We start from the raw sequence: 144,179 nt of genomic DNA, 5'->3' as shown, positions 1-144,179 counted from the left end.
CCACCCTTTCTCTTAATAGCTCGGACAGGAGGAGGCCAAGGTGCTGCTGAGAAAATGGGGAAAGGGAAAGGCTTAGTGATTTATTGTAGGAAATCCTCTTCACGCCAATCCCATAATTATACAACAGAAACACAGTGCAGTGACATCCAGTGTTGGGCAACTTACTCAGAAATTGTAATATATTACCAGTTACTTATTACTCCTTAAAGTTATATTATTACTTTACTTATTACTGGGTGATAAAAGTAACTAGTTACGTTACTATATTACTTTGCAGTGTTTCCCACGGGGGGCGGGGGGGATTCTAACTTTGGACAGGTTTGTGCGTTTTCACGAGAGAGAGAGAGGGAGCGAGCGAGGAGGTGCTGCACAAATATATGCTCCTCAAAACAGCTCCTCAATCAAAAATGATTTTAAATAGCCCACACCTAGTAAAAAAAATTTTAAAATCAATATGTGGTGGTCCTATCCAAATTATAGGCTAATTATGGGAAACACTGCTTTCACAGATCTCAGCGGGACAGAGTGGACAAAATTCCACAAATGTGTAAAAAGGAAGTTACAAATGTCACATGACCTGCAAATTGACAGGAAGCAATCCGCAAATGTGTAAAAACAGTTTTGTGTGTAGAAATGGATCCACAAATGCGTAAATAACACTTTGTATGTGAAAAAAAAAAGATATTTGTACAGATTTAATTGTGTGTATTTGCAAATCACACTGTAGTTTTGTGAATACAAATGTAACATGACCCACAAATTCACACGAAGTAATCTGCAAATGTGTAAAAACAGTTTTGTGTGTACACATCACCCTATATTTTTGTGGATATGATTTTACACATCACAAAAGTAAAAATACACATCTACAGATAGTGAAATATTTGCGCATCATTGTACACATTTGTAGATTGTCTTCTGTGGGTTACAAATATTAAAGTCCTATTAAATCTTCCATATATTTGCAGCATGCTGGTGTGATGTCAACTTATTTCTCATTTCAGAATGGTTCTGTTTTGGGGTTTTGTCTTTTAACTCAAGGACACTTCAGCAGCACTGTTTCAGACTGACTCACCTTTCAGATTTCCTCAAACAAATCAGCATTTGAGCACCTATCAGGTTATTTTAAGAAGTCAAAATAGTTGGAAGTCATCCAGCCCAAGATCAAAGCTTCTTTGGTGACACAGGACCTCTTGTGTTGCTTTGACTCCAATACCACAATGCACAGCCAACACATCATTTCATGGACGTTTGCATTCTTGGATAATACCATTACCATTAAAAACAAAAGAAAGGTGATTTACTCAAAGCAGAGGGAAGTAAGGGATACTGTGATTGTCTCTGCTTTCCAAAAGATATGAAAGCTGTATTTGATCTGAGTTTATTTTTGTAAGTCAGATAAATTAGACTTTATAGGGCCTGGCTTTATTTTGTGCAAGGTTACTGCCAGGCCAAGACTTCACATCCTGATTTAATGAGACCAAACGCAGCTGTTCCCAGTTTCACACCGGTGCCATCAAGACCTTGGTGGAAACAAGCCCTACTCTGACACGCTGGATGTTTTTTTGGCAATCATACTTGCATATTACTGTATCTGTAAAAACTGCAGTTGCATTCACTTTTCTTGAATATACATCCCTAAAGATGAGTGCCTTTATCAGCCTGGATTTGCACAAATGTCAAAACATATAATTACTGCTGCATGAGAAAACCTTTCCTTCTTTTCCACTTGAAACATCTTCCTAGTTCTTGCTTCTTGACTGTTGTACCACTCTCTGATGTCAGTCATTGACAGCATCTGAAATGAAGCATCTCAAACCCATGAGTAATATCAAAGAACTGGGTTTATGCAGACAGCTTGGAGCCCCTATGCTGCAGGACCTCAGCTTGCAGCCCAACGCTTATGGCACCTCTGTTTTCTGGGAGCAATGAATGTGCGTGCCCAAGGTTGGCAGAGAGAAGGACCATGGATATTTTCCCAATGACTAGAGGAACTCATGCCCTGAAATAAATGACTTACTTTATTTCAAATGACAGGCCCACTTCTTTCCTACCACACTTGCCCTTGGCAGCCCCATAGCAACTTTGTTCAGCAACAACATAGGATCACTCAATAAAGGAGCCAGTGGGAACACTAAATGCTGATTTCCCTTGGATTCCAGGAAGCAGGAAAAAAAATGCATGTTTCCCGGGAGTCAAAGCTACTCTTGCTCTGTGATCAAAAATATGTTTCCGTTAAGGCACTGGACCTGGTGGCTGGGGTTTAAGCACATGTTGAGGTTTGATTTTCTGATATGAAAAGGGGCACTCCACCGATTTTACATATTATGTTCAGTTTACTCGTCACAGAGAGTATTATTCTGCCTGTGAAAATAATGGCTCCTATGGCTCTAAAGGGACCTTTCTAAAGTCTGATGATTGAAAATTCTGAATTGCAGAAAGCCTGCTTTACAAACTGAGGGCATACAGTTTAAAAGATATGAGCATTTACAAAGCAAGATGGGTCAAACAAAAGACACTATTAAGTTGTAGCCTGGGTTAAGACCTTTGAATCTGTCCACTCCACAGAGTTGACTGATTAGTCTGGAATCATGACATGAAACAGCGGTTTCTCAGTTAAAAAGCGGTGGAGCCAATGACCGCCACAGGGGGACTAATGATTAGCCATGGGAGGAACTAACACTGTTGTCAAGCTGTGCGACAGAGCCAAAGAGGAGAAATAACAGTGGTGGCTATAGACAAGATAGATGGTGCTATCAAAGCTGTTATAAATATATCATTATAAATAAGGTAGTTTGTTCATACGTCACTCTGTCAACTCTTAAAACTTCATCAAAACCAGTATGTTGGCATGGTTACGCATCAGTGTCAACTTAGTAAACATTAGAATCAGGCGGATCTGTTGGTCTCAAGTGATTGGTTATGAGTTAGAGTGGAGGCAATGTCAGACTGAAGATGGAAATGAAGTTTAAGGAGTTCAGAATTCTGTCTGATATCAGGCAAATAAAGTTGCATTATGGAAAATGTAGTACCCAGTGTTTTGGGGACTTGACCTAGACTTGACATACAATTGAGATACTTGAGTGATGATATCTCGGCCTCTGCTACTTTTATAGGCATTGTTCAACATTATTTGGTTTCTTACTGAGTTAGATGAAAGGATCAATACAATTGTAATGTCTATGGACTGACGCCGAGTCCTGTTCCCGATAAGAAAGAAGCTTATTGGAGATGGATCACGGGCTGTCATCACGGTGGATAAACTTTACGTTGGCAGGTTAATAGTAATAAAATACAGTGCACGTCTCAACAGTATACTGTGGTTATCTGACTAGACTGTCTGATAATGTTTTGTGTATTTTCCTCTGTTTTTGTTTCCCTGTTTCTTTCTTTTGTTAATGTTGCTCTTCCTCTGCCGTTTACACGTCGATCAGCTGCGCTATTTTCATTCTGTTTAATTCACAAGCAGTGGGGAACACCGCTAGCACACACACACAGGCGCATACAACATGAACACATAGACACGCACATAATAGCGCATACAACACACACACCACACACAATTATACAACACACACACTGCACACACTAGCCTACACCACATCCCTTAGTTGAATGATGACCACACTTAAGCTCACTTCATGGAATGCACGTGGAGTTGGTTCAAGGGAAAAGAGATTAAAAAATGTTAACCATCTAAATAATCCGCAAGCAGACATTGTTCTATTACAGGAGACTCATTTATCCAAGACAGCAGATAAACTAAACTCACCACAGTTTCCTCACTCATACTCAGCCTGTTATAACTCAAATCAAAGGGGTGTCACTATTATGATAAATAGAAAAACACACTGGAATCATAATACCACTACTATAGATCCAGAGGGTCGATTTATTATTGTTAACATTTCGATTCAAAATACTCCTTTATACATTGCTAATATCTATGGCCAAATGTTGACGACCCCTCCTTTTTTCATGCTTTCTTCAACTCACTCTCGGCTCACTCAGACACAGCTCTCATATTAGGAGGGGACTTCAACCTGTGTAATCCAGCAGTTGACAGGCTCAGTACGGCAGGTGGTCACTGTATTTGGAAATCAACAGACACCCTTAAACAATATATGAGCGATTTTGGTCTCTGCGATGTTTGGAGTTCTCACCAACCCACTCTTAGAGAATATACCTTCTTTTCACCCGTCCACCACTCATATTCTCGCCTTGACTATTTTATGGTTAGCAGCTCAATTATGACATACATTTCGACACTCAGATTCACCCTATCACTATCAGTGATCACGCACCGGTTTCTATCACTCTTACTAAAAAAAGGGTAACACGGGCAATTAGAAGTTGGAGATTTAATGCATCATTGCTTAAAGACCTAGATTTTATAAGTTACTTCAAAAAGGAGTGGGCAATATATATGGAAACCAATGGCCTGCCAGGAACCTCGCCTTGTCTTCTTTGGGAGGCAGCAAAAGCAGTCATGAGAGGTAAAATAATCTCCTATTCATCATACAAAAAAAAAGAAAGAGAGATCTTATGAATTAGAGCTAGAACAAAAAATAAAAACATTAGAAACTGCCCTTGCTGCCTCTCCACAGGAAGACATGCTGAAAGATCTGAGAAAATCAAAACTTGAATTAAATCAAATTATTAATAAAAAAGACCCAATTTCAGTTGCAAAGACTACGCTTGGAGAAATTTGAACATGGCAATAAATCCAGCAGATTCTTAGCCAACCAAAACCATCTTAAAATCATCTGCAAAACCCTAGCAAGAAGGCTAGAGAAGGTCACTCATGGTATAATACACTCCGACCAAACAGGATTTATTAAGGGCAGGCTCTCCACCAACAATACACGCAGGCTACTTAACGTAATAGACTATGCCACTATTCATAACCTGGAAAGTTACAGTTGTTTCTTTAGATGCAGAGAAAGCATTTGACAGAGTAAATTGGAAATTTCTATTCGCTACTTTATATAAATTTGGATTTGGAAACTCTTTCATAGATTGGATTAAAATCTTATACAGTTCCCCAAGAGCTTCTGTCAGAACAAATGATCATAATTCTCCATGCTTTAGAGGGGTACCAGGCAGGGTTTCCCACTCTCTCCCTCGCTATTTGCCATTTTTATAGAACCACTAGCAGCTGCTATTAGACAAAATAATAATATTAAAGGAATTCAAACAGAAAATATACACCACAAGATAAGCCTTTATGCAGATGATGTATTACTTTTCCTCCTAAACTCACAAACTTCTCTTTCTGAGACAATCACACTTATAGATAAATTCTCTACCACACCGCTAAAGTCTGGGAATATTAAATATCTGGGTGTCAATATTTCCTCCAGGCTGTCAGAACTGACATGGCTAAACTACATGCCTTTACTTTAATCAATAGAGGATGACCTTGTACGGTGAACATCATTACCTATATCACTCATGGGAAGAGTCTCCACCATAAAAATGATGGTCCTACCTAAAATCAATTACCTGTTTTCAGTGTTACCCACCAAACCCTGGTTTAAATCACTGGACTCAAACATCTCAAAATTTTTGTGGAAAAATAAATCCACACGAATCAGTTTAAAAACTATGCAAAAAGCAAAAGATTGTGGTGCTTTAGAACTGCCAAATTGTTATCATTACTTCCTGTCCTATAGACCACAATCTATCTCAAAATGGATCAATCAAAGCCCTCTGGACCACTCATGGGTGGACATAGAACAAACATTCTGTAAGGAAATTAAAATTTCCGATATGCCATTCATCAGTTCCAGAATCAAACGTCATACCTGCTTTAAAAGCATTAACATAAGCATTTCCCTGGCAGCTTGGTGGGAACTTAAAATATCTGGGTCTTCACCTATCCCATACAAATTTACCCCAATCTGGAATAATCCTGCATCCTGCAAAATAAGAAAACACTAAATTCCCCACTGTGGTATGACAAAGGGATAAGACATCTAGAGCATGTAATGCAAGGCAATAACTTTATTCCATTCCAGGATCTAGTGGCACAATATGGAATTAGCCATAATAGATTTCTGGAATTTCAACAGTTTAAATCCATAATTCATGCTAGGTTTAAGGATAAAATAATGGACTTAGATCTACCTCCAATGATAACAGACTTTCTTAAACTCTTGCCTCCAAAACTGTTATCAAAAGTATACATGTTACTGTTAAAAACAGACAGTTCAATCTCTCTCCCATTCTTAAAGTGGGAGACAGATTTATCCATTAGGGTTGTGGTGGGTTTCTGTCTGGTGGTGAATGTGCAGTGTGGGTCACGGTGTAGCCGTAGGTGGGGGTCTGTGGTCTCCCTGGATGCAGGGGTGTGCTGGCATCTCTCCTGTGCAGCGCATTACTTGGCTGTTGTGTGGCGTTAGTTAGATTGGTAGCGGGGTAGTATTGGTTGGCTCACCTGTAGGTCGTGATTGGCTTGTGTGCTTGTTGGGGGTTAGGAGCCTCAGGTGCGGGCCTGGACTGGGCTGGTGTCTGTCCTGTGTGCATGCTATGTATCCTGATAATTGTATTTCGGTTCTCTGAGGGGTCCGGCGGCTTGTTGTTGGAGGGGTGGGGGACTTGTTCTCGGCCTGCTAGTTGCAGGTTGGGAAGCATCCTCTTGTCCTGCCCGGCTAGTGCTACTAGTCCTCCGCCTGTCATGTCTGTGTCCTGCTCGGCTAGCGCTGCTAGTCCTCCGCCTGTCCTGCCTGTAACCTGTTCGGCTAGCGCTGCTAGTCCTCCGCCTGTCCTGCCAGTATTCTGTTCGGCTAGCGCAGCTAGTTCTCCGCCTAGCCTGTCCGTCTGCCTGCCCCATCTACCAAGGACTCAGAGACAATGACTCCAGGGAGTCAGAGGCAGCATGGGCAGCTAGCCTATGGCCTGATAGCCTGGAGGCTAGGCTTTCCCCGGAGTCATCCTTTCAGTACTTGTGTTATGTCTGTTCACCTCCAGTAATCTGCCTGTCAGCCAGTCTCTTTGTTTTCCCCTTCTGTCTCTCTGCCTCGTTAACCCTGATCCCAGTCACCTGTGTTGCTCCCGCCCTGCTCGTTAGTCCCTGTGTATAAATGTTGGGTGTTTCTGTTTTGTCCTCGTCCGGTCATTGTCGCATGTCTGTCCTGTCGGATATCATGTGTAGTGTGATGTGTGTCCTGCCTGTTCTTCTAACTACCTGTTCATCATTTTGGATGTACCAGTCTCTGCAACCTGTAAGCTTTAATGCTTGTTTTTGGTTTGGATTAAAATCCTGAACTTGACATCGGCTCTCTAGTGGGGCTGGGTGTCTCCTCTCCTCGCCTGGGCCCTCTTCGGCAGGGGTGGGGCTCCTGCTGCTTCCCCCTGCCTGTTAGTTTTCGGATGTGCAGTGTGGGTGCAGGGCTGTGCTCCGGTTTATTCTGGGCTTGTGCCTGGAGTTCTCGGCCCTTGACGGGTGCGTGGGTTGGTGTTGGCATGCAGCTGAGCTAGTTGATTTTGCCTCGTTGCTGGTTTGGCTGGTGTTGCACGGCGGCCTGGGGGCGTGCTGTGCATGGGGGATGTCGGCTGCCGCGGGTAGCCTTAGTTTTTCCGGCGGTTGGGGGGACGGCGGACTTTTATTGGCGGGTGCAAGGTGGCCTACGCGGCGCGTTTGCTGCCGGGCTGGGACTTGCTGCTGGTGTTTCTCTCTGCTGGCTTTCGCTGTCGTGTTCTGCCGCTCGCTCTCTCTCGTTTGCACGACCTCACACGCGGGATTGGTTGTTCGCTGTGCGGCGGTGGAGTGCTGGGTTGGGGTGGAGCACTGGTCTATGTTGTGTGCGCGCAGCGGTCGGTTCGTGCGCTGCTCTTCCATGGGTTACGCCTCTTGCGTTCTGTCGGCATTGCATTGTCAATTGGCATTTGGATGGTCGTTTTTATTTTTATTTACTTTTTTCGGGGGGGGGGGGGTCTGTTGGTTGGGTCGGGGTTTATTTTTTATTTTTTTCTTTCTCCAACCCCTATTGGCTACTGGGGTTCTTGCCTGCCTGTTGCTGGGGTCGGTGTGGCACAGTCGTGGCGTCCCACTCTCGCTAACAACTACATTCTTTAACAGGCTTATACAAACAGACATATAGATATAGATATAGATATAGATATAGATATATATATATATATATATATATATATATATATATCACACAGTCTCACACATAGACACAAACAAATTTAGGTTGTCCCTGGTAGAATTATTCCTGATGCTTTTCTTTCATTTACTTATTTATATTAATTGTTATTATTTCAGCTCTCATGGCTGTGCTGTGTTGCTTATTTATTGTGCGTGACTGTTTCCTGTTTTCATTTTTCTCTTAGTTGTCTTACTATGTCAGCTGTTTATTGCTGCTGTTCGGCTGGTTGTCTTTTTATTATTATTATTATTATTATTATTTTTGTTTGTTGTTTTTCTCCTCCCCAAGCCCCCCTCTCTGTTCTATTGCAGGTTTCGTTGCTTTCTGCAATTGGTGTTTCCCTCTCCTATTCCCTGTTGTCCCCACCTTCCATCCCCCTTCTCTTGCAGGTGTTGTCCTTTCTCTGTGCTGTCTGTTTGTACCCCCCATCCCCACGTCTGCACCTCTGTCCGGCCCGGTCACAAATCAATACATAATTAAATAAATAATAAAACAGACAAAGGAGTATATTAATACTCTCTTGTTAAAGTAAAATCTGTCTGGCACAATATGGTATCCAGCTCATCATACTCTATACCAGGCTGCTGGGCAGGACAGGTTAAAAAAATAAAAAATAACAAAGGTCTATAAATTGTCATTTTGGCACTTTGGTTTTAGTATGGATTAAACAAACTCAATATAATATGTTCATATGTGAGCTTCAGAGGTGCTGATAGGTGGATTTTTTTTACTTGACAGTGGCTATCTCTAATTGTGCAAACAAGTCTTTGTGCTAAGCCCCCTGACAGGGGTATCACGCTTCTCATCTCACTCTTGAGTTCGTTTCCCAAAATGTTAAACTATTCCATTAACAGGCAATATATTTGTAGTATTTGATTATAAAATTTTGATATAGGAAAATAAGGTAGAACAATCCAATGTCTTTTAAAAAGAAGGTGATTTACACTGGAAACTGAGTCACCTACTAGCTGATTTATTCAGGTTCTATGAAAAAATAAGATTTCTGGACCAGATTAACTTTTAGATGGATATTTTGTCTACTAGCAGTGACATTTGTCAATGAGCTCTCATATTTTCTAAAAGCCATTAATTTGATGCTCTTGTGCTGGTTTCTTAAAATACCTCAGGTTTTCCCCCCTTTCTGGGCTCATTTGTGTCTGTCCAGTCTATTATAATAATAATATAATAATAATAATAATAATATTTATTTGTAGAGCACTTTTCAAAAACATTCATTTCGCCCATGTAAACAGGTTGGAGCAACCACTCGCGACGCTTCATCTAGAGAGTCGGCTTCTCGCCTATCAGCAAAAGCAGACAGTGAAAATTACATATCAGCAATATTACACCTTCCACTACAGTTTCAATGTCTATATCTGTAGAACTTAAACTCATACTCAGTCTAGACAGATAGGGCTGACAGTAGCACACAGGTAGAGGTAGGCAGTGTGGCCCTGCCGTTACATTTTCACATTAGCAGAATTTATGAACAATTGTCAAAAAGGAAAGAGTGAGGAAGCAGTGGAGTTAATATAAAGTAGAGAAAGTCAGCAAGTAGAAAATTGTCTATAGTTACAGCAGCCCAGCATTGCTCAGGCTGGTATTTCACACCACTGTGACTGAAGGGGAACATCATACACAGAGCAGCTCTCCTTTTGAACTTTTATTTGAATAAGAGGCTTCCCCATTTGCCCTCAGCTTTCGGTGTATCTCTCTGTGCTGTTAAAACTGACAATCTGGTGCCGAGCTCAACATCCGTACCTCCAAGGTAGATACATATCCTTGCCAATCTATCTGGGCTTCAACTTGTTCAGCAATGACAATCTCATCTTTGGTGTCACTCCAAACCGCTCACCTTGTGACAGTTTGTCTTAAAGACAGCTAGTGAAAGTGAACTTTTCTTGATGTTCTTTCAGTTAATTGCAGCCAATTTACTTGAGGTTATTCATTCTTTTAAAATGCCTGCTGGTTGCTAAATACTTGCCTCAGCAGAAAATGCTGGTTTACTGTGTCACACATTGACATCCTCTGGCAAAGCAGTATGAACCACCCTGGAACGTGCTCTGGGCTTAAAACCAACCACCAGTGCCAGACCCATATAGCAAGTCTTTGGTGTGTGCCACGTGGACTATTCCAAGAGTCTAAACCCAAATATCTCTACCACAGAGCTACGAGAGCAAGGTTTTGACTTCCCCATTTTCCCTAATAGCACATTTTTTTCCTGGCCTCGCCATCATTTTACTTAACCCTTTCAGTCCCTGGTTTCTGCACTGTGAGACAGATGGTCTGGTGCAAAACCACAGACAAAACCTTTTCATCTTTCTAAACCATACGATTCTCAACTGTACATTATCAGACCACTGCTGGGGTAATACAAATGTTCCAATTTTATTTTACTATGAAATGTATTTGAGGAATTGGATTTGTAGTGGTGGAAGATTGACTTGAGAGAGGGAGGCTTTTACAGGAAATTGACTGTTCATATTTTCTCGTCTATTGTTGCATGTTAGTCCATCCCAGACAGAGAACAGACAAACTTGATATGTACTGTATGTTTGTCTAAATATGCCTTATGTGCTAACAGTAGATAACTAAGTAATAACAGATTATGTTCTCACCAATACTTTAGCTCTGAGATCTTCCTCATCACTGTGAATTCATTTTTATTTTAAATGAATGTCTGTAACAGTTTGCCAGCAAGATGAACACAGATAGATTGCCACTGAGTGCAATTGAGTTTCAGCTGAAAATGATAATTGAAAATGTATATTTTTGATGTTCTATGTTTTCTTTTTGTCAGTTCTATGAAAAGAACAAAACCAACAATGAATTGATCCCATTAACAAGTATTGTCTGTGTATACAAAGCCTATGGGTCATTCCTCTGTGCCATAGAGCTTCATAGCTGTTTTAATACATCAATCAGCCATACTGTTCCACTGTGTGACATACAATATTTTCATATAATATAATTTTGATATTGTTTATTTTGAGTCAATCCGACAAATACTGTCCTGAAGCTATAAATACTCACTAGCGCACCAAATGTGTATTATTCCGCCATTGAATATAGTCCCCAATAAACTTACATTTTACCCAGCAATATTTGCTAAAAACTACCGTACCCACCTGTTTATGGAAATTATTAGGCCTTTAAAAAAATAAAACCTACATTTTTGTAGCAGGTATTTAAAGAAGTATTCAGTGGGAACAAATGAGTTTGGGGCTGAGAGGCACATACAAAATAGATAGTAGACCGTAAGAAAGGTATTTTCATGGGATTTGTGACAATAACAAAAATATAAATGGACACTAGCCTTATCATTTAAAATGTATTTTAGCTAGTATTTCATACTGTATGAGTAATGTTGGTCAAACAGCATTGTTTTAATAGTACATTGCAGTCATTACAATGGGATACCTGTCAATCTTCATGTATATAATCAACAAAATGGTGTACAAGTGATTTATTTATGAAACAGAACAATCTTACACTAATGTTTGTAGAAAATGTATATCTAACAACATAAGTATACAAAAACATTTACATTTGTGCATTGCAAACTCTCAACAAAATGAACAAGATGGAAACCAAACATGGAAGAACACAAATGCTATACAAACTAGGGACAAGGTTGTACATTAACACGTCCTCGATCCACACTAGTCACACGTCATCTTTAGAGACCTTCATCTGGATTCCTTTTCAACCAACACTGTTAAGTTTCACAACATCCAAGAGTGATATTTGTTTTTTTATAAACATATGAATGAAAAAGTTATTTGTATAAAGTGTTTTCACTGCATTTGATCTTCACAACTCCATCACACATAATGACTGACTGTTGAACCTCAGACTCTGGTACACAACATTAGATTTACAAGGAGTCTGGCCCCTAAACTGCAATTCTATTTATTTCACTACCTAAAACTGATGTTATTACCATATCCTTCTTTCTTTTTTGTAGACATGTTATAGATAAGGAGTGTTTCAATATAATGTAAAAAAAAAAAAAAAAGGCAGTTTGCTACAGTTCAAGTAGGTCAATTTGCAGCCAATTTTTGTGATGGAGCATTTATAAGCTCCTATACGTGTAGAGTAGGAGCACTGAAAAATGTTCCACAGTTGATATATCACTTTGAGGGCAACAAGGCCCTGTATGCACAGCTAAGAAAATAAACACAGTGGCTTTTTTAACATACACATACTACCAGAATTAACTTTCTTTGGCAGCTACTATCACATACATAAACACAGCATGTGTTTATGTATGTGATTACTTAAGAGCAGCTGATGCTTATCCCTTCCAAAGCTTTGCGCCACAGCTTATCAGATTTGAAAAACTAACAAGGAAAGGGAAATGCATGACAACACTAAAAAACTTGCAATACTATAATGAAATATCTTGACGTTTGTGATATTCAATTATGCGTTTTGTCAGTGTAAACAAATAAATAATTATTTACAAACTCTAGCAAAAATCTAAACAAACAAAACAAGCAGAGCATAAATAATTTACAAAAGGAATTATAATACAGACTTAGTATAAACATCTTTGGCACTTGCTAAAATGGCTTATTTAAATTGTTCACCCAAGTTCTCCATAAGAAAAAAAAAACACTTTCAGGATGAAAAGAATGAGGAGAAATAGTAATGGACTGGAGACAACTTAATGATTATGCTTTGGTTACAGTTTATGTTTGTCAGACACTTTATGATCAGTTGTTTGGCAAAACAGAAGCCAAACAGACAGAAATGTATTAAAAATAGAGAACAACCGAGTCACTTACAAGTTGTAGAAAGTAAGAAACTGTAGGAAAGCACATACAGCATGTAAGTGGTTGTACTATGAATCCTCTAAAATGTAGACATAGATACACGAGTTATAATTAGATAATCTGCTGAGGCTTTTTTAAAACTTGTCCACTCTCATCAGTTTTTCTTTCCCAGCTTCAGGAAATGTATATAAGTCACAGGAAAACTGAAATCAGCCATGGTTTCCTCTCCAGTGGATGGATCCAGGCGAAACACGGAAAAGTATGGAAAGTCTCATTTACGTTGAAATGGATTTAGTGAGGATGACGTGATGTTTACTTTGAGAGATTCTTGTCTTTTCCCCTTCTGATGTTTTTCTATCAGACTTGATTCAGTTATCTGTGGAAAGATTGAGAAAATAGCTTCTATTACCGCCACATTTATAATCAAGACTAGACTCAACGAGATTCACACAGTCAAAGTGCCAGAGTGCAGCAACAACATGTGGACTGGTGCGTCAAAAAGCGTGCCTTCAGTAATGTGGCTGTGATTGTGAAAAGGCTGCAGGCACATTTTCCACTGTTTAGCACTCAACAGAAGATCTGAAGTCCTTGGACCAATACACAAGGTCTTTCACAATGCATCTGCGGCATTGTACATGGGCAAGCTGACAAGCAGAAACATAGCGTGACTCTTTTTCTTGCTTCAGCCAACACACAACACATAACCGCATTTAGCATTACCTTGTGAACACTGTTGGCAACTCCGGCTTATCTGAGGTTTGAAAAAGATGTTGAAGGTTTTAAGATGTGACTCACATTATTCAAACATGGAGAAGGTTTTCTCCCCCACTTTCTGATCTTTGTACTGTGCAGGTATCATATATAAACTGGCTACTTTTGGTACAAGTTATCCTGTAATGCACTAACTTTGGTGCATTAGGTTTAGCAGTCTTGGTTGTCGCATGTAGTGGTTTCCTAAGTTTCTGTTTTTGAAATGTCCCACATATCCTACACACACATATTTACACACACATATTATTTCTATGACAAAAAAGAAACATGAATGGAAGTACTGAAAATGTTTGTACTAACCTCTACACTCATACTTGAGATCGGAGAAGAACACCAACTCTTGCGAGAAAACAAACAAGCCTAACCTTCCTCCGGCAAACGTCTTGTCATAAACTGGTCCTGAGTCAGCCATGATCTGTTTACCTTCATAGACCACAACCCTGCAAAATAAAAGGCAAACATTAGGACGCATAGAATACTTTATCACTACATTCGGTGATAAAAATGTAATAATGTAAGTGAATAACTAGAATCCCCATTATATTCAGTAAGTGTCACTGATTATACGTCACTGAACGAAACGTTGTGTCTATATTTAAAACAACATTTAACCTTTTTATACACTTGTTGTCACTGGTGACCCTTCTTTTGTTTTCTGTGGTGCACTAAAAGGCCATGTGGCATAAAAACTGCAGTGGAGTGACTCTTTGGAATCCTGCACTCACAGTTGCCCATTATTGAAACAAAAAAACAATATGTTTTCCTGTTCTGGTCAACTTAATTTCTTACCTTATAAAACCAGTCTTCGGTCTGTGGATGAGATGCCACCTGTAAGCTGTGTAATCCTTCCAACCAATGTTTTTGGGGTCATGCCACAGAGTGCGCACCTATGCAAAATAGGTAACAACACTTAATTCTGCTACAGCCTTTAAAACACACTAGATAGCATTTAGACTGCAGCTCACCTGTCCAGGAGTGTTGCCCGTGTGCCACAAAGCATTTCTGAGGTTTTCTCCAGTTCCAGTGGTTGAGTTGACGACTTTGAGTGAAACACCAGAGATGCCAAAGGCCTTGGAGGGCTTGTCCTCCCAGTAAGTCTGTGTGATCTGTTTCCACATCACTACATAAAAGCGCCCACTGGACTGGTAGCCGAACACAAAGCCTGCATAGTCATCATCTCTGTCCGTGTTCACATACATCGTTCCACTGAAGTCCACAGCATTGAACTCATCAAAACCTGTGATGGTGTGAGAGAAACACGAGAGAAACATGATGCTAAATCATAGGGCTCTGTGCAGTCAAATGGAGTTTGAGCAGCAATTTAACATGACATGGTTGTTGGAGAGTTGTTGAAACATATGTGTGCCACTCACCTACTGCAATGCCTGGATCAGAGTTGGCAGTCTGAACCAGCTCTTTGCCCTGGTGTCTGACCACCCAGTTGGGATCGATTTGAGTGGTTCCCTTAGGATCCAAGTGGACCATCTGGAACTTCCTGAAGTCTGTGACACTGATGGCATTGTTTTCCGGACACACATCAAGAATATCTGGGATATTGTCATTGTCAAAGTCATCTTTGCAGGCATCCCCTCTTCCATCACCTTTAACAAAATACATCAAATAAAAATGTTTGACCTAATTTAAATTAGATGTACATGATATAAACAATTTTTTCCCTAATTTACCGTAGGTTGGAAAATTCTCTATGGTAGCTAATGTAAATGTCATTATACTGCAGTCAGTGTTGAGGAGCTCCTCCAAGTTAATATTAAAAAATGAATGGGGAAAATAAAAATTCCTCCCAGGAAACTGGCTTTAATACCTTTGCCAAGTCCACTAAGGAAAATCAGCCATCTTTTCATGCTGTGACAACTTCCACTGATACTGTAACTATCTGCAGCCTGAAGTCTATTAGAGCCAGACTGCATGCCAGGAGCTCACAGTGGAAAGGACGCCAGTGGCTTATGAAGGCCACTGCGTGGAAGTAGCTAGCTGTTTTCTGTCAACAGCTTTGTTATTTCACGAGGGGCTAAAACGATTCTATCAAATAAACACTATCTGACGAGCTGTGAAGAAAGTGAAAACGTCAGTGTCTAAGGCCTTCATCCTTCATGGTCTGTTTCCAGTTACAGACAGCTGTACAAACTCCAGGTAACCCTGCTTATTGGGCACTGTGGATTAATCACGAGCAAAGCCTTAAGGAAATAAAAACTTCATAGCCTGGCGTGTACCCTTGCAGGTGGCTAACTGAAGTCATGCAGAATGACATCATGCCAACCTAGTCGTTGACTCTTTCCACAGCCACCATATTTCACACTTGCTGCAGTTAAGCAAATTGCTACTGTGAAATCTGGAAAAAGGCATACTGAAGCAAAATGTGAACACCACTGGGTAATGAGTACGAAATATGAGTGCATGGAGTCCATGGGAGAAAGCAAACACACAAACTGGGCCATTGTACAAGCTACAAATCTAGCTATAGATTATCAATTCCCAGACTGACAAGTACAGCTTGAGTATTAACAAGTCTACTTCATCAGGCCAAATTATATTCAACTTACTGTGTACTGGAATGTATCATAAACTGGCCATGTGAGATTAATGGGGGTAAATTACCTAATGTTTTTTTTAATTAAGTGTTAATTCATGAATTAATGGTGAGATTATTCTGTCACCTGCTGTTTTCAAGGTCAAAAATAAGAAGAATAAGAAGAACTCTCAATCTCGAATTTTAAGCCAACACTGACAAAAAGTCCTATCAGTGCTCAGAGAAATGGGAAATCTCAGCAACTACAAACCCATGACAGCTAGGCAACTCAATCTGCTAAGGAATCTCATGATACAATAGAAAGCTACAGTGTGGACCCATGTACTATATAATATTTGCATGAAAGTTATTTTCTAGTTTTTATATGTTTATATTTTGACTAGAAACCTCACTACAAATTACACCTTCATTTCAAAGTATAAAATCTGATGGTTTTCCATGCACATTGCATTAGAAACACGCCAGAATTAGAATTCTACAGAATGACAACAAACTGTGTTATGAAATACTAAAATATCCCTAATCCTAGCTTATTCAACATAAACCAAAAAGCACTTAGCATCTAGTTAGGAATTTATAGTGTTAGTATTAGTTTTGTTGGCTGGCTTGTTTGCTAGTCTTACGATAGCATGCAGCAAAATGATGACAATTGATGACTACAATTTACTGACCTTGGTCTGAGAATTTTTTAAGTTAGCTTTCTTTGACTCAAGCAAATGTTAACAGTAGAAGTACAAGTAGAAAAATATCTGTACCTTTTGTACCAACATTTTTCCATTACTGCATCAAACAGTACATACACCACTGGCTGAAATGTGCAAATCATCAACAGCTGGATTTGCATGTCATTAAAAAGCACATGGCACGCACCCAACGCTGCAACCTTTAAACCCAGGGTACAAACCCAGGGTACAAAACTAACTTATTTGTCCACCAGCCAATGGCTAGTGAATGCTGAAAATCTACCAGCCACTCAATAGATTACCATAGTTTTTTGGCTGGTGATGAAGTACTGTAAATCTACCAGCCATTTGCATTTTTTACTGGCATTTGGCTGATGCTAATTTTGGAGCCTGTTTTAACTGTTTGAATGTTACATCCTCACCATCAGAGTCCAGCTGGTCTGCGTTGGGTGTCAGTCTGCAGTTGTCCCTGTCATCAGGTATACCATCATCATCATCATCATAGTCACATGCATCTCCTTTGCCATCCTTGTCGTGGTCAGCTTGGTTGGCGTTGGCCACATAAGGACAGTTGTCCAGGTTGTTCTGATGGCCGTCTTCATCGATGTCCTGGTTATTATCACACTGATCTCCAACCAGGTCATTGTCTACGTCAGTCTGTAGGATAAATACAGAGGTTAACAGTGTTAACTAACTGTTGTAGTGGAATGTGTCATTATATGCAGAGGAGTTCAGTACCTGGTCAGGGTTGTGCAGCAATGGACAGTTGTCACACTGGTCACCAACTCCATCCATGTCAGTGTCCTTCTGTTCAGTGTTGTACACATATGGGCAGTTGTCATTCTCATTCAGAATTTCTGAGGAAAAGGGAAAGTTGATGACATTTTCTTGAGAATCTAAGGTACAAATATAATAAATTAGCTGCCCTCGATGGACTGATTAAAGTATTTTATCTTGGCTTAGGCTTGGCTATTTTACCATCTCCATCAATGTCCACTGCGCAGGCATCCCCTTCTCCATTGTGGTCAGTGTCTATTTGAGCAGGATTGTGTTCATAAGGACAGTTGTCACAGCGGTCGCCAACTTCATCCTTGTCAAAGTCAAACTGGCGGGGATTGTAAAGGAGAGGGCAATTGTCCTGTGGCGAAAAAGTATATTGTTGTTAGGGAAGTCTGAGTATCATGAATCTAATCATAGAATAAAACGTGTCCATGTGTGAAAAACTCTTGTACCCTCTCATCTAGAATTCCATCGTTGTCGTCATCCTTGTCACAAGCATCTCCTTGACCGTCTTTGTCAAAGTCTTCTTGTCCAGAGTTGGGAAGGCTAGGGCAGTTATCCTGCAATAGTAGCGGGAAGTTCAGAAGTTTTACAGTTTAACAGTTTAGAATCACTGAAAAATAGGCTACAGTAAATAAGGTGACAAAAGTTTGATGAAATACCTTCTTGCAGTGATAAGTGGCATTGGCATCACACACAAGGTTCTGATTGGGCCAGCCATCCAAGTCTGAGTCTTCTCCACAAATGAAGCCATCTCCAGCATAACCGGTCCTACACTCACACTTGTACATAGGATCACTGAAGTGGCTGATGTAGATACATTCGGCATATTTGTGACAGTTGTGGGTCTTGTCCTTGCATGGGTTCTCTGGCTCACACACCTAAAGAAAAAACATAGCAGGTGGAACAGAATTATCAAATTTGTCACTGACCACATCTAACCACAAGTGCACTGGATGTGATCTGCTTGAAAAAGGAAAAAATGTACATGCCCCTGTCATCAGTCTTTTACGATTTCCATTTTGTTGTCAGCTTCTGACTTACTTCACCACCACTCTTTGTAGCTTTCTTTTTTAGAAGACCAATCAAAACTGAGGACTACTCCAGACCGAACTGAAGGGTCGAGGGAGGGATTTTCAACAAAGCCAAAGTGTGGGGCACTTCTGGGCACTGTTGATTTTATGAAATCCCACTTAATGCACCATACATCCCGCTATGACCCACTGCTGCCCCTTTATTGCAGCACAAGGTATTCACAGCTGCCACTCATTACCAGAGGATGAACATAACTCCAGTTTGGATGCCACTCCATGAGCTCATAGAGCAGAAAGTGACAGCAAGAACAGGCCTTTGATCAAAACTGTGAAATGGAGCCCTGTAATGCCAGTGATGAGACAATTCCCTTTCCCCCAAATCAATTAGTGAAATCAGGGCATCAAATCAAAGACAAGCAGCTGCAGAGGCCAAAGAGTGACAAAATGGTCCCCGAGGGATGTTATGCAAGTGCCTCTCAGAGCGTCACGGCAAAGTTTCTCTGTGAATTCAGTGATAACAGGGGAGCAGAAATAATACAAATACTGTATGTGACTGTAATGTTACCAGTGATAGAGCTGAAATGCAGCTGTCAAGACCGGAATAGAAAGTGGAAATGCTTGAATAAAAGCACTGACTGATTCAACATCTATAGTAAATACAGTATAAAGAACTATTTCAATCTGCCTCTGATCTTGCATTGAAAGTACAAGAGATGTGTAGCACAAGTTTGTTGTTAAGAGTTGCCCAACTCTCCTCCCTTTCCTTCTGCTTACTGATTCTGGGTCAAAGTGAGTACAATTCATATATGGTGGCCCAGGGCCTCATCTCCAACACTGTGTTCACTGCCACAGTGAAGCTTATATATCACCCGATATGCTGCTACCATTACTCATAAATTTGGATCTGGCATACAAAAATCCACACAACTGCTTCTGAAAATCTTTTTGTTCTCACTTCTCCAAAGGCTAGCCCTGGCATCCAATCAGGATGGGTTAGTCTGTTATTGGTGCTGAATGAGAGTAACTTCAACTCACCTGTTTGTTCTTCTTGGCAGCCTCCACACCCATACCGAAAGGCTGGGTGCCCTTGTAGCGCTTCGGACAGGGCAGGCAGTGGAAACCTGGATCGGTGTTGACACAGCGCTGCGTTCCACTCACTTTATAGCAAACGTCAGACACCATGTCACACTGGAGGAGGGAAAGAAAATCATCAGTAAAATGCAAACAAATAATTACGTGAATGAAGTCTTAAATACAAGTCTGGTTTATAACATAAGAAGCACATAAGAAAACCAAGGAACGTTTACCTCATTAATGTCTTCACAGTGTGTACCATTTCCACGGAAACCAGCAGGACATGGGCCACACTCCCAGGATCCATCTGGAGAGCTGTTGCAATCCACTCCCCCAAAGCAAGGGTTAGACAGACAGCCATCTGCAAGGGATTTAATTTATTTAAACATGGCTGGCCATATCTGTATAGTGTGTGACCAGATGATTCAACTTTAATTTGTAATGGTTTTTATCTAAACTTGACGCTTCAAGATAAAGCTCCACCAGCTGGGACATACTCTCCATAAACATTCCAGACTTTAAAGGTTTGGTTCACCCAAATAACAAAAAACATATTTTCTCTAGCCGAATCAAGCTATGCCTAAAGTTTCATTTACCCAGATTTATGATTTTTGCCTCCACTCTGATATACAACAGAGGTAAATATAATAAATAAAAATACGTAATACTGTAATCTTAAAGGTACAGTCTTAAAGTAACAATAGTCTACACTAGCTATGCTTCTTGATACTGATGTTTAGCAGGCACAATGATTACCATGTTCAGCATCTTAGTTTAGTGTGTTTGCATGCTAACATTAGCTAATTAGTGCTAAATACAAAGAACAGCTGAAACTGATGGGAATGTCATTAGTTCTTTAGGTAACTGGTTAACAATTTTGACTACAAAACACAAATGTCAACCTCATGGTGGCACTAGAGGAAAAGGCATTAGATCACTAAAGTCAGTAGCATTACCCCTTCTAGGGATCACAAATGTCAGTAGCAATTTCATTGCAATCCATCCAGTAGCTGGTGAGATATTTCAGTCTGGACCAAAGTGGTGGGTCGACCGACCAGCATTGCCATCCCTATAGCCTGTCGCTTGCATGGCTAAAACATAATGGTGGTCATAATGGTGCTCACCAATAGGACAGTCCTTTTTGTTGCAGCTGTCACTGTCGTTGGCCTCTCCGATACATTTCTTGCCGCCATGCTGAGGTTGAGGGCTGTTACACTCACGCGCCCGACTTTTCACTCCCCCTCCACAGGTTGCTGAACAGGTTGCCCATGGAGACCAAGGACCCCAACCTCCATCAACTGAAAAAGTACAAAGATAGATTTTTTAGTAATTAGTCTTTGACAAGAAACACTTTATTAATTTAAATATTTCAACAAAACACGTCGACATTTAAAGTCTGAAATGTGAAATGTAGCCAGAGAGTCAGAAGCCTGAAACTTAATACTACAAGAAAAACCATACTGAGCTGATTTGAGTTTCCTGAAAGACAGAAAGGAGGTCAGTCCTAAACACATGAGGAATGTTGCCGCAGGGGAGCCATGAGGCACGAGGAAGTCTGTTTTTTCGACACGGACACTGCTGTAATGGAGATGCTGCTTTTGAGTGTTTCCCTGAAGAGCTGAAATACTCACTGGGACATGGCTTGGCAGTGCAGCGCTGAGTCTCTCTCCCACTTCCCTCACAGTCTTTGCCCCCCAGCTGTGGCACGGGTGCATTGCAGTGTCGAATCCTGGTGATCTGTCCTTCTCCACAGGTCACTGAACAGGACGACCACGGTGACCACAAACTCCACCCTCCGTCTTGTCGAACTGGGTAAACATCAAACGTATAAGGCAGAGACCACCAAAACACATGTCATGTATTATCCTCTAGATTTCCTCTCAGTCAAGTACTTACAAACATGTATAATTTGCAAAAGTAAAAAAAAAAAACAGACACCACATTTTCAACAAGTAAACATTATGTGATGCTAGGGACGATGGCTCACAACAAAGATATTCAAAGATGCTCATGCCAGTATTTATGTCATTGTGGGTAAACTATCCTCCAGTGGTTAGACTGATTCACTCACTCACATAGTTGCAGTGTAATATTAGCTAGAAAGCAATAACACACGCTAATCCCGCAATTTATCAAACACCCAATTCCAAACAAATCCAGCGAAATCTCCCCACCTCATATAGAACATCTAATGATCAAATGCATTAATATTTTATACTTTTGCATGACAGGCGGTGGTGAGTCATTGCACTATGGAACACCCTCTCTGCCAGTGATTTATATGGAATTAACTTAGACTGGGCACACCCTGCAACTCAACCATGCGATCCAGTTCTTCACTGGGATTCAGCCTCATTGAAATGGACCCATTTCCAACAGTTTTATGCAGGCGTGAACTCTGTCCTTTGCAATTGCAAGGTCTTATCTCATATTTAACACACTGCTTAGTTTCCCCATAGCTCCATTGTGTGCCCCCCCCGTATATCCTACTGTTGTTTGTGGCAAAGGCAGACGCACACTTTGATCAAGATAATATCACGGCACTAAGGCCAATACTACTGGATGCCATCTATTTCAATGAAAAGTGACAGGAGATAAAATATTTCAAAAATATCCGCACCACGGCTGTCGCATTTGCTCAGGCTGCACTTGCGGGTCTGGATAGAAGGTCCAGTGCAGGGGTTACTAGTTGCATCACATGACCGACCCCTCTGTTGAGTTCCTGTCCCACAGGTGACTGTGCATTCTGTCCACTCTGACCAGGGCGACCAGCCATTCTCACTGTCTTTATTTGGAAGAAGCAAAAGCACAAAGTCAACATTTTGTTTCCTTTTTTTTTCAAATCTACTAAGTGTTAACACATTACAGTAACACAGTACTGGCAAAAGATAATGACTGCACTGGTTTTCATTCTTTATGTCAGCCTGTTTATCACATGACCTCATCTAAAAAACCCACAGTAGTAGTAGTATCTTATATTTTGAACAATAAATATGTGGTTCACTCACAAAGACAAACTGGCTGCAACAGTCCTTTGGTATTAACATTTTATATGTGTGGAATATTGCTTTTATGGCATATTGAACCATTCATTTAAAATGGCATGCATGCATAAAACCGTGCATGCCTATAATTGTTATATGCTGGAAGCATTCGCTAATAGGAGATTCCGACTACTTACGCATACACACGGGGCAGCACTCGCCGTCGACAAATGAGGGGCTGGCACAGGCCACTGCGGGGCATGTAATTTGGTGACACACGATCTTGGATTCCTAACATCAGTGAGTATTGGAGATATATCAAGGTCATTGACATTCACAACAAATCTGTACATATTTCCATATGACTTGGCACTACCTGGCAGGTACATTTGGTGCAGCTGTCTACAACCCAGTCTTCCTTATCGTCAAACAGGCGGCCATCCTGCCAGCACATGTTTTTCTCTTTAGTGTTCTTCATCCTCCCAAGGGCCTCCTTCATGACTGTGTTCTCCTCTGTCTGAACATACAGCAACACACAGATTCACAGTCAGAAATGACACACTCATGATGAAGGCACACTGCATTCCATTAAGCATATATAAGTATACACCTGCTGACAAGCTGATTCTTTTAAGAGAGCACATGTGAGGTTACTTTTCACCAGGTGGAAAGAGGAATAGTATATCCTGCTCTGATAGAAGTACTGCTACTCTCTTAAATATTTATATAGAAGTAAGAATACTTATGTTGAAAACAAGACAACCACCAGTGTGCATATTATAATAAATAAGGGCCAAATGTAGACTCCTGCCTTTCAATGAACCTATCCCACCAACATGTATCTCTCTCCAGTTTAGTAATGCTCTGAGGTGGACAATAAAGAAAAACTTGAACGGAATGACTGAATAAAGAATTTTTAAAGTAGCTCAAAACAGTTAACTTAACCAAAAAAGCTTGAGAATATTTGTAACATGTTAATTTCAAAATGTGCTTATCATGGTTGCAAATTGCAAACCCTACATTTCTTTATATCTCTAATGTTTCAAGGAAAATAGCCCACTGAGGAGTGTTGCTTAGTTATGCACTTAGTAACCTCCAACCCAATTGGAGACCAAGGGATCTCTGGCTGGACTCTTGATCACTTGGGAACCGTCAGTCGATAAACTACTGCCAAAGGTTTGTGTGTATGTGTGTGTCAGTGTGTGCATCCTCCCATTTGGAAAAGGGAGGCAGCAGTGTGCAGCACTAGAATCTTAGACACCACTCGATCTGGAAGAGCCTCAGGGACCCTTCTCATCCCAGCCGTTTTTTTTTCTTTTCCCAAGGTTCATGCCCAGACTCTCTTATTGCTGGGAGGCTCCCAGAGGAAACACATGGGCTGTTTAAACACAGCCAGACATTAGACTGGACCCTATTGCTGCCAGGGGAACACTTCCTATATCCACATGTAACATGTCATAAAATCTGTCTGACTCACGCTGCCACAGATAGCAGGAGTCAAATGGGTTCAGCCATCACAGGCAACTCTATAAACAGTGCAGCTACTTACTGTTTGCTTTCAAACCAATATAGGTTACCTAGTAACCTCATTCAAACCTCTTACTTCCTGGCTTTTACACAGTGGCTTGTATAATTTATTTTCCTAAAATGTCAATTTTCTCTAAAATGTTGGTATTCTTCCCTCACACAGACACAGATTCACATTCATTGAAATGTGCCTGTAAAGTACAGAGCAGAAAAAGCAGTAGCTTGCCTAAAACAAACACAAGTCAGGATTGTGTTGATTTACAATATGTCACTTCTACTACTTACCACTTTTTGCAAGCCATCAATGAGGTTACTGACGACAACACGTAGGCCTTTGAGCTCCTGGAACATGGTGCTAAGTTCTTCGCAGGAGCGTTCACACATATCTGCGCCCTCGTCTGTCTTCTGACCTATAACGTTTGTAGTGATGGAGGGACTCACATCCACAATTTCTGTGCTCTCACTCACAATATTAGCATCATCTGGAGGGGCAAAAAAAACAGACATCAGGGTGATTGAGCAAGCAAGCAAATGAATGAGCAACACAGACTGACGATGGAAAACATATTTATCAGATACGATGATTGAAACACAAGGACTCTGATCAGGGAACGGAGCGATTTCCTGTTTTCCTGCAGGCGGCCAAAAGATCACAACAATGCGGTGATTACAGTGTTTATCGAGTTCCCAAAAACAGATGTTCAGTCGGGGGTGTTTGATTCGAAAAATGTATCTGTTTGAAATAGTGACGGTAAATCTTTCCACCAGAGATGACAGCAGGGTTGGTTGTGGGAGGGCTGGCATTCACACCACTGTCATAAATCTCCACGACCTTTTACATAAGTGGACACTTCCAATATGAACTTTGCGGAGTGGAGTGACCACACAGATAGATTTACATGGATCTTGTGAAGCTTGTGGTCTTGTCCTTACTGCTGGTCAGTAGCACAGAGGCTAGCTATAGTGTGTGAAAATCCCTTGAGTGGCAGCATTGGTCATTCATTGCTCACACTGAGGGTTTAACGCTAGGAACTCTTCTCCTTAAGTGCATAATGCGAAAGGGAATGCAATCTTACAAACTACAACGTTGTTTGAATGGTATACTGAGGCTAAATGTTGCGTCTTTTTTGCACAATCTGGAAATCTGGAGCAGGAAAAGGCATTTTTGTGGGGTGGAGTTTGTATTAAACCATAAGAAATTATGAGTATCTAACATTTACATTGCCTCAATTTGTTTCCCCAGTTTGTGTCTCAAACCACTTAACTTCAGTTATATCATAAAGAACTTGAATGTGTGATGCCGAAAACAAACAAACAAGACCCATATCAAAGCTCCATGGAATGCCTGTCATTCAGCCAAAGCACACCACATATCTGCAACTGGTTTGGATCTTGCTGTATAAATTGGTGAAGATTAATGGAAGGCTGGGGACTCTAAATCAAGAAGCTGTCCAAATTGCCCAATGATGTCCCACTATAGCCAGTGCTATGTTTTCTTTCCTTTTCAGTCTGCTGGATCCATTCAAAGCTCGGAAGGGGCTTCCCGCTGTGTGTACATGTGAACGCGTGCTAGCTCGTCTGTGAAAGCATTTGCACATTCTTCTCCCTCTGATGGACAGTCTATATTTTCTCCAAGCAGATAGAGGAAAGAATTAAAAAAGAGCACAAGGGTTGGGTAGTTTTAATACTGCTCATTAATGTCCAAAATGAAAGATTTTATGAGTGTGGGTTGTGTGGGTTTATGAGTGACTTTTGGCTTTACGTGCAGAACCTTGACTGGTACCAGCCAGCATGTAGAAAACTTCCAGGCCTTGGTGACATTAGTTAAAAAAATAAACTCATTCAGCTGGAATTCAACACTGCTGGTGGCAGTGGAAAGCCAGCAACCTCTCTATCACGCACAAACATGCACACCGCATATGGATTTGCTTTGTCACAGTGAACCAAAGACACTGTTTCGAGATCTGGTGACCCTTTAGCTTTTTAGTTGCAGCCGCTGTTCGTGTGAACCCCCACTGAGGATCACGAGATACTATCCTTATGCAAGCAAAGCTTCAGCTGAGAAAAGCAACCCAATCAGCCAATTCATGACTTCATTGTGTCTATGTGTGTGTTTGTGCTTGTGTGTGCAGCTGGAAGTGGAAGCTCCCCACTCTGCAGTTTAGCATTTACTTTCTCTTTTCTCTTTTCTTTCCCAGGGCATTATCCTGAGTCCCCTGCCAATGGAAATAAATGTAAGCATCTGTATCTCCTTTTGCTCACCAGGCACACTACTCGACCTCAAGCCACTGCATCGACACTGCTGTTTCCGTACACATGAAGTAATCGTGGGACATCTTGCCATATATCAAATCTGCAAGCTTTTTGACCCACTTCATACAAAGGAAGTCAACTGAGAATGCTAAAACGTTTAGTCTGGAAAGTTACTGTGGTTGATACTTAACAAAACACAGATACCATGCATGGGAGGATTGCATGTGAAAGAGTTTCCCAATCACATCTGTAAGGTATAAGGCTTGAAACAGTTTGCAAATGTAATTATTCTGACTCATCATTTGGCTTATGAAAATGACACTGACTGAGTATGGCAGAAACTTTAGGGCGAATGATGGTTTAAACACCTTAAAGATAACCACAGAAAAAGATTCCACTCTTACCTTGTTTAGTGACCTCACAGTCTCTGCTCAGCAGGACGTCGTCCACTGTGGTGTCAAAGATGAAACGCACGTTCTGCAGAAGGCCCTGTTTGGTAAGAAAAAATGTGTGACTACTGCGGTTACAGTCTCTGTACATATTTTGGCTACTTTGGCATATTATAGAAGTGACATGCATCTATTTTCTATACCCACTTACTCCTATTCAAGCATGCATTGGGAAACAGTCTAATAGACAAACACATTCCCACACATGAAGTTCACTCTTGGCCTTGTCATACACATTCACACTGATTTTTACTCACAAGGGGCAATTTTGAGTCTAAATTTAGAGTCCTTTCCACACAGAAAGACTGGGCAACACTGAGCCACTCTGCCACACTTTGAAGAGGGAGTACGTCAGTCTCTACTTCTGGAAACTGTTGCTTTAAATGAGCTTTTATTATACTGTATGCATAATTAAGACACAAATTTAGCTTCTTGTGACAAAGAAGCTAAATTTGAGGTGACAAAGTATTGTAAATTTTCCAGCATAGTGAGATGAGTCCCAAAGGGACACAAGTAGAAAGGCAACTAAAGATCCTTGGAAATCCTTGTCTAGCTACCAAAACGCCATAGTCTCTGTCTTACCCTGAAGTGGTTCTCCCGGATGGATCCCTTCGCAACATACATGCGGCTGCCCTCAGTCTGCAGGTGCTCATAGAAAGGCTCATCTAGGATGAAGCTGTCTATCAGGCTGCAGCCCACAAACAGGTTTGCATTTTCCCCATGTACATGAAGTGTGATGTTCTTCCACTGTGAGTCAGACAGGTCCACATCCTCGAATGAAACCACATTCTGCGAGCCGTCCACCCAGTATACTAGGTCCAGAGTGTTGGCCCGTCCGTTGGACACAATCTCAAACTGCCGCCGGCCATCAGGGCCCTCCAAACCAATCAGGGTGCCCCGTGAGGCGCGGTCCTGGCGTATGCTGGCACTGAACACAAAGCCCTCATTGTTTTGGATCTGTCGTAGTATTTGTTTTAGTATAGGGGGGCTCACTGGGGGCAGGTGGTCGAAGCGGATGAAGCGGTAAGCGGGGGCATCCGAGTCTTGGCCCCGGAACTGTTTGGCCCCCAGAGTCCTGCGTGTGATGTGGCTGATTTCAAATAAGTCAAATGATGTCTCGTCCTCCTGCTCGCCATCTACAAATAAGACAAGAAGAAATGCAAGTCACCAGTTATTTTAGGGAAAAAGAAGAGTTCACAAGCCCCCCCTTTTTTTTTAAAAAAAGAGGGCAAAATGTTTAGTCCTCAGTTTCATCTTTTCACTTTAAAAACACTTCACTGGAATGATCATGATGATTGGGGGGGGGGGTTACTAAATCATGAATAACTATCAATATTATTATTTGTCAGCATAGCAGTAATTTACAAGTTTTCCACTTACCTTGAGTTAATGCCTGGAGGAAATTAAATGATAAGAGCAGCAAGAACAGACTTCTCCTGAGTATCATATCTCCTTCAAAAAACAACAGAAATGCTTCTGATTAGTTTTTATGTCCCTCTTGTCTTTTTGCTTTAGGCCACACAAATATTTGAAAAAAATCTGCATAAAGCAAAATACTAATGTTTCAAATTAAGATAAAAGAATTCTGACTGTTCAGGAATAAAATCGCCATCAGCTTTTCAGTTTTATCTTTTAGTGATACCAGTCAACAAGTAATGAATTACTTGAATTCACGTGTCTCCTACGTTATGTCTCCATACAAGTTCAACAATAAACCGGCTGTTGTGCGGTCCATGTAACTTACCTGACGAATGAGTTTTTATTTATTTTTTAATTCAGACAGATATCCCGACAACAAGAAAATAAAAAAGTTGAACTCGGTAGAAAAAAAGATACAGACGATTTGAGCCGATGATGAAATGAATGAGAAGTGGTATCTCCAGTTAACGTCGTGCGTAAAACCCGTAAAGTCCACTTTGGTTCACAACATCCACAGTCTGGAGGACTTCAGGCACAACAGTGACTGCGGCACACAACGCCCTCCCTCCTTATATAGAGGCTCGCAGACAGCCTGTCAGTCAAACTCTTGGGTATGAACAGTTTGAGGTCGGTTGTTAAGAGACAGAGTTACATAATTATCTTACGATGGCGTCATTTTCTTATCCGTGCTCTCACATACACTGAGGCTGGTATGGATGATTTGTGAGCCCTCCCCTCCTCTCCCTCACCGTGATGCCCACCATCCCCTAACTATCAAACCCACCTTCCCTCTGTGTCTGGAGCTAATTCACATTCACTGGGTTAGAGGTGGAAGGATGTGGGCTGTTTTACTCTGTGGGGGAAATGTTATGGTGACAAAGAAATCAAAACCATATTTAATAGCGCTGTAGGTACACTTCATAAAGGTGGTGCTGTACCAGTAATAACAGCATATTTATAATGAGATTTTTAAATATGATTTGTAGGGTACCTATAAAACAGAGCTCTGATGGCCACTTTCCTGAATATTATATGGTAAAAACTCTACAAGAGCATAAAGTAAAGATTTTGAATAATATAGGTAACTGTATTTAGACTAAAATAGTGTTATAATTCAAAACTTATAAAATATTAATAATTCAAAGTGAGAATCCCAGCTATGTCTGCAATGTGAGACTAAAAAAGAACATGAAAATGACCTCCAATACAATTGATACTTTGGATGCTTCCACTTTGTTGGCAAGCAGAGTCTTGCGTCTGGAGATCATCCGTTTTTTGCCAAGGCTTCCCTCTGCGGTGTCAGGGAAAGACAAGCTGATACAACGTCTCTTTCTTGGAGCCCCGTTAGAGGGTTCATAGGGCTGGATGTGGGTAGGCCTTTGTGTACCAATAGGATATGTCTCAGGGGTGGTTTTCAATAATTGGAAATGTGCATTACATTCAGAAGGTAGGGGGGGGGGGCATTTTCTTACCAAATGGGGCAATTGCCTTTCAACAACATGGATTCACTAACCTGACAGAAATTAGTAGTGAACTGTTAGTCAGACATACAAGAGTATGATGATGTGCTTGCTGATTATAAAAGCATTCTGCAGTGACCAGAGAACATCAGATTAAAATTGTCCGAGGTGGAAAAAGTTGAAATACTCCACAGACTTGGTATTGGTAGTGCAACTGTTGAAAGGTGCTATACAACTGTCAGTTTTAGTGTCACAATTTGCACATTTTCACTTTTAAGATTTTTTTTTTTATTATTTTTTTTTACAATTTTTCTGGGTCATCTGGATCCCACCACAATCCACTGCTTATGTAGTACGCAGCAGAGATCCACACACAAACGTGGACTATTAATGCTACAAACACCAGAGATCGGGAGGAGTCATGAAATGAAGGTGATGGATGTCAGTTGATAAACAACTATAGTTTCCAGTTCTTTTCTCCAAGCTGTGACTTCACCACAGAGGTTTATGTGTTTTTAACAAAAAATCAGTTCAGTGTGACTCAGGAGCACACTCCAAAAAGGAAATCTGGCACCTGAAATGTTTAAAGTACTGAGAACTGGAGAGAGTGACACATGTAACATGCAAATGTCAGATCCTTTGAAAAATACAATAGTTTTGGGAATGATGAAAATAAAGAAGTTGGGCAGAAATGGTCAGTTTAGTGAATATTTACTTCAAATAGCCCCTTTAAATTGATCATGCCAAACATTGAGTAATGCCAATGAAAGAAATTTGGCCACAGTGGCTGGCATTGTAAAATATCCTTGCATAATCTCCCAAATGGAATGACAGTTCCGTTTGCATGACAATTGCACTATAATGTACAATATATATTTCTATATATCTGCTAAATATCTGGAGAGAAGCAGCCTTTTCTTTGGACGTTGGTCTCCTCACTTACTAAATTATGGCAATTGCTATAGCCTCCAGTTTGTTACTGTTTCTTTCAGAATATTTCAGTCTTGGCAAATCAAATCAAAAACTTAATATATAAACTAAAATTTCTAAAATGAAGCATAGCATTAGTTCAGGCAGAGCCCTAAAGTCACGCTTGTATAATGTGATTGGCATCATTTGTTAGAAATATGCTTCACTATGATTGGCTCATTCCCAGCTGTGTGTCAAGTAATGTCCAGTCATACTCATGAAGGTGTACAGACATTATAACCTCAAACTATACAGCTGAATACGCTCATGCCACCACCATTTGCTGCTGCAGCTGCCTCCACCACCCCGACCTCCTCCTTATGTGGTATTTTGTGTTGTGGGGATGGAAGAGTTTGCCGGTTGATTGGTCCCTAACCCTAACCCAGACTGAAATATCTGACGATGAGGTTGACAAATGTGTTTTTAAATGAAATGCCAACAACACTTTAATGGATTGCCATGAAATTTGGCTTACACTCAGGAGGAACTGTAATGACTTAATCTAGCGCCATCATCAGGTCACAGTGTCCCAATACTTTGTTTCATGACCTGCAAAACTAATGATATTCCTATCAGCCTCATCTGTACTTTGAGTTTAGTGCAAACATTAGCATGCTTATATGCTCATACTAAGAAGGGAAACGTGGTATTATACCTGCAAAACGTCAGCATGTTAACATTGTCATTGTGAGCATGTTAGCATGCTGACATTAGTAGGCCTGTTTGGCTAGAAGCACCCCTGTGCTATAAATACAGCCACACAAAGCTGCTATGACTGCAGACAATTGTTAAGTGATGCTGCCTAAAAAAGAAAGATTGGAGTTTCAGGCGTTTTCTTCAAGAGTTCTCACAATAGTAATTTTCACTGTCAAAATATTATAGTGCTTCCTTTGCCAAACACAGGTCAGTTAAATTCTGCCGTCACTGACTTCATTTGTTTTTGTCTCTTCTCTCAATTTAAACACTTGTCTGCTCTAGCTTATTTTCTTTCTGCAAACTTTAGGCAAAATTATTCTTCCTACTATGCACGTTCATTTGACCTGATGAAATGTTTATTGTTTGTATGGAGCCGCATCAAAGCAACCACCAGTCAAAGCCTCTGCAACGCAGAAAGATATGGAAAACTGAGATAGTTCTAGAAAAGACATATATATCCACTAGCACAATAACGTAATAAACAATGTCAGTTACACATTTCATGACAACCCCTCCGCACGGGTGCATCTACTGGCTCATGCGATGTCATTTTGGAACACTTCAGTGTCTTTTCTGAAATATCACTGGAATGTCCTGCCTGCTAATCCTGTCTAAAAGTTCTGACCTCATTTCAAATACAGGTCATACTGAGCATTTCCTTTCATACTGAGATTGTTACAAGTAGAAATTTACGACAGCATTTGAATCAGATCTCTTTTCACAGAACGCAGCTTCATGAATTGCTCTCATAGGTTTTGTGAGGCAATTGAGAAGTCAACAGGGGAGCATGAAAACTGCTGAAAACATTCCAACAACCATCATACTTTCTGTCTTTGAAGGATATTCTAACTGTGTATTGACACACAAATGCTGTTCACAAGTCATCCTACACAAACTGGGACTTGCATGACAATAAGGTATTTCTAGATAATATATATTGTCTAAACAGTCATGTATGTAACAACCAAAAAGAAGAACCTGCAAAAACTAGTACTTGTTTCCTGGATACCACATGTTTGCTTTCAAACTAATTCCAATTTTCATATAAAATGGCTCACATATCTTGGCTTAGACCAGGCATTACATCAGATAGCCAATGTTTGATTAGTACTCCTCTCAGAGGTTTATGTGACCTATGTGGGTGGGATTTGTTGATACATGATTTGTGAACATAACACAACTGAATATTTCCTGGGTGATATTATGGTTGGGATCATAACAGCATCAGGAGAACACCTCAATATTATTATCACAAAGAGAACAAAATCGGATGATGATGCTCAAAATGTAGATTTGCCAAACCTTTGTTTGTGTGCTTAGCCAATATCCTAAGCGGAAGGATGAACAGAGGGAATCTTGTTTACGTCCTTTGTTGCCTGCAGAACTGTTGGAGGATGGCAGGCTGTGAGAACCCCATTAATTGCCTGCTGGTTGCTCATGTTCAGCCAGGGTAAAACACTGCCAGCCTTATGCAATGTTGCTTGTCATAGTGATGTAATGAGGCCTCAGTCAATCCAGTGGGCTAAGACTAATTCCCAGATGTTTTGAAGTTTAAATAAACGTGAGATACGGCATAAAACGTAGTGTTTCTCTAAATATACTTTGACTCATTTAGGTTAATGGTTGGGGGATTACATTAGGACAATCACCATTTCGCTTCCACCCTCTTCTCACAATTGTATTTTCATTTCGGAGATGCAATCATTTGATAATAACTTCCAGATTCCCATTTTCCTCCTTGGGCTGATGGGATGTGTAGAGTTATGGCAGAGAAGTAAGATATATTGAGCAAATGTATAAGAGCTTAAGAACTGAGAGGGCTCATTTTACAGCAAACGTGTGCAAGTATTACTGAGAAATCTAGAGGGAACAACAAGGGGGAACCTGGAAAAAGATTAATGCGTATGGACAGTGAAAGCAAGCACCATGAACAGTGTTGTGTGTGTGAGAGAGAGAGAACAAAGTGAGAGTGAGATCTTTTCAGTGTAGCGGAGAGGAGGAGGAGGAGCTCTGGCCTTGGGTCCCTGGGCACAGAAGGTGCTGCAGCATAGCTGAAGTTTCACTGCCTATACAAACTCATCATGCATTGTTGTGACTCAAGGAGGTGAACTAAACAAATGTATGTTCAAGTTAATGATTACGTTAAAGTACCTTATCTATTTCACACTAAACTTTCCATTTTTTGCTACTTTATACTTGTACTCCCTACATTTAGGTACATATTATACTCTTTTAGTTTATTAGGTAATTGTAGTTTCAAGTTACTTTGCAAATTAAGATTTTAAACACAATGCTTAGAGTAAATTGTTTCCAAGTCCATAAGACAATTAAAACTGCTATTAAAATAAACTTCACCTGGACCAGCTAAATTAAAATTCTGCTTACACATGAATTCATCAATAACAATAATCCAATACTGTAATAAAGTACATAATAATATAATACTGACAAGGGTCACTCAGCCTGTATAATGAGTACTTGCATTTTAGATACTTTAAGCTGCAAATACTTCACTAGTTTAACTTAAATCTGCAGTAATCAATATTTAACAACTGATCAAATAACTTTGTGTAATGTAAAAGGGGTCCCTAGTAATGACAAAAACACAGAGAATGATTATACGCTGCAGGTCCTATCAGAGCCACACAACATTAAGCATCTTTCAGCTCATTGTTTCAGTTTTTACTGCTCACAACTTTACTGGTCAGTTTTACTCACAGATCTTAACAACTGTATTTCCAGCCACAGCAGGCATCTGTTTTTAGAAGCAAAAAAAAAAAAGCTAAAAAAACTCTAATAAACCCACTATAATAGCCCAACACCAAAAGGCAGAAAGACAAAGTTAGTGACTAGCTGGTGAACAAAGTGGGGTATTTGGCAACTAAAGAGCCAGATATTTTCTCAGGAGTTGGTGGAGACCAAAACAGAGCTAAAAGGAGAGTGAATTGTATACCTAAATTTATCACATGGACAGAAACACCACTCCAAGTGACTCATGCTAATGTTTCTCTGTGTCTGCTAGCTATGTAAATAAGCAAATGTTTGCTGATGAGTTTTCCATATCAACTTTATAAGGTGTCAATGTTGTGTTTACAGCTTGCTGCGCTGCTACCAAAGACTAGACAAATATCAATTAATGAGGTGAGCTGCTGTGGGAAATGGTGGTGGAAACATATGTTGCAACCACTGCTGCCAGTTCGCAGCTGCCAGCTAAAGCCAAAACTTTATGTATGGTGTCATTTCGACACCAAAATATGGGAGAATAGGGCCCAATTTTAAAAATACACAAATTATCCTTTAAGAATATATCAGGAATTAGAGGATTCATGTCTCAGCAAGATTTAGAAAAACGTGTCCATGCACTTATCTTCAGTAGGCTAGACTACTGTAACGCTAGTTATTCATATCTTGCACTGCACATGTCATTTTTATTCTTCTGGATAGGTTATTTTTATCTTCTATTTAATTTTACTATTTTAAATGTCTTTTTATGTTTCCTTGATTTTTTTCTTAATGCCTTTTATTTCATCTGTAAAGCACTTGGAATTGCCTTTTTGTTGAAAGGTGCTATACAAATAAACTTGCCTTGGCTTATACTGTGTTCCTGGTTCTCCAGTCAGCCATTGAGAAATTGCAGCTCTCCGTTGCAAGATTCATGTATAAATCTCAAATTAGGCCTCAATGAAAATAAAACACAAGTTCATGCTGTTTTCAAATCCAGAGATATGGATTATAATGATTTCCATATCTCCAAGCTTACTGGTTTATATATTGAGATCACAGATTACAGAAACTTTGGCACCTGTCTCGATGGGAAACTCACATTAAATATCACATAGGAATGCTTGTTAGTAGTTTATGACAAAAGCTTGGCTTTTTGTCCAGAAATGAACCCAGAATTACCCTGCGGTGTAAAAAGAGGATTGTTGAAGCAGTTCTCCTCTCGGCTGTAAAATATGGGGATGTCATATATCAACATGCTGCGGCCATCCTACTATTTTGTCAACAGGTTTTTCACTGGATGACCACTGCATTCTATCCGATAAAGTTGGCTGGCCTTCCCTGCCCGAGAGACGTAATAACTATTGGCATTATTTATCTGCAAATCCCTTATTGGAAACTTGCCATTGTATATTTCACCTTTCGCTCCTCTAGCACTATGACCCAGATTAGTAAAAAAACTTCCCTTGCTCCCAGTGCAACAATCTCAAGGAACAGCCTGCAGTGTCAAAATTAAAACACTCACACTTCTACAACTTCAAGAACACTCTCATTAACTGTTCTCTACCTGCTTTTGACTGCTTTTCGCCTACACATTAGATTATGATTTCTGTCTTAAATATTTGTCTGTCCACTTTGGATTCACCCTTGTCCATCACCCTTTTTATCCTTTTTCCCCTCCCAAAATGGGATAATCATCTGCTGCTGGCACAGTAATAAAATGAAGCACTTTTTTTTTACATATTGTCACGTTGAGAAAAGAATGTACTTTTTTGGATTTTGACACACGAGCAAGCTCATTGAAAACAAACTGAGGATAGGTGCAGTTAGAAGGAATGATGTGCTGAAGAATACCAAATGTTCCAGAGGAGTATTTCCTGCTCATTATTGACTCCAGGTTTTGTAGCTGGCACCCTGCTTCTATCTGTACACTGAATGTTTTAGCAGTCAGGGTGAGTGTGATGCAGCCATGGTGAAGAAATAACATTTGTCTACATCCCTGGAATAGAACTGGTGTTCATTCGAGGGTATGAAAACCTGGCACAATATGACATGGAGTAAGATCACAACCTGAAGTTATTCCTCAAATTTTAGTTAGTCAGGCAGGTGATAGCCATGGTTAGTTGGCAACCACACAACCTGAAAACCAAGGTCAAGTAAAGAATGATAGATGACATATTTGGGCTTTTATATTGCTCGCTTTGATGTGTTTTTAAACACTGCTGGCACGCTAAACCTTAGCAGTGAGTCTGATCACATCATTCTCTTCAGAGCTTTTTTTGTTGTTTGTTCATTTAATGGCAAAAGTAAAAGATCAAGAATCAAAGCTAAGTTTTACGTAACAACAGTGATATCACAAATTGATAGCAGAAAGATTACCAAGCTACATGCAGAACCGAATCCATACACGAAAGTGAGTATCAACCCCATGTGCTGTTTATTCTCCAGCTTGGTTAAACACGATTAGACAGGAAAACATAAAATTGCCTCTTGGTGGAAATAAATTCAGTCATAAAAACAAAGGAATTTGCTAATGGTAGAGGTTGATGTTGAAATGCTATCTTTGAGTCAGTGAAAGGTTGGCGTTTAGGTTGATGGAGTGAGTTAATGAACTTGAGAAATGTGCAGAGACATGATGGTTTATACTCAGATGCCAAACTATCATCTCATCTCACTCTTGCACCTTGGCTTAATAGAGCTGGCGAAATATCTTAACGACACGAAGACCTTGAAGAAAGACTGCACTTATCAAACTGGTCCTTCAACTCAAATGAAAACTTGGAACGACCTTTTCTGCAGCACAGACCTCATCATGCAGCATTTGTTTGGACTCAAATGTAGCTTCGATGGGTCTTTGCTGAAGAGGACTAGAGGATGAATTAAAGAAGCACACTGCTCATTTTATTTTTATTTAAAGATCAAGATTGTTATTCAAAGAGTTTCTATTTTAAGGGATTTCAAAAGCTCGACGGGGTTCCTAAGTGGTCCCAGTCTCGTTCAGTTATCTGGCACCTTGTGTTACGTGCTCCTGTTTTCCCCATTTTTCCCGCTCACTCCATGAGGGTCTTGTGTTGATTTATCTGAGTGTTAAGCACTCAAATGTTTATGTCTTGTACCCTGGAAGACACCATCTGCTACTAATCGGTATTTTAGTCGTCATCTGCATGCAGCAGCCCAGAACATCTCGGGACAGAGTCAAGTACAAAGACGCTGATTTCCCTTTCTGGCTCTTCCTGTGTGGCTCCATCTGGATATTTCACCAACCAATACATACTAGTCACTCTCTTGCTAGGATCCAAGTTCATCCTTTACACGTTACCTCGTATGCAGTAGTCAGAAAGAGTTACTGTAAAAGTTACTGAACACTGGGACATGTGCTTTATCGTTCAAGCCAAAAATATGACTGTGTGACTTGTAGACTACAGAAGAACACAGGCTGGCTAACAAATTTGTTTTTCAACATATTCACAAAGAAGTGTATGTGAATAGTAACATGTGTATGATAAGAGGGAAAATGTTCTACATGCAGACATGAAAGAAGAAAGTGGTTTCATATTCAGTGGTGCTTTTATCTCTAACCTTAACCCTGTTGCTAATGTAAAAATTCATGTACAGTGATTTAATTTTGGTGACATCATTGGTGCTATGCAGTGCTCACTGCAGTGGTGTTTTCGCACAGCTCTTATTTTTGATGCTACAGTGACAGTGCATAAAATGATCACACCACATTTTTTTTTGCCTTGGTCATTATATACACAAAAATTTTTGGCCTGAGTTGGCCGAGTGACATGGCAGACATAGCTTGCCGTCTTTCATGACTCAAGGAGGCGCCGTGGACCGACTCTACTGTTCCACCTGACAGCCCCAACAGCATTATGCCTCTTTTGCTTCACCATGTTTACAGTTGTGTGTGCATTAGTGCTCTATGCTCCTGTGGGTCAGCCTCATGCAACCCGTCAAAGTTGTCAAGCTTTGGCAAAAAACAGTCCCATGCAAGTATTTCGGACAGTTTGAACGTTGTGAGTTGTCCCAGATGCTGCCTCAACTGACTTCCACTATCTAACTAACTAATACTACATGGGATGAGAAAACACCCATCGTTCAGATTTTTCCGGATACTCCATGTCTTTCATGACAGACCATTTTCAGGCGGTCATTTTATGATATTCAGAAAAGCTTTGCGTACGACTTGCTTGAGTCACAGCTGTATGACAACACACTTTGACACGTGCACAAATATTCCCCTCACTTGACTTTGACTTGCACTGTGTGCATGAAAACAAAGGAACACAGATGCTCAGAGATCTTCGGGGGATCAATAAATTGCATGTGTCTCATGATGTATATCTTGGTTTTCTTCATATAAACTACTCATAAGAGAAAGTGAAGGCCTACAGTCAGCTCAGGGCACAATGAACTACCTTTACACACACACACACTTGAGAGGCCGGCATGACTATGTTTGAGTTGTAGATAATGATGAGATGCAAAATAAACAAGCTGAGGTCTATACTGTTTCATCCTCAATTGTGACACTCCGTTCAGTGCTGTCACATATCAGGCGTCCTAGTACTCTGCCAAGTTGGATGCAGACTAAGTTCTCTCCTCTCAACCTCTGTCAAATTGAATGACAAAGTATTGTGAGGGATCAAACTTTGGACCATATTGTGTTAAGATGTACGGGTGTGGCTATTATTTGCAAGTTTAAACACGTCATTCTTTACTGGTGAGATCAATACAGGGAGTGCACCCAGCACAACCTCACACAGACAAGGAATGTGCGTGTGCACCAATATATCACTTTGGTTTGTGAATGTGTGCTCACTGAATTTGAATAGCGGGTTAATTCATTCAAGAGGAGATAAACGAACTAAGACACACACACACACACACACACACACCATGTTAAAATGGAGAAAGAACATGGCTACATAAATTTACTCAAAAGACAATTTAGTATGTTTTGTTCCAGTGGAAAGTCTCAGGAACACTAAAGCTCACCGTGACAAGGCAGACTCAACCTTGCCAGCGCATACCTATCTTTGTGGAGTAAAAAGCATGCGCACACACACAAATACATAATATGGTGAATGACAAAAGAACAGACACCACCCCATAAATCCTATGCAGCCTCAGCACTGCTTTCTTTAATGTATAACACAGTTTTTGTGATAGGAAACCGGGCCACTTCAAAGCTATATTTCATCTGACCTAGCTGAGTCTGGTGGTGCACAGAGAGCTATCTTCACAGGCAGTCTGCCTTGGTATCAATTAAAGCACTCCAGTCCAAAAAGAGAGAGTAAATCAAACGCAGAATATTGGACATGGGACAAGGCTGAGATGAGCAGTCTCCTGAGAATTCGCCTCTGTCTGAGGGAGTTAAGACAAGGCAGCCTATCAGTGGATTTTTCAGCATCAGCGTCAGATAATGCATCAAATCCAATATCTTTTCCTAATGGACGGGGAATGAGTGACGCTGAAATGTCATTCCATTACAGATAGGTAGAGTTTTCCTTCAGCTTCTCCTAAGACAGCTGTGGGTTAGAACATGACGACAGTGATAATGGCAGCATAATAGGAAACAGGAAAAAGTTTTTTTCTGAGAAAGAAAAAATAAAAATTGTGCCCCGACCTCCACCATTAAGGAAAATAAAGCGAGTGAAATGTAATTAGTTATTAACTGTGGGATTATTGTACTTATCAAACTGAGAGTGAAGAAGCTTAATATTAAACATAAAAGCATACAAGATGTAGTTTCCAGCAGTTACTTTGGTATTGCATATAAACCTTTTGATTGTTGACGTGATCCTAAACAAAAATGCACTACCAATTCTTTTTATTTTTCAAATTGATCATATTTAAGATAAACCCATTGACATTTTCAAGGGGGTCCTAAAATAAAAGAACAAAACCATACAAAACAACACAACAAAAAATGCAAAAGAAAAACTAGAAAAGCAATTCTTGAAGAAATTACAGTGTGAATACTATCTGTTGAAGGGCGCAAAACTGACATTTTTAAATAATTAAATTAAATAAGCAAATATGCAGAGTTAAGTTATTATAGTTATTCCAATCCAATAAAAGTTTATTTAATTTTATTAATGTCCTTAAAGGAAAAGAGGGCCTTAACTAAGAGCACCTTAATGAGTAATCTAAAGCATAATTGATTGATTGATATATTTATTTCAAACATGTAAAAAAAACAAAAAAAACAAAAACAATTTAAAATAAGCATACATTCAAATTAACACAAAAACAACAGCAACTAACATATGATTGCCAATAAAAGAAAACTTTATTTATATGTTTGAAAGGGGGGTAGGAAGAAGTAAAACTTATATACTACTACCCCTTTTAATCTCTATAATGAACAAAGAATTTTCTTTGGATATGAATCATTAAATGAATGCATTTGAAAAGAAGTTCATACCAGTGAAAGTGTCGTCTTGTGTCAAGAGGGAGCGATCCTAAAAAATCCTAATACAAAACTATTATAGATGACATGATGACATTGAGAGGAAGCTCACAACCATGGTAAAAGTCATATTGCATGCAAAAAGTCTTGAATACATGATATATATATATTTTTTTGTTTTGTTTAAGTTTCATTGTATACAATACATTGTAGTATATATAATAGTTCCTACTATAGGCCTAACTATTAAAAATCAGAAAAAAAGTGGTCATAAAGTAGAACATCTTACATCCAGTAACATACACATACCATGTAGAAAACAGACAAAACTTTACAACAAAGAATTTCCACAGACATCTAACCAAGATGTACCAATTTCTTCACCATGAACCTTTAGCAGCGATGTAGCCCTTTTAAATCTCCTACTTTCTTATTGTGTTCTAGTACAGTCGAGTGTAGCTGACATTTTGTTGTGACTGAGGTACAGAAGAGTAAATGTACAGCTCAAACAATGCGGACGGGTGTGTCAGTATGAACAGTAGTAGCATCTGTGTGTCTGGCAGCCAAAGAGGTTGCACCCAGTTGATGTCATAGCTATGTGTGCTGATCTGTTAAGTAGTGGTCACACAGCCTGTGATATAGAAGAACATCTGTTCCACATACTGAACCAAAAAAATCTGATGCTTGACCGTCCAAAATGTGGACAAATGGATGGGAATAACTACTGATAAAATTGTTTTTGGCACGTTCAGCTGTAATTATCTGTAATTGAGTATATTTTGCATCACCATAATGTAGCTGACTGAATCTCAGTTAAAAGAAAAGCTGATGATGTACATGCTGGAAGTTCAACAAAGATGAGCGCTGGAATGGGTGACTCATTTCGACAATTTGAAGCACAGAAGTAGAAGAACACATATAACAAGTAAAACAAAACCTCTTTAAACTTGTATCTATTTTTGATCTTTATATAATCAACAACTAAAAACAAAACCCTTTCGTTCTCCTTTCCCAGTAAAATCCTAGCCAGGGGGGTGGAACTGCTTTAATAAAACCTGCATGCTCTTTGCAGCAGCCTGCTGTAATTACGCCGTCATGTTGGCGACGCTATGCACAGCAGCACCGGTGTCAAGAGACAGACGGGGCCCCACTGCTGGACTGAAACTGTCTCAGATTCCCATCCAGGGTCCCAGTCAGCAGCTAAGACAGACAGAGAAAAAAAATTACATCACGTTTAGCTTGTGGATGATATTTCCCAGGAACTGTGTCACACATCACTCTCCTTTTTACGACTCTCTATTTCGAGGACCAAGTTACATAACACGCACCTGCTTCCTTAAAGAAGACTAGCATCACCGAGGTCAAGCTCCGTACTGGGTTTCTAATAGAAATTCCTGATTTTCCATACCTGCCATTTTTCACAAAAAACATGAAGCCTCTGGCCTGATGTTTGTTATATAACTTTGTTTAATCAGACGTGGAGCTTGAGGTCCCTGCCAGTGCTATTCATGGTGAGTCAACTGTTTACAGATTAATAAGGCACCCACACATCAAATAAACATTAACCCCACACCCTGCACACCCCTTTAACTCTCTCACCGACATGTGGATGAGGCACACTGACAAGCACATGTACACAAAACACCTCTTCGCTATATTTTTTAGTGAGAAGGGAAGATTGTCTCATCTGTTTCTATCAGCCAGCAGAGCAGATGAGGGTGAGGGAGCATTACCTCAACACTCTGACAGCCAATAAGCTGCAATAGCAACACAAAACCCTTGGGATTCAGAATGAGGCTTGTGATACATATTCATATCTGCAGCTGCTCAAAGTATATATGATTTGATGGGACAATCATATTTCAAGATAGTTTTATTTTTACAATACTTTATTTTCAAGCACATGTGGTGTGTAAGACCAGGGAACGCAACAAACCATTTCAAATCTTTTTCATACTACTTCAAGACAAGGTTATTTGTACTACCCTTAATCCCACTTAGGGACTTAAAGGACTCCACACATCCTACATTCTGAAAAATAAATGAAAACAACCCAACAAATTGCAAACCAAATGGGAATGTTTGGGTAAATTTGCCAATCTGCTGTGAAGCATTAATGTCATTTAAGGTGATTTCAGAGATTTTTTAGTTGGTTGTAAAGACAGAGTATCTTTTTAAAGTATACTAACAGCAGGAATCTTGGAGCACAAAGATTTGCCAAGCAGTGATAAAAAACACATTTGGTACAACAATAGTCCAACATTTTTTCCCATGTACTAAAGCAGTTTTATGGAGAAATGATCTTTTACCAGCAAGACAATGCCTGTGCCGGGAAAGGGAGTCAGAATAGTTGAGGTCTGAGGATGACACATACAAGAGAGACATACAATGACACTGGGGTGTATTCACTCTTCCTTTGACGGGTGATCATTACAGCCTCTATCCTATAGACACACAGAAGATTTCCAGGGGTGTGTATGGTGCCCAAAGACAAGAGGATTTCTCCAGAACACCTACATAAGCAGGTGTTAGTGTTTTTTAGCATTTAAAAATATTTTTGATTCCCCCACGAAACAAACAGACTGACAGATAATCTCACTAGCTCTTCCATTTTCAAGGAATTTTCTTTTACCATGTCTCCTGCTCAGTGACCTTAATCAACAATAGCCAACATGTCTGGATCCTGCCCCTGGGCTGCTAAAATAACTATTAAAACTTAAGAGGGTCAGAGAGCAGCTCCATTAGCAATCATAGCTCTCTTCATCAACTGTCACCCAAAACCACTAGACTAAGCAATCACCTAGGCATTATACTCCTCACATGCACTGTAGAGTTGAAACTAAATCACAGATTTTCTAAAAAAGTTGATAACAACATTAATGGAATTTTTACGTCAGCACTTCCAAACATCTGCAATCCGGCACATTCCATGTCTGCAACCTTCGACCTTTATTCACTGAGGATTAAGTAAAGCTAAGCCCATGAGGACTGAAGGTTTTGGGCGACCTTCAGGGTCAAAAGTCAGAGCATGTTGCGAGCTGATTCACTGTAGACATTTAGCATGGGGTCATGCTGGGCCTTCACAAGTGAGGTATTTCCTCAACATTTTACTTCTAAGAAACATAGTGTTCATTCGGTTTGATCTCTGTTTAAAGATTTATTTGCAATGTCAGATGTCTTTATGTAATCCAGTTACCATTGATATATAAGTGATATATAAGTCATTCACAAGCATTTATTTTTCACTTTTCAAAAAAAAACCTGGCCTCTAATAATCTTAGACATAGATGAACAAAGTTGAAAATGTGGGCTGCATCTTTTATGATCTTTTTGTTTTTATATTAAAGAATGTTTAGTATATTAAAAGTCTCATTCAAAAATTTTCAGGAATTTTGAGATCGTAAATCAAAGTAAGAGTTTGCATGGTGTGTCATGTGTGTTACATAATCTAAGTTATAGTCAGGCATGTTGTCTCCATACCGCGGAAAAAAGAACACAAATCAATAGTTCAAAGCAGGAATAAAAATGGCGATTAAGAATGCAATGTGGGTTCAATTTTCAGAGGCGAACGCTTCTGTCCAACACTGGCATTCTGGACAACAGAAAGGTATGAACAATATCTAAGGCTTTGAAGATATGAGAGAGATGTGTTTTCCTTCCCAAAGGACATCATTCATCTGTTGCAGAGCACAGGCTTTACAAATGCAAACATACCAGGGTGTTCTGTACTGTACATGCTGAGAGGGGAGGGAAAATCCACATGAGAGATGGGAAAGGGAGCAGACAGTCACCAGGGTCAGGTTTGATCAGCTTACAAGTTCATGAACTGTCAGTAAAAGAAGTGTTTAGTCTGTTGCTCGTGGTGATAGTATTGGTATTGATTTGTGTATATGATCCTGTAGAGCTCTTTTTATTGATATTTGTGCATTCTAGCACAAAGTTTTATTTATACTGCTATTAAAACACACTCCCTATTGTTTCTTTTAATAATCATTATTTTTACATGTAACTATCTTTATTTTTCTCTTAAAAATTAGGAAACTGTTAGTAAGTTGACAGTAGTCAAAATTTGTAACTGATAAGGCAATGGCCAGCTATACTGCAAAATAATTAAAGCCATTTTTTTCCCGAAACTGTCCAATTCTAATTGAACCTGTGTGAAATTCTTCACAGATTTTTTTCATAAATGTTCAAATAAACTGACAATCTAATCTCAGATCTTATCATATTCATTATTATTGAAGACATAATATTCTATTTGATAATTTTGTTTTTTGTTACTGTCTGTTACTGTTTACTGTAGTTTGCATATCTGGGTTGCCTTATTGCATTAAAGCTGCTCAGACTAAACAAAATGCTGTATGTTATTCCAATTTACAGTGTCATATTTCGGGTATTCAGGCAAAGACTATTAACTAACACCACAACCAACTGAGACTACTGCATGTGAAAGGTTTTGACAAAATGCCTCTGCAACTGGACCCAAACTCCTTATTTTCTCACTTCCTGTCTCCAGCTGTGTTGAACACAGGCCAGTTGATTCCAGAGAAGCTGTCTCAGCTCAGTCTGCATCTCACTCTAATGTGACATTCTGGAGCAGACGGCAGAGTACAGCTCTGTATTTGCTGTCTGGTCACTACAGTAAGAAGAGAGCATTTTGCTCTCTGGTGTCAGGCAAAGAGGAAACGAAGTGATAAAATATAAAAAAAAGGGACTAGCTTTCAAATGCCAAATGGCCACAAACAAAAAGATACAGTAAAAAGGTCTAGTGGGACGCCAGCTTTTTTTTGTCTGCCTGCAAAGAGCAAAGATGATACATGCTGACATATGGAGACAAGAGTAAGAGTACTGAGCTTGAAAACCAATGAGATGATGCACTCACTGTTCATCTTACTAGTTGGGACGATAGAACATGTTAACTTTTAGAGACAGCTGCTTGTGTCAGCAAGCGGTCACAGTCCTGCACTAACTCCAACACATGAAGGGCAAATGAGGTCCAAAGTACTTGAGGGAAACTTTTCACTTAAAGAGGTGGTATTATGCTATTTGGCTTTTCCTCCTTTATTGAGTTATGTATCTTTTTTGTGCATGTAACAGGTTTGCAAAGTGAAAAGCCCAAAGTCCAGCCCAAAGAGAGTTCCCATCTCCCACAGAAAACTCTGCTCTGAACTGAAAACAGCTCGTTTGTAGTCCAGCCCTTCACTTCCTTTACTTGTGACATCACAATGAAAACGCGTCATAAAGCTTGCCAAGCGGCTAGCGGGGTCAGGCACGCCCTCAAACCAGGCTAGTCTGAGCGGAGGCCCTTTGGCTCGACTCGCCTTTGTAACGTGAAAACACGACAGACTGCTGATTGGTCAGAGAGAATATTCACTATTCACTGCATCATCATTGCTGCACCAGACAGAGGCCAGCAACAGAAAGTTTTATATTTTACAGTGTTCGTATGGAATTTCATCACTAAATCCACTTCTGAGAAGTTTTGAGGTGAGAAATCAGCTGTGTAGATTTCGAATATTGACAGTTTTACGAGAAGTGATGGCGGAACAAAAATGTGCTTGAATATTTTCGGAGTTGAGGAGCTCTGCAAGTGGCTGCGGGGGAAGCCTGTGCCAACCCGCGGGAGGAGCGTGTGAGGGCGGTCAGCCGCCCGCTCACAGAGCCCTCTGCTCCCGCCGTCACACAGACCGCTGCAGCAACAACGGCAGAGGAAAACACAGTTGGAAGGTTTTCATACCGCTTATCTGTTTTTACATTCTGAGGAATGCTGAAACGTTTTAACCTTAAAAAGATAAAGCTGTGTGGATCGCTGGTGTGTGTGTCACATTGAACATTACGTCGTGGCAGTTGTGTGTGGCGTCACTATGACGACAAGCTACGGACTATCTCTGGGTTCTATCTGCAATGGAAAATGGAACAGGTCCGAGTAGAGTCGAGTCTGTCGATTTGCGCTATGGTAGCATTTTTCGGCAAGGCAGCACAGATCATGAGAACACCGGCAACAGTTCAACGTTTAGTCCTAAAAGACGATGCAACTCCAACTCTGTTTGCTTTATTGGTTGTGAATTATATTTAAAATAAACACGGCAATGTAACTTAACATTCTGTTCAAGTGCAGAGTTGTTGTTAACTTTGGCTAACACAGCTAAAGTTATAGCTAACGTTATAATGCTAATGTTACACCCGATGATTTGATTTGGATCACACTACCTTGTTTCTTACGACCCACCCTTCTCTGCTTCTGATTGGCTGGTAGTCCTTACCTGGAAACTGCGCATGTGCAACTCCCAACAAAGATTTGTTGATGTCAGAGTGCAGCGGGTTCAGTCTCTTACCCAAGAATACTTTCACAGAAACAAACACACTTGTTAAACAACAGGAAATCTTGCTCACTATGATTCAATGATTCAATGATTCAAGTCTGTATGTTTTCAAACAATTTTTAATTGGATATTTTTAATGTAAGATTACTGAAACTTCTGTTTCTTGTTCTATCTCTTCTATCCTCCAATCACACGCACGCACTTGCCCACTAAAATTTTATCGTGCACATAGCCGAAAAAAAGGGGTGACAGAGGGACAGAGGCTGATGCACACCACCAGACCTCCTCCCTCCGTTATGTGTCCAGCATGCAATTATTTGTGTTTCATGTGCACCTCCATCTTCGGCTCGGTGCGTACCGCGCTTTAGTCTCCACAAAACTGCACATTCACCGATGCTAAGCTATGATCCGACCTACGGCCCACACTCGAGAGAGACAGTGGGAGGGCCCGGGTCTTTGCTGCACTAGTCAAACCACTGGGACAGAAGCCCATGTCCCATGTCGCTCTCCTGGTGGTATCCGAGGTAGTAGGACCTGGGCTTCCTCCTTGCTAGCCGGCTGTCCGGCCTGCGCAACGGGTCGCCTACATTGCCTGGCAGCCGAATGAAGGGCTGCTGCCATGACGGTGACACAATGCAGCAATGCGACCTAACTCTGCGTTCCCCGTGTTCTCACGACAGTGTCCACGGGAACACTGCTAGCTCACTGGCAGTGTTTGTAGATTCTTAAAAACACACAACCGCATTGTCAATATATCGTACACCGACCCAGTGCAGCGTTCAGATGACTAGCTACGACGGCACGAGTCGAGCTAACGCCAATCTAGGTCAGATGTAGCCGGAGAGACGCAACCAGACAACACGTCTCTTCCAGCGGTGCGGCCTGTGGCACCAGTGGAGAGGAGGATGCCCTGTCCTGACTCGGCAGCTGTGTTGATATTGACTGCTCCACTGACGACGCACTCACGGTGACACTGTTGCACGTTAGGCCGTCATTGGAGCAGCGAGCTGTGGTACGTTCAAGGACACCATGGATCAACAGACCGTGGGGGATTCAAGGACACCACAGAGAAGCAAGCTGTGGTGCATTCAAAGACACCAGGGAGCAACCGGCCCTGGTGTGTTCAGAGAAACTATAGCCCATTCGACGTTGTCGTTTCCACATGCTGATGATCAAGAAAATTCTGGAGCCAGTGCAGCCCGGCAACTGGTTCACCGCCATCGACCTGACAGACGCATATTTCATGTCGAGGTCACACAGTAATAAGAAATTTCTACACTTCGCCTCTCAGGGGGTAGTCTACAAATACATTAGGCTCCCTGTCAACTACTCGCTAGCCCCCACAAGCTGAGCAGATGCATCGCACTCATGGTCATGGAGAGACTGAAGCCTTGAGTGATCTCCACACAGCCCAGTTGATTTTGCACCTCAACAGCCTGGGGTTGCAATCAACTGGGAAGAGAGCTCCCCCCAGCCACTGGGGGACTGAGTGTCTGGGGACTGTGCTCAACTGCAACACTCCAAGAGCGTATCTGTTGAGACAGGCGCGTCCCTTGGTGGTCCCTGCAGCAGGGGACAGCTGCGAAAGCACTGTCAGTGAAGCTGCTGTTGGGCCTCAGGGCAGTAGTCCATCATCCTCTGGGCTTGCTGCACAGGCAACTGCTACAATGTTGGTTTGCCAGCCTGTATCTGGACCTCAGGAGGCAAAGGTGATGCGGTGCGGGTGCTGCTCGGCAGGGTGTCTTCATCCATGTCAGTCTTCACAGATGAGTCTCTCACTGGATGGGGAGGGACCTGCCAGGGGAGTGCAGTGAGTGTTGTGGCTCCCCGAGGAGAGCCGGGGGGGCCACAGACCACACATCCACAATCCACTCCAGGTTGTGTTTCTAGTGTGGTGGTACGTTTCCTCCAGCGCGTACATCAACAGACAGGGCGGAGTCCAATCCACGGCTCTGTTGGCGCTGGCAGGGAACCTATGGACGTGGACATCAGAACACCTGCGGTCTCTGAAAGCCCTTCAAGTCCCAGGCTTGGAGAACGGGGGTGGCTGACCTCATGTCGAGGGCTGGCCCCCAACCGAGCGGGTGGAAACTGCACAAGAATGTGGTTCAGCAGATCTGAGCTCGGTTTGGGAGAGCGGAGGTGGATCTGTTTGCCAACACCCATTGCCCGCTGTGGTTCTCAATTCATTCACACAGTCCATGTGTGCTATGCTAACATCCTATGTGGCCCCACCCACTGTACCCATAGAGTCCAGTAGAGGGCGGAGTCTGTGTGAGATAGAACGAAGGTTACGATATGGTAATCCTAGTTCTACAAAAGCACAGGCGGAGCCCTCTACCGATGAACCTTGCCGCTCTGACACCGTCTGCTGAAGAGGCGGTCGGATGCTGAGGCTCTAGGGACACTGCTATTTATACGTCACGCATGTACCGGTAGCGACGTCCTATTGGTCGGCTACGTGCACGATAAAATTTCAGTGGGCAAGTGCGTGCGTGTGATTGGAGGAGGAGTACCCATAGAATCCAGTAGAGGGCTCCGCCTGTGCTTATAGAACTAGGGTTACCATATCGTAAGCTTCATTTTGGTTGTTTGTCTTCATCAATCATCAAATTTTCTTTTAAACAAAAAACAAAAAACCTTATTTGCCTATGTAGGAGAGCCCTGTTTATCATTATTATTATAACAATGACATGAGATATGATATATGGTATTATTATTATTAGTAGCAGTAGTAGTATATAGGTGGGTTTTATAGTTTCTTTTTTATGGCCCCCACAATACACTATTTACTTTAAAGAGGTGGTATTATGCTTTTGGCTTTCCCCCCTCCTTTATTGAGTTGTATCTCTTTTTTGTGCATGTAATAGGTTTGCAAAGTGAAAAAGCCCAAAGTCCAGCCCAAAGGGAGTTCCCATCTCCCACAGAAAAATTGGTAGTAGTACTCTATAAATTATAATAAATCAGATATTTTAAAAATTTTTCTGTAGTTTTATTTGACTCTTATTTATCAAAACCTTAATATGTTTTGTACTAAGTACTATTTATAACAATAAAAAGTCTCTTTTTATACTGCATTATGTCATGGTATCTTGGTATGGTCTCAACATAACAAAATTTTAAGGATAATCTTTGTTTATCTCATGTGTTTCTTAAAATAAGGGGAAAAAACAACATTGGCTGATATATCGGCTATCAGATTTTAAAAATATCAAATATCAAAATTGATATCAGACTTAAAAATCCCATATTGGTCGGGCTCTACACTAAAACTCTATGTAAATATGTTTAAAACTCTGCCTGAAAACAAGCACACCCCACACCTGGTTTGGGATTAGTCAAAGCAAAACCCCCATTTTCATTTAATGGCTCTGGCTTGTAAACGTCTCCTACTGTACCATTCTGTTCATATACAGCCTGTCCCCTACAGGTAAAAGTTAAAAATTTCCCAATTTCTATAGTCACATCTAATAAGGGCTGACACAACATACAGTCACTTCAACACAGAGGTTAAGAATTGTACTTTGTAACTTTTCATTACAAAATGCATATATTTGTTGTTTTTCATTGATATTCTCTTATTTTAAAGTTCACATTCTACATAACCGATCTTTATGGTGTCCGATGGCCGTGCTGTTCACACCACACAACTTGCCGTCTTGTGACGGGAGTCTTGAAGTCGTTGTGGTGTTCACACTACGTGACTGATATTAGACAGGGGGTCACACACTACATGAGTTGACAGCGGCTGTGTCACCCAACGCTCATCTCCAAACCATGTTTTTTCAAGAAAACACACGGGAAATGTTAAACGGGAAATTATGCAAACCTACATATGAAACAGCTGTTGTTTGTTATTATAAAGATAAACATTGTAAAGACAAAGAATATGTGTGAAAGAATGGATTAGCACACACAGATAGCAGGGATCGTCTGTGCTACAGAGACAGCTGGGGCCTGTACCACGAAGCGAGTTCAACATACCCAGGATATGTTTTCGTTATCTGGCTTAACTAACCCTAACAATCGCGATCGGGATAAGCGGTACCACGAAGCTGGTTATCAACTCGGTAAGTCAACCCAGGGTTTCCCAATCCAGCCGTGAGCGTGTTCACATAAAAGACGTGGAGTTAGCAGCAGATGACCAATCACTGAAATGAACAAGTCCACTGTCAGCAGAGCGTCATGTTTTATGAACGAGGATTAAACTCTAACACTACAGAAATACGACAGTAGCACGGCTGCATCTGACACATGCAGGGAGACAGAGAATCGCTGACAATGTGAATGCCTAAATGAACAGGTGTAGTCTATAATGCATTGATATGATGTGTTCTTATAAGCTGTATGAAAATATCAGCCTTATTCTTTCAGCTCGGCTGTGTGTTGGTGTTTCCACATTAAAAAACTCTGGGCACTGAAGAATTGGTCGTTCCACCTCACTTTAAAAAACTTCTATTAACTTCAAAAATTAGATTAATGTATTTAACACACTCGTAGGGTTCCAAACATTGTTCTAAATTAACTTCATAAAGCATTGAAACGAAAAATCCATTCATACCATAAAATGTGCTGAGATAGTGGTTGAAAGACTGAATCTCAACATTTAAGCTACTGAAAACTCACCTCATTACCTGCGCCCACATCGCAAAAGGTGGGGCGAAACATGACCATTCTCTGTAGTAGGCTATACTAACCTAAAATAGGCTAGATAGCCTACATTCATATTAAAATTTAGTATTTCAATATCCCAACCAAACTGCTCTTCAACCTCACATAAGAAAAATTAAACCCATTTATTTTAACGGCTGCGACAGGCTGTGTGAAACGGACTGGGAGCAAATAAATAAAATAGGATATTAAACACATCTCAAAGCAGTAATTAGGCTCAGCCTACTGTAAAAACCTGCAGGCAACAATAGCTTAATGCTTTTAAATAAGTCGCTGTAGGATGATGTCGCTTTAGCCTCTAGAGTTTCTCCGTATCACCACAGCAAACATAAAGCAGCCTATAGGCTAAAACAGTCTGTGGAACTTCCTACAGATGGTGGTGTCATTTTCCAAGAGAGCTGATTGGTCAGTAGGCGGCGTTGTCATAGAGTTGATCTCTTATCTGGAACATAACCTGCTCCGGAGCAGGTTAGCCGTTCAGCATAAGTAAGTAAGTAAGTAAGTAAGTAAGTAAAGTTTATTTATAAAGCGCTTTTCTCAGATAAAATCACAAAGTGCTTCACAAAAGAGTAAATAAAAATAAAACAGTATAAAAGTTACCATGGCAATCTACCCCAGTAAGAAGTGAACCACCTTCTTGGTACTGAAACCCCAGGGTTAACCCCGAAGTTACCTGGATAAGCTCAAATCCTGCTTCGTGGTACAAGCCTCTGGAGGTGAGTAAAAAGTGTTTCGCAGTGAAAAGTAGCTGCCTGCTCTGCCAGCTGCCTGCTCTCATTGGCTGGATGTGGATGTCAAGTCGGCCGACTCCTCCAGATATTTGGCATGATATCTTTTAATCATTCAGATTAAAAGGCTCTTCTCACACAAACAAGGTGGTAGAAACTCAAGAACCTGATCGTGAGGCTTACATGGAAAAGTCACCAATTAAAAATCCAATGTATCTGAATGAAGGAATTCAATTATTTAGCAATGGAAGTAATATACAGGAGGTTTATCAACTTTCTTATAATGTATAGTAGATTATGTCAGCATAAATCAGAATAGTTTTGTCGTCCACTGAAAAAATAAAAAAGACAGTGTACTCTATTGTCCTTTAAAATAAATCCACTTCACTAATAAGCTGATCTTTGGCAAATACCACAAAGACGTTTGTAGTGCTGATGTGGAACAATGTAATCGGAGCTATTGGCAGTTTGGGATGAAACAGCAAATCTCAGTAACCCAAATCCAGCACAGCCCCATGAAGTCTATTTCTCTAGTCTGACCCAGTACCCTATTTCTCTGAAGTCACTGCTGATTCGCCTCTAGCTATAGCATTTTTCTTTGCCTAGCTTTTAAATTCCAAAAATCATTGAAGGAAACACTAATCAAATTGGACACAGTTTGTTTGCCTTCCACCAGTCTAATCTGAAAAGAAATGAGAAAGAGAACATCCTTGTGTGTTGAACCAGTAGAGACAAAATCACTCCTGTTAGACTTTTACGGTACGTCCACCACCACAGAGCTTACAAAGCTTAACAGAGGTATGGCATGTGAAAACCCACAAGATTTTACAAGACAACAAAGTGAAGTGACAGTAAAAGTTAGGATCCCTCATTACAGACTAAAGTACAGGAATAAACCTGAGGGAATGAAACCCGGAGGTAGATCTGCCTACTTGATGGTATTTTAAGTATTGGGGTGGAAAACATGAGTGAAAAATGAGTGGAAAATATGCATTGCATTATCTGTCTGTGCCTTGCATCAGAAAGTTCTCACAGCAGTAAATACGGAGAACATCTGGCCCTTAAATGTGCCTAAAAAGTAAGGTGTGCACAGGTTGGTGACACTCTTTGTCAGTATTTTTTCACGTCCACAAACACAAGCTCATGAATTAAAGCAATATTGCCATTATGATACCACATGACCTTAATTGTAAGACTGACCAGCAATTTCCCAGGACTTCTTGAACCCCCTTCCCTCCAATTTTTGGCCACAAACAAAAGAAAAATAAAGACAGATGCATCCATTCCAGTCAGACATTAGATCAACTGTATCAAGGTTTAGTAGAAGCAGTAGTCACAAAGCTCAGTCAGGCACTCAATATATCTGACTGATTACATCAACTTTCTTAGGAACAGTAAATAAACACTTTTCAGTAAATGTGAAAGAGAGCTTTCTGTAACTGTAATTCTGCCTCCATGTTAAGAAGAGTGCTGATATAAATGATGAGGGCGGTAATGTCAGAGTCGAAGGTGTACTGTTATAATTCTGGATTCTGTAGAGATCAACTTTTCAAGTTTTCACAGATTTGGCACAGATTGAACTGTTGTTTCCCCATGTCCAACCACTTCATGAGGCTGAAGTGTGGTGGTTTCAAATATCTCAAGCCATCAGTGTGTTTCATCTGACAGCTGTATAACAGGACCCCACCATGATCAGCAGCGTCATAAATCTGCAGCTATTGATGCATGAGCAACATTTTCAAATTCTTACAACTGTATTAATCCCATCTAAACCAAGTGGCAAATCATAACCTGTAGGTTTTCATTGACAGCCGCGTTAATATTATAAAAATATTACAAGATGAATCCTACACAATTTATCCTTCTCTCCTGATCCCTGGTTTTAATATATCTGTCAACTTTTCAGGCATAATACTGCATCTTAGCCAATTATATAGAGTAACTGACGCTACCCCTTGTAATACAAATTATATAACTATGTAAATGTAATGTGAATAATTTGACTATTATTCAGAGTGAAACAAAATGTCAAGGACAGAGTTTTACATTATTTAAGTATAGCTATGATGGGTCAGAAGGAGAGACTTCAGTCTTAAAGAGGTGCTTTTTGGCTTTTCCCCTCTCCTTTATTGAGATATTTATCTTTTTTGTGCATGTAACAGGTTTGCAAAGTGAAAAGCCCAAAGTCCAGTCCAAAGAGAGTTCCCATCTCCCACAGAAAGCTCTGCTCTGAACCGCTTGAAACCAGCTCGTTTGTAGTTCAGCCCTTCACTTCCTTTACTTGTGACATCACAATGAAAACGCATCATAAAGCTTGCCAAGCGGCTAGCGGGGTCAGGCACGCCCTCAAACCAAGCTAGTCTGAGCGGAGGCCCTTTGGCTCGACTCGCCTTTGTTTGGGTTTTCATTGTAGAAATGTTGTACATGTACCTGCTTCCAGGTACTTTTTTTCGTATCACCTCACCTCCGTCGAGGTTCCAAGTGAGCTGAGAGATACTAAAATGTGACGTGAAAACACAACAGACTGCTGATTGGTCAGAGAGAATATTCACTATTCACTGCATCATCATTGCGTGCGCCAGACAGAGGCCAGCAACAGAAAGTTTTGTATTTTACAGTTTCGTATAGAATTTCATCACTAAATCCACTTCTGAGAAGTTTTGAGGTGAGAAATCAGCTGTGTAGATTTCGAATATTGACAGTTTTACGAGAAGTGATGGCGGAACAAAAATGTGCTTGAATATTGTCGGAGTTGAGGAGCTCTGCAAGTGGCTGCGGGGGAAGCCTGTACCAACCCGCGGGAGGAGCGTGTGAGGCCGGCCAGCTGCCCGTTCACAGAGCCCTCTGCTCCCGCCGTCACACAGACCGCTGCAGCAACAACGGCAGAGGAAAACACAGCTGGAAGGTTTTCATACCGCTTATCTGTCTTCACATTCTGAGTAATATTGAAACGTTTTAACCGTAGACTGTATATATTTTAAGAGCTGTGTGGATCGCTGCCGTGTGTGTGTCACACTGAACATTGAAACACTGAAAACGGAGCAGGGCCGAGTAGAGTCAAGTCTATTGATTTGCGCTATGGTAGCATTTTTCAGCAAGGCAGCATAGATCGTCAGAACACCGGCAACAGTTCAACGTTTAGTCCTAATGGTAAGATGTGGAACAATTATATTGTGTGGTTGTGGACTTGTGAGTAACTTATACCATCTGCTAGGTTACGGTCGCAGTCTAATGCGGCTTTGATTTGGATCACACTACCTTGTTTCTTACAACCCGCCCTTCTCTGCTTCTGATTGGCTAGTAGTCCTTACCTGGGAACTGTGCATGTGCGACTCCCAACAAAGATTTTGTACAAGTAAGATGCGTCACTCTGTAGCTCAAAAGCGGAGCGTACAACACATAGGGTGAAAAGAGGAGCTGCAGCAATGTGCAGTATGAGAAAAAGATGGTGTTTTTTGAAAATTAAACCATGTAAGTCTGTTCTGGTACAACCCCTAATTAAGATTTTGAACCTGAAAATGAGCATAATACCACCTCTTTAAAACAAACCCTGCATGACAAGAGAGTTGAGATTGCTTTGTCAAGCTATCATTTCCAATGTAAATAATGAGAAGATGAATGAATGTCCATTCTTAATTCTTCTTAGGCTAACACATTATTAAGTGATGACATATGGAAACTGTTTAATACAGCTGAAAGCCTGGGATTGTTTTGACAATCCACCCTGGATTTCATTTGGAAAAACTGTCTAAAAATAAGATCTCAAGGGATGCAAATCTTTCAATTTCATATTGTTTTATCGTAGTTTGATGTACATTTCAGAGGTCTTTCTCCCTCTAAGAGTGCCTGAGAAAGATTAAATAGGCCACAGTGAATGTTGATTTAAGCCACTGATCAAGAACAGCTCTTTCCCTTCGGGTAGGAAGACAAAAGGTAACTGTGCAGCGGTGAACACACAAGACTGTTGTTCTAATTGCATTTAGAAAATGGCTTGAAAAACAGTGGCGCATACAGTTTGCCAATAAAGAATTGCTTGGTTAATAAGAAGCTATATTCAATAAGCTACAGTGTTACTGGTTATGGGTTAGTATAAAAAAAAAAAATTGTAAAAGACCTCATGCTTTCAGAACTATATTAAAAGCAAGAGGTCTAGTCACTCACAAGACCCAGGGACTGTAACTAAATGTTTTCTCACTCAGTCAATATGTGTCAAAGCAACATAAATCCTATTTTGGGAATGCAAGTGACTTTTAGCATACTTTGAATCAGGATGTGCTTATGGGGACATCCTGATTTCCAAGGTGGGAAGACTTGTTCTGGCTCTTTATTTAGCTGCAAAACCTCCGGAGCCCTCCACATTTCATCACATATTTGTGAGTTTTACAACTTCAATCTGGTCAAATCTTGGCAGTTTCTTGCAGTATGAGATGGTCAGTGACACAAATCTGAGAACAGGAAGAATTGATGGCCAAGGGTGAGGATTGACCTCATGAAAAGATTCATACAATTTGATACATGATAATACACTATATTTTGATTAACTGCACACATTTGAACATGTTTAAAAGGATATGGACAGATTTCCAGGTAATAATTTGTCAAGGCATTACTGCAACTATAGTAAGTATTCACATTTGTGTCCTAATTTGAGCTTAATAAAGATCAAAGCAATTAAAGTAACATTTGCCTGATTTCACCTGATACCTGTGGTGGAAAACTCAATAAAAGGTACAGTCAACAGACCTTTCTTGTTTTTTTTCTGCTTTGACCAAACAAAATAGAATGCACAGAAGTACTGTTGGGGAGCGAGCAAGCTCTGACTAATGAAGTGTGTCTTCAAACTCTGCAGATTACTGTAATTCAGCCAGTAAATGGCCATGGATCAAATTTTCCACTTTTAAACGTGGAAATCTGAATGTATCATTGTGCTGCAAAATTTAACTGAATGGAGTTACACAGATGGACATGCAGATTTAAAACATATGTCCAAAAGACAGTCAACAAGAAGTCTCATGAGACATCTAGCAGAGGATGTGAGGTTATTTTTTAAAAAGGTTTCTTTAGCAAATCTACTTGCAGTGAACAGTTCCAAAAGAAAATCATTAACTGGACAATAAAACATTTCCAAAGGGAATTGTTGCTCTGTTGGAGACATTGAAAGGATGTTGGTATGAAATAGCACTCTAAACTTTGACTTCTGTTTTTCCTGTAATGGCAATTCAAGATAGACAAAGGTCTTTGTCGTGTGTTAAGATTTACTTTATATTTTCTATGGTGAGACTCCAAGTGGTCCCTGAATTTCTTTGGGTATCTACTACTTCACACTGTTGATATTGGGCCAAGCAAAGAAAACTGCTGAAAGGAGATCACAGCAACAAACTGAAGCATTTTAAAGTGTTTTGACAGTTGACACTCATGCAATACCATCAATATTAAATTTTGACTCCTTTCTATCCCTTCAGACAGAATGCAACAACATGGCATTACATTAAACTACATGGGATCGTGTAAAAAAAAACAAAAAACAATCACCAGAAAAGTTGAAAAGCAGCTAATGAACTGAACAAGCACAACCCTGTATGCATCTTTAGTCGACAGATGAACTGTGCAGCCAATCACAGGTTGGAACAACCCTGTAGGCTGCCAGTCATGAAAGTGGATCAGTACAGTGCACCAAGTCATTCACTAGAGCCCACAGAGTTATAGCATGAAAGAGCGGTAGTCATTATCTGATTGGACTATAAACTGGCCACCACTGGTTAAACCCACAGAGCGATTTGGGGGATATTCAGTTTAAATGAAAATGGAATTGGTCCAGGAGGCTAAAATTTAGAAAAATAGTTGTTGTCTCAGAAGTGTTTGTAGATGCATTTATATTTTATGTTTTAACTGAGGCTATATTGAGTTAGAAATAACATTAATTGTGAATAACAAAATAACATTCATATATTTTTTGACTCAACAAATGTGTTTCTGTTTTTATAACCGTATGGTTTAATAGACTTACACGACAGGAAGTCTGCTAGGCCTAACTTACTTACTCTGCTCCAAACTTACTGACACCAAGAACCAGCACAAATTGCTACATCATGCCCCCAAACCTCGGAGGACAGAAGAGCTGAATGCATAAAGTTTACTTTTGATGGCAACGTGTGTGTGCATTTTTCTATGGACTGCTTTTTTAAACAGGGTTCAAGCTCAAGGATGGATCAATGCTGGCTGTCTGCGACCCAACTTGAAAGCAGTAAGTTTTGCAATGTTTTATGTTGTTTTACTCTTTATTTTGTAGGTTAGCCTGTTCAACTTGAGCGGCTAATGTGGCTGGTCCCACACACTGTTGGACAAATGTTGTAATACTTAAGGACAGTCAAGAGAAACTGTGTAAACGTTAAGCCTGATTTGACGCAAACAAAAAAACGATATTAGGTTGGATGCTGATAACAGTTTTTTAATGTTGCCTTTTGTGGAACTTTAAACTGCAGCGCTAGCTCAGCTAGCTTTAGCTTTGATGTTACATGGAAGCCAGTTCTCCGTGATCCTCACTGGTGTGTGTGTTGCTGTATGTACATTTTCATGACAGACATACTTGATAGCTACGTGTGAAAAAGAAATGGTCAAACTGCAGGAATTCACTTGCTTGGTTACATTGGTGCCCATTAATATATTATAAATAACTGTATATAATCTATTGTTTTATTTCATTTTATTTTATTTAAATGTAACCATATTTTAATACTAATTTAATTATCTGTTAAGTTCTGTGTGTGTAGCATGAAGGGACTATAACCTTTCGAATATACAAGCTTGTGTTGTATAATGACAAATAAGCAACCTTGTACCTCTTACCTTGTATCTCTTACCTTGTATTTAGACTACCAGGTAGAGCACACTCAGTGCACTGTGGCCAATTAAGACTTTAATTGGTCAGGCGACATGAACTCTGACTGACACTGCTTTTCACTGTGACCTCTGCTTTTAAGAATTTTTCTTTCATACCTGTTGAAGATTCTTGAGATGAAGAACAATATTTCAATCTGAACAAAATCCACTGATTAACAGTATTGTAGTGGCTGGGGTGTGTAGGGGATAGGTGTTCTCTCACTTCTTACTAAGGTCAATTTGTTGTTTAGGATGCAGACAAAATATCAAAACTGAGAACTGAAAATCTTGAAAATAAATGTAAATAAAAAGTTATCCTTATGCTGCATTAAGAAGGTCTTGTGTGCCTACAGAGGCTATTGCTGTGCCTGCATTATCAGAGTGGAAGGTAAACATACATTAACACTGTTGCCTGTATGCATATTCCCAGGGGTGTTTATGCAGAGTAAACATAGGTCAACATCTGGAAAGTAAAAACAACAACCTCTAGGTAAGCTGTGTGATATAAGACAGTTACTGAATCTGTACAAAATATTTACTCTGGTCAACAGTTTACTGGGATGTAGAGAAACTCGACTGATACTTTATTTAAGGTGATTGGGGGCATTGAGATCATGGTAGAGGAGTTGTAAGAGAAAGGAAGCAACAGAACCCAAAAGACAGAAGGTAAAGGAAGGTACTTACCTCTGGTGTGGCAGGGTTGAAAGCCACACTGAGCACAGTGTCTGAGTGTTTTTGGAGTTTGTAGAGGTAGCTGCTGCTACGGATGTCATACACATAGGCCTGAAATGAATCAGATGGACTACATGAACAAAAGCAAGCATGAACTGTAACCATGCAATGATGTACACGATCAATCTATATATAAAAAGAGTTAAGCTGCCCCGCCTTATAGGTTTACAGTATGTACAGTACACACAAGACTGAAGAAGGAGCACAAATGAAATGTGGTACAACTTACAAAGTAAATGGAAGACACAAACAGGTGCAAATAGATGCACATTTGCTTTAGGGATCGTTTCAACTTTGAGGAAAAACTTTGTGCTCATCCTGCTGAAGATTTGTAATTGCTTTGAGTTTGAGCTCCAGCACACGCAGGCAGACTTCATACATATGCATTTACTGTGTGTACTGCCAATGTCCATTGGTTGTTTGGGGCGAATAAAAGAGTATATATTGTGAACCTTAATACATCATAGTTTCCTGTTAATATTATCATACTGATTAAAGTTTTCTTGATGATCACTTGGAGTTTGTGACTATGTTCAGAGATTGACTTGACAGTGAGACTTGGCTCTTGTTGATATCAAATACACGTGCAAAAAATCATGTAATACTGTGCCAGAATGGGTTATCCCAACTGCTGGACTAAACCCAGATCACTCTGGAGATAAGTTAACCAGTGTATTTAAAAAAATAATAATCTGGGTATCAAACTTCAGTACTTTTTGGGTAAGCAATCAAATGTCTCTAGCATCGGATATCGAAAACTGTCAAGCATCAAAATTTTGCATCAAATACACTTTTTTTTGAAAATTATCAAAGCTTCCTGATACTCACGTTTGAAAAAAATCAAACAGCAAATCCAGAAGAGACATCAAGTATTGATGCCAGTATCACAATAACAATCCGGTAAAACTCACACTTTTTAGGCAAGGATACAAAAAGTCTTAGCTACTGTGTGGCTTGTCATTCACTCATAGCACTCAAATACTTAGCACTTCAAAATTAAGTGGCCCTTAAGAACGATCAACAATACTAATGAACCCTTGCAGATTTACAGTACGTATTAGTGTTATTTTCTGCTTTTAGGTGGTAAAAGCCCTGCTAATCATCCCTTTACTTGTGGATGTTAACTAGGTGTGGATTTTACACTTGGTGTTTGGTGCACAAAAATACATTGTATACTGCAAATGCAGACATCTTAGAATTAACACTTAAATTTGAAATATTAGAATAGATATATAAATGTGTTATCTGCATGTTAGCAACGTTTTTTTTTTCTTTTCAAAATAAAATTGTTGAGTATTTAAGACCCACTCGTTTGCTTCAGTGCCATGAGCACAGATAAAAACATATGTGGGGATGTTTGTTGCCAGACGGCGACTCATCAGATTCCTGCAGCTGTTTTGCATTATGTTTCCCTGAAAAATGTTCAAATGTGATCTGTCTGATGCATATGACGTGTGTGGTGCCTAACTGGGCATTAGATACTTGGAAGAAAAAAGTTCTTTCAGGAATGCTTAAATATCACATGGATACTTATATGTATCAGTTTTTTATTGACTTTAGCTGACGTGGAGAGCAGGGGCAGCAGAGTTATGAAAACTAGAAAAAAAAAACTGAAAACTGACATATTCTATAGAATCAATTTCATGTCAGATGATAATAGGAAAAGCCAAAACAGGTGAAAACAACACATATTTAAACTGAACACACAACAGGTTAACATCGACCACACTGAAATGATATTCTACTTAGATTGTTTTTGGTCTTGTGTCTTTGGAAAATGGGTAATATGATCTAGGGAGTCTTTTTATTCAGGTTCTTTTTTTCCATGATTGCTTTTTGATATATTAAGACAAGTACAAATGTGTCTGGCTTATAGAAGTCTCAGGGCAGCTACAAATAAGTACGGTGTAGCTCACGACCATACACTCTCCCGATTTCCAAGAAAGGTTGGAAATGTCCGATCTCGACAGAGATGCTCTCAAATGTCCGTGCTGTGCTGAGTCCTGTAATTAATAATAACCAGCAGCATACATATATTATTCCACTGCTTTCAACAAGCACGTACACCAGAAGAAAAGAGAGACGGATAAGGAAAAGGGAGGCAGTCTACTGAAATCATCTTGAAAGCAAGTATAAGGCAGTCTGGAAAAGCAATTAAACCGTTCTGCTTCTACATGAATGTTGAATTTGACTTCTATGGAAAAAGGCTCGAGTCCAAACAAAAATCTCTGAGTCAAGCACAAACAGTCCTCATCTTAAATGGAGGTAAAATTGATAAAGATCTGCCACTGTTTTCCTGCTGTCATTCGCCTTAAACAATCCATCCATCCATCCATCCATCATCAAGCGCTTATCCTGCGTACAGGGTCGCGGGAGCCTTAAACAATATAAAGTATAAATAAACTAACTAATCGCAAGTAAGTCAGAATACTTTTCTGCCTCCGGTGAACTGCAACCTCAATTTAACATTAGCAGATACCAAAAGAGATAAACTTTCTCAGACAGGACTTATATGCTTCTTTGGGCATGATTTAACTGTCAAAATCTTATGAGAATATCTCAAGCTGCAATATTTTGTTTTTCTTTCTTAACAGCAGATCCACCACAGACAGAATTGGCCAGACACAGAAATACAGTAACAGATGATCAAGCACATATTAAGTCTTGTTGAAGCTGATCAAATGCCACATTAGCCATCAACCTTTCGCAACTTTGTGACTTACACTGCGCTGAAATAATAAAACCAAAGACTGCATATACAGTGTCTCACAAAAGTGAGTACACCCCTCACATTTTTGTGTACAGTGTCAATTTGCTTTTCTTCTCAAAATAACACATCACACAGCCATTAATGTCTAAACTGCTGGCAACAAAACTGAGTACACCTCTAAGTGAAAATGTCTAAATTGGGCCCAAAGTGACAATATTTTGTGTGGCCACCATTATTTTCCAGCACTGCCTTAACCCTCTTGGGCACGGAGTTCACCAGAGCTTCACAAGTTGCCACTGGAGTCCTCTTCCACTACTCCATGAGCTGGTGGATGTTAGAGACCCTGCGCTCCTCCACCTTCCGTTTGAGGATGCCCCACAGATGCTCAATAGGGTTTAGATCTGGAGACATGCTTGGCTAGTCCATCACCTTTACCCTTAGCAAGGCAGTGGTCGTTTTGGAGGTGTGTTTGGGGCTGTTATCATGTTGGAACACTGCCCTGCGGCCCAGTCTTCGAGGGGAGGGGATCATGCTCTGCTTCAGTATGTCACAGTACATGTTGGCATTCATGGTTCCCTCAATGAACTGTAGCTCCCCCGTACCAGCAGCACTCATGCAGCTCCAGACCATGACACTCCCACCACCATGATTGACTGTAGGCAAGACACACTTGTCTTTCTACTCCTCACCTGGTTGCCGCCACACACGCTTGACACCATCTGAACCACATATGTTTATCTTGGTCTCATCAGACCACAGGACATGGTTCCAGTAATCCATGTCCTTAGTCTGCTTGTCTTCATCAAACTGTTTGCAGGCTTTCTTGTGCATCATCTTTAGAAGAGGCTTCCTTCTGGGACGACAGCCATGCAGACCAATTTGATGCAGTGTGTAGCGTATGGTCTGAGCACTGACAGGCTGATCTCCCACTCCTTCAACCTCTGCAGCAATGCTAGCAGCACTCATATATACAGTATATATATACACTCTATTTCCCAAAGACAACCTCTGGATATGACGCTGAGCATGTGCACTAAACTTCTATTGCTCGACCATGGCGAGGCCTGTTCTGAGTGGAACCTGTCCTGTTGAACCGCTGTATGGTCTTGGCCACTGTGCTGCAGCTCAGTTTCAGGGTCTTGGTAGTCTTCTTATAGCCTAGGGTTCTTTGCCATGAGGTGCTATGTTGAACTTCCAGTGACCAGTATGAGGGAGTGTGAGGGCAATAACACCAAATTTACACACCTGCTCCCCATTCACACCTGAGACCTTGTAACACTAACGCCAGGGAGGGAAAATGGCTAATTGGGCTCAATTTGGACATTTACACTTCACGGTTTACACATTAATGGCTATGTGATGTGTTATTTTGAAGGGACAGCAAATTTACACTATTATACAAGCTGTACACTTACTACTTCACATTGTAGCAACAAGTGTCATTTTTTCAGTGTTGTCACATGAAAAGATATAAAAATGTGAGTGTAGTGTATTCATTTTTGTGAGAAACTGTACATTGTGCACTGTACACTAAATTGCATTGTCACCCTATTCAAAATTGAAATTTATAAATTAAAAAAACTGATTATCATAATTATCTTGTCAAATTATGTTTACAACCAACCTGACTGTCTGCAATGCAGTATAACTATCCCCATGTATAAAGGGGAGAATGAAGCACACACTGTATATGGAAACCCAGAGTATTAATTACTTACACAGTTATCCTCAGAGCCCGAGGCAATAAACCTGCCGCACGGTGAGATGGCTGATGAGCATGGATGGCAGCGATTTAGATGGTTCTCATAACGTCGCACACACCTGAGGAGAAGATGCAAACAGCGGTGTGAAAATTATTTAATAAACCCTAACCAACCTGATGTGAAGGACAAACTAAATATTTGACTGATAATGTCTCAATGGGTCCCTGTGGGATTAAATCAATACATAGCATTTCTGGCTTGTCTCATTGCAATGGTCACATTAAGAGCGAATAATATGTCAACTATATTTGAAATAATGAAACCATTATAATTCTATTCATCCTGAGCTATGTGTGCCAAGACAGACCATGAGATAGAAAGGGACATATTTAATAAAAACAATATGATAATCTCAAAAACAATGCTTGAGAAGTGAGACATCTTATGGGCATGAATAGTATTTCACACATGAGTGCAGACATATCACAAAAAATGTGACCTGTAAAATGAAAATGCTAAATTTATTTTTATACAGAACTCGGGCAGGAATAATTAAGGAGCAGAATGCTACCCAGCAGTCCTCACGTTTTACACATCTCAACTAGCTGTGGACAAGGAGTTGAGCATGACTCAAGCAAAACATAGGAAAGAGAAGGTAGTAGATGATGAATGGCCCCCTCGTTCAACTTCTGTGCTGTTGTTTTTTGGTTTGCAACAGCATGTAATGTCTTTACAATGCCACTAACAGCTAGTTGAGCGAGGGTCTCTATATGGGCTGATATGTTGGCAGAGCAGGACTTGGACAGGATCTGCTGAGAGCATGTCTTCGACATTCACATGCTAATGTCATTAAGCTGGACTAAAAGTAGGTCATATCGCTGGTGACCATAAAGAAATTTGATCTACACAGTAACAGTGAGCACATTCATACAACTGTTAAGCAATATACAGACTTTATGAAGTTTATTATGTTAAGACTGTACCAGAGAGGTGTTAATTCAACTCTATACATTGTTGCTGCCAGTTGACTATGCTATCTGGCCATACAGCTCTCAGAGGGGTAAGCCACACCTCATTAGACTTAGTTGGACCTAGAGGAACCTAGAGTATCCTGCCAATGCTGCAAAGAGGGTCACCTGACTGAAAACAACATCACAGGAGGGGTCTGGAGGGGAGTCAGATCTGGTGACACCATCCATCCAATCATGATGACAAGAGTTTGTGACCATTCTCCTGTGTCTTGAGTTACAAACAGTAGTATGGTGTGCAAATGTCTTTAACAGTATTAAAGCCCAGCTGAGTTTATCCGCTCATTTTTAAAGAGAGAAAACAGATGGTGACAAATGAAAATTGGGAGTGACTGACAGCTAGTGGAGCCGATGAAAGGGGAAAAGATAAATGATGCAACATAACCTCACAGCCTTGACTGTGGAGATGATAGACTAGTGCTAAGCCCTTTGCAGGAAGATCCTATAAGAACTATAAAAGAAAATGTTTCTTCTGTACAGCTTGACTTTAAGAATATACTCATACCCAACAGGGTTATATTACTTTCTGTTTGAGAGCTTATCATTTTAATGGATAGCAAGATGGATGAGAAGTATGTGTTTCTAAATCCCTATCAGTACATTATGACATTCAACCCTGCAGGTTGCAACTGACTAAACCTGTCACTATCACACCGATCAGAAGCAGTTTAGCAAGTTAAGAGTAAACACTCGGCTGTTTTTTAGGTCAGAATGTGGATCTAATGTTTTGACTGAGGGAGTAGAGATGCTGGCCTGAATCTCCCTCCACACACATTCTCTGTTTTGTGTGAGTGATGACTATCTGGTATTTGCCTGATGACTAATACAGACTACACTGGAGGGTCTGATCCTCTTGAGTGGGAGCCTATACGGTTACTGAATCCACCTGGGTATTCAGTGTCAGTCATCAAGGTAATCAGCAGGCTAATCATAGCTCATTATGTGGAGCCAATATATTTCACCCAATTTAACTGTGTCGGTGCAAATCAGGCTAAAGCTGGCTTTTCTTTGTACTATTTGATATTATTTAATAATTTTTAGTCACATGATGTATTGTTCGGCATTCATTTATCAGACGATGGAAATTCCACCAGACTTAAGGGGAATACATCACTGAACTAAAGAGAAACAGATCACCATCTGTTCACTCTAGCTTTAGAATCGGAATCTGAGTAGGTCTGCTTTATGCTAAATGCTGGTGTGTAGACCTCTGAACTAGAACCTTGCTCACGTAAACACATAATTTGGAAATACAAGGGGCGAGTGACGGGTGGTGGCTTTGAGAAATAAACAGTGACCAATCTGGTGGTTTACATTGCTCTGTAAGTGTGACAAACTTTCAAAAACCATTATCCTCACTCCATCTTTGATGGATACACATGGGTTTCATGCATGTTTGTGCTTCTGTCTGAAAAGGAAGGGGCAAGACGTGCTGGGCATTCTCAGGTAACAGAGCAAAAATAAAACTAAGATTGAGTTTAAGAAGTTTCCACTGAAACGCTTTCCCATTGTGGTTTTTCTGAAGGTCTCCAGTGTGATCAAAGACAGAATACTATTTTATTAAATCCATATTTGTAAAAACCTTTTACCTATACAGCCATTCATCAGTAGTGTTTATGGCCAAGCCAATAAGGTCATAAAATAACTAACTTGTTTTAACAAGCTAGATAAAAGGTAATGCCCTGGCAGTGGCAAATAGCTTTGTTTTTTTATATTTGATTTGATTACATTAATGTTTAAGTTGATATTTACAAGAAATATTTTATTGCTACTGTAAAGGGAATACTGCTGGTAAAAAGCACCTTATTTGTTTAAATGTGTTTGCAAACCACATGTTATTGTCCTTTTGTGTATATAGCAGTACATTTAAATTAAAAGTGCGCAATACACTACTTTAGAATTCATTATTCAATTTTGCACTATATATGACTATACGATTAATGGCTATTAATCGCAGAAAATCATGCGATTAATCGCAATAAAAAATCTTAGTCGTTATCCAGCACTAGTTTTAATATCTATTGTAAACCAGTATCTCATGTCAATTCAGAGATTTTGCTGTTTGCTGTTCCTGTACTAAAAGTATGCTGTTATTGTACTGTAGCTTTTTGATTCATTTAATCTATCAGGAGTTACATGAAATGGTCACTCAAGTATTGTTCCATTTAGAAGCAGAAAACTTCCTTGAATAAAATAATCTGATTATCATGAAGAGCAGTCATATGAGCACCTTATGTAAGCTTTACTCATGCCACACATTCATCCAAGAAATGTTATATTACCTTATTATATCATTACGAGATTGTGAAGAACATAAAACCTAGAACTGACTTAACTACTTCCATTAGCTGAAAGCTGCACATAAAAATAAATACATAGAAACAATATTTTAGGGGAGCTGTAACTCTTCTTGTGGTTACTACTAGCTACAGAAACAGACACATAAGGTTTATCAAAGAGGGAAATAAAGTTAATAGGGACGGAAAAATGAAAACAATGCATCTACATATTGTTTTCATACATCCATGTGTTTCATCTCAGAGGAACTGCCTCTGCTGATGGATGCTTGATGATAGCTCTCAGAACCAGAAGTTGACCTGGAAACCAGGCACAAATATTTATCAGATAGCAATAAGGTTTTGATGGAGTCTGGTATGAGGAGTTAAACATGGAAGGAGTTTCATACATGAAAGAATGAAACACTCAATTATGCCTTCTACCGGGCCAAAAAGAACATTTTGAAATCCAAGAGAGCCTACTTGAATTATCCGCCTCATGGATATCTGCTACTAAGCACCAAAGAAAAATATTCTCAGCTTCGTACTTTGGAAAATGAACAATTGCCGATTCACTCATCAACTAAGGAATGTTTGTTTAAGAATTCTTTTTAGATTTAATTGGAATATAAGGTAATTTTACTCTCAGGAATAACAGAGGACTAAAAAGCAATGACGGTTTCTTCCTTAATGTGCTTTAACATTTGATTGTCACAAATCATATTTTTCCTTCAGAAAAGCCTGAAGAAACTGAAGTATGTAGTAAATGTAAATACATAGACATTATATCACACTTTTCTTGTCCAATTTTTACGTTAAAGGTACATTGGTTACAAATCCAACAGAATAGACTGTATTTATACCAACCTAAGTGTACGAAGGTCCCAAATCTTTACGCCATCCGTGACTGCACTGGTGAGGAAGAGGTTGTACGAATCCGGCGCTTGTGTACTAAAAATGGAGCCCTGGGAAATATACACAAAAAACATGAATGACTAGTCAGCACATACTTGACTGAAATGTGTTGTAAATCAGCTTCTCTTATTGCTCAGTACTGGAAAATATTGTAGCTGTATATCCATATTGGCAAATAGGTTTAATTATTATTCCAGGTAGCATTGTTACTACCTAAAAGAAGGAGGTGACATTAAAGGCAATCTAAGCACATTGGGGCTGGAAGGAAAACTGGAATGGAAGCAGCATTGTTGTTAATTTGTCTTTGTGTGTCATTTTCCATCTTTTATATGCCACACTGAGATAGGCTTCAATTGTAAACATAGAGATTCCATCTATACATAAATTCCATATATGACTTTTACAACAAGGGATCAAATGATACACCGGAGTGTGTAAGTTGGAGAGTGAGAGAGAGAGAGAGAGAGCGCAGTGATGGGGGTGTTTTTTGTTTAGATTTCCATTAAGAGTGTGAGAACGGGAGTCTGAGAGGGCATTTCCAGTTCCATTTTCCGAGAAGCCCTCTGCTCTGATGAGTTCCAGGTGAATTTTGCCGAAGAGGCGATGGAAATATGAAGTGGGAAAAGCTGCTTCACATGCTGCAGTTCCTGATGTTTGGTCCGCCTCAGGACGGGAAAGCAAGCAGGGAAGAAAGAGTGTTGTTGTGTGTGCAGTCTCCAGGCAGGGGCAATCCCACTGATCCGCAGGTATTAACCCTACGGGCATCCAAAGGCCCTCGGGCATCCAGGCGGAGGAACTCACATTGATGCAATAGCCAAGCTGAAACAACACACTGCAGGCTTTCCACAATGTACGGCACACAATAGGTGGCGTGACAAAGAACAGGCACCTCTGGGTTGAAGGAGTAGAGTCAGCTGTGTGTAACAGTGCATCACAGGTGAATGTGTTAAAGCACTTAATCCATGCCACTAGCTGCAGTTTGTCCAGCTAATCCGGGCTTGCCTGAGTGTCAAGTATGCACAGGTCAACATGCAGAAGTGACTTAAATTAATGCCTCAGGGTCACAGGGTACACGCCTCTCTCTTGCACAAATACACACATTTCTGTATTCCAAGTTATCTAAGCATCTGTAAAATAGTTCAAAATTTCCATAATTTTTATGATCAAAATTAATGGTTTTGTTGCTATTACAAATCTGGCAAACATTCATATGACTATACATGGAGAGAAACCAGGAGCTTAATTTCAATGTAAAATGTAATGTGATAGCTACACAGAAATGTAAATAATATGCGGAAAACCCAGACTTGAATGCATGAATTTATTACTGATATTTATAGTTTCATTTTGAGTGATGTAGTATTGCATTCTTCATAGCACTATAATGGATATGGACTCAGGCCCAAGCTGTCTACTTGTTAGACACCAGCAAATTGGGCCCACATTGGTCCAAGACAGTGATCTGGGAGTAAGGCCACATAAACCCAAACTGCATCATGGAACAGCTTTACTCCAAGGCCATCATCCAGCACGCAATCTCCTCCTGCCATCTCCTACAGCAGTCTTAATCCTGATGCACCAGGGATTTACATTCAAACACTCAGCAAGATGAATGATACTGATAATGGCATAACCTGTCTGTCTGTCATGGAAACTTTTTGGGTAACCATGACATTTTTTTAACCATTTTTTTTAACCATGACCTTCTTCATTCACACCACAAACTAACACTTTTATTCCCTCAAAGACTATCTGCGCCTTATGTAACTTGCACAACACTCATAGATGTCTTATGTAACGCAATAAAATCTGCCAAATAGTAGACCCTTAAGTAAAATGGAAGATGGGGCTTACACTACCAACTGATGTCAAGCTGTGCAGATTCTTTGCTGTGTGGGTCAGATCTAAACAGCACTCAGATTTTTATTTATTATGAAGAATCAATGCATATAAACCAGAAGTTGAACAAACTTCTTGTACTCTTCTTGTACTGTATGTCACTTGATATACACAGTCATTATTGACGGTACATCTTATTACGAATTAAAATAAAGATAATACATAGTAGATGGAATCCTATTTGGGCAGTCTGTTTATTCACGCGTACATTTAAATGGCCTCACCTTGTTCTGTGTAATACAGTGGACGACTCTGCTGTGGGCATCAGGCAGCTCTGAGGCAATTGTGCCCTTGTTCATGTCAAATAGTTGAATAGATCGATCTGAACCGCACACCAGAACGATGTCTGAGACAGCTTTTAGGAAAAGTTACAAGATGTATTATTTACAAACTATAGACCTGCTGTCGACAAGCTGCGGGGTGTGTAAGTGTTTATGATGTAGAAAGTTCAGGAACATTTTTAATGACATATATCTATGTGGCCAGTATTCCAAGGGGAAAATATATTTCATACATAAATCATTTAAAGAATGTCACCTTTCCCTCATTCTTCACAGGCCAGCAATAGAAGCTGGTGCTGAGCTGAGTAGATGACTGAGTACATCAGTTTGCTTTCTTGCAGATGGCTTCTATCATTCCATGCTGTGATGCAAAAGTATACAAATTTTAATTGTCAGCAGTTGTCGGAAAGTTTGCAAACTCTTGGATTTAGCCTTTAAAATGGTCTTTTTTACTCAGTTTTAACACAATATCTGACTCTACATGGAAAAAAGGTATTTTAAATGAAATGATAAAAAATAAAATATAAATATTTTTAAATAAGAATTAATTTTCATGTAGTAATTTGTATTTATTCCATATAATCCCATGTTAAACACATGTGGATTTACACAAGTGAGAGAGTCTCCTTTTGAATGGTGTTCATTAACACTCTCAGTTTACTTCTCTAAAATAAATCTCAGTGAGTTTTTGATTATTCCTTAATTTATATAGAAAATCCAGACATAAAACATAAAAAACCTATTTTAATGTAATCACTGTATATCTATTTTTCCACTTGGCCAGTGCCACAGTGGTGCAAAATAGCTCCTGACAGGATCTCACTCATACCAGCGCAGATTTATTGGAACGTAAATGCATTGTAAACCCTGACAAGGGGTTGGAATGCAGACATTCCTGAAAAATTAAAGACACCTAAATGATTTACAGGTAAAATCAGGAGTGGAAGCCCTGAAGCAACATGCAAAGACTTTATAGAGCACAGACTGACTGCTGTGGTTGACATGGAGGCAGTCCAATGAAACGCTCCAAGTAAAACAACTTAAGGCATAGGTTCACTTTGCCCTCCAAACCATTAACGCAGCCTAAACTATAACACTTCCTGCTGCAAGAACAATAATGACAATAAAAAGGATACAAGAGAAGAAATCATTGATTGCAGACAAGGCGGTGATGTCTGTTGCTGTAGCCGTCGTAAAGCATCTTGCCAATTTGACGACACTTCGTTGCTGATATCTATGAAGAAAAAGAAGAAGTTGCATCATTCTCTAAACCAATAAAGGTAACTACATGATCGAAATGTCTACCTGATCCCTTTGCACACCTATCTTTCTTCATCTCTGTCTGATCGATACGGCTGCAGGAGAAAAACCCGTAAGACGCACTACCCTTTACAACTGATGCACTGATTTCAAGTGTTTCCCATTCACAATACACATCACACAAATAACTACCTAAAGTGGAAAAAGATGAATAAGCTTAATGCACTGCTAAAAGAGGTTATGGAGGGCTTTTACCGTCATGTCCCTGGCCTCCAGAATAAACCACGACAGTTTACAGTACACAGTCAAACAGTTTGGGTGGTCATGATAGTCAGCAGTGTCTGTGGAAGCAGCTAAATAAAGCCAGGCCCCCATCAAATCAGTAACAAAGCCTGTTTCCTAAATAGATTACATAAGTCTTATAAAAGACCAGTCCTTTCATGCATACTCCCCTTTTAAACTGCATTTCAGTGTTGTTACAATATATGTGTTTGCATTGGTAGTCATTATAGCTGGGTGTCTGGAGGCAAAAAGCTGCAGATGATTGGTTTGAACCCTCCCTCCCCTGCTGTTAATGTTCTCTCAAGAAAGGCACGTAAACCCCATAATATCAGTGTTACTGTTTATAGGGAAACAACACTGTGATCCTTCTTTGCAGCTTTGAAGTTTGAATGTGTGCCATAGTGATTGTGTAACAATTTTTTTTTGTTTGTTTTTATGTTATGATGCCTCTCTAAAACAAATTGTCAGCCTAAATAGAAAAAACTGCAGTTGTCTGGACACAAACACAATCTGTGAGGCCAGTACAATACCCTACATTTCTTTTAGCTTTATTCTTCCAATGACCTCTAGGGAAGACAAGTTAACAAATACTAGAAAACATTAAGTACAAGCAGTAAATATAGTATATTGATACATTGCATGCACAAGTAAAACCAATGCAAAACCCACAGCTAGTTTATGCATCACTATCAAATATACATGCTGAACTGTACTGTATAATAATCCCTTGTCTGTACCTTTTGATGTTGTCACGTGTGACGTCCACGTTATACAGGTACAAGCGTAGAGAAGGCCCAGATGCCAGAAGCAGAAATTTGTCGAGGTAATAAAACTGAGCACCTCTGATGGGTTTGCAGAACATACTGTTCCCCTAAAGGAGGAAAGAAAAAAAGACAAAGATCAAGCTAATGTCTTCAAGTTATTGAGACATTCATGATCCAAGAAAACTAAAATTATAAGAAGAATAACTAATAAGAATGTATTTTATGTTCATGTTTCTGTATCTCCTCTTATTATTTTTTACTATTGGGATATCATTGATGCTAATAAAGAAAAACTCTGATCCTAAATAGTTTTGTCAAAATATGAACTCCATATTGCCTGGGGGTGATTTAAAACAAAGTAAAGTCCCGGCTGAATTCTGAAAGCAATAAAAAGCTGTAATAGTAAGTCGTGTACACTTTTATATATTGTACAGCACTAAACACTTTTTAATTGCTTAAAATGATACATGCAGCACCCTCAGCTGTGGTGTGTTAAATTAGTGCATTAGTGGTAGACCACGTAAATCTTGAATATTTGCTCAATTCAGATTTCACCAAACCAACTAACGTCTCCTCATTCTTGTCTCTTCATAGTTCATAGGGAAGTTTTTCACACCATGTGGAAAAAGGGACTATTCCAAAAATTGGATGGAGTGAACTCAATAAAAAGCATCCGCATCAGAAACTTTCTCTATCGGAAATTAACATTGTTCTCCTTAACCCCCAAAGTGCATAGTTAGTTAGAGTCTAATCAAGGTAAACAAAGATAAAAAAAGATGGGCTGTTCTGTCAGATCGACCTACTGTCTGACATCGAACGACGTCCAATGACAAAATATTTTAAGAATACTATATGGTGATACGAGGTTATATCTTTCTAATGTTTTCAAGTATAACTGTGCAATGTCATTTGTAATTCTGGCTCACCCCGTAAGAGCTCTTGTCCCTGAAATGACTTGCTTTTGTGGCCAAGTTGTTTCACAAGAGCATCAAGCAGCCATGGCTGCAGACCCAGCCAAGCTCGAAACAATCTCACTGAGTGGAGCGAAGCAGGGATGGTTAGCATCAGCTATGGGGAGACCCCAGAGTTTTCACTTGGCATGGGGAAGTAGACGTACTTCTGACTGTCCCATTAAATGTGATACCCAATGAAGTAAGGAGGGTCTGCATATAATCACAGTTTTGGATCCGAGTCCAGCAGATGCTTTCAATGACAAAGTCACTCTCCTTGAGCCAAGAAATACACCATTTTATTATTCAAATTAATTTGGCTTTCTCTTTTTTAATTCTTGAGACTATTGTTATTAGAAAAGGAAAAAGTGAAGTAAGCCAGTTTTATATCAATATGTCAAAGACACACTTTAAACATTACACAGAAATTCCCCAGTTATAAAGATGTGCAATGACTCTACAACACATGACAAAACAAATTAGATAATTTTTATCAAAGCATCTCTTACTTGCTTACACTATACTCAATAATATACTGCACCCTTTCCATTACCCTTAATACACTATATATCTCTTAATATAGAACTTTATCACAGAATCCATACCTGAGAGGATGAGATACTGAGAGCATGTTCTTAAGAAAAGGAAATGAACATGTGAAGCAAAACATTGTGGTTACAGTAGCAACCACTATTCTACTGTCATTCAGCTGTGGCATCATGGTCTCATTTACAACACTGCAATTAAGGACAAAATCCTTCCAGGAATCACATAGCCGTTTTGGAGACAGGAGTGAGAGTGAAAAATGTGCATGACCTGTAGTTCTTTTGGTTTACTTCAAAACCAATGAGTTTTCAGATATTCAGAGAAGGGCAATATGAGGTCACTCTGACTGGTCCTCACTTCACTGTTTTTTCATGGTTAGGACTTGGACCTGGAGTAATGAGTGAGTGAAAGTGTGTTTGAGATGTATTGGTGATGGTTTAGATTAGGGGTTGAATGAATTCCATAAAACAGGTGGAAAAATACACAAGTGTTTGAATTCATGGAACATTTACCATGATAATGGCAGACTCTGGGCTGCCATGAGTCCAGACTCGTAGTGACTGGTCTTCTGACACACTAAGCCACCACTGTCTGTTGAGGCTCCAGCTCACACTGCTCACTGGTTTGTCGTGCCCTACATATAAAGAGAGAGGTTTCGAAATCAACCTGGAAAGTGTGGCTGTAATATTTACATTTATGGTACTGTTCAGGAGAGTCAGGCAGAATGAAGAGAAGAGGCTCATGGTGACCTACTGGTCACCTCAATGTCTGTCCTCTCATCTCTGCTGCCCCCCTGTGGCGACTATGTTTCCGTAGTTTGACATGCATGTATGTCCTTTCTTTGCCTGTTAGTGTTTGCTTTACTGCCCAGGATGGCTGGGTGGCAGACAGAATTGTTTGCTCTTAGTAATACTTTAATCTTCACTGGTGTGTAGAATAGCACAAAATACTAGTTCAAACCTAGTTGGTCTCAAAAGACAATGTGCCCTTTTCATCTTTTTTCTAGCACCACCGCCTAGGTTTTACTGTCTGATAAAAACAAAGACAGCATGTTCTAAATTCTTGCTTTGGAATGTAACCAAATCATGCTTTATCTACAATTTTGACAGCGATAGCTGAGTGAGTGAATAGTTGGATTCCCTCTGAGTCTTTCATCCAAAGTATGTTAATAGGAATGGCCCAAATAAGGCAGACTGAACATCTTAGTTTCAACCTCCTCCTTGTCTCAGAAGCATCAGGGGTAAGATCTTAACCTCGAATAGCTCTAAAATGTAATCATAATCTGTGATGTCAATCAATCACTGAGGTGACAGAGGGCAAAAACTGTATAACCCGGAGGTTTTTAAGGTACGGTTACTCGTGTCCACTTCATGCACCTGTGTAGGCAGTTGGATCGCCAGTAAGAGAGGACGTATACAATAACACTGAGCTGTCGCCAAGACCACAAAGGATTTGTTTTCCGTCACCTGGGAGAGACAAGGAAACAGAAATGAACAGAAAGAACAGCAGAATTATTATAACCAAAAAGAGTTTGGTTTGTTTTTTTAAACAGCAGGGAAGTGAAGTGCTTTATCTAAATAGGAACATTTATCATAGAATAGAATATTATTGTGTAACAACAACAATGAACTGCTCTAAATTTATTGCCAATGCCTCCTCATAAATTATTGTTTTACCTAAATTCACCATTCCAGTAAAGGATGGACAAAGCTGGATGCTCTTTATAACTTTCTGTTTGCTAAGTGATACTTCAAACTCTGTTACAGCTGATAAAATGCTATAAGTTCAGGCCGCAACAAAAAGAGTGTACAGTCTCCAATTCTCAATGTAAAACCTCAGATCCTCAAATCCTGGTTTCTGTCTGCTCACACTTCTTTGTATAACTACTTTGCCTGAAAGTCATTGTTAGATTTGAAATGTTTGAGAAGTACATTGTGATTTTAGAATTTTCATAACATTACTGACTGGTGACTCTATTTTTTAAAATGTATTATTAGGTGTTTTAAATATTATGGTCAGTATTGCCGCAGCAAACATGTCTCACCCGAAAACTGAAGGCAGTAGACTGGTTTCTTGCCAGTTCTTAGATGAATGTGTGGAACAGTCGGTGCTGCACTGTCTGCTGGATAATCTCTGAGGAGTAAACCTCTACATGGCAAAAAAAGAGGTTTAGTGTGGCTATCAACAATAACATTTTAAAACCTTCGCAACATTGTATAAATGATGGGATTGCTTACTTGTCTCTGTTAGCCTTTTTAGAAGGAGGGTTCTTCTGAATATTTGTTTTAGGTGAAAACACAGTCCTAAAAAGTTTACAAAAGAAACAAATTTATTAGGTTGTTTGGATTGTTGCATTAAGAAAAGGCCAAGCTATTAACAGATCAACCTCTGGTGATGAGTTAAATGTTAAACAATCATGAAGGCTTTGTTAGGAATTCCTAGTGGAGAACTCCGACTACAAAGACTGTAACCATCATTGTCTCCTGGTGGAGGTTAAACAGACCACATTCAAAAATTGTTGAAATAGCTGCAAAGCACTGTTGGCTGAAAGTACTTGCTGTTTATCATGTTAAAAACTTTAGAACCTGCTAGTGAAAACTGGCAATGGAGGAGATGGATGTGTGACAACCAGTCACATTACAGTACAGTTAGTTCTCACTGAGGGGGTTCTTCAGGCACCAGGAGGTGAAGCTCCTCAGTTGTCTTCCTGAAGTTGCATTGAGGACGAGTGGGTTACACCAAAGACAAGACGTTGCAGGAAGTACATCTACTAGCTAAGTCTTGGAGTGCCTGTAAATCCCCAGAAGGAGCTAAACAAAGTTTCTGGGGAAAAGTGCTCTGCTTGCTCCTTGGCTCCCATTAACCTGACCTGGATGAGTGCTAAGTGCCCTATAAAGTCAAGAGCGATGAGAGAGAGAATTTTGTGAATATGTTTTATACAATGTGTTACGTTAAATCCATGTTAATATGGGCAGGCCTGGGAGATATTGAAATCATAACATGAGTGGAATATACCTATTGAAGTACACCCTTTTATTTAAAAAAAAATGCCATTACTTTGTTACTCTTTACCCTTGGACAATGCAATAAACTTTAATTAGATTTTCTATTAGGCTAAAGGGTTACTCTGTGAACCTACCTTGGGGCAGTGGTATATCCAGAAGATTTCACATTTGTGTGGAAAACCAGAGGCTGCTCCTTTATTCCTCCTTTGTAAAAAAAAAAAAAAATAATAATAATAGGGTGGTCCAGTAGTTGCATTAGTAAACAAAGATAAAACAAAGATATAATATGCTAAAAAGAAACTGTTCCATATACAAACAAGTAGATGTTACAATATATAAAGGAAAAAATTATTATTATTTATTATTATTTTCCACAATTAGGCAGAACTGCTCATTATACTGTAGTGGCTTTTCATGGATTATACTAGGAAATTAAGATACACCATTGTTGGGTGACCACTTCGTGCTGTGAGCATTAAATGCACCAGCCACAAACTGTGGGATGGTTCACTCTGCTCCCTGTTTGCTGTCAGTGCCTTTACTATATTACAATGAGCTCACTTTTTCCACAACCATTAAAATGTGTGAGGTTTTCCAAAAACTGTTTTCCTGTCAAATACAGGGAAAGTAAGAATAAGTCACATCATCTCTGAGCAGCAACTTAAGTTGCATCAGGAAAAAAAAAAGAAAAGAAACTGATTTGGTTTACAGCCTTGACTCCAATTCAGCACTAGTCTATCACCTAAGCACAGATTAATTTATCATTTATTTGTCAATGAATTTAGTTAAGTAACAACTATAACTCTAAATTTCTTTCTATGCAGTTATATATTTTACGCAACTACTGTTTAGTAGCAGTAATTCATTACTACTATAATTTAGGAACAGATTGCTATTGAACATGATGTAGTGTAATCCAGTCACACTGATGGGTTTACAGCAGTATCGTTGTTTTCATATGTCAAAATTACAGATGGCATTAGAACTTTTCTTCAAAAAAGGAGACCTGATCAGAATCCCTGATGACAGTCAATAACCATGAGCAAACATGTAGTTAAAGCTTGGGAAGGCAACTTGGAAAAATTTGCAATATACAGCTAGATTTTGAAGGTACCCAAATGGAAAAACTCCCACGCCCTCCCTGCAGGCTTTCCTCCAAAGCCACTCCCCCCCAAAAACACATTTTCATCCACAGTGACTGCACGGGCAGAGCGTGCGGAGGTTGCTAGGTAGGCAGGCAGGTATAGCCTACTGCTTTAATAACTTTATATTATTGAAAAACAGCAACATCTCACAGCAAACAGGCTCTCCTGACTGTGAATCATTTACCTAGTGTTTGAGTGCCAGTTCTCCTTCTTAGGCTCTTTACAATTCAGTGTAGACACAGTCCTGACACAATAATAAAACCTGCCAGTCAAAATCAAATAGAACCACATCTGGATCTTTCCAATCCCTCTTATCTGGGAGTGCTTTCATCTTTGATCAGCAGTGCCAATGTTCACTTCAGTTTTGGCCTGAAGAGTATTTTCCTGTAAAGTACACTTGACAGCCTCTGATCAATTACTCTGTTGCATTTTCCTTGGATTTTGAATTGAAATTTGAGTTTCTCTAGGTACATGTTGTTTCTTTATCTGCCCTAAAGGATATTGATGCTGTTGATACTCTCCATGCTGTGCTGCTTCTGTAAAAGCACCAGCCTTATTTACTTCCTTTGTTTAACTTTGAATCAGCAAAGACAGTATTAAAAAAGTACATAACAAATGTACTAATGCTTTTTTAGCTTGAGAACGAAAGGTCTTGAGACATTGGTCACTCACATGTAGAACCATCCTCCATTTGTCCACTGTGTTGTGTGTGAAGTGGGGTTCTAGAAGTAGCTTTTCCAGAACAGATTATATGCAGGAAACTAAGCATTTTAGAAATCTAATTACCTGGCAACACAATCACTTGGCACTGCTCAATAGCCCTATTGACCCCCTGCTGATATTTAATGGTCATTTAGCTTTATGGGGCAGTAAAAAATAATTTACGCTGACTTTAGACTAGACGCTATTTGAAGAAAAGTGAGAGTTTCAGACAAATATCCAAGTCGAGTCGTATCAGCGTAAAATCACAGCAGTTTGCCGTGTGCTCCTGTTACAGCTCTCATTATGCAAGACTTGCTGTAGCCTAAGCTGTCTTAACCATTATAGCAGAGTAGTTTAATAATATTGAAATTCTTCAGTCTAGCTCAAAACATTAAGATGTTTAGCTTCTGATGCAACAGTTGTTACAATAAGCTTTTGCCTGCAGTTACAGAGTACACGCGGTAGGCTTTCTGCTGTGTTTGGATCTGCACCTGTAGAACTAAAAAGTGATTGTTAGACCTAAAATGCACATCACGCTTGTGTTGTCTGTGATTTTAAGAAGTGGCAATGATTTGTCTTACAGTTTGGGTTGCCTGCATTAGAGTGGACAAGGCTCAGGCCAGCCACAGAGTTTATTTTAAAATAAACCACAGCAGACCTCCCTCTGAGTTAGCTGTTGAATGTGGCCCAAGAAAAAGACTGAATAATTCAAGCTTCTAAAAATTGTATAAACCATAGCAGGTATATATGTCTCTAAGATATTGTTTTGACTGTAACCAGAGTCTCTGGCCTGAGTTATTTCCTCACTGACCTGTGAAAAGTGGGGCTCACAGTAGGAGAAAGGAGCGAAAGTGGCAATAAGAGGCACAGTAACTGAAGACCGACAGGAACTACCAATATGGAGCCAAACTAAGGGTCTGACAGCAATGTAGCACCTGAAGAATATGCTGACCATGTGGAACATCTGTGTGGCATACTGGGGGGCAAAGAATGTACTACTACATGTAGCTATGCGAATAAAATACTGACCACAATATCAAACTTTAATAGCGAGCTAGATGTGAACTAGATTCACTAAACAATAAGGTACTCTGTACTGTAGTTGCTGTAAAGCAGTGACTCTTGGAACAATAGTTAGAAATGTGAAACACTTTCCTCTTTGATTTGAAATTGACTACTCAGGGCCTCACAGTTCCCTGTGTCTCACAGATTGTTTTTACCATCTTGCTTCTTACCGTCTCACCCCAAACTAGCAGAGGAGCTCTAAAAAGACTGCACTATGTCATGTCAAAGTCTGCTGATGTCTTGCAGAAGTCCTTCAGATGATATTGTAAATGAACACCCAGTGTTTTTACATACCTCTTGCCCTGTCTCTCCTTTTGAAATGGTTAAATTTTTTATACATTAGCGACATTTAAGGACAAATGAAGATTTTAAATAAACGTTACATGTTCCTGACAGAGATTTCTTTTTACTGTGATTACTAATTTGATAACTTTCAATGGGAAACAAAGATACATTCAAAGTGAGTTCCGAATCAAGGCCATTCATTTAGAAGTCCCCTGATATCCTCACTATAAAACAACTTAATCCAGGCAACGAGACACAGGCATTACACTTCAGACAAGTGACGTCATGCAAAAAGTAATAGCAGCTGATTATCATCGTCTCAGAAAGCCAACAGCCCTGGTTCACTTCATGTTATTATGCTACATGGCAGTGTGACGTGACAACAGATATCTAATCTGCACTCACACTGTTTTAAAAAAAAAAAAAGTAGACTTGTGCCAGACTTACAATGGAAGAACATTTTCCTCTCCAGGAGTCTCAGAGGTTTATGGTGTAATTTGTATACAATTCTGTAGATATCCTTAAGAATACAGAAATGCATGGCGGCAGCACGGTGGGTTGCACTAGTCTGTAAATGTTTGTGGTTTTTGGTCTGACATTGCAGTCACGCAGCACCTCTAGACTCCCATGAAGTCTGGCACTGGCGGCTCCCTTCACTCCAGCTGCGGGGAGTCTAATACTGGCCTTCTCAGCACTAACTCTCTGTTAAGAGCAAAATGTAAACCACAGTATGCTGTACTGCAAGTCTCCAGCAGAGGAGTTTCAAGCCGCCAGATCCTAATGATACACTAAAGAACCACAAATAGGCTCACTTTACCTCGGAATCCACTACTGCAAGAAGCAACCGTACAAAAAAACTGGACTTCTTAGTAGAGAATGTGTTGTACTCTTACTGTTACATAATGGGAAGTACCTGCCTATGTGGCAAATGACAACTGACACACACACACACACACACACACACACACACACACACACACACACACACACACAAACAGCATCTATATTTACAGATAATGAGGAGGTTCTCAGTAACTCATGTAATAGCCAAACAGACCTATATGTTTACAGACCTATCTATAAACCTACGATAAGTACAATTTAAGAGAATAGCCTGTGTCCAAGCAAAACAGACAACGAGCCAGACATGAAGCAAACTATAAAGTAGGTCATACTTTTAAAACCCAGAAACATCAAACAGCAGTAGCTCACTTTTTTATTTTATGTGCATGAGCGTAAGTGAGAGGTGAGTGATGAGGACAGGGCTGCTGACCTTTCTTTTTAGGATGGTTGGGCTCCTTCTTCTTTAACTCAACATTCAGAGGAGATTCAGGCAGCAGAGGAGAACTGAAAACAAGTGAGGGAGGGAAATGGGGTGGGGGGAGGGGAGAAGAGTTACTGGAAATGAAAGAGCACAGCATTTTCCACCATTATGGATTACTAGTCCTTCTAATTCTCAGTACCATGATATTGTTGAGTCATGAAAACCTAGATGGCAAGAACTGTTATAATAGGCCAAGTTAATATGGAAATGTCAGAGTCAGAAGGAGCAACAGGCAGGAGGCCAGCTGAAAAGCAGACCACACTCATATGTCCTATAGCCGGCAAGGTCAGACGACCAGTGTCTGGGAGAAAGCAACAAGTCTACAACTGCACTGTTTTTGCAAATTTTTACAAGCTGACGTGATCATGCTTCTGCTCATAAATTGCAAATGTGTTAAAGTACAAAAACACATTACGTTGATGAAATTATCACTATTTATTGGTACCGCTGGATTTAGCTAAATAATCATTTATGGAGGTACAGGTAATACTTGAATGTATTTAATTCCTTCCCCAGAGGACAATTTAAAAATGTTGGCATGAATAAAGTAATGTTATTGTGAGAGTAATAAGTATGATTTTCTGGATTAAGGAGTACATCCAGTAAAGGCAGCTTTATTAAAACTCATGCAGATTTAAAAGCTTAGACATAAAAAAAATGTTCACTGAGTTTACTCATTCACTGAGCAGAGCAGTTCCAGGCTGGAACCAAATTTGTATGAGCTACAAAATAGCAGTTGTTTTCTTTTACTTATGTCTTCTGACTGTTTTGTAATATGGGATGTACTATTGCCAGTGAATAAACAAATGACAAAATAACAGAATATTATTTATGATGCAAGCAGCTGTAAGACATCCTACTGTATTTAGGTAGTCTTTAAACAAGAAAACCTGGGATCCAGCCCCTGCATGCTAAATGTTGGGCCCAAGTGTTCCTGAGTAAGACAGACTTTTTACTCTGGTTCTGATTTATTACTTTGATCTCTATATTGAAGAGAGCAACAACTAAATGACAACTCCTACTCCTCTAGGGGATCAACATTCTGTAGCATCACCAAATATTCTCTGCAGGTTTACCTCGGGAACACTGAAAAGCCTTCACCACAAACCCAGATCCTCCCTAGTTCACACAGACGTAACTCCAAAAGGGCCACACATGGAGTGAACAAAGAGCTCACTAAAAACACCATCTGTGTGACAAGGGATTCAAGTATTAATTAATATCAAAACAATTGTTTTAGTCCATAATCCTTCTAAAAACAGAAGTAAAAGAAAATACCCTTATGAATAATGTTCCTGAAAATAAAGGTAAGTCAGGGTTTTATGCTTTTTCGCTGCGCTATAACACATACTTGTTTCTCTGTAGGAACAGAAACATATCACTTTCCTTCAGGAAGCAAACCACAGTCAAATCTAATGCTAGAGTGGATTGTGAAACCACAAAATGGAAATTGCAGCATTACAAAAACACCAAAGTACAGGAGCACTTTAAAACTGTCAAAATTAGGAATAGGAAACAAAATATAAAAGAATCTACACAGATTCAGTTACTTAGGATTTGTTTCAGTGGTTGATATTATAGTGAAAGGGAATGTTTAAACTAAATTCAGTAAGTAAATGTGTCATTTTTATGTGACTTTTATCATCATGAACTGACAACATTCACTAGAAATGACAAAAGCGGCCAGGCCCTCCCACTCTTCAGCATGTGGTCTGACTCAAACGATCAGTTAACACAAGAAAAATCTGATTGGGGTAAATTAATGTACAAGATTCCTTAGACCATATTGTATTATAGGCCAACTGAATGATATAGGTCCAGTTGAAAGGACAGATTTCTTACTCTGGTCTATCAAGATACTATTGGAGTCACTCACAGAGTTATCCCACGCTGGAGAGATTGACCACGACCCGGCCATTGTGATGCTCAGCTTGGGGTAATCTAGAAGAAAGGACATCAGTTATGGGTTTGGCTGCATTCACATTCCAGTTTACATGTATAGGTGCTGTGCATTATGCAAAGAAATTGACAGACGGTACTATAGATAGCATTAGATAAGATATAAATATATAACTCCTATCTTTGTAGAGTTTACAATGAGTTTTTGCTGACACTGTACAAGGTGTTAATTCGACACTAAGGTCATATTGAAGCTGTTGTTGCTATTATTGCATAATATTAAAAGGTTTTTGCAATATTTTGTATAGTTGAAAGGTGACATAGTGGCATACAACTATCATGTAAGCTATTATCATGCAAGATAACCAAGACAGTTCTTTTGATGTCTCACTATGGAAATAGCTAGATGAAGAATAGCGCTACATGACTGAGGATAGCCCAGACAACTTTGACATATTTCCTGGTACCAAAAGGTGAAAGCAGGATTTGTTCTTTCCTTGATTTGAGGGTCCTAGAGGGTATCTCAGATATTCCATTTAAAAATATTTAAGGTGTGTGTCATGACATAGTTTACAACTACCTGGCATTCAGAGGGTCACAGAGTGTTTGTAAAATTACTACTACAGCTCCACTCAGGGAGAGCAGCATCCGCAGGTCTACTTATTTGGGTGACAAGCTACTGTTGGCACACACTGAGCAGAAGGCTGTACTGCACGTGGGCAAGGTACGATTTCCACTTTTATGCTACATTTTTATGTACATTTAGCTGACGCTTTTATCCAAAGCAACTTACAATTGCTATTCATGTCAGAGGTCGCACGCCTCTGGAGCAACTAGGGGCTAAGTGTCTCGCTCAGGGACACATTGGTGGGTCACAGTGGGGAGTTGAACCCCACCAAAGCCATGCGTCTTATCCACTGTGCCATCACCACCCCAGTGAGGCATCACACTCATGCTACTCAGCGTAACAGAAGAAACCTATTTTGCTGAGACATACTTCCTTTAGCAGGAGGTTGTGTCATTCTCCTGAAGGGAACTTTACTATTCCCAAAACTATGTCAAAGCAGAAAGGACGTGGGATAAAGCACATTCCTTTAGAGTTTTTTTTTGTGTCTTAAAAATGATCTTATAGAAATTCTGCTAAAAGTGATGGTGCAATAGTGTGTGCAATTATGCTTAAACAATGCTAAAGCAGCCTACCTTTGAAATATAGTGCTGTTAGGAGTTCTGAGGCAGCCAGATCCACTATATACAGGCCATCAGAGCTTCCGATACATAACCAGCTCTTGTCCCTGCAGGGACCCACACAGAAACGTATGGAAAAGATCATTTGGGGAAAGACAATGTAACCACATACTAAAGAAAACATACTGATGCGAAGGGGTGGCAAGGCATGCGCACCGTAGGACATCATATTCAAGTTTCCTTTGAGTTCCTGTTGACTAAACCCTGCAAGATGGAAACTACTGCCACACCGAGTTAACAGGAGAGGAAGATGAGTTCGATGGATCCTTTTTATCCACTTCCTGTTCTGAGATTATAATATTGTTAGACAATTTTTACATTGTAGTGCATAGTTATTTTCATGCTGAGTATGTGCTTCTGTACAGGATGGAGACTATTAAGGCCATTATGTGTGGACCTTCTATATGATTACTGCAATGTGTTTAAATCGTTCTGAAGGTATTCGTTTATGTTTATAGAAAAAGAGCAGAGTTCATTGTTTTATTCTTTATTTGATTCTTCCACTGGGGGGAGACAAAGACTGAAATTTAAAATCCACACTAATGGTGTTAACACACAATAGCAATGGACCTGACCTGCACAGTATTTTGGATAAATATACTGTGTCATGTCAAATGCTAAGGTCAAAATCATGCAGTTGATGAAGACTAGATTTTACACTAAAATGTCTGTAATGTTCAAGAGTAAAGATGATGTAGATACAGCTCTGAGATCATGTGCTTTGCTTCAAGCAATAAGGAATCACCATCCACTTCATTCCAGTGTTCCACAAAATACACAGAGTTATGTCTGTGCTTTTTAAGTGTCGGCTTCCTGTCATAACATCAAATGTTTTAACAGCCTGAAACAGTTTATGCTATGAATCTGCAATGTTTCCTACGTGAAGTTTCCTGTGACTGCGTGGACATGTGCAACAATTAGCCCATGATGCGACATTTTTTCCAGCCTTTTGTGACAGTATGACATCTATATAGTGTTAATGGCAGACATATGCAGCTATTTATTGTTTTTTTCATGACAACTGTGTTTGATTTGCTTTTGTAATATTTTCCTGGATCGCACACAATTTTTACCGTGTGGAAATAACAAAATTTGAGCCCTTGAGAGTATCGTGTCTTGCTTTGTCATTAAGATTCATTGTCACAATTTAAATAAAACAGTTGTTCCTCATGGTAAAGTCACACTATAAGGTCCATCAACTTTGAGCACTTGAGAGTGAGTCTGGTCTCTATGCTGACACTGAACAACCCACCACTCTATCTATCCATTCATCCATCTTATAACTGCTTATCTAGGTCTGCCAAATTGCTCCTAGAAGTCAGACAAAATTACAAAGATGTGTCTTTCAGCATCACTTCGCCAATTAATTATCCCGGCTAAACACAGCCTTTCTGGAATGCCATTAGCCCAGTGGTCAGTCAAGAGTTTCATGTTAACTAGGCCCAGAAATCACATACCTACTATAAACATTTCACACTGTTTATGAATTCTATGACAATAAATGACTTACTTTTCATGCTCATTGCTAGTGTCAGTGCATGAGCTACAGAAAGCCATTTTGAGGACAGGTTTTGAAGTCTCCACGTTATCTACAGCTGATTGTTGTGCAGCCTCTGGAGGTATATGACAAAAAAAGTAGTATAAAAGTAATTCATTCAAATCACTTTCTCTTTCAGTCAGGAAGCTGAAAATGAGGTATAGGATCGCTTTAAAGCATCCACAAAACCTGCACTACAATGCCAGATATTCTCGGTCACAGTTTGTTTGTTTCACAGATCAGTAACATCACCTGCTTGACGGCTCCCAATCCCATTATGCATTTGATGTCTTTTTTCCATCTTCTGAAGGTCCATTTTGGTCACCAGGTGACACTTGCTGTCATCAGGGAGAGAAAAGCACCACACCTAAACCAAACATATATACAAGTGTGTCAAACAGCTTGTGGAATTTCAGCTTCTGGTGGGGATTATGAGCTGTTAAGGACTGTGTGCCTCAGTCACTAACCTGTCCATCAGTTGAGCCGGTGATAAGGTGTCTGTTCTCCTCCAAGAAGAACACACAAAGCAGTGGAGTGGCTAAAGAATTGGTACATTTGCTTTAGGTACAGTAAGTTGGCAGTGAATATGATCATTACCATTATTTTGCAAGGCTCTGATTCCTACACAACAGTCACTATCCGAAACACGCCATTTAAAATTGTCATTTCTTACTCATAAAGTTTAAAATGCCTACCATCTCTACTGTGTACATTTAATGGGAGGGTACAGGGCTTTACTGAATGTACCATGCTCAAATACATGACTGTTAATGTCATCAGGGAAATTAATTTGCTCCAACAAGATTTTATATAGTAATATCATACCTGAAAGCACAAAAGACTGGTAGCAAGCAGCTTCAGTTTTTAAATCCCACACCTAAAAAAAGACAAGGCAATGTACTTTATAGTTATTCAAACTGAATTACAGTGTGTAATATTTTATGTTTGTTATGAATACAAATATACACAATTGTCACTAACTAATAAGTGTGCTTATGTTTGACTCTATTATTTAAATCTTAAGTAGATGCCTTAAAAGTGCGGTCCTCTGATGTGGTGACAAGAATGTCTTTATTCCAGGGACAGAACTCTGCTGATGTTAAAGGTCCGAGGTGGCTAGTCAGGGTAGAGATCACTTCTTGTCTCTGATGTGGAAACACAACAATGAAACTAAAAAAATTAAAGTGATGCCTTTAAACCATCCCAAAGAAACAAGACTAAAACAAAGTATATTATTTAAGTACAGTATTTGTAATCCATATTAGCAATATAAAGTAACATAATGAACCCAAATGTAGCTATTCAGCAAGTGTTTATGTGCACCAAGGGAAATGTACAACATCTTGTACCTTTGAGTTGAGAATATATACAGTTGCTCCTGAGCATGCAGCCAATCGTTCATCAGAGAAACAGAATGAAAGATAAACGACTTCACCCAGTAAAGTCCCAATAACCGTTCCAGCTGCGATTTTACCTGCAAACAAATCAATTTGTTTATATTTAAAGCAAAAGAAGTTCATGAGCATAATAGACATGGCATATCTATTTCACTAGATGACAGGCCTGAAAAGATTTTCACCCAATAAAATGATCATACTCACAGTACAACACATCAAATATGAGCTACAAAATAAATTAAACTGGTAGGTCATTTTAATCTGGGTTATGAGGAAAATGTCAATGACAGCATTTTTATCATTGTTACAGCAAAGGTATTCTTACTGGGGGGGGACATAGAATTAAGCTTGTGTTGAAGACAACAGACCAAACTGCGCACACACACACACACGCACACATAACTATTCCTATACCTTCCTGTGTTCTCCTCTGGCACAGTTCAATATCCCAGACAATGATGTAATCAGCAGAGGCAGAGCAGAGGAGAACAGGTCCGCTTCCTTTTCCAAAAGTCATGGCACTGATCTCACCATGGTGCCCAGTTAGCAGCAGGGGCTGTGGACACACATTTTTGACTCCAATAAAATACACCATATAAAATACAAATAAATTACATTAACGTTACAACATTTTAAGATGTTATTTTGTCTTAACAGATGATGATCTGTTTGTGCAAATAAATTGTTTTTATTTTGTATTCTAATGTACATTTGACATCACATGACATATCCATACAAAACATATAGGCAACTGCCTATATAAAAAATAATAAGGTAATTAGGGGCACTTTCAGATACAAAATACACACAAGGGCCAAAAAATAGTATGCTATTCTGAGTCCTTCAATGTAACACATGCAGACCTTAACGCATTAAAGTTGTTTTCTTCACACTAGTAACAAAACGTTGTTAACAAACCTTCTGTTCTATGTCCACATTGCTGTAAATCAGCATATCCTTGCCATGCAGTGGGATGCCACAGTAAGACTGACAACATGCGAGCTGCCGGTGTGACAGGAGTCTATCGGAAGTCACACTGAGCTTTTCAATCATCCTTCCTGCTCCTGCCAGGCCAAACCGTTTGTGTAGTGTGTTGCCGCCAGCGAATATAACGCTAAATACTTCCCGTTAAACAGGCTGCACTTCAGTTCCTTTTCTTTCAATAAACTGTGACATTAATGTTGGGTTATGCTGGGCTAAAGTTAGAAGGAGAGGGAGTTTTTTCCACGAAGACGTTTCATGTGGACAAATGTTGCAAGGCAGGTTGCCAGGACACCGAACGACAACAGATTGTCAATTGAAAAGCAACGTATCACACACAAGTGGAAAAACTATACTTGGTCAGGTAAAGACGCGCTAGACACCATCAACGCTTGTTTTTTTAAAACTCTCTGAACACTGCACTTTAATGAATATAAGCGGTGCATTTATCCCTTTTAGAGTAATCGCAGTGGTACATGGAAGTACGGTCAGCGTAAGAGCTCTCTAATATTACATCCTTTGGTTTCCTGCTCTCGTACCTCAGCGTTTAACCGCAAGATGGCGGTATGTTAGCATCAAAAATCAAAATTCATAAGAAAATGAATGAATGAAAGTTCTTGCTTACGTGCATGTAAGCCTAAGGATATTTGTTTTGTGAATAATTTGGCAGTAGTAACAGTAACAGTAAGTCATGAATATATATAAACCTTTATTTAAACAGGAAAGATCCCATTGAGACACAAGGGAGTCCTGTATAGCACAAATAAAACACAATTTTTCAACCATAAGTTGCAAAAAACAATACATTACGTAAATTAAAATACAATATAGATTTACACAAAGTTTACAAAATATTTACATAGAAAAAAATGCAATGAGTTTAAAATATATAAACAAACAAAATAAGGACTAAATGTAGACCTATACCTACCATTAATTAAAAACAAGTATACGTCAGTCAGAATGTCAGATATTCTTTTTTTAAAAGCAGCTAAGGAAATTAGCGCACCAATCTTAAGCCTTCTACAGTCTTCTACAGTCTATAGACTGTAGTTCATTCCAGGACGAAGGGCCATATAGTAATACATGTCTCCTCTTTCCTGCTTCGGGCCTCATTCTTGGTACCTTACAAAGTAGTCCATCACTAGATCTTAAATGATATGTACTTTGCATATGAACACATTTTAAACAGATATAAGAAGGCAAAATACCTAAAATAGCTTTAGAAATAAAAATGTACCAATGTAACATCCTGCGCAGTTTGAGTGATGGGCAATTTACCATACTGTATAAGATGCAGTGATGTGTCTGATAGCCAGCATTTGTGATGAACCTGAATAATGAATATATCTTCAGTAAAATATTTGTGAAAAATAATAAATACATTTTCAGTTGTTATTTTGGCCCTAAACGAACAGCAACTTAACGTTACTGCAGTAGAAAAGGCATCTGAGAACACGTCTTAAGCATAGACTGGTCTTAAGTGGATTTCGATTTCAAGGCATCCTGTTTGAGCGGCCAAAGGATAAACATTTATAAAAAGCATGAATGGAGAGGGGAATTCTGGGAAGTGTAGTTCTCCCAGTAGCTAGCGGATATGACGGACGTGTTGTGTAGCTGGGTGTCGTCTGCCGTTTGCTTTGCCGTAGTTGGATGAATCAGTCGACGCTGACAGTCCTTGGGTTATGACTGTGCTTTTGTAGTAGAGAGCTAACTTTAGCAAGACCGCTAGCTGGTTGTCAGGTTTTTAGGATTAAGTTACGTTAGCCGAAAGAGGGCAATTCGAGTGCCAACACGTTCTCTGGACAAACTCGTGTTTTTCGTTAGCCTTAATATTTTGATGATGACGATGTTAATGTTAATGTTTCCTGGTAACGGAATCTAACTAAACTTAAGCGAGATGGCTAACGTTAGCTAGTGTGTAATCAACTTGTGAATATCATAACTTGGTCACTGTGTGGGCCATAACAACCTAACGATTCATCAGAGAGGGTAGCTAGCTGGGGAGTTGCTAGCCGTTATAGTAGCCAGGTAGCACATTAACGTCCACTGGGAACCAGACTGAAGTTAAAGAAAGTCAGATTTGCTAGCAGGGTGAAGCTAGCCTGTAGGAATTTTGTAAAATGAAAAAGGTACAGTCTGACACATTGGGATTTGTTCCTCAAAAAGACATCGTATACAACAAACTTCTGCCGTACGCGGACAGGCTAGATGATGAATCCAATGATATTTTGAGTAAAATAAAAGGAAACTTGTGCCGAGCTGTTCAGCTTAGAGAGATATGGCCCGGTGTGCTGTTTTGGACAAGGAAACTTTCCACGTAAGTGACGGTGGTTAACACTCATCTTTGGTGTCAGTTGTTGCTCATTTCATAATATTTAAAATCTCGAGCCTAGAAGTAAGCACACTTTAGCTTAACATTATGCAGTATTTTTTTATGTACGACTTGCCTGTAGAGCGACATCGAATATATAATACTGTTTACTAAGCTAACTTAACTGTTTGCTCATGTTGTAACTGTAACTAACACACACCGGTCAATGGCTGGCTCAGAAATTCTACCGTTATCTTAAGGTGGTGAAAGCCTGTATTGCTTAATAGCCTGGTGTGTTTTTATGTATTACTTATTGTTAGCTAAGCTAGGTATTTATACATATAAACTACAAACTGCCCAGTGTATTTTATTATGTACTGTCTATGGATTCTATAAATGGGGGGTCATTGTCATTACTGTTTTGCTTATGCTCCGGCTTTGTCATTTTCTTTTTGAAGCAGCGAGACAGTTGACCACTCACCACAAATCTCAAAATAGAAATAACATGTTGTAATTTTATTGACTTGTTTCCCGGGATGTTGCTCAAGGGACTCTTTGATATGCAGTGTCATGCTTGTAGTGGAAATCGTATTTGCAGTATTTCTCCTGGTTTTGGTATCTACTTGTTGAAGGTTTACCACCCATAGATAAGTCACACTTGTTCATTAGAACTTTACTATAAACAGTATCTTTCAGTTATTTACTAATGAGGCACAATGCACCAGCAAAAAAAAGTCAATATAACAGTGGATTACTTGGAGTGCTGTTTCATGTTGTTGTACTGGATTGCTGTCTTTAATCCGTTTCAGTCCCCAATGCTGGCATATTGCTCTGTCCAAGAGTGAGTCACTGCCGGCTCAGAGAGATGGAAAGTTTATTGTGGGGTTGACCCAGATTCTGTTCACTGGTATTTCAGCATTTTAATAAATACAAACTTTTGGCCATTAAACTTTTGTAATGGTCAGTTTGAAAGGCCTCAACAAAGCTTATTCAGCTTTAGTTGTGTTATTTTAAAAATAATATTATCATTATATGTTATATAGTTAAAATAACTGTTATAATATTCCTTTTTATATTTTTTAACACATGAGAGAACATGAGCAACTTGTTCATAGTGCTCACAGGGGGCCTGACCATTTATTATGCATGTTTTATTATCTCTAAATCTCTACTTCTTATTTAGGTACATGAGACTGTATGGCCGGAAGTTCAGCAAAGAAGACCATGTGCTGTTCATCAAGTTGCTCTACGAGCTAGTGACAATTCCCAAACTGGAAATCAGCATGATGCAGGGCCTTGCTCGGCTTCTTATCAACCTTCTGAAGTAAGAACGGGCCCCATCTATTTTACTCAGCTCATCTGTACATGTGTTAAACATGCAATTATTTCACACTTGAAATTTTTAAGAGGTTTTTTTGTTTTCCATAGGGTAAGTGTGTATACAGAACTAGGATCTGTGTTTATTCTAATCTATCTGTATGTCTAATTCATCTAACAGGAAAAGGGAGCTACTGTCAAGGGATGACCTTGAGTTGCGCTGGAGACCACTTTACGAGCTGCATGACAGGATTCTTTTCTCCAAAACAGAGCATCTGGGCCTCAACTGGTTTCCCAAGTATGCCTATGTTCTTTACTGTTGCTGTTACGATTCTTAATTATTTTAAAGCATGCTAAGCCATAGAATTTTGGAAATACTATTGATGTCCCATGAAAAGGGAACATTCACTAAATTTTGGTGGTAACATTCTATTTTGCCCCTGCAAATTCCTTGTCTTTCTCAGATTTTGACCAGATAGTAAAATTAATTATTGAAGAAAAATACTGTACAGAACAGAACAAACATTTTAGTATCAATGTACTTTCCCACAAGAAAAACAGAACATATTAAGTGACATTATTCCCCTTGATGAAAAAAACAAAATTTTGATATGAGTATGACTGAAATCACTGAAAATGAAATGTCATAGTGGGTAAGATGTATTTAATCTTGGAACTGAGCATTAACATGGATTACTACCTTGTTGGGCTGACACAGATAACCTATACACTGTTGACCATTCCCTTATTGTCCATTAAAGTATTACACAAAGGCCCATCCATTTTTGGGTTAGATGCCTTTTCATTCAAAGCAAAACCGTGTCCCAAGTTGTTTTCAAATGACTTTAAACATTTAACTGAATAGCTACTAATATTTTGAGAGTCTAGTCTTGGGTTATGGGTTTCAGTAGTTTGAATAAAATCTAATTGTATTTGTGTGATTGGACCAGTTTTTGAAGAAAATATGGAAAGCATTTTTTACTAACTATACTTTTTATGACCTTTACACTTAGCACAGTTTTGGTGGGAAGTTTAAAGGATGACTATTGTATTTTCAACCTGGATTTTTTTTTTTTAAATGGCAGCAGCGAGACAGGGCTGCAACTTAATCCTTGGGGGCAAATGCGCCATGTCAAAGTACGTCCACTAAAGTACTTGTCTTTGCAACTGACAGGCTCATATTGTTATTATAAGTGTCTGAAAACATTGTGGAAAGGATCGATACAGAAATAGACCTTTTTTTTTTTAAAGAGAGATGTCCTTTTTGTTTAACCAGAAACAGTCGCTATATTGTTCTTGTCAAAGCTAACAAACTCCATTGATAAGAAAGAAAAACCCAGTAATGTTACCTCAATGGTCTACCACTGCCGCAATCTATGAGTTTGTTTGTGATATTGTGTGACTTTGGAATTTTAAAAAGTTAAACACCAAAGTCACACAATAATACAAACAAACTCACTCTTATTCCATGTTATACCATAGTTACCCTTAAAATTTCGGTGTACCCTTTGCAACACCCTTAGAAATTCCCTATGAAGTTCTTAGCAAGCAGTGCGAGGTGCTCTTTTATGGTGCTATGGGAACATTGTATTGTCACACAAACGCCTTGCCTACAGTAGCACTTCTCTTTTTACGTTACAGCTGATCAAAGCAAGCTGCTTTGGCTGATTGCCAGCTCACCTCTTTCAGAACTATACTAATGCACACAAAACACGATACCCTAATTACAAATTAAATTGTATAAGTTGATGCATAGTATGTTCATATTTTGAGTAATTGGCACTTTGTCGTGTGCTGAATGTGTTCTTTATGCCTTTGTCTCCTTTCACATTCAGTTCTCCACGGCCACGCTCATCCTCTAAACTCATAATGATAAAATTGGTTCAGAGGTGGTAAGGACAATACTTCTCTTTGTGTTTTACTTTGAATTCATCGTTTGAGGCACCTTTTTTTTTTTATACATTGCATGTGAAAACAACAAACTGGACACCCCATATGCAGCTTGTGACAGAAAAAAAAAAACAAGACTCAATCAATGTTAACATTTCACTCATATTGGAGACTGTCGCACTGCAACTAAAAGTTTTTTTTTGTTTGTTTTTTTGTTTTTTAAAACCCCTCTCCTGTCCCCCATATCAACTATGAGAGAGTGATAATAGACTGTGTAGTTTCTTTAATATTTTTTTCCTGGGATTTCTTCCCATTTGTCATATAGTGTTTCTCAGTATTTCATCTATAGTGGATTATGTGGCAGCAATATAGTAACAAATTGATGACTAAATTAGGAAGTAATGGAGCTTGTCTTTTATTATACATTATATAACGTGTTTTACTCTGTAAGTTTAGCAGTGATAGTAGTATTTAGATTAATAATCTCTCAACAATTATTTATATGTGGCCCATGGTCAGGGGAGTTTTTGCTGTTACACATCCCTCCTCTTAGCTTGCCTTAAAGTTAGCCATACATGTATTACTATGCAGCATTTTCAGGAGTCATGGAGGAGTGCAAGCTCCTGTCACGTTTTCTCCCCTCGTGGAATGTGTTCAACTCAGATACAGTCATGTAGTGCAGTCTGGGGTTCCTTCTCCCTGAGTTTCTGATCGCTTTCTAACGGGACACTCAGTTTGAGTGGTCGTTGTTGTTGGAATCGCACTGCATGAGTTTGACCCTGTTCTGTGGGCTTTGTGTTGTGGGCTTACGGTGCTAGACAATGGGCTGGACCCATGCACTTAGATAGTTGCAGTTTGGCTTGCAGAGTGTCACCCATATTTCAGCTATTGTCAGAGTATTAAATGTGGAGTATGTCTGCTACAGAAATACCTGAATGATGTGGAGATAAATGACCAGTTGTTGGGTGGGATTGGCGAGGCATTTCCAACAAGGCATGGCTTGAGCTTGCATGTGATCAGATCGGTGGGATTGTGGGCGGGGAGCTCAGAAACTGTGGTTATATCGGTCCTGTTACCGATCACTGTTATGTGACCACAGTCCTGTGTTTGCCGTCTGTATGTGAAGATAATCATGTTTGTGATGTGCAAATACATTTTGTTATTAGTTGTAAATCCAAAACCACAGTTAATGTAACTATTAACCTATAAATCTGTATATTAGCAAGAAGTCAATAAGGTCAACCACTATTGGCAACAGTTACTATGTTTATTTTCAGTGAAGTGATTACAGTCTGTTCATGATGCTTCATTTTTCAATTTTTTCGCTACACAAGGGCCCCTTAAGTTTTTCGCGTTCACTGTACACCAGTCAGGTGTGTAAAGACGTTTCTGTGTGCATGCAAAGTCAAGTTGCGTTGGTGTGAAGATTGTTTAACTCTAACATCAGTGTTTAAGTGTATGTTGTGATATGCCATGACATTCCTCTTTTATTTTGTTTTTTACAGCTCTGTGGAAAATGTGCTGAAAACACTTGTGAAAAGCTGCAGACCGTAAGTACATCTTAATACCATTTATGTGTTTGTGAAGATACCTTTTTGTCATTTATATTGATTCTAGTAACTTTACAAGAATATTTCTTTTATAATTGGAAGAGAGAGATTGAAAATTACTCATCATGTAAAGCGGAGCAGATAGGAAAGAATGCCCCTAAATGTTGGTGATATTTTGGATGCTGTAGTGGGTGAAGAATTTCAGTGTCACTAAATTGCTTAATAATTCCAGAGGTCACCAGCAGGTCCTTCACCTTAGTTCTGTGCAGATTATCTTAGGCAAGCACTCGGACTCGACCCTCAGTTTGCACTTAGGCAGTTAATCCTATTATCTCATCTAATTCTGTCTTGTGTGAGAGTTTCCTGTTCCCGTGTGAGAAGGTAGAGTGATTTGTGGTCAGCTGCTGTGACACTGGATCAGCAGTGGGGCAGAGTGAAGTAGCCTAGGTTCAAAGTAATGTGGGTTTTTTATTTCCAAGGCCTCCAGTGGATGTGGAATTGCTGAGGAGGCTAGGTGACCTCAAAATAACCTGCAGGGTATACACGAGCACATAATGAACCATGAAAATCCCGCTTTGGGACTATGAGCCCTGTGGAACCACAGGATTTACCCTACTAGCTAAAAATGTTCCAGGTGTATGACTTGTAATCTCCCGTTTGTGGAACATCGCGCTCCAACATTGCAGTAGCTGCTGGTTCATGTTTATTTCAGGCTCCTGTTTATAATGTCAACGATGAATGGGAACTCAAAATGAAGACCAGATGATTCACACTTGTATGCTATTGCTTTGAAGCTATGATGTAAGGTCTTATCTTATATTTACATGAATGTTAGCCTCCTAGGTTTTTCTGAAAGTGTGACATTCTGGTTGTCAGTCTCTGGCATCTGATTGACCCAAGTGTTCAGGTGTCTGAGGATGTGATTTGTAAGAGGCTTGTCCGTCTGTGTAGCACCCTTTAAGCTGCTCTGCTGGTTGCAATGTTTTGAATGTCCATATACATTTATATTTATTCATTTAGCTGACGCTTTCATCCAAAGCATAATATTATGTCTAATTGTTGTTCTCTCTCTGTTTCATACAGATACTTTTCCGAGTCTGCTACTCAGGAGATGCTAGATGAGTGGAGACCACTCCTCTGTCCTTTTGATGTCACCATGCAGAGAGCAATCAGCTACTTTGAGCTCTTTCTTCCCACGACTCTGCCTCCAGAGCTGCACCACAAGGGGTTCAAGTAAGAAACATCTCGTCCCCTTTTACGTATGGTTGCGATCCAAGATATTGCTCCTGACTGAAGGCAGTTTTGCTAGTTAGCCCTTAGATCCGGTCATAGAATAGCTTGGCTTCTGAAGCGAGAAGAGATGAATGAAGGATGTGCAATGCTGTGTCAGCCATATATAAAGGCAGAGGGCCCAGACGTGGTGACTGCCAGCCACTCAGGACTGGCATATTGAAATGGGTTCCTCTGTGACTATGTGAGAGGGCGTATCGCATAGTGAGACATTTAATTCATAAAAAAGCAACAGTATTCGTAACCATATTGTCTGGCTTTCTATTCCTCCCACATCGTTACACCATGGTGTAGAGATGTGTTTAGTAATTTATTAGGCCCCTTAAATACTGGTAGAAAATCTGTTCAATGTCGCCGCCTACCTAATGCCTTAACAATGTTGCAGAGTGCTGACCAGATGCATCCCTTTATGGCTGCTGTCTGTCCTTCTGAAACATACAATTACACCAGGGGAACACGGCAGTTTTTCCAGGATCATGATTGTGAATGTCCATTTCAGAGCTCATGAGCAGCAGAAATGCTGGGCCAAAATTGTTCAGCACTTTAAGTTAGAATAGACATGAAACCTTGAAAAATGTAGGCGTTTCTGGAAAGAACTTACTAGCTATAGGGGAAGAAAGAACTGCTGCTTTTCAAACTTAAGTAAATATTAATTGCTCATTAATTTGTTTTAGGAAACTTTATCATATAAATGGCCTCTGCTTTTGTAACCATTTGTTTGACTGACAGGTTGTGGTTCGATGAGTTGATCAGCTTATGGATGTCTGTACAAAATCTTCCAAGCTGGGAAGTGGTGAGTAGATTGATTTGTTTGCTGAATGTACATCAGTCCTTGTTTCTGTCTTCCCAGTGTAACATGTTGTCCTACATCTTTGCAGCATCTGGTCAATCTCTTCGCTCGCTTGGCCAATGATAACATTGGCTACATTGATTGGGACCCTTACATCCCTAAGGTTTGTTGGCCTTGTTTTATTTCCACCGCTATTTAGTACTTGTTTGTTTTTGACATTTGTGGCACATGCTCCCATGTGGGGCCTGACCTTCTGAGATTTTGGCTCGTACTGTGTATTTCATGGCCACTGCTGCTGTCAGAGAAACAACCTATCAAGTTTCCTTGTTGATTTTGCTCTCGGTCACCGATGGGAAGTGACTTGCATCATGTTTGCTCTTCAACTGAGTGAACAGTTTTGATCCATACTTTTTGACACCAGTATGGGTTACTGAACATAAAACATAAACTTTTAACCAGTTTTACATCAAATAGGTCCAGTTCAAAATAATCAGACACGGAATATTAGACCCTAATTGTTTTGTTTTTCACATTTTAGATTTTCACAAGAATTCTGAGGAGTTTGAACCTCCCTGTGGGAACCAGTCAGATGATTGTACCACGATATGTCACCAACGCCTACGATATCAGCCATGTGGTGCTTTGGGTCTCGTCCCTCCTGGTTAGTTTGTTGTATATAAATAATGTGTTTGGTGAATAATTGCTTTGGCGAATAGTATGAAAGTCATTGTCACAGTGACCCTTGCTGTTTCAATTTCAGGGAGGACCTAGCAAGCAAGCTCAAGCACAGCTCAGCGGCCTTTTCAACAGTATTACATCCTTCTTTCACCCATCAAACCATGGCCGTTGGTTGGTGAGTCACTTCTTACTTGATTTGGATGACTAAAGAAACCCTAAAGAATTTGGGCTGCTTCATTAAACAGTTCATTAGAAATTCATTAACTGACAGTCCAGCATTAACAAGCTTTTAGTGACCCAATAGGGTCAGTCGGTGATGAATAGTTTGTTTCCAAATCTTTATCATTTTCTCCTTAGCATTAAATATTCATGACTAAATAAACAACAATCAAATATAAAGTATCGTTTTTTAAAAATTCTAAACTATTATAATTATTGTGGTTAGATTAGATTTGATTGACAGTGGTGGCAGCCTAAGCACACAACACAACAACATCACTCACGCTTGTTTTCATACTTCGAGTGAGTTTAGATATGCATCTGTAATGCCAGCGTCATGTTAACACAGCGTACCAGGGTGCACTGCAGCAGCATTTAAAATGAAAGAGGGTGTAGACATTCTTTCATCTACGTATCTATCATCTAGGAAGCTTCCTGAATCTCGTTGGCTTGATTTTCACGTCAGTATTGACTTCAGAAATAACGAGAGAACATGTGAGTGATACAGTTGCAGTGCTATTAAATGTCACTGGGCACAGGGCTACATGCCTTTCTGTTTTGAGGATCCCCCTCAACTGGATTTGACGCGCCACAGGCAACATCATGTTCCCCATACACCAACCTTTATTTTTAGCAGGGGGATGGGTTTGTGTGTATTCTATGTTGATGCTTGGATACACGTGACATGTCCATCCACTTAGCTGTAGTTTTATTACATGTAAACTGTGTTTTGCAATCAAGTAAGTACTACTGGAGTCAGGCCATGATGTGTCATGGCTAAACAAGAACATTCATGTCTTTTCAGAGCCTCAGCTTAGCCACTCACTGAAGGAAAGCTCATGTCACTGTGTGTCAGAATGAGCGTTCTTCTTTGCATGAAGCTCAAGTGATTTGTCCGAAATAAAGTGATCCCATAATTTACACATCAATCAACCAAGTTTTATTTAAAGTGAAAAATCACAGAAATAAAATAAGAGCAAGATAAAATAAGCCGTACACATGAATACCAGCCAAATAGGCAAAGCTGTGTTCACACCATTGGTTTGTATGTCCATTATGTCATCTGTGTCTCCAGATGCTTTGTACAACACCCTCTCCATTTGTCCAGACTACATGGAGGCACACTCACCCCTTTGTCATGTATCTGTCTTTCTATCCCCCTGTCCTCACATCCAGATGAAGCTCATGAAGCTGCTCCAACGTCTCCCAGCCAGTGTGGTACGGCGGCTGCACCGAGAGCGCTACAGAAAGCCCACGTGGCTAACCCCAATACCAGACAGCCACAAGCTGACAGAAGAGGACATCACGGACTTTGTGGAGAGTATGATGCAGCCGGTTCTGCTGGCCATGTTCAGCAAGACGGGCAGTCTCGATGCAGCCCAGGCCCTGCAAAACCTTGCTCTAATGAGGCCTGAGTTGGTCATTCCCCCTGTACTGGAGAGGTAAGTTTGTACTGAACTACAGAATCTCGAGGATAAAATCTTTGACCCAAGTTCTGCTTCCAAAGAATCTGGAGCACTGCTGCTACTTTTCCGCTTTAGATAGACAAGGGCACATTTTGAACTGAACACAAAGGGCTAACTGTTCTCTGTCTCTACCATAGAACATACCCTGCTTTGGAGACTCTAACAGAGCCCCACCAGCTGACAGCCACTCTGAGCTGCATGATTGGTGTGGCACGGAGCCTAGTGTCAGGAGGGCAGCGCTTTCCTGAGGGTCCCACTCACATGCTGCCCCTGCTCATGAGGGCTCTGCCAGGCGTCGACCCAAATGACTTCAGCAAGTGCATGGTGCGCTCCAGTGTTATTCATGTCTGTCTCCACTGTTACTGTATTTTTGGTGGGGTTTTTTTATGTTAAACTTCTCAAATTAAAAACACCATTCCTGTCCCTTCAGATCACGTTCCAATTTATTGCTACGTTTGTGACTCTTGTGCCTTTGGTGGACTGCTCGTCTGCCCTACATGAAAGAACGGACTTGACAGAGGTCAGTCACTGTTATTTTTCTTCCCCTTGTCATAATTAAATGCATGACATGAATTCTTATGTAGAGCTTTTTCACATATTTTTCTGACTTTCAGGTGGAAAGAGAGATGTGCTCTGCCTCAGCTGAGTTTGAAGACTTTGTGCTTCAGTTCATGGACAGGTATGTGGAGTTTTGATGCAGAACATCAAAAGACATGTCATTCATCAGCAGAAGTTGCTTTTAGTAACTCAGCTGTGACAGCAGTGATAATGCTGCTTACTTTAGGTCAACTGATTAACACATGTCTACAGTAAAATACGGGTCAAAGAATTATTGGCTAAATTAAGATTTACATTATATTGTGTAGATGTCACCTTCTCTGTTTTAGTCATTCACAATGTTTTGTGTGGTTTAGTGGATTGACATCAACATAAGAAACTGAAAAGAACCTCTTTTGTCAAATAATAAGTAAATACAGTGAAAGTACTGCTTTGTAAAACTGGTTTATTTGAAATGATTTATGCTGGGAGAAACCAAACACTTGATCATTTTTGCCAGAAGAGCTTCATACCAGTCAAATTGGTGGCTTTCAGATTAGTTATTGGTGTGTTCAGATACGTGATTTGATTGAAAAATATTCCTGTATTTTATGTATTGATTTCACAGCATTGTTGAGAATTGTATAAGTAGATCATGTCTCATAACAAACAATGTTTTTCACTGTTCAGTATTTGAGTGAAATAATATCTGAACATTTTAACTTATTATTTTTATTTAAATCTGCACAGATGCTTTGCACTGATAGACAGCAGCACTCTGGAACAAACTCGTGAGGAAACGGAAACTGAGAAAATGACTCATTTGGAGAGTCTAGTAGAGCTCGGCCTGTCTTCCACCTTTAGCACCATCCTCACACAATGCTCCTTGGACATCTTCAAGGTTAACACTCACTTGTCTCTCATTTATATATACATATAGGTGTGTCTACAGTACATATGAACACTTTTGTCACATTGTTTTAACAGGTGGCTCTGGAAAAGGTGTTCAACTTTGCAACTACCAACATCTTTGAGACACGCGTAGCTGGGAGAATGGTGGCTGACATGTGCAGAGCTGCCACCAAGGTGAGTCCTGTCCGAGCAAACTCTTCCTGCGGGCTCAAAGCATCCACCTCTTGTGGCGTAAGTAGTTTACCATCTTCATCCTCACTGTGCTTCTGTTTTTTAGTGTCACCCTGCGGAGTCGCTGAAGGTGTTTGTGCCACACTGCTGCAATGCCATAAACCAAATCGCTGTCAGTAAGTGCTCACTGTGCAGGAATAAGCATTTCCATGAGAAGAGGTTTTCAAATGCATGACTTGTTTGCCTCCATGAGTCATTGTCATTTGCCTGACACTTTGCTTTTTCAAACAGATGAGGAAGTGTTGAATGATGAGGAGCTTGACAAGGAGTTCTTGTGGAATCTTCAGCTACTGTCTGAGGTGATTTAGACCATTCATGGCTAACTAACTAACTTTAATTTGTTTATTTATATAGTGCCAATTCATAACAGAAATGATCTCTCTGCACTTTTCATACAGAGTATTTCTAGACCGTACTCTTTTTAATATTACTTAACCCCTTAGTTCCCGTATTTACCAACACCTCCTATCTAGAATTCTGTCCTTAACTGTATTGTTCCCTTGTTGCCATGGGGACCACAGGTGACTCGGGTGGATGGCGACAAGATCCTGCCGTATCGTTCTGACCTGGTCCAGATTTTGCAGTTGACGCTCCACCTCAAGTGTAAGCAGGGCTACACTCTAGCTTGCAACCTGCTGCACCACATCCTTCGCTCCTCAGTGCTCATCTACCCCACAGAGTACTGCAGCATGCCAGGAGGCTTCCACCAACCAATCAGCGACTACTTACCCATCAAGGTACTGATGTTCATTAGTTGTACATTTCAGAAGTTTAATCGAACCCAGTATTCAGTTTTCTTTAACTTGTAACCGACAGTAGTCTTGATTTATTTATGTGGCCCACAAATCTGCCAGGGAAATCTTTGCTTAGAAACTTCATGACCAAACTCCTGTGATGTTTCCTCTTATCCTGCTTCCCACCCCAACTCCACACGAGTGAGACATTGTGTTCTCAGAAACAACGAAACACTTTCAATTGCAGACATATGTCCTTGAAACAGGTGAGCCAGTCGAGACTATCTGTGGCACTCACTGTGACCTGGTTCTCTTTAGACTGTTAGTGCAGACAGCATGCACTTTGATCCCATTAAGTCTCCTTGGTAGAGGCATGGATAGTAGCTCCCTTAGCTGGATTACTGGATCCTGCACCACAGGGGAAATGAGATGTCTCGCTTGTGGTTACCACAGTTGCCAGCAGTAGTGCAGGCCTGTGGGAAAGTGTTGTCAGTCTTTAAGTGGTCTTTGATTAATGCCATGTACGTATATTCATTTATTTTTAATGCAGTGATGTACTGCATATATAGCCACAACTTTACTGTTACCTTTGGCCCAAACACTCAAATATTTGTGTCAGTTGCAATGAAGTAAAGCATGAGTTAAATCAGTAACTATTAGTGAATGTGCTGGGAAATGCTTTTTTTTACCAGAGAGACTGGCAAGTTTGCATTTTGAGACTAAAGTTGCATTGGCAGATAGTCAGTTTCTATTGGGTATATTTCCACAAAACGCTAAAAATGCTTGTCCATGTGCTTTTTTGCTGATTACACATTTATAGCTGATACAGAGTTGCGCCACAAAAAACAAATTTGTTCACTTTTATCAAATGGGGTTTAATGTATACTGATATTTTCACCAAACTAAGTCATGTATTAAAAATGTACATTAAAAAGAATAAGCTTTGCTCATTGTTATTTTTCCATGCAGGACTGGGGTCGGCCTGGGGACCTGTGGAATTTGGATATTCGGTGGCATGTGCCCAGTGTTGAGGAGACCTCCTTTTCTTTTTATTTACTGGATCTGATCCTCCAGCCTGAACTTCAGCGCCTTCAGAGATTTGCACAGGGAGAACAGGACATGAGCAGGTAAGGAGGAGAAACATGAGTGTTCACCTTTTTTCCCCATAGAAATTACATTTCTACTGAAGTCACTAGCTGAAGACTTTTGTTTATTCAGTTTAGGTCTAAAATACGTTGGACAGATGGGTGACAAATTAAAGCAAAAACCAACATGAAGTGTCTTAGGAATGGAATCAGATTCAGTGCACTTTGCCAAGTCATTTTACAATATGTGCTATGACATAGTAAAAGGCATTTCTGGGGAATGGCTACACTAAAAACAAGGCCTTCCCTCTGTTGCAGGCCACATTTTGGACTTTGTCATGGATTAAATACTGATATCCATAGAGAGGTTTGGTCTCATCTTGAACCGGAGCATCTGCACATTAATTCCATAACCGCTATGTTGTGATCCAGTAAAATTAGGCAAGATGAGAGATGAATAAATCCCTGTTTTTGTTATCTTCGCCGCCATGTTGACTGTAAGGGAGCCGGGAGGGACAATTGAATGAGATTCATCTCTTCTTTGTTTGGGAGGGGGAGTGGGAGAGGTTTTATTTTGTGTGGTGTGTTACAACACAATGTCCAAAATAAATAGCCATGTTTAAATTCAGAAGTTAGGACATCCTGTTTATTGTTTCCTCATTAAGTTTATACAGTTAGGCACAGTAGAAGCAGTAGCATTTTATTCACACCATTTTCATACTCCCCAAACCATTCAGTGAGCCCTGGTGCAGGAAGCATCTTCATTTGATGTGCTTCTCCACTCTTTTATTCAGTTTTTATCCTTTTTTAATTTTTCCCACCTCTGTATATTATATGTGTTGATTTATGGTGTTTTTCAGAGATGATGTCCTACAGAGCCTGACCATTGTTCAGCACTGTCTCTTAGGAGCTGGTGGTCTGATGCCGCCACTGAAAGGAGAGCCCATCCCTGACCTGTAAGCAGTTGCATTCACATACTAAACTCTGGCCTGACCAAGAAAACCAGAGAAAGACACTGTTGGTTAACAAATTTTAGTCTCCTTTAGGAAAATAGTTAGTGGATATGCTGAGTTCTTTGACGGGAGGGGAAAAGGGGTCTGTTGATTTCATATTTGATAAGAAAGTGTATTCAGTAAAAGACTCATTCCATTAAAATACATGGATTGAAGGCCTACTTAATTTGCACATTTGGACTAATTATTAATTAAACAATGAGAAATCCTCACTGAATGTATGAGTTACTCGTTTTAGTCTTATGGTTGACTGTATGTTGAACTTAACATAGGACAGATGTTGTGAAGCACATTTTTATTTCTACAAAAGTACTTTTCAGACTAAAGTACTTAAGTTGGCTTTGAACCTGCTTTTTTTTTTTTTTTTTACCTCCTAGGGTGCCCAGCATGGTGAATCTAGATGAGACCACCCTCTATACAGGAATGGACTACGGTACATAAGTCACTATTTTAAAACTATTGGATGACAGAAGTTTTGGCTCACAGTAGATCTAATTTTTGGAGTATAATCTGACACTGTAGTATTATCTCTACCTGCAGATGCATCCAGAGAGAACTACAGAGATGCTGTCTGTACCGTGATGAGACAGCTGCTGCGTAAGTGTTCACTCAGTTATACTCTAGTCTTCAGCTTGTGATCTCTCTTTGTTCTGCAGATACATCTTAGTCCCTGTACCTCTCTTCTTGCAGATTACATCCTGGAGCACTCTGAAGATGACACCAAGTCTCTTTTTTCCATCATCAAGGTTGGCAGGCAGTAACATAATAGCCTTAATTATTTGTAAGAATGAACACTTAATTTGTTTGTGTTGAATAATAAGCAAATATCAGGGTTCGGGCTGTAGAGCAGCATTTCCCTGTTGGAACTTTGCCGCCTCTTCAACCAGTATTTACAGATGTATTTATTTTATGTCTACAAAACTGCTGTATAACACTAGAAAACAAATCCTTCAAACAAAACATACACTTGTATTTGGTGGAAAACCACAGTGAAGTAGTGTCTGTAAGTTAGTATTTGCTGCGTGCGACATTGTGTAGGCAAAAGCTATCACTTTATTTGAATCACGTTTGCTCTTTTGAACTGTCTCTACATTGACAGAACATCTGCTATTAGAGTAGCTGATGTATTGATCCTATCGCCCAACACTAATAAAAAAATTTGTCTGTGATACCTTTCAGATTATCAGCGACCTGTTGCACTTCAAAGGTTCTCACAAACACGAGTTTGACTCCCGCTGGAAGAGCTTCAACCTTGTAAAGAAATCAATGGAAAACAGAGTGAGAAATCTGACATTTTATTGTGCTTTTGTTACTTTTATGCTATCGTTATCGCTAAAGCCATGCACCGTGTCCCTCAAAAGCTTACATTAGATACATTGGTGATACTGATATGAACATTTCTCAAAGTTTATAATGCCTTGCTGTTGTATTTGCAGCTTCATGGCAGAAAGCAGCACATCAGAGCTCTGCTCATAGACAGAGTCATGCTCCAGCATGAGGTAAGTCGTTAAAAGAGAAAATACCTTTTCAAGAATCATTGTGTTTTACCATTTCTAATTTTTAATCGTTTTATCAGCTGCGAAAGCTGACAGTGGAAGGATGTCAGTACAGGAGCATTCACCAGGAGCTGATGAGAGATCTGTTGAGGCTTTCCACAAGCACCTACAGTCAAGTGAGTTCCACAGTTAAGGCATTTATTAGCTTTTTTTTACCACGCAATCATAGTTTAGCCGCTACACATCATAAATCAAAAAGAGTTCTTAATACACCTGAACTAATACTGTAACTGAGAATTTTTATTACCTTCTAGGTACGCAGCAGAGCTCAAAATGTGTTGTTCTCAGCACTTGGAACCTACAATTTCTGCTGCAGAGACCTGATCCCCCATGTTCTGGAGTTCCTCATCCCGGACAACAGCAGTGTCACACAGCAGCAGTTCAAAGTATGACAGTCCTCTCTGGCCTGTCTGTGTCGTGCTCTACAACATAAAAACTCAGGGAAACTAAGCAAAGATTTACATTTTCAAGAATTCAATGTTCATATTTTCTCCAACATTCTCTGTACGTCTCCAGGGTGCCTTGTACTGTCTTCTGGGGAATCACAGTGGAGTGTGCCTGGCCAATTTGCATGACTGGGACTGCATTGCTCTGACATGGCCCGCCATTGTGCGCTCTGGCCTCAGCTCAGCCATGTCCCTGGAGAAGCCCTCCATCGTGCGACTCTTCGATGACCTTGCCGACAAAATCCATCGGCAGTATGAGACCATCGGCATCGATTTCTCTGTAAGAAAAACACTAAGAACACTTTCACAAATGGATCAAAGAAACAAAGGCAATTGAGATGTCTGCCTACCTATAATAGTAGAAGCTCAACTACCGATATGTTGAAAATGTAGGTTTGCTTTGTGTGACCATCATTATCATATAATTTCCTTTTTTTTTTTTATTGAAAATACGAGGTGAAATTTATATTTATTCCATAATATTTAACCATACAAATAGTAAGTGTCCTAACTGTATGCAAGCTTACGACTATCCGTTAAATATGCACTTCTATGTCATGTAAACAATACCTGTACCGATCAGCTGTGTGCTCATGATCTGACTGGATAAGTAACCTTTCAGGTAAAAGTTGCAAACTTGCCATCTTCCTACATTCATTGTGATCTTTAGATGTTTCTTTACTGAAGATTATGCACAACAAAGCCAATAGCAAGTAGTTTCTATCAGGGGTGGAAATTAACACCGGCCAAATGTTGGAAGGCTACCTGCCACATTCGCGGGTAAACTATTCGGTACGATATCGCCATAATAATAGCTTTTTGACAGTACCTAACAGCGTTGGTTTTTGTCATGTGTCGCACTTAAATTTGTCCCCACTGTACCAAGGGATCTAAAATCGTGTAACACACGGATTAGGGGTGTTCATTGGTTGTTATTTATGTTCATTTCAGGTTACTTGTGTCTGATTGGCATACGTAAGGGGGTGGGCGTTAGGGGATTGATGTCGGGGTCGGGAGCCGTCAAGTGGTGCTTGGAGTACCTGGAGTGTTTCTCCCGTATTTTACCGTTCTCTCCTGGTATCCCCCTTTTGAAATATCTCCCCGTAAATCTCCCGTTTATTTATACCCGCTGGTGGTGATGGCACAATGGATAAGACTATGCCTTTGGTGTGAGAGACCCAGGTTCAATCCCCCAATGTGTCCCTGAGCAAGACACTTAACCCCTAGTTGCTCTAACCCCTAGTTCCAGAGGCATGCGACCTCTGTCTTTGGATAAAAGCGTCAGCTAAATGAGTAAAGATAATGTAATGTTTGCTACGTTACCCTCCGTTAAAGCCAGTGGCAGCATGTAGAACAGCTCACAGCACCCGCAAATAAAACAAGAAGAAGATGAAAAGCAGACGGGTTCAGGGGGACGAATGAGGCTGAAGCAGAGCATAAAATAAAATTAATTAATGAGGAGGTTTAAGTTGAATGATAAAGCATGATTAAGAGTGAGCAGTGATGAGATTTAAGTTGAATGATTAATAAGCATCTTGTAACTGTTATGTTATGTCATTAACATGCAAGTACATTTTATAGCAATACATTTATTTTGCTTCAAATTTCAATCTGGTGTCGTCTTTAAGATTGTATTCGACATAAAAAGGCAAGTTATTATTTTGGCCAGTAAAATAATATGTTTGGCCGGTGGATTTTTTCATCTCAGTCCCATTGGCAGGTGAGCCAAAAAGTTAATTTCCACCCTTGGTTTCTATTGTGTAAGTATTTTCTGGTTTCTTAACAGAAACATTCCAAGCTCCCTGGTGATCTCAACACTGCGTAGTTCGTGGTTAGGACATTCCAGTAAACAAAAATGCAATCTAACAGATTTTGTTGCTGACACTCGCTTCACATTCAGCTATGACCCAGTGTTATGTTTTATTTTTCTTCTCCGTTTAGATCCCTGCTGAGTGCTGTGTTGTTGCCAAACAACTTATGGTTACTGGAAATCCTGTTCCTGAGGAGCCAGTTCCTACAGAGGAAGAAGCAGCAGATGGTCTAAAGAGACAGGAACTCAAGAACTCTGAGTCTGTCGAGTAAGTATCATCCCCACACCAAATACCTTGTAGCTCAAGTGGATATGCCTCTTCCTCTCTTTTTAAACAACTACTTCAGCATAAAATGGCTCAACTTCGACTCTCCAGTTCACATCTTGGTCTTTTGGCCTCGCAGAATAAAACACAACCCATCTGCTGAGACAGTGTGCTTATTACTCTGCATATAAATCTGTGAGCAAGATAGGTTTTGTTACATAACAGGTGCAAAAGCTGATATTGTTCTACATTTCTGTAGGAAATACAAACAGCTCATTGGTGATCTGCTGGAATGCATCAACAACAGGAACATGTAGGTTCATTTAAATTTTCTTCATCAAATCACATTTATATTCTTTTATTACTGTCACCTACATGAGTTGTTTCACTTCCAGGCCTTGGAAGTTCGAACACATTTCAATTGGCTTCCTGTCATTGCTACTGAGAGATGATCACGAACTCCCACCACCTGCTGTTACGTTCTTTGTCAAAAGCCTCAACCATGACTCCCTCTATGTCCGCAAGGTGTGATATAATTATGAGACCATTAGTAGTGCCGGTCGTTCCTGTGGACATCTTGTTTGAAATGTCTTATTTTCTCCATTAGGTGGCGATATCAGCTGTGGCAGGGATAATGAAACAAATAAAGAGACCACATAAGAAAGTCCCTGTCAGCACCTCTGAGCTTTGTAAGCATCATAAACATTAAATGTTTTTGTATCTCATTTTCATTCTAATTATAGTTTCTAAAACTCACTTCTCTTTGGTAGGTGGCGTGAAGAACCTAAGTGCTATTGTGGCAGGGGACCGTCTAGACAACCAGTGGCTCCAGTATAACAGCAGCAGACTGCCACAGACACAGCACGACTGGGATAGCTGTGTGTTTGTGGAAAAGACTCACTGGGGATACTACTGCTGGCCAAGGTTCTCATTTTACTGTGTTTCCCGTTTTTGTATTTTTGCTTTCATTTTGTTTTTAATTTAACCTCCGCCTCATTATTATTGTTGTTGTTGTAGAAAACTGATGATGTATGCGCCACTGGAGGAGCAACCCAAACAGAACCTGGCCAGAGAGGAAATGACAGAGGTTTGTGCACAATCATGCTGATAAAAATGAAACATTATATAACATTCAATACTGTGAAGTGTTAACTGCATCTAGTAAAATTAGTTTTCATGCCCTTCCCAACAGCGGGAGCAGATCATATTTGACCATTTCTCAGACCCAATATTCATCAACCAGTTTGTCGAGTTTCTCTCCCTCGAGGAGCGTAAGGGCAAGGACAAGTTCAGCCCTCGCAGGTTCTGTTTGTTCAAGGTGAGAGTCCCTGAGAGTGGTGTTAAATGCAGAATACAACTAAAGTCCGCTAGCAAAGACATTTTTTTTTTTTTACCCTTCTCCTGCTCTTCCAGGGATTGTTCCGCAATTTCAGCGATGCCTTTCTTCCCCTGCTGCGGCCACACATGGAGCGCCTAGTGGCCGACACCCACGAGAGCAAGCAGCGCTGTGTTGCGGAGATCATCTCTGGGCTGATCAGAGGCTGCAAGCACTGGAGCTACTCAAAGGTACAGATGTTAAACTAGGGCTGGTCGACATGGCCAAAAATGTCATTGCGAAAAAAAAGCCATATCAGTCGATATCGATAATTATCATGATAAATTTTAGGCTTTTAAATTTAAGGCTGATTTTTGCTCCTTATTGAAAGTTGATGAAGTTTTATTGAAGTTAATTGTGGTTCTATTTTTTATGGCCAACACACATGCCAAACAGAGGATAATTTCACAAAACGTTCAAAGCAATTAAAATAGATCAAAGCTGAGTAAAATCTTTTTTCAGGACTTTTTCATATATATATATATATATATATATAATTTTTTTTTTTTTTTTTATATATATGTGAAAATGTTATCAGAATAGTAGAATCATTTTATAGGCTTCTGAATGTGCTTTGCAGACCATAAATGTTACAACGCGAACAAACCAGTGCATACATTTGTGTTCTCTTTCAGGTTGACAGCCTTTGGGAGCTGTTGTGTCCACTGCTCCGTACAGCTCTGTCCAACATCACAATAGAAACGTATGCAGACTGGGGCACCTGCATTGCCACAGCCTGTGTAAGCTTCCCCCCCCCATTTATATCCATCATGTCCAGTGTTTCCCCTAGGATGGAGTTGTAGTAGCGGAGGTGAAGCAAGAAAATGTTACTTTTACCAGTGACAAATGTGCAACTTCACATCATTTGGGACCATTATTTTTGCCATATATGTGAACAAATAGTTGGAAAGCTAGAGCAGATAATAATAAACAACAACCAGAAAGCATAAGGACAAAATTTGCTAAAGAATTTGTCTAGGAACTATAAACATTAGATTTTGGAAAATTTATTTAGGTTCCATCCTCTGTCCACAGTGATTTTACCTTCATGGCACAACACCCAAACCGTTTAAGGGCCTCACCTCCTAAGCCTTATAACGGCAGGGAAACTCTGTTAACATGACCTCATAATCATTATATATAGTTTGTTAGCGCTAACCAGCTTCACTTTTCCAGCAGTCGGGGAACTGTTGTTGTCTTGACAAACTGACACATACATTTACTGACAGAATATTTTCCTCCTCTCGCATTCACTGTCACTTTCTGCCGCTCCGACAATCAAACACTCGCTACGCACTTCCCAATTCCTTACAGGAGTTACGCTCCTGTCATGTAGATGTTCTTTGAAGAATGAGGAGAGGAAGCTAGCCAAGCGTTGAGTGTTACCATGCTGGCACAGTGTGCAAGTGAAAACATTAGTAGTGTATTGTTTAATGATCTTGGGAAATTTTAGTAGCGGCAGTCATAATTAGGGGAAACACCAATGTCTTAATGTTTCCATTTGTTAAACTTGCGTCACTCATCCTTCCTTCCGTATGACTCTTGTCTCGTACAGGAGAGTAGAGACCCGCGCAAGCTTCACTGGCTGTTTGAGTTGCTAATGGAGTCTCCAGTCAACGGGGAGGGGGGTTCCTTTGTTGATGCCTGGTGAGTAGAAAGGTTGCTGCCTTAAGCAGATGTTGATGTGACTGAGTTATTGTGCTTCTTTTTTTCCTTTCCAGCCGTCTGTATGTGCTGCAGGGAGGCCTAGCTCAACAGGAGTGGCGTGTCCCAGAGCTCCTCCACAGGTTGCTACAATACCTGGAGCCCAAACTCACACAGGTCTACAAGAATGTACGGGAACGAATTGGCAGGTGAGGTCCTTTTCACACCCTTAAGCTGATGATACACGGCGCAACTTTTAGGGCAATCGTGCAGGGTAACGTTGCCATTAATGGTAATGAGTAAAAATTACTACCGTAATCCCCTTCCCCCACCACTCTGCCACCCGCCCCGCACCGCCGCTATCCGTTCAAAACCTAGTCGAACTTGCCACTAGCAAGATTGCCCAGCAACATTGCTCAAAATGTTGCCCCGTGTATCATCAGCTTAAATGAATGTCAATGGACTATTTGTCATTTTTCACTTTTTAAAACTCCCCCTGTATTTTATTTTTCTTATTCTCTCTGATTTGGTATCCTTCCAGTGTGCTCACGTACATCTTCATGATAGATGTCAACTTGCCATACACTCAGCCGACCACCTCCCCGCGCATCTCGGACTTCACTGAGCGAATTCTGCTGCAGCTTAAGCCTCTAACAGAGGGTGATGAGGAGATCCAGAACCACGTGATCGAGGAGAATGAGGTGGGAGAGCAGGATGAGAGGACGCAAGCCATCAAGCTGCTCAAAACGGGTGGGTCGAGGATCATGACTCTGAACTCATAACTAAAGCAGAGGATCATTCTTTTAACGTAATCTTCAAATGTCTGCAGTGCTGAAGTGGTTGATTGCAAGTGCTGGTCGCTCCTTCTCCACGGCAGTCCCGGAACATCTACGGTTGCTTCCCCTGCTCTTTAAGGTGAAATACGCACTCATTCTTTCATAGCCTTAGAGCTTTGTCACTACCAACTTCAATTTCAACACCACTTCCCGTTAATCTATCTTTGTCCTCTGCTCCAGATTGCTCCAGTTGAGAATGACGACAGTTACGATGAACTGAAGAGGGATGCAAAGACCTGCCTGTCTCTGATGTCTCAGGGACTCCTCTACACAGAACAGATCCCCATGGTCCTCAGTGCCCTGCAGAAGGCGAGTTCTTTTACACCACTTTTCACCTGCATCACACAGGCCCTTTTTTACAGACCCTCACATCTAATAACTTAAACAGAAAGATTAAATACTGAAAGGGAACAACATCCTAATGAGATTTTTGCAGTCATTTTATGTGCATGTGTTACCTCGCACAGACTTCAAAAAACTTGGTAGCTATGACGTTACAAGTCGCGGTGGATATTTTACAAGCACACCAGGTAAACCAGCAGTGAACACACAGGGTGCAGATGTTGGTTTTGGTTGTTTGATAGACTGCGTCATTAACAAGCTCACAAGCGGATCACCCGCTGCCGTAATAACGGATCGCGGGTGGAAAAAGCAAGTTCTGAGTCTTTTAGGCGACTTTATAAAACGCACTACTGATGGAGAAAGTGGAGTAGACAGGCGGGGCGGAGACAGAGAGAGGTGGGTCAAGCCGGTGTGTTTACCTGAGGTGTAGGCCTCTTGTGTGTCTGTGTGTGGGGAGAAGAGTATTCCGAGGAATGTGCGAAGCATATTTAAAATTTATAATAATAATGTTTGTGGTGATTAAAACCTGCTTTCACATAGAGGTATTATGTGGAAAAAGTCAGGGTTTTACAATCACAATGCCTGCTCAACCATTGCTTTCTCCTGAAGTGTTTCTATGTCTTCATTCACTTTTATTGTTTTATCATAAATGTTATGATTATCTGCTGATTTATGCATCAATTGTATTATTATAGTAGTATGTAATTCTCCCCAGAGAATAAATTGGATAACCTAAAAAACACCTGACAAAATTCTGGGGAATTCTACAGTGATTTTCTGGTGCACAACTGGTAGTATTAATATAATTAATTTAACTTGAAAAGAAAAGAAATAGCTAACATAAAATGCAATGTCAATTCATTACATTTATTCATTTTGCTGATGCTTTTATCCAAAGCGACTTACAATTGCTATACATGTCAGAGGTCGCACGCCTCTGGAGCAACTAGGGGTTAAGTGTCTTGCTCAGGGACACAATGGTGGATGTCTCACAGTGGGAATCAAACCCAGGTCTCCCACACCAAAGGCAAGCATCTTATCTTTGCACCATCACTCATTAATAAATAGAAACTGAACAGTTGTATTCTGTAGATTGGTTCTTCATGTTCACACATTCTGATTTAACTGTTGGCACTCATTTTGAAAATGTATACACTATCAAATGGGTTATATTCCCCAAAAGAGGAGCTCCATGACAATAAATAGTAAATGGTGTACTCATCCTGGGCATGGCCTGTTCCTCTTGTGAAACAAATGCTCAGAATATGTTATTGATGTAGGATGGGGTTTGTTGTTGTGTGTTACAGATTGCTGGCAGCAGCTCCTGGCACGCTCGCTACACGGTGCTCACATACCTTCAGATTATGGTTTTTTACAACCTGTTCACCTTCATGAGTGACCAGAAAGCGGTGAATGATGTCCAGGCACTGGTGATACGACTGCTGGAGGACGAGCAGCTGGAGGTCTGTTTTAAAATCATTCAAAATGTAAAAGCTGAGACATGTAGTCAGTCTGATTTAACTGTCACTGGAAGATGGTTTGGAAAATGAACAAACATCGCAGTCCGATTATATAACAGTCGCCAAGCTATTGGCCAATACATGCTTGTTTATGCTAGCAGGCACTCTCACTGCCTTTCAGCTTCACTGTAGTGATTCAGCACTCTCCTCCTGGCTCTTCATCCCTCCACCCTCCCTCTGGCGCTCTAGCTGTTGCTATGGAAACCAAAGGCTGCAGTAATCTGTTGCTATGGCGATAACGTTCAGATTAAAGGAGGATGAGAGGAAGAGGGATGGAGTAGAGACAAAGGAAAAGTGGGGGATGGATAGAAGAAGCCATTTTTATTTGGCTTCTTAAGCTAAGCCTGATTTATAGGCCTTAGCACTGTGACACTTTCATTGCTCTCCTTTCTTCAGAATTACCTTTATTAGAGATACACACAGAATTTGACTTGCCAAGACACATTATTTTATGCATACAATTACCTTTTCTTTTATTATAGTACTAAGAAACCTATGTCACAGAAAACACCAAGCTTAACTCATGAGGAATCTACCTTTTAAAAAATCTGTTAGTTTAATACAGAAATGAAAAAACTTAAACAATGCACCCAAGAGGAAGGCTGTAACGTGTTTGTCCCAGTCATCCTGTGTGTATAAATATAGAAGAAACAAATTTGCATTGTCCAAAAAAAGTTACGCTGACTACTGCATTATGTCTTTTTTGAATTGTCACCGGAATTTTATGTTTCACTTTCTATAAATAAAGACAATTCTGCCATTAATTGGTGCAGAAAATGTCTCTAGATTGCAGGAAATTAAGTGTTTAATGCTCAAAATTTTCTAGGGGAGGATCAAAATAGTGTTAAAATGTGTATCGTCACACCCCTAATCTGAACCCCTATGACCCCACCACTCTCTCACTTTCAACACAAAGTGACGTCCTTGATTCATTTTGATATCAGAGTATAAACACCCTAAAAAGCTATCATGTATTAAATATGAATGTATTATAATAAAATGTTTTATTAAATTCAGGTAACTTCGTAAATAATAATATTCTCAAGCTTAAAATTCATAGATTTTCCAAGTATGTGGCATTAAATTTCATCCTATGTGGTAATAAAAAGGTCTTAAAAAGTCTTAGCTTTGAGAATCCTGGGGGTACCCTGTAATAACTGGCAGCAAGTTCCAGATTAATCAGCTTTTAAATCCATGTACTCAGTTTGACCATTATAATGTGCGTTGCAATTAATACTACACTTTAATGACACCATACACTTCAACACAACTTCATCTTCTCATCTCCTCTTTCTGCCTTTGTTTTCTAGGTAAGAGAAATGGCTGCCACTACGCTGAGTGGCTTCCTTCAGTGCAATTTCCTATCTATGGACGCCCCCATGCAGGCACATTTTGAGGCTCTCTGCAAGACTTGCTTGCCTAAGAAAAGAAAGAGGGAGCTTGGCTCCATAGTGGACACTATACCCTCTGCTGGTAAGGAACTCACTGAAATTTAACCAGACAAGAATATGTGATTACCCAGTCTGTATGCTGTTCTGTCATTTGAATGGAATCCCTCCTGTTGTGTTTTGGTAGACCTGGTGCGGCGCCATGCCGGTGTTCTTGGGTTGAGCGCTTGTATTCTCTCCAGCCCATATGATGTGCCCACCTGGATGCCCCAGCTGTTAATGGACCTGAGTGCTCACCTCAATGACACACAACCTATTGAAGTATGTGTAATCCCCTGCTAATTACCTTATATTGTTGCAGTGGGATTACCTCTCAACCTCACTTTTTCCCCACTGTCCTAGCTCTTGTTGTCAACTACATCTGTGCATTATCAATTATATGGTGAGTTGCAAATAATTGAATGAGAATTGAAAAAATAGCCATAGTTTTTGTTTTGTGTCCTTCCAGATGACCGTGAAGAAAACTCTGTCAAACTTCCGACGAACTCACCATGACAACTGGCAGCAACATAAACAGCAGTTCACAGATGACCAGCTACTGGTCCTGACTGACTTACTGGTCTCACCCTGTTATTATGCCTAAAACCTGGTAAGGCAATATAAATATCTCTGTATCTGTTCACAAGTACACCCCAAAAGACATTTAACTTGATTAACATTCATTACTTGGATCATTTTATAGGGATAAAGCGACAGCTCAGTGAGTCACATGTTTACAGTTATGTTTGTTTGTGTTTCACTTGTATCAGTTTCGGACATCATCAGATTTACAGATACCAGCCTGCATTGAGGAGGACACTCCAGTTCTTGACTAATGAAAGACTCAGCATCACCCTGGAAGAAGAGTGGCACACAAAGAAACTGAGTTGTAGCACAGAGAAGGATTGAAAAGTTGTGTATTTATGTATTTAGCTCATTTACATTTCTACTATACTTAATATTTAAGGATCAATCATAGCAGGGATGAATAACCTGCAGTTTGTAACATTACTGTACAGTTATTTTTTCCCTTTCTTTTTGGTTTGTTTCTTTGTTTGTGTGCATGTGCACGGGTGTATGTGTGTGTGCGCGCGTTTATGGGATGGATGCTTGAAGACATCTGCTAGTGTCCAACACATTCTCAGGATTCTATCCCAAGTATCAACTCTGAGCCAACATGATGTCCAGTGTAGGACACACTCTTTACTATCTTCCAATAGTGAAGTGTTTGTTACAAGCCACAGAGAATTGACTATTGAACAATGGTCTCTTAAGATTAGACTTACACCTGCTACACACAATGTTTGTGTGTCCGTTTGGTCTATATATGATTATATGCATCATGTATGTATGTATCATGGTATAGCAAATATGCACAAACATATTTATTTATTTATTTGACTTTTTTTTTTTTGAAGTGCTTAAGTTTTAATTTTTTCATAGAAAGTATTTCTGATATTAAGTAGATGGCTGAGCTTTTAGCAATGGAGCCTACTCTCATCTACTCGTGCAGAGAAAGGGAGAGTGCAAGCTCCCCACTGCTGTGCTGTGTGACGCGTTTGCTGTGAGGACCTGAGCAGTTTGATTACTATTTAATGTGTGTTGGTGCAAGAAAATAACCAAACCACCTGCCCATAATTTTGACCTCTTCTCTCTTATCCTCAGTTACATTTACCTTTTTCTAAAAAAGTGAGATTCCTTTGTTTTACATATGTTTTTCCCTGATGACTTGAAATCAGTCACAGCATTGAATCATTTAGTACCTCACTTATGTATAGTGTAGTGCCAAAACTGCAGTGATTTTCTTTTTTTTTTTTAGATGTACTGTTTGCTTATTGAATGAGATGACAATAAATTGTTTGTAACAAAACCTAATTTTGGTCATTTTCTTCTAATTGAAGTTGTCTCACAATATTTTAAATATTATGTGTTGTTTTCCTCAAGGGGGTGTTTTTGAAAGTGATGACGATCAACAAAAACTCAAAGATTATATGCACTTTTTTAACTTAACCCTATCATGCATGAATTATTAAAAACATACAGATTTTTTAAGATTATTTTTATTACCATAAATTATGCTAAAATACAAATCTATCCACATTTTTTACAAAATTCTGTTTTTTCCACACCTGACAATATGGAATATTATGTTCTTTATGACATGTTATGCTATGTATTTAAGCTCAATAATTTAAATATTAACAATAAAACATTTTAGGAACAAATAGTGGAAAAACACTTACAGTGGTGTTTATAGCTGTAGTTATATATGCGGAAACCCAGTAGCATATTTTTAATAACCTTGAAAATGTTAGATTACTAGCTAGTTCAAAAGGATTTCTTTACAGTGAGTACAACACTTAGCCTATTCTTATTTCATGTGAAAGGCCGCGAAGCAGTCAAAAGTTGTCATTTATTGCTGTCGTGTACATACTTTTGCATTATTATTTATGTCCATATATTTGTTCATCTTTGAAATTGTGTAATACATGTAGAAGCAGGTTACAGAAATCAGACTCCACTGTTGCATGACGTCCACATAAGTGGACAGTTGGTTTTTGGTGTATAAAAACTACATTTTACTCTAAATGTTAGTTCATAAAACATAAACATGTTAATCATACTTTACTGTAGGCCTGCATACCTTTTTTTTTTAACATTTTTTTTTTACCTCGATTGAATAAGCACATTGCCATCACAATCGGCCATCTTGGATTGATGAGGTCATCAAGCAATGAATATTTGGATAACAAGAGTAACCGCCACTGTTACAACTGCTGCTGTCAATCAACTGGCTCTGTCCTCAAATGATCTGAAAAACATAACTGCGAAATATTAACCCAAAACGGGGTAAAATAATTTATTTCACTAAATCAGCCCATAGGACTATAAACTTGCTGAGAGCTAGCTGATTACTGTCCCTGCTTTAAATATTCATCACTCTGCGTGTCGCCTAGCAACCACGTTGTTGAGCTACTGCTACCAAGGACGACAGAGAAAATCAGGAAGGAAATTAATTAAAATTATTTTTAAATTTGGCTTATTTTGCGAGTTTTTCATACCGAACAACGCCTCTCAGACGTTATGAAATAAGTGTAAACTGAAGTTGCCTATGGGGCCACCATTTTCCGTAAAAACCACAGTATGTTGCCATGGTGATAAAAAAAAAACGTTTGCTGCGGCATATATCTAACGGTCTTAAATCTTTTGACTGTGTAGTAAAACACAGTAAAACACGGCCTTTCTCACTTTTTAAAATCATAAGTAGTAAGAAGTGAGGTGAGTTTTCACAGATGGACCACCTGAATGCAGTGATTATGCTCATGCCCAGATACGTAGGCAGTGACTTCATACTCATTTTTCAGTGCACGTCCAGTGGCCGTCGTTTCTGTATAAGAATGGATACATTGCCAAGAAAACGAATATGCTATCATTCATTTGCGCCGGTATGCGCATTAAAATGAATACAAACATGTTAAGGGAACGTATTTTATGTTAATGTATGTCAATGGGCTGCTCTGCTTTTGAAGATTTGCTGTTGAAAAGGGTTTTTTTTCCCCAAGCTGCGGTGCGTTCTCATTATATTGCTTTAAAATGAAGACGGGCTGTATCAAATTATAATGATGATGGACGCACGATCGATTGCATATGGTAGGTAAATATTTTCTCACAGTACAGATAGCCCAAGCCATTTGACGGCTTGAAATATATATAGACACATTAGGAAAACATTGATGTACACATGTTTCCAGATTTTTTGCAGACTGTGTGTGTGTGTGTGTGTGTGTGTGTGTTTGGGGGAGAGGTAGGGTAAGGTATAATTGGCCAAATGCGGTGGTGCATAGCTATAGCCTACTGTAGATTGTGTCTAACATGTAGTGCATCACAGCTTCTTATTAAATATGTACATATTTACACTCAGTGGTAAAATAAATAGGCACTGCTTCCTTTCATCAAAACAATATAATTGCTAATATATGACTATATCCTTTGTAGCACTCTACCAAGGTGGCAGCAATGATGGATGCAGCTGGGATCATCATGCACTCCTACATAGAGGAATAATTTTGAAATCCATGACTTTGGGATACTTATAAATTGTTAATAATACAATGAACACCACTGTTACACCATCCGACCTGGTGGATGTGCCAAGACAGCAGAACTTCAATGGCACCCTGGGCACAAAGACCCCTTCAGGCTGGGCCGTAATCCATACTGCTACCATGACCTTTTGCTCTCTCCTCCTCATCTTCATCTTCTTCCTGGGCTCTTATGGCAATCTTGTGGTGTTCCTCTCTTTTTTCGACCCTGTGTTTCGCAAGTTCCGCACCAACTTTGACTTCATGATCCTCAACCTATCCTTCTGTGACTTGTTCATTTGCTGTGTGACTGCTCCCATGTTTGCACTGGTGCTCTTCCTGGATGCGGGTGGAGGGGGTGGCGTGTCAAAGAGTTTCTGCTTTGCCTTCCACTTGACCAGCTCGGGCTTCATCATCATGTCCCTGGAGACGGTAGCTGTCATCGCTTTGCACAGACTGCGCATGGTTTTGGGGCAGCAGCCCAACCGCACCGCTTACTTCCCCTGCACGCTGGCTCTCACCGCCCTGCTGTGGACATCCAGCTTCACCATGGCTGCCCTCCTAACCATGCGAGCCTACCCACGTAGAGATGGACCCTGCTTGCCCCACTTTGGCCTTGGAGGTGGACAGGCCAGGGTTGTGTTGTACGTCTACCTGGCAGACTTTGCCTTTTGTGTAGCTGTGGTGTCCGTGTCGTATCTGATGATTGCTCAGACACTGAGAAAGAATGCACAAGTCAGGAAATGTCCCATCATCTCTGTAGATGCCACGTGTCCTCCGCCCCCACCACCTCTCATTGCAGCAGGCTTTGAGAGCATGCAGTGTGCTGTGCAAGGCCCCTCTCTGTACCGTAACCAGACTTACAACAAACTGCAGAATGTTCAGACACACTCATATGCCAACAAGACCGGCCAGCCTTTGGTTCCAGGAGCCGCCCAAGGAGCCACCTGCTGTCAGCTGGTGTCTACAGTCAACTTGGCCACAGCCAAAGACTCTAAGGCGGTTGTCACATGTGTGGTTATAGTGTTCTCTGTGCTGCTTTGCTGCTTGCCGATGGGAGTTTCACTGGCACAAGATGTTTTGTCACCAGAAAGTAGCTTTGCACATTACCAGTTTGAACTGTGCGGCTTTGTGCTCATTTTTCTCAAGTCGGGCATCAACCCCTTTGTGTACTCACGCAACAGTGCAGGCCTCCGCCGCCGTGTGCTGTGCTGTATTCAGTGGGCGGCACTGGGCTTTCTCTGTTGCAAGCAAAAGACCCGCCTGCATGCGATGGGAAAGGGCAGCCTGGAAGTCAATCGCAATAAATCCTCCCATCACGAGACCAACTCAGCCTATGTACTGTCACCCAAGCCACAGAGGAGGCTGGTGGACCAGGCTTGTGGGCCCAGTCACTCCAGGGATTGTGCTGGTAGTCCAAAGGCCACAGGTGTGCGCAAACCTCGCCCCCCAAGTACCTCTACACCTATCAACACCCGCATCGAGCCCTACTACAGTATATACAACAGCAGCCCCTCTGCAGGGCCCAGCTCGCCCACCAGCTTGCAGCCCGTCAGCTCTCAGACATTTGCCTTTGCCAAGTCTTATGTAGCCATGCACTACCACACTCACCAAGACGCACTGCAAGACTTTGAAAGCACATCAGTGCACCAGATTCCCATTCCCTCAGTCTAATCAAAGAGCTGCTGAACAGAAAGGTTCGGACAATCTCGCCATGGCTTCAAATCAAACGTGAATCAAAAGAGGAACATGAATGTATTGTTTTATATATTTGGGATCTGTATTAACCTTTTGTTCTCTTCTTCAGTGATGATACATGTTACGTTTTATTGGATGGGGAAATTAAACCAGAACTATACTAAAAACAAGCAATAGATTTGTAATGACGGTGTCTGTTCCAAAAAGATATTTACTGTTATTGAATTTTTCTTCGAAAAGATACTGCATTTCCACACTATGTTGCACACGCATGTGCCATTATAACCGAGACTCTGTAGGATTTCATTGCAGCCGAAGACTGCAGTTGCTGGCTTCACTGCTGCCTCCTGTCTGTCTGAAGTTGCTGTGCACTGACATCAGCTGCTGTAGTGTCGGGCTGCTGTGAAACCCTGCACAGGCCCACACATGGCTGTCGATGGCATGTGGTTGCACTTTGATGGACTTTTGCTTCTTCAGAAAAATGTATTTGTGAACCTTGTACACTTTTCAACACAATAAATGTTCGGCAAGTGCAGTGAATCTGTGCTTTCACTTTTTTTTTTTATGATACGATTGACTAATTAGTTAAGCGATAAAATTCATCTGCAACTATTTTGGTTATTGACCTTTGCTTGTTCCAGCTTTTAAAATGTTGTCATATACTGTGGGTGGGTTTTATTGTTGATCAGCCAAAACAAGATATTTGAAGGCGTCACCTTGGCTCTCGCAAAGTATAATGGCCACTTTTCAACTTTTAAGACAAAAAAATTATAACAAAGTCAATAATGGCAGATTAATTGATAATAAAAATAATAGTTGCAGCCCTCTTTTTAACATTAATTGGCAGCAATGTCATTGGCTAATGAAATGATGCCAGTATCTCAGGCCTCATGTGTGAAGGGTCATTTTGCTGATGTTAAGAATGAGAAAACTACATACTTGTGTCATCGTAGCCCTATAAAAGGAACTCAGAGCAACATAACAGTTTCAATTGGCGTTTTGTGTCTCACAACTACTGCTATATTATTTTCACATATTCATGTAAAAGAGTTTGAACTGAAATTCTGCTTTAGAGAGCATTTCAGAATACATCCACATGCTTAGACTTCCAATGTATTCCTTACATTATACAGCAAAGTTACAGCAGTTGCTACACCTCAGTGTACGTCTGACCTTAAATTGTGATCATTCTTTTCCAAATTCATTTTTTTCCCCTTTTGGAGATTAGATTATACAACCCACACACCATCAGCACCCTCTGGTGGCCCTATATGAACCATGACAATTTACTACAGTCTGTCCATCAAAAGAGGATCAACCATACACTGTATATAAAAATCAACACAGGGCTGGGCAAATATAATATAAATATAAAAAAAGAGACTGAAAAAAGATTTTACTTAATTTTACTCATGCATATTTGTTGGAAAAAAAGATTATCGTAATTGTTTTGAATGTTCTACCCTTAGATTTGTTAAGTGACCCACTGTTTGGCATCAAATGCTTGTCATGTGCTGACCAAAAAAAAACACAATTAACCATCTGGTTTACTTCAACTTACACTAAGGAGCAAAGACAAGACCAGCCTTTAAACTTGAAAGAAATACTGATTTGATATTTATCATGATAATTATAGACGCTGAATGATGTGAAATCTTTTATCGCAATATTTTTGGTTGCATTGCCCAGCCCTAGATAAACATACTTCACCTTCTTTCCAGGAAGGAAATGTAAGACAGATGCCATGTTTTAATCACTTAATGAATAACAGAAAAACACAAAATTTAATTTGTATTGGTTTTTCAAGGTGATGACAACTAACTGATATTCCTATAATTATTAAGCAGAGACATTCGTTGCCATGATTTCTTTACATCTCAGTCAAGTCCAAATGTTTTTGATTTCCCCTGTGTGTTCATGCAACACTATAAATGAGGTCTCATTTTTAAATTTTATTCTTTGCTGCAAATGCATCAGGGTTGTTTTTAGCCCCTTTGATAAAGCAGTGACCAGGATCCCAGTGTGTATCTTCATAAAACCACAGAATACCGCTTATAGGTACCCTTAAAACATTCTGTACATGCCAAACTTATATGAAATTTTAATCAACCACTCACACTCTTTGTTGCTATTCCACAGCATCCCCGAATGCATAAGTTACACTCAATCATTCAGCAAACTAACACAGCACACATTCTCACTGCTGCAAAAAAAATTCAGACTTGCTCCCTCCCCCAAGTCTACAAGTGCCACAGTCAAGTAGCTTATCATTTCATTTCATATCACACACTCGCACACAAAATTACAGACCTTAAAGACAATAAAACCACCATCAATGTTGTTGATTCCCCTGCTGATAACAAATCCCCTGATTCCTTACTCCTTTTCTTGCAAATAACCAACACAAAGTGAAGCATAGATATGACATACAGGCAATACATCCACTGTCTTGTGGAGAGAGGCATCGGCCACATTTGACAAACTCGGAGCTAGCTTGCTGGTTTACGTTGTGATGTAGTAATTGCCCATTGCACAGATCGGGGCTGGGGCTGTGCTCCTAGGCTACATGAAGTCCAGCCTCAGGATCAGCTTTAACCTCAGTTTAACATCGATTTTGGCTTTTAGCAGTGTTATGGGCATCTCTGTTTCTCTTTTGATGTGTCCTCTCTTTTCCAGTGCACCTCTTACTGCCTGTCCTCTTCTTGTCCTTCACGCGCTGTTCACGCGCTGTTGCTGTCATGTGATCTTTGTCAGTTTAGCTGGAGATTGACAGGAGTCCATATTCATCAGCAGTGTCAAGAATCCTGCATATAACCGGAGACTCAACCTAGGGGAGGAAAAAACAGATGTCAATTAGGGCTACAACTAACGATTACTTCATTGTCAGTTATTTTCCTTTATTAATCGATTAGTTGTATTGCCCATAAAGTGTCAGAAAATTTTATAAAATTGCCAATGTCGATCATGGTTTCCTAAAGCCGTCCTTGTCTTATTTTTTACACAACCCAAAGATATTCACTTTACTGTAATAGAAGAATACTGAAACCAGAAAATTTTTACATTTTTCTTTTTCCTGCTCACACATTACTAGACCTTCAAGTTAGACATTTTGACTAATGCAGGAAGACAGCCAGTGGTACTAATAAATACTAATTCAACTTAACTTCTCCACGTTTGTCCCCTATGTCATGTGAACCCCCCCGAACTAGATGTAAATTAGTAATACATATGTTACCATTTGAAATAGCACTTTCTTTTTATTCAGCTCTCAAAATGTAAGCATGGGTTAGCACTATAACTAAGCTTCAACCTGAAATCCACTTCTAAGCATGTTTTTTTTTTTTCTTCCAGTGACTGTGACTCACTGGTGAACTGAAGTGAACTTACCCCCAGGATGTACTGGCAAGTCTGAGGCTCCAGCATGTAGACAGTGACAGCATGGGGAGACTCAGACTCCTTACATCTGACGGAAATAAGAGAATTGAGATGAGCGAATCAACCGGGAAACATCAGGCAGTCACACTGAACCAGTCCACCACCACACACCCCCATGTTCACTCACTTGAGCTTGACAATGACCTGCCTGGGCTTCCCTGTCAGATCACACACATCACCGTGGCCATAAAAGTGGGAAACCAACCTATCATAGAGGAAATATAAAGCGAGAAAAATCAACAATACTCTCAGTTTAATTTGTGTCCAGGTTAGGGTAAAAAAAAATATGAATGGCCTACTTGACTTTCTGCACTCCATCGTCTTTGAGCTGGTATGATCGGGCAACGTTCTTCTTGGCCCAGTTAATATGCTCCTCTCCGTTCCAGCTCCCGACCACCACAATGTTCTTCCCCTGCTCTTTTTCCTTGGGCACCAAAGAACATTTTCATCACTGTCAAAATGCAATCTAACGTACCCAACAATCTTACATACACAAATACAATTTTCCAAGCTGAAACAATTACTCGATGAATATGATTATCATATCACTCATTTCTCAAGCAAAGGTTCCCCAGTTCGAGCTTCCATAAATCGGAAAAATAATAAGTTCAACAGCTTAAGCTGATACTAGAAATAAGTGAGAGACACTCACACAAGGAGGGATCCTTACCTCATGGTACTGATGGACATGCTTTCCATAGCAGAATTCATATTTCCACCACCCTACCCCCTGAAACACACAAAGTAGGATGATTATATGTCACCAAATACCTTATTAAACACTAGCCAGGTGCTATAATAGAAAACATAACTCACCCCATGCAGACAGTACGAGCCACTGAGGAACTCCTTGATTAGCTGGTCATCTGTCAAACGAGAGATGTGAGTGGTGCCGACAGTGACCTGAGACTGCCCTCCAACAGTTATAGGTTTATGGGTGGAGGTGAAGGACTCCTCTCTCACTGGTGCTGATGCCTCCTCCTGTAGCATGTCACAGATATAATTGAGCCAGGGGTTGTCGGTACATGCAGTACCCATTTTACCCCCCCCTGTCATTTCTGTGCATGTCTCACCTCTCTGGTCTCGGAGGTGGGGCTGAAAAGTGGTTTAAGCTGCTCTTCTTGCTCCTTGTCCAATTGGGTGAGCCGCTGAGGCTGTAGAGGGGAGCCTGCCAGAGCCTGGCAGAAGATGGCGTTCACCGGAGAGGACTTAAACCTGCAAGGAATATATGTCAAGTTCGGAAATGGTTAGATGTAAGCAGGAATCTCAGCTGCGGGAAAATGCATTTCAGTTGAACTCTGAAACAGAAATGACTAATGACTTAAAACAGCATTTCAGAATGGTCAACATATTTCTACTACTTAGGCGTACTGCTGTGAACAGAATTTTCAAATGTAGTCATTTTGACAGATCTACCTGTATTTTGGGTGTGCACAAAGCAGCGGTGTCAAAACCACCACCTCATATTCACAGGTAGTGACCTCAGCGACGGACAAGATCTCGTGCTTGGCCTCTGGATGACAGACGTACAGCACAGACGTGGAGCGAGCCTCGTTCTGTTTCAGCACACAAGGGGTCCCATTCCCCATCTCAAACGAAAAGTAGGGAGTCAGCTGACCTTCTATATTCTTAGTTGGCACCTTGACACCAAAGGAAAGAGGGAAGGAAGCAGAAAAAAAGATTACGAACATGATAATTTGACAACCAGTTTTGAAAATTTGGTTGGTCACTAAAGTTACGGTATTATACTTACTTCTGTTTCAGTTGCTGATTTGACATTTTCTGTCTCTTCTTCTTCTTTATCTGAAAAAAATGAAAAAAATCCTAGCTTTCGCACAACAAGGAAAAGACTAATACAATCAATAAAATATTCAAAATAATATGAACAAAATTACATTCCCAGAGAAACTCACCTGTCTCTGTCGACTGACTCTTCTGTGCCATATTCCCCAGGAAGTACTCTTGAACACTAACTTTCTGTGGAAAGACACGATAACCTTCAGTACATACCGCACTGAGTGCTGGCTTCTCATTCATGTCATCTAAAAATGATTCTACCCACTCAGAACACTGACCTGACCAGTGTCCTTCTCTTCATGATACTGTCGTATATGCTTTCCATGGCATACTTCATATGTCCAGTATGACTCAATCTGCAATGTTGGCAAGCCACGAACAAGTTTAGAGTTATGCTTTAAGTCTTCAATTCACCAAACAACCTCAGCACTTCAGCAGAAAAATAACAAAGAGCTTTTTGTTATGCTCCACCAACGTAGCGTGAATGCCAGCTGAATGCAGTTTCAGCCCCTGCGCTGAGGAGAATTAGGGAAATGAGATGAAAATGAAACGTGAGAAGTCTCACCCTGTAGGAGCAGCTGCTTCGTTTGAATAGTGGCTCCAGCAGTTCCGCCGGACTGAGCCCACTGTACTCCTTATCATCATCCTGAGACGACAAAAGTCGGCAAACATATGCAAGAAGGGTGAGAGAGATAAGGCAGCGTAAGGAGCTGGGTCAGTAAACTCAAGAGCAATAAAAAAAAAATAAAAAAATAGCACCACATAGATTAGCATCATGTAATTCAACTGAATTGAATAGTGATTGCCATCCACAGCAAAGCTATTCTTATGGGGAAAGAGGGCCAAATCATGGAAGGCCTCCCTGCTATATTTGCACGATGTGGATAATATAGTCAAACTGGGGACTAGTTTAAAACCTTGTTGCTTGCCCCAATGTTGTTGTTTTTTTATGATAACACTGCTATCACAACAATATTAACAACAATGTTTTTACATCCCTTATGAGCCATTTTCGAATACAACCTTACTGTAACAGATATGAATGTCGGCCAAAACTACAATGTGACACAGAATGAAGCTACAAAAATTGAAAGATATAAGCCAGTCTTATACAATTGAAGATGGTACACAGTCTCTGCACGTGTCTCAGAAATGTGTGAAGAATGAAAGAGCAGAGTTGTATCTCCTAATCTTTTAACATGACATGACATTTATTGAAATGTACATGTCAACCAAGGAGAATTTAACAGCCTTGCATTAGCCCAGTGGAATGAAGCTGGTTTGCCGATATGATAACGTGTGTCATCATGCCTTTAATGTGTTTATAAATATTTTCTATGGAAGCAGTAAAACACTTTTCATGACTACCTCGATGAAGTGTATGTTAAGTCCTCCTCAATTGTAAATCCTGATTACCTCCTCTCCAGCTGTCAGGGAAGGCAGGAGACATTTATACTTCTCCTTCTCTGTTGTTGTCATGATGACAAAGTCATCTTCCTTGTAAAGTACTCCTGAAGTTGGCTGAAATGCACAGACAAACGTGCGTTAACTTACTTTAACAACTGTAACGTCTGTTATGAAAGAAAGAAGAAACTGAGCATAGAAACGTTAGCAGCTAACGTCACGCAGTAACATCTCCCCAACGTTCAACAGTGCATTAGTTCACCTAAAAGGCGGTGTTACTAAAGGAGGAAGCTTACCAGCGTCAATTCAGCGCCTGGCCAGGTGATTTTGAAAGGTATTTCGTCTGTAAAGGAGGGATACCCTCCTCTGTTTGCCGAGACGCCGCTGCAGACCTCCAGCAAGCCCCCAAGAAACACTATCAGCACCCCAGCCGTCATATCTCCTGTCCGGCTGCTGAGCTCCTACAGCCCGCTCCCTCAGCCTGCCTACCTCACACTAATACCGGACTGAGTGATGAATTCGTGTTGAAATGGTGTTGCAAAGGCCGAGGAAGTCCGGTTTGACAGACGTAATATCTGACTGTACGGGGAAGATGTCAATACAGCACAAAATACCGGATGTGAACTGTATACTTGCCACGTCGTGTTCCGCCAGTTGGTCGAGCTGAAAAAACATGAGCGCCCTCTAGTGGCGACATGAGAGTTTGACACCTGGGGAGCGAAAAAAAAGTTATGGGAGCAGAACTAAGACCAACGTTTTAACAACAACAATTTTAATACACACACAAATATTACATTCACTCTATAAATTAAATAAAATGATTGTTCAACTTATAAATATTTATTTGATGCCTACATTTTACTGTGAGTTGAGAAACTTAGTGGATCAATAAAGTTCTACTACTTGCAATATCCAATATCTTTTCAATATCACTGACATTTCATTTTGTTACAGCTGTTGTATTTTAACAGCCAGTCATTGCAAAGCAGTGCTACAAAGTCTGCTACATAGCAAAGCATTGTTCAAATTCACAGAACTGTAGTTTTAATTCTAGTGAAGATATCAAAATGTCCTAAAAATACAAAACATATCATAATTTGTGAAATCATGTTTTTTTCATCCATAAAGCATTGAATCCAATGACAAAGTAAATAAAGTATAATATTACTTGTATCAATTGCAAGTCAGTGTTAAAATCTGTGTGAAGTTTGAATGACACATCATTCAACATTTTACAAGCCATGAAGGTAAAACAGCTAAATTTTTCTTTTTAATTTCTAACTGTATGATCTAAATGATGCTGGTGAAAGTGAAGAGAGCTACCATCTATCTGAAAATACATATCAAGGCAACTGGATTTAGATGGAAGCAATGAATGGCATCTGACTTCTTTGCAAAAGGTCATCATCATGTCTTACTCTATGTGACTAATAAAAAAGGTTGATACTGTACATACTTCAGAGCTCTTTTGAGAAGCAAATTTACTGTTTTCACGGGTGAAACACAATTTCCCCTTTGCCTTGCTAAACTTTACCACATCCTCATATGCTGAGAACAGTGCTCATAAAGCTGTTATTGAACACAGACCACATCTCGCCTGAAGCATTTGGCTCCTTTTCAGATGAAATGCTTGAGAGAGGTTTCCAGATCATGTAGGCACAAAATAACAGAAAGGTTGTCTCACCTCTGCCTCCCAGTGGATGGATTTGGAAGTTTCATTGTGTCTTTGTGTGTGCTCAATACTTAGATTAGGTGTTTTAGGCTGTTTCAAACGTAGAAATGAAAATGAAAGGCAGTATTAAGACACAAAGTATATTAGATGCTTTTGAGAAGCTGATTTACTGAGCATTTTCTGGATATTACTTTGGTTGACTAACAAGCAATGACGAGAGCACCTCTGTGCCAACATGCAGCGTCTAGTCTTTTATTCTGTAACTCTGTTGATTCAGCACTGCTGTGTGTAGAATGACAGAAAATAATCTCCTCTACCTCAACAGTTCACATGGAAACAGCTCTCAGTCAACAGGAAATCTAAAACATAGACCTTGAAAATATGTGGTGCTGCATTTCACTGTCGGGGGGGATGTCAGCTCCTTGGACTGATGTAAACACAAAGTGTAAACCTGAGATGGACTTTTTTCCACCTGTTGGTGGAGCTGTTGATATGAGAATGTGCAGCACAGTAGCCTGGAGAAAGGAACAGCTTATAACAGAGATTTTGAGACAAAGAGTGAGAGGATTAGGAGGAGAAAGGGATATGGAGGAACAGGGAAGAATACAAGCAAGAGAACATCCCACTACACCAGTCACCCTCTACATACAGCTGCTGCTCACACCTGTCTCTAATGCACTACATATGGATACATGAATATGTACGTGTACACTTGCCTGCCTGTGTGCATTTAGTATGTACTGTTTGTGAGATTGATTCGATAAAATAAGTAAGAAGATAAATAAGAAAGATTAAACAGCGAGACAAGCTACATTTTGTTTCCATGGTAACTGTTATTTTTCCATCAAATTGTAATGAATTCTAACAGTTTTTTTTCTTTTCTTTTCTGTTCTGGTTTCTTGTTTACCTGATATACAACATAGGTGGGAGTGATTGTATTCATCTGAGACAGTGTGTTTAAAACCAGAAATGTTTAAGTTAGTGGGAAAAAAACCCATTGTTGGCCTTGGGGGAAAAAAAACTTGTTAGCTTCTTCGGGAGCTTTCGACAGTTCTTCTCGTCTGTTGCAATAATTACTGGGCAAACTGCATCTGCTGAGAATGACTTTTGAAAGCTCTAGAAAAGCTAGTGACTGGACCATGAGTCAAGATTTTCAGGATATAACGAGAATTGCAAGAATTATAACAAAAAATGCTATATTACCTATCCCAGCTTTAAAGCAATAGTTCAACATTTTGGAAAATAGGCACTTTCATTTTCTTGAGAAGATTGATGCTACTTTGATGTCTGTATGATAAATATGAATCTATTGCCAGCAGCCGATTAACCTGGCTTAGCATAAAGACTAGAAACAGGGGGAAACAGCTAGTCTGGCACCATTACACTGCAAATAGTTGCTTTTACACTTTGGTTGTTTTACAAATTAAATCTCTCTCTCTCTCTCTCTCTCTCTGCTAGCTGTTTCCCCCTGTTTTTGCTAATCTAAGCTAACAGACAACAGGCTCCAGCTACATATTTACCACACAGACAGAGAGGTATCGACCTCCTCAAACTTTCAACAAGACAACGGGCAAGTGTATTTCCCAAAATATAGAACTATTCCTCTAAAGTGATTTTTCACAGATTTTAAAACATGTACAGTTGCCATACAGAGCACAGTTCAATCTGACCTGAAAATAATTGGTATTTGAGATACAACCAGTCAAAGTGAGTCAGAACTTCTTTAGTGTCTCTTTCTCTGTGGCTGTTCAGACTTTTCCGGAGCCTGACTGGTTGGAACTCAACTGAACTCACCATTTGGAAATGAGCATTTTCATTTATTTCACTGCCATTCACGGGATGAACTTGATTTGCATAGATACCTTCCACACACTCTCACCTTATGCATAATTGATACAACTGTCATCTCCCCAACCATAATAACATCATTCCAAAGGGAGCAGAGAGAAATGAATCTTGACATTTGAAGGTCTCGAGCGAGATTAAGATATCTCCTGAGCTGTCACCTAAAAATACACGTAGAGTATGTCAGATGTCGGATCAATATAGTCTTTCTTGCCAGACTGTCTTAATGACATTCAGAATTGATTTGGGTAAAGCATTTCTACATGTTGTACTTTTGTAATGTACATAGGTTTTCCTTGCTTAAAGTGTTTTTTTTATAACATTTCCTTTCAGACACAGAGTCCATACAGCATGTCTAATTAATCAATTATGTTTCATTGTAGTGCTCCCATTAATGCTGCACACTTGTCAAGCTTATTAACATTACATCATGCATTTTTCACCTGCTGCCGAAATCACACAGACTCCATTTGTGTTCTGATTTTGTTGGAGTGATGAAAACACCAAATGGCTCAAACCGTTAAACCGTTTTGAATAATCTTCCACACATTGGTAGGTGTGTTACCAGCTTAAGGACTGAAGTGTTGGTGTCCTGATATGCATTTAAAAGCATGCTTGAACATGTCTGTTCTGCCTTTACACAGTTGTCACTCACGCACCTGTTGTCTTTTAGTCAGTGTAAAAAGCTACATTATAGGCTAAACAAGTTTTGTAAGGGGGGTACTGCTTGAATAAATGATGCAAAGAAGCAAAAAAGTCGGTTGAAACATGGAAGGAATGGGATTCAACCATGCCAGTGAATCAGAGTGCGGATCTCCACATCCCTGCAGAGAAGCTAATGAGAGAGTATTTTTGTTTGGATGGATCTGGATAGGGTCCAGATAGTCACAGAGCTGGTTCTTGCTATTTGCCAGTGATTGAGACTTAGCTATTAAATGATAATTTCAGGGGGGGTCAGCAAAGACAGAACATCCCTGAGTCCTTGAATGCATCATAATGGCATAGAACCCATGCCTAACTTTATACAGTAGAAACTTGTAGCTAACGTTTTATAGAAATAAAATGTTTAGGTTATGATACTTCTACAGTACATGTTTGGGTGTTCGTGTGTTGATCTTCACGAGTACAAACTTGGTCTTGCTTATTTGGATGCAATATTTTGTACTGAAAAGCTCATAGCTTACAGTTCCATCACATCTGAAGCACCCCATGACCATTCCCAAAGGTGACCGTGGATGTTTACATAAATACAGTTTGCATTGTCTGAGCTTCAAGTCATTTCAGAGAGTCTTGGTAGAGGCTAGGCTTGAATACAAAAGTCAATGAAACCCCAGAAGAACGTTTTGTCTATAAGCAAGAACAGAAAGTGGGTTAACGACCAGAAAAAGCATCCTAAGCAGTGTGCATAAGCTAGAAGAGCTTAGCGAAGCTAGGGAGACTTTGAGAGTGAAAGTCATTTAGTGTTTCTTCACAGTTTGAGAGTGATCTGCAAAAATACTGCAAGGTAAGGAGCAGAGCTCTCGTTGGACCGGATGGAGAATGGAAAATGAGATTCTGTGGATATTTGATCAATATCAGCACTTCAGCAGCTGGACATGCAGGGAAATCTGAACAGGATTAGAAAGTAAGCCAGGTAACTGAAAATGATTATGCTACATCCTGCTAATATTGATTGGAATCTTAAAAAAACAAAACATTAGGTTCAACTACTACTCTGTAACACATGTTGGTATTTGCTGACAAACAATTCCTGAATCATAATCTAACATAATGATCCATCTTTTTTGGCTCCAAACAAACACCTATACAATATTGAATACAATATCCTGTATCTTTTACTGTTTCCTCTTAATGATATCTAAGAAAGATCCCTTTCTTTAGCTACCCACAGCATGAGCTATTGACAGAGCAAATAAATACATTCCTGTCTTAAAACAATTCTTTATCCTGCTGATGAGAAGTACATTATGTACCGCATTTACTGAGTCATTTATATTCTATTGGCTGCGCTGGTGTTATTGATGCAAAGAAACCCTACATAATCCATCATCATTTGAATGCAGTCACAACGTCTCTTTGGCACCAATTTGGACCACAGATGGGTTTAATTGGCTGAGATATGTGAAAGATGATGGCTTCTTCCATTTTATGTATGAGTACACTGTCTGCCACTTCGCTGATGTGTAAAGCATTCACTACACCAGACTAGTGGACGACAACTGAGAGAAAGCAAGTGAAGGCAAGAATTTGACCATCAGCATGTGTATTTCATACTTAAAGATAGCAAAGTATTTCAAGATCATAGCAGCCATAAAACAAGTTTGAACATAACATAACCTAGCAGCTGAAACCCAAACATCTGATGAATGAAACAGCTGACGCCAATCAGCTAATGCAGCACAATCTTATTGTCTGACCTAACCCTAAAAAATTATATATATTAAAATAATGTAACATAACACTTAAAATGTACAAATGCAAGCATCATTTCATTGAAAGCCAGCGCAGGTGCTACAAATGTTTTCCAATGTGTAAATACAGCAGTAAAATGTGTTGATCAGGAGTACTGGCTCAAAGCATTCCCATGTAATACTGAGCGCATGAGGCACTACACTGATGAAGTTAAATTTAAGTCTCGATGAAGTCCAGTTGATATTATTATTCGCTCTTTCAGAGGGTTTCACAGTTAATGCACCTTATGTTTTTGTATGCATGTCACAAAATAATGTAAGTGATCATTGTGCTTAGTATGCAGAGCACTTTTCTCTGTTACACTTTGTTCTAATGTTCTTTAAATCCACAGCAAGTTAAGAGAGTGACTCAAATTAATTAAAAATTGCTACTTGTCAAAATGTCCATAATACACATTATTCTCTATGTTATCTGATTCATCCAGGTGTATTTGGCTTTATAAAAGTCAAAATACCAGGATTGTACAGTCTTGCATAGTGCCTTTTAGTATGTAAATTATTCAGAGTCTCTCCCCAGGGGCCCAAAACCCCTATGATGAATCACCTCCCTCTCTCACACCATATGCAATGTTTACTTGCTTACTTTCTAACTGACTTTCTGTTCAATGCCAGAACACAATACACAGAAACTGCGTGTTTCATTTTCACTTAGTGTGCACAAGTTTTGCAGCTGCAATGCTATTTTCAATTCATTTTCATTCAACACCACACCTTTTTCTTTTCAGCCTCAAAGTTTCTCCAAGTTTGATAGCAGTCATACAGCCACGGTAAACTATTTAGTAAACAATATATGGTGTAAACACTCAGATGAAAAAGAAATGCTGAAATTATATTGGCAGGTTTGGATCACACTGCCTCTTTTCCAAATGGCACGAGGAATCTGACCTTTTCATGATCTCAGTGCTGTCAAAACATGACCTATGTGCACAGCATCACATTGTCAGTGTGTATGAGTTAGAGCCTTTAGACAAGGCACAAAATCATTTTCAAAATCACTTGTCAATAGCAACATTGTGAGTAAAATAATAAATAAAAAAAAAATGACGACCATATTCTCGCAACCTGAAGACATTCAGCTCGCACAAGTCTGCTTTGTCTGACAATAATTTGATGACTTGGGAGTTTTAAGGCTAGATGCTAAGGTAAGACCTACAGTAAGCAATTTAACAATCCAGCAGGGAATGGAAGTCTGGTCTCTCCTTAAGAGGTAGGGATGGCTGATCAGGAACACACACACACACACACACACGAAAAAAAAAAAAAAAAAAAAAAAGAATGGTTTGGAGACAAATTTACTTCTAGTACTTTGGCATTGATAGAGGAAGCGACTGAATCTCTGGTGAATAAAAGAAAATTCAATTCAAACACCCACATAAAATCTGTTAATGTTTTTTTCAGGACATTCTCACACCTCTTTTTTCCAGTGAGTTGAGAAACTTAGTGAATCAATAAACTTCTGTTATACTTCTCGATTTGTGGGTGTAACCTGAGGGGATTGCAGGAGGAGGAGAAGGAGGTTGAGAATGGGCAGCTTGGCTTCCCTGGTGGGTCAAGGTGAGTCTGTTAGCCTGATAGCTTGTTCACTCTACAGATGTCACCTGGTCATTATCCGGAGGCAGCCATCTGCCAGTTGGTCCTGCAGGACCTGGCCACTCAGTCTTCTGGGCCCTGTGTGACTGGCAGGATCCATGCTGCTTTCTCTTTCCATCCTGACCTGCTACTCCACCTGCCTCCACGTGCAAAAGGCCAGGCTGGTCAGGACCAGAGGGAAGACAGAGGACACATACAGAGAGAAACCAAAAAGCAAGCTTTGAAGTCTCTGCCACATTGTAAACCGGGATAAATGAATGATGCATCCACAGTTTTTCCCTAGTTCTAGTTCTCCCCTCACAGCTGACTGCTTGGCTTCTCACCCTCAGCGCTGCTGGGATGCAGAGGTATGCTGCCAAAATAAACTCCAGCCTCCCTGATCAGCTCACCCATTTCACTTTCTGGGGGTTTTACCTAGAAAGTGCTTGACATGATTATTCTTTTTCTGAAAATTATCCTCAGATACTAAAGCTAATGAAGGGAGTCATCACATCGCAAAGATAATTGTCAGCCCTAAAAATCTTCCAGAAAATGTCTCACGGCAGGTAATTATCTTGAAAAATTAGAGCCTTACTTGACACACTTAATCATGCCCTCCATCAAGGTGTTGGATTTGGCTGTGACTTCTGCTTTTAAGATGTAATTTTGACTTGATGAGATTTTAGGTTATCCTCCTAGGCTCATTACATTAGATTTCATTTTTGAAGTAAGGAAAGGAATCTTTTTGGATATCACTGAGAAATTAATTAGATTCTTCACTATATTTTTCTCATGTGTTGCCCATAGGCCTGCTTACACAGATGAATGTGCTCACATAAACATGCACATTTGTGATGAAAATGTCAGCTTAATTCAAAACAGTAATACAGTAAGCAAACAAAATGATAAAACCAACCACATTTAAAAACATCAATTAAAAAGGATGTTGAAAGGTGCTGAACCAACAGAGTTCTAGGGAGGCTGTTAGTGAAGTGAATACAGGTAGGTTTTCAGTCTTGATTTAAATAAGCCAGCTGCTTTTTTGTTAAACAAGTGGATAACAGCATTGAGAGAGTGAAGAGGGCGTGCCGATGTATATTGTGTAATTAGCTCAGATAGGTACGATGGTGTAAGTCCTTGCAAGGGTTAGGGTTAGGATTTGACAATGTAACTCAGGTGAAAAAATGCTGTCATGATAGCCTTGATGTGGGACTGGAATGTCAGACGAGAATCAAAAATCACTCCAAGCTTTCTGATGGTCAAGCTTTCAGAAATGATACAGTGTTACAGTGATGCAGTGTTAACACTCAATTTCTTATACAGATCATTTAGCAGCAAAAGGTTCACATCCATCAATTTTTAAAAATTTCTGATAGGAATGCTTCTAAATTTAGGAGTCAGGAAAAGTCATTTGGCTTTACAGGCACATATTTATATAATGTATATCGTCGTCGTAACAATGAAAATTAACACATTTGCAGATGACGCTGCCAAGGGGAAGCATGTAAATAGAAAAAGAATAGGGCTAATGACTGATCCCTGGGGTACACCAAACTTTACTTTTGAAGATTCAGAGGATGTATTGTTGTAGCTTACACATTGAGTTCTGTTAAATGAGTGAAACCATGAGATAACATGTACATTTGTGAGCTTTAGAGGTGCTGGTATTTGTATATATACACATTTTTCCATTGCAGAGAGCCTGTCTAGCCGTTTCCTCCTGCTTCCAACTAAGCTAGTTAGTGGCCTCCTGGTTCCAGCTTTGTACTAAATACACAAACATGTGAGTGGTATCAATCTTGTCATCCAACTACGAAAAAGAAAGCAAATGAGAAAGTTTCCCAAATTAACTATTTCTTGAATATAATGTTAAGCCTATCATAGTAAAATATATGAAAAATGTAAACCAAACAAAAAAATATTTAGCTTAAATGAAATTCCCAGAAATCTTGTAATAGTTCTTGACTAAATTGAAAACAGTACACTAAAGTTGTGATTGCTTAACTGTATATTAAAATTAGATTGCATTTGATTAACTACTATGGTTTAATTCACCACTGCAAAAATAGAAACAGTAAACCTGAAATAAGAACTGACAGAGAGGGAACCTTTGAGAATAGATGTCGAGTTAACTGGAGTGTGGCTTCAGTGACTCGAAAAAGGCTTTAGAAGATGACACTTGACAACTCAGCTCCTTAAAATCTTCTTCCTTTGAATTTATTTAGTTTTCCACAACCATCAGTTGTTGATAACCTTTAAATGTAACCAGAAAAAACAGAACACATCAGCTCAGTATTACTTTCTATGCAGTGAAAAACTATCAAAGTGTAACTATTAGTCCACATTTCTTTACATTTCTGCACCTTATTCAAATAATATTCCAATAATACACTGTCAGCATTTGTGACTTTAAACACCTGATCAAAAATAAAATTAATCACATCTAAAAAAATAAAGCAGTTCATCTAAGAAAAGATTAATCCGAATAATAATAATAATTCAACTTTAACCACAGCTCTTAAATAAACCAGTTAATCATGAGTCTCCAAGGCTATAACCATTATATCGACTACTGACTTAATTGAATCATGTTCACATTTCCACTTTGACTGATGAAATAACGTAAAGAAACAATATCATCCACTATCATGACTCACGACTAATAAGCACATTAAACAATCACGTAAACTAATCAACCATGTTGTTAAATCCAAGCAGACAAAATAAACAAGCGCACAGCACCATCTCAAAAGCGCCACACTCATATTTTTAAACAAACCGTTATATCTTGCCGCATGCAAATCATAAAAAAAAATCCAAATACACTTAAACAAAGCGATCACTCACATATCAATAGCGTCTCTGAGATCTCCTGCACACTGATGCACCATCCGCTGTTAATCTTTGTTTCCTTCTCCTTCTTTGTCTAACTTGAGCACATTTCCCGGCCCTAATTCACATTAAATTGGCTTCTTTTCCCACCTGGCTGCAGCGGAAACACCTCTGTGAACCTTCACCTCACCTGAACTTCTCAGCTCGGGACTGCCCAGCCAGGTGATCTCCTAATCAATCAATCAATGCCGCTATTGGTATTCGAGGAAATAATTTAATAATTAACCTACGAAAAAATTTAAACCAATTCAATTTAATAATCGACATTCATCTCAACAACAGATTAATAATTTCTTCCTGGAGAAGAGAAATGCCTTGTTACATTTTAGCTTCTTCTCGTTACAACATCTCAAAGATTGTGGTAACTTGTTTTTTAATGACTTGTTTGTCAAGTGGCAGTGCAAGTAAAGTGTCTTCATCTTATTAAAGTTATTTTTCTCTTTGACCTGTCACTCTCTTTAACAGTGAACTTTGTTTAGTCCTGCTGTGTCACACATGCTGATATCAGGAACTGTTTGAGGACATGTTCACAAGTAAGCAATCAGGTAACACCCATAAACACACTCATCTTCTGCCCTGCCAGTAATGTCCAGGAGGCTTTCAAACCCACACTTTAATCATTTTGCCACAAAATACCTTCACTGGCTAATACGGACGCTTGCACACCTTTGATCTTGTAGCCTCAGTGATTCTGCTATTTCATCCTCGACCCAGTTTGAACTCGGGACCAGCAGTAATGTGCTGGACATGAATGGCTGCCTAGGCAATCTGCTCCTCCTTTCCTTCTGTTGATTCTTTGTTTTTTGGGGTGGGGGCCGGGGGATCAATTATGCTGTTGTTCTGGAGGACAGCACACCACAACTTGAGGCTTGGCTGTGTTTCCAGCCCCTGATATAGAAAGGAGAACCATGATTGTAGGAGGCCCACCCTCTAACCTTCCTGTACCCCTGGCAACCAGAACGGGCCAGCTGGTACTGTCAGCAACCCTGACAGATGACCTGCTGAGCGGATACTTTTAGCTCATGATTCACTCATCACCCAAACATACAGTATAATATAAAATGTACTGAAACAAAGCCTTCTATTGTTACACTATATTCCACAGAGGCTGTTACATGCAATTCTGACCTGAGAATAAAATTAAAAAACAAAAATGTCTTTAAAGCACCCCTGTACCCTGTATGTTTTGCTATTAAATTGTATTTTATAAGATTCTGGCCATGTACAATGGAGGGGAAGATGAAAAACTAAAAAAATTTCTACCATAAATGTTAAATGCCATGTTTGAAAATCCGAGTAAAAGGGAAGAACAAATGCCCATTTTCAACACAATTTGTTGCAATGAACAGCAATCATGCAGGCAGCAAGTCATTGATGAAGAGGAAGAGATGCAGTCAATAGCCACAAACAATAAACCACAATATAATGTGTTTTATTTCTGAGCAGAGTCTCATTGGAAACAGGAAAAATTCTTGCTATCTTACAATGTGTTTTTGCTATCACTGTTACAACAGAGGTAATCTATGGCCTGATGCCATATAGTTTGTGCCCTTTCTGGAGGCTTTTGAAAAGCATTATGGGAAAAATATGAAGTAAAATGCAGGTTGAGGGTGAGTGTTTAGGTGCAAATATATAAATTAAAACATGCCATGAACACTGCAGATTGATTACATACAGCAACAGATTTCTGTAAATAAATATTAAATGTAAAACTGTTTCTTTCCTCCTACTCAAAGACAAAATGTCATGAACCCTGCATCTCTCACCTGAGTTTAGGACTGAGTGAGTGTGTTTTGATTTGTTTTTGTCCTTTGGGTGAGTGAGGCATGCTTGGTGTGTTCTGTTTTTTTCTTCTCTCAGTTTTTTTAATCCTGGGCGTGTCTGGGTTCCTGAGTTGGCACTTGCTGCACCTGCTGGTAATCATGCACCTGTTCCTGATCAGCCATCCCTACCTCTTAAGGAGAGACCAGACTTCCATTCCCTGCTGGATTGTTAAATTGCTTACTGTAGGTCTTACCTTAGCATCTAGCCTTAAGCCTGTTAATCTAGCAACCAGTTTGCTTTTACTAACTTCTCTCTGCCTGTCTCCAGATCACCTGCTCTGCCTGCCTGCCAGTTCCAAGTCCCTCAAAGCTGATATCCAAACTTTCCAGCCACACTCCAGCCAGCCAGCCCGCCCTCATACTCCACTGCTTGGAATGAGACTCCCTGCCACCTCACCCTGCCTCAGTCAATAAACTGTTTAACTGCTGCTTTGTCTCCGTGTCTGCATCTGGGTTCTAGCATAACTCCTGACACAAAATCCTTCCTTTCAAATTAGAGAATAAGATCTTTTCTCATTTGCTTTGTAATTTTGATATTATGTCTTTGCCACGACCAATAAATGTTCTAGATAGTCTTCAGATTCTCTTCTTTTGTCCATTCTTTAATCCTGAAAGTGAAATCACAACATATCCTCACATATGACATATTTTCTTCTGTAGAAAGTCTAATTGTACATAAAAATGTATGAAAGTCAGATGGAATGGATTTATTAATTATCTGGTATATGAACACATCCAGTATGAAAACAGAGTGAATGGAATAACTTGCTGTAATTGAATTTTATTAGCTTTTCGAAATTCTCAGGTGCATTGCGCTGCATTTATGCTGTATGCAACCTGACTGGTGCTGCGTCTGTAGATGAATCTCTGCACAGCAGCCATAAAATCTCCTCCTTGGATGATATGATTTGACACTTTATTCAAAATGAGCAGAAATCAGTGTGAGCAAAGATTGAATTTGAACTGCATAAATATGAATTTATCAAGCTTACACTGAGTCACTGAATTTGAATTTCATGAATACAGCAATTTCAAATGGAAAGGAAATACTTGAATTTCAATGCGACAATCATTGAAATTAACCAACAACTACAGTATAATTCATATTCAAATTTCTTTTATTCAGACTGAGCCCTGAGCGCCTGAACATCTGGAAGGAACCTGTGTTCCCTGAGTGACTGGAAGACAGCTGCCTCCTCCAAGGCTGCAGTGGTCTGACACTCTCCACTTAGCCAATTGAAAGCCATGTGGCACTGTGCCTTTCTCATCTTCTCAGCCAGTGAACAAGTCTCCTTTACACTTGGTGAAAGGGATGCAAATTGTGTCTTATAGCTACAATTACTATGGTGAAAAGAAGGCTCTTATGGGTTTGGCCCCATTTATATAAAACTGGGCCCTGCCTCCTTGCAGATGCATATTTCTTTGTCATTTTTGACTGTAAGGTACAGTTATGCAGAAAATGTACACATGTGGACACATTTACAATACAAAAAATTACAACCTCTGACTGTGTCAATAAAATTTAACATGGGCATGAAAAACGTTTATTCGACTACATACATTGTGCATTTATGCTTCGTTTGACAAAGCCTTTGTTCCAAGCATTGTTCCACTGAAATTGTTGATACAATATTCACAAAAGTAAAACAAAGAGGTACAAGTAGTAACTTTTTAACTAAATCTGGATGGAACAGGACAATCATTGTCTGAGAAGATGGGCCACATGCCTTGAGGCTGGCTAAGTTAGCTCACAGTTGGCAGCTTTGGACGAAGAAGCTGCCTGCAAGTCTACTTTCATAGCTGCCATCAAAGTGAAGCTCGAGTTGCTCAGTCCAGCAACTGGCTGCAGTGAGCCAGGAATTTAATCTCTTTATAATAGCTCGTACTAGAGGGATGCAATTTATAACACTTGACTAAAGGGGACATAACACAAGAGAAAAACATCCTCGTCTTTTTTTTTCAGCTCAGTGAGACACCAGCATATTGGCACAGTACTACCAAAAAAAGGCAAAATGAGAGCGGCTATAGACAGGTAGGGAGCCAGCTTCACACAACATGGTGGAAACTCAGGTAAATTCCCACTGCAACGTTACAGTAATATTTTTATCAGCTTGATGTTGAACTAATCCATGCTCGTTACATGATAAAGATACACTGCATTTATCCAACATGCTACATCGTTAGCTTGCCTGCTGCTTTCAGTAACTGTCTTTACGATCTGCATATCTGTCACAGGAGGCTCAGCAATGTCAGCACAGCTACATGTTTTGGATAATAAAGAAACTGTTAGTGGGCTGGACTGAATATTATAACGAGACTGTGTCACACTTTATAACAGTTAGACCGCAGTAAGTAAATTTACTGTAGTGTTAGTGGATGGCTCTTCCTCTGGGTTGTATATTATGTGGGTCATGTTAGTTACAGCGACTGAGAGGTGGAGAAGCCGTGTACCTGTGTATCGGTAACAGGCAATAAATCTAAATTGAACGTTACACAGCAAACAGCGGTGGGTCCGAGCTACTGTAGCGTTAGCTGGCTGCTCCTGGCTGCATCACTATGGGATAGTATACAAATCGATCCACATTAGCTTTTTACCATTAAATCATTTCTTGCAGGCTTTGACACTTTGACATAACAGTGGTACAGAGGAAAGTAACATGGGTTGCGTTAGTTGGTGATTAGTAATGTGAAAGCGATATAACTTTGCACCGGACAACATTAGCAACTACTCGGCGTTAGCCGGCAAGCTAACGCTATCTAACTTGAGCCAACTGAAGCACAAAATCAAAATATATTTTACATGCTTTGTAGTAATGTTAGCTTACCTGTCCAATAGGATGAAAGCCAACTCTGGGTTTTTATACCTAAAACAAAGCGGAGGTTTCTCCATGATTCAAAAGCCCTGCCGATGTTGATCCGTTTCACATTTGGCCTGACAAGCTTCAGCAGATAAAACTTTTTTTGGTTTTTTATCTTTATATGGAGTTTGTTT

General features: G+C 39.8%; 5 protein-coding genes and 1 long non-coding RNA gene across 8 annotated transcripts; 2 read left to right on the top strand and 4 right to left on the bottom strand.

Annotated features, from left to right (window-relative positions):
* Nucleotides 1–11,607: 11,607 nt before the first annotated feature.
* Nucleotides 11,608–29,009, bottom strand: thbs2a (thrombospondin 2a). 2 transcript variants are annotated; one of them, XM_038737435.1, is made up of 23 exons: nucleotides 28,782–29,008; nucleotides 28,418–28,489; nucleotides 27,620–28,173; nucleotides 26,993–27,077; nucleotides 24,621–24,817; nucleotides 23,185–23,325; nucleotides 23,006–23,099; nucleotides 22,445–22,609; nucleotides 21,456–21,632; nucleotides 20,949–21,122; nucleotides 20,058–20,185; nucleotides 19,786–19,938; nucleotides 18,379–18,597; nucleotides 18,169–18,276; nucleotides 17,915–18,074; nucleotides 17,675–17,793; nucleotides 17,359–17,593; nucleotides 15,079–15,306; nucleotides 14,671–14,942; nucleotides 14,495–14,592; nucleotides 14,006–14,145; nucleotides 13,655–13,685; nucleotides 11,608–13,310 (listed from the first exon to the last, which is right to left on the bottom strand). In XM_038737435.1, exons 2-23 carry the CDS (start codon nucleotides 28,482–28,484, stop codon nucleotides 13,307–13,309), a joined length of 3,549 nt encoding a protein of 1,182 aa, XP_038593363.1. In that variant the 5' UTR covers nucleotides 28,485–28,489; nucleotides 28,782–29,008; the 3' UTR covers nucleotides 11,608–13,306. The 2 variants fall into 2 exon arrangements, with proteins under 2 accessions (XP_038593363.1, XP_038593364.1); XM_038737436.1 differs by lacking the exon at nucleotides 13,655–13,685 and having other exon boundaries at nucleotides 28,782–29,009.
* Nucleotides 29,010–40,531: 11,522 nt separating this feature from the next.
* wdr27 (WD repeat domain 27) lies at nucleotides 40,532–89,682 on the bottom strand. Its single transcript, XM_038738036.1, has 24 exons — nucleotides 89,190–89,682; nucleotides 88,686–88,827; nucleotides 88,224–88,348; nucleotides 87,906–88,019; nucleotides 87,700–87,751; nucleotides 87,342–87,412; nucleotides 87,127–87,241; nucleotides 86,848–86,950; nucleotides 85,293–85,384; nucleotides 84,070–84,134; nucleotides 83,270–83,382; nucleotides 82,143–82,216; nucleotides 77,807–77,876; nucleotides 76,905–76,970; nucleotides 76,712–76,815; nucleotides 76,044–76,133; nucleotides 75,180–75,301; nucleotides 73,145–73,278; nucleotides 72,002–72,099; nucleotides 70,809–70,930; nucleotides 68,638–68,735; nucleotides 64,482–64,584; nucleotides 60,006–60,104; nucleotides 40,532–41,920 (listed from the first exon to the last, which is right to left on the bottom strand). The coding sequence occupies exons 1-24, from the start codon at nucleotides 89,322–89,324 to the stop codon at nucleotides 41,849–41,851; spliced, it is 2,379 nt and encodes a 792-aa protein (XP_038593964.1). The 5' UTR covers nucleotides 89,325–89,682; the 3' UTR covers nucleotides 40,532–41,848.
* Nucleotides 89,683–90,901: 1,219 nt separating this feature from the next.
* Nucleotides 90,902–118,374, top strand: psme4a (proteasome activator subunit 4a). 2 transcript variants are annotated; one of them, XM_038737096.1, is made up of 48 exons: nucleotides 90,902–91,572; nucleotides 92,750–92,890; nucleotides 93,065–93,181; nucleotides 94,719–94,775; nucleotides 96,279–96,323; nucleotides 97,407–97,556; nucleotides 98,343–98,406; nucleotides 98,492–98,566; nucleotides 98,942–99,064; nucleotides 99,164–99,256; nucleotides 100,477–100,742; nucleotides 100,904–101,090; nucleotides 101,197–101,286; nucleotides 101,381–101,445; nucleotides 102,054–102,204; nucleotides 102,291–102,389; nucleotides 102,493–102,562; nucleotides 102,678–102,745; nucleotides 102,968–103,183; nucleotides 104,150–104,307; nucleotides 105,126–105,221; nucleotides 105,656–105,711; nucleotides 105,819–105,875; nucleotides 105,969–106,024; nucleotides 106,458–106,556; nucleotides 106,715–106,777; nucleotides 106,855–106,950; nucleotides 107,089–107,220; nucleotides 107,351–107,560; nucleotides 109,222–109,358; nucleotides 109,615–109,668; nucleotides 109,751–109,880; nucleotides 109,963–110,044; nucleotides 110,126–110,279; nucleotides 110,373–110,442; nucleotides 110,548–110,673; nucleotides 110,769–110,921; nucleotides 111,366–111,470; nucleotides 112,286–112,377; nucleotides 112,452–112,583; nucleotides 112,916–113,124; nucleotides 113,204–113,289; nucleotides 113,391–113,519; nucleotides 114,860–115,015; nucleotides 116,383–116,545; nucleotides 116,648–116,781; nucleotides 116,969–117,109; nucleotides 117,270–118,374. In XM_038737096.1, the coding sequence occupies exons 1-47, from the start codon at nucleotides 91,376–91,378 to the stop codon at nucleotides 117,101–117,103; spliced, it is 5,544 nt and encodes a 1,847-aa protein (XP_038593024.1). In that variant the 5' UTR covers nucleotides 90,902–91,375; the 3' UTR covers nucleotides 117,104–117,109; nucleotides 117,270–118,374. The 2 variants fall into 2 exon arrangements, with proteins under 2 accessions (XP_038593024.1, XP_038593025.1); XM_038737097.1 differs by lacking the exon at nucleotides 94,719–94,775.
* Nucleotides 118,375–119,626: 1,252 nt separating this feature from the next.
* Nucleotides 119,627–122,816, top strand: gpr75 (G protein-coupled receptor 75). Its single transcript, XM_038737615.1, has 2 exons — nucleotides 119,627–120,150; nucleotides 120,496–122,816. The coding sequence occupies exon 2, from the start codon at nucleotides 120,612–120,614 to the stop codon at nucleotides 122,253–122,255; it is 1,644 nt and encodes a 547-aa protein (XP_038593543.1). The 5' UTR covers nucleotides 119,627–120,150; nucleotides 120,496–120,611; the 3' UTR covers nucleotides 122,256–122,816.
* A 2,182-nt stretch (nucleotides 122,817–124,998) lies between these two features.
* On the bottom strand, nucleotides 124,999–129,542 carry erlec1 (endoplasmic reticulum lectin 1). The gene is made up of 14 exons (XM_038737616.1): nucleotides 129,212–129,542; nucleotides 128,928–129,032; nucleotides 128,077–128,157; nucleotides 127,790–127,867; nucleotides 127,628–127,691; nucleotides 127,468–127,517; nucleotides 127,131–127,354; nucleotides 126,788–126,929; nucleotides 126,531–126,695; nucleotides 126,385–126,444; nucleotides 126,014–126,138; nucleotides 125,842–125,919; nucleotides 125,667–125,742; nucleotides 124,999–125,106 (listed from the first exon to the last, which is right to left on the bottom strand). The coding sequence occupies exons 1-14, from the start codon at nucleotides 129,350–129,352 to the stop codon at nucleotides 125,035–125,037; spliced, it is 1,461 nt and encodes a 486-aa protein (XP_038593544.1). The 5' UTR covers nucleotides 129,353–129,542; the 3' UTR covers nucleotides 124,999–125,034.
* A 6,637-nt stretch (nucleotides 129,543–136,179) lies between these two features.
* On the bottom strand, nucleotides 136,180–139,574 carry LOC119917744. The gene is made up of 3 exons (XR_005447323.1): nucleotides 139,320–139,574; nucleotides 138,581–138,725; nucleotides 136,180–136,654 (listed from the first exon to the last, which is right to left on the bottom strand). It is a non-coding gene; the product is annotated as an uncharacterized LOC119917744 (long non-coding RNA).
* Nucleotides 139,575–144,179: the final 4,605 nt, after the last annotated feature.

This window comes from Micropterus salmoides, unplaced genomic scaffold (genome assembly GCF_014851395.1).
Source record: "Micropterus salmoides isolate LMB-PRFRI ecotype aquatic unplaced genomic scaffold, ASM1485139v1 Ms_hic_scaffold_22, whole genome shotgun sequence".
NCBI classification, from domain to species: Eukaryota; Metazoa; Chordata; class Actinopteri; order Centrarchiformes; family Centrarchidae; genus Micropterus; species Micropterus salmoides.
This window is presented reverse-complemented; position numbering and strand designations above follow the sequence as displayed.

Excerpts from the sequence above, each read along its gene's own strand:
- psme4a (XM_038737096.1), top strand. The coding sequence starts at position 91,376 with ATGAAAAAGGTACAGTCTGACACATTGGGATTTGTTCCTCAAAAAGAC. Across the intron at positions 101,091-101,196 it reads ATGACTTCAGCAAGTGCATG|ATCACGTTCCAATTTATTGC; the intron begins GTGCGCTCCAGT and ends CTGTCCCTTCAG. Across the intron at positions 109,359-109,614 it reads AAGAACTCTGAGTCTGTCGA|GAAATACAAACAGCTCATTG; the intron begins GTAAGTATCATC and ends ACATTTCTGTAG.
- gpr75 (XM_038737615.1), top strand. The coding sequence starts at position 120,612 with ATGAACACCACTGTTACACCATCCGACCTGGTGGATGTGCCAAGACAG.
- wdr27 (XM_038738036.1), bottom strand. The coding sequence starts at position 89,324 with ATGATTGAAAAGCTCAGTGTGACTTCCGATAGACTCCTGTCACACCGG. Across the intron at positions 72,100-73,144 it reads ACACGTGACAACATCAAAAG|ATATCAGCAACGAAGTGTCG; the intron begins GTACAGACAAGG and ends TTTTCTTCATAG. Across the intron at positions 68,736-70,808 it reads ACTGTATTACACAGAACAAG|GGCTCCATTTTTAGTACACA; the intron begins GTGAGGCCATTT and ends TATATTTCCCAG.
- erlec1 (XM_038737616.1), bottom strand. The coding sequence starts at position 129,352 with ATGACGGCTGGGGTGCTGATAGTGTTTCTTGGGGGCTTGCTGGAGGTC. Across the intron at positions 126,696-126,787 it reads CCACCTCCGAGACCAGAGAG|GAGGAGGCATCAGCACCAGT; the intron begins GTGAGACATGCA and ends GACATGCTACAG. Across the intron at positions 125,107-125,666 it reads CTTGCCAGTACATCCTGGGG|GTTGAGTCTCCGGTTATATG; the intron begins GTAAGTTCACTT and ends TTCCTCCCCTAG.
- thbs2a (XM_038737435.1), bottom strand. The coding sequence starts at position 28,484 with ATGATACTCAGGAGAAGTCTGTTCTTGCTGCTCTTATCATTTAATTTC. Across the intron at positions 21,633-22,444 it reads GAGCAAATGCGACAGCCGTG|TTCGACAAGACGGAGGGTGG; the intron begins GTGCGGATATTT and ends ATGTTTACCCAG. Across the intron at positions 14,943-15,078 it reads TGATCCAGGCATTGCAGTAG|GTTTTGATGAGTTCAATGCT; the intron begins GTGAGTGGCACA and ends ACACCATCACAG.